The sequence below is a fragment of the Mobula hypostoma genome, chromosome 5 (genome assembly GCF_963921235.1).
Source record: "Mobula hypostoma chromosome 5, sMobHyp1.1, whole genome shotgun sequence".
NCBI classification, from domain to species: Eukaryota; Metazoa; Chordata; class Chondrichthyes; order Myliobatiformes; family Myliobatidae; genus Mobula; species Mobula hypostoma.
Window position 1 is genome coordinate 196,885,229 of NC_086101.1, and position 144,179 is coordinate 197,029,407.

The following is a 144,179-nucleotide window of genomic DNA, read 5'->3' on the forward strand; positions in this document are numbered from 1 at the left end:
TACCGGAGCCCCGGAGGGTAAATCACAAATATGAGGAGGGGAGGCAAAAGACAGGAGGCTTGACCTCAGTTGGCCTGACTTCAGTCCAAACATCTGCGTCCAGTGTTGAGGACAATCAGTCTCGTTACGGGGAGAGATTGCCTGTTGGAATTCTTTCAGACAAAGGAGATGCAGTGGAGGCCTTCCCACACATAAATCCGTGGTCCTGGGGCTGGAGGGGGTTAAAGAAGCGGGGAAGGGTGAAGGTCAGGTTTGGGGCCCGGTACAGGGAGCGGGGCTACACCTCCCCGGATTTGCGCAGAGTGTGCCTCTGCAACGCTAGTCTCAGAACGGCGACGGCGAAGTCCACATCCTCCTGGGAGATGCACATCGGGGGTTTGAGACGGAACGTCTGTGAGAGAGAGCAGACGCCGGTCAGACAGACGGGGGGGAAAACCCGGAGGATGGGCAAGAGGTATATTCAGAGGGACAGAGGGAGAAAAAGGAGAGTGAGAGAAAGAATGTGTGTATAAAAATAAGTAACAGATGTGGTACGAGGGGGAGGTGGGGCATTAGCGGAAGTTAGAGAAGTCAATGTTCATGCCATCAGGTTGGAGGCTACCCAGATGGAATATAAGGTGTTGTTCCTCCAACCTGAGTGTGGCTTCATCTTTACAGTAGAGGAGGCCGTGGATAGACATGTCAGAATGGGAATGGGATGTGGAATTAAAATGTGTGGCCACTGGGAGATCCTACTTTCTCTGGCGGACAGAGCGTACGTGTTCAGCAAAGCGGTCTCCCAGTCTGTGTCGGGTCTCACCAATATATAAAAGGCCACATCGGGAGCACCGGACGCAGTATATCACCCCAGTCGACTCACAGGTGAAGTGTCACCTCACCTGGAAGGACTGTCTGGGGCCCTGAATGGTGGTAAGGGAGGAAGTGTAAGGGCATGTGTAGCACTTGTTCCGCTTACACGGATAAGTGTCAGGAGGGAGATCAGTGGGGAGGGATGGGGGGGCACCAATGAACAAGGGAGTCGCGTAGGGAGCGATCCCTGCGGAAAGCGGGGGGGGGGGCGGGGAGGGAAAGATGTGCTTAGTGGTGGGATCCCGTTGGAGGTGGCGGAAGTTACGGAGAATAATATGTTGGACCCGAACGTTGGTGGGGTGGTATGTGAGGACAAGGGGAACCCTATTCCTAGTGGGGTGGCGGGAGAATGGAGTGAGAGCAGATGTGCGTGAAATGGGGGAGATGCATTTGAGAGCAGAGTTGATGGTGGAGGAAGGGAAGCCCGTTTCTTTAATAAAGAATATCTCCCTCGTTCTGGAATGAAAAGCCTCATCCTGAGAGCAGATGCGGCGGAGACGGAGGAATTGCGAGAAGGGGATGGCGTTTTTGCAAGAGACAGGGTGAGAAGAGGAATAGTCCAGATAGTTGTGAGAGTCAGTAGGCTTATAGTAGACATCAGTGGATAAGCTGTCTCCAGAGATAGAGACAGAAAGATCTAGAAAGGGAAGGGAGGTGTCGGAAATGGACCAGGTAAACTTGAGGGCAGGGTGAAAGTTGGAGGCAAAGTTAATAAAGTCAACGAGCTCAGCATGCGTGCAGGAAGCAGCGCCAATGCAGTCGTCGATGTAGCGAAGGAAAAGTGGGGGATAGATACCAGAATAGGTACGGAACATAGATTGTTCCACAAAGCCAACAAAAAGGCAGGCATAGCTAGGACCCATACGGGTGCCCATAGCTACACCTTTAGTTTGGAGGAAGTGGGAGCAGCCAAAGGAGAAATTATTAAGAGTAAGGACTAATTCCGCTAGACAGAGCAGAGTGGTGGTAGAGGGGAACTGATTAGGTCTGGAATCCAAAAAGAAGCAGAGAGCTTTGAGACCTTCCTGATGGGGGATGGAAGTATATAGGGACCGGACATCCATGGTGAAAATAAAGCGGTGGGGGCCAGGGAACTTAAAATCATCGAAAAGTTTAAGCGCTTGAGAAGGGATTGAACAAGGGGGGATAAAACCGTGTCGAGGTATGCAGAAATGAGTTCGGTGGGGCAGGAGCAAGCTGAGACAATAGGTCTGCCAGGACAGGCAGGTTTGTGGATCTTGGGTAGGAGGTAGAAACGGGAAGTGCGGGGTGTGGGAACTATAAGGTTGGTAGCAGTGGATGGGAGATCCCCTGAGCGGATAAAGTCGGTGATGGCGTGGGAGACAATGGCCTGGTGCTCCTTAGTGGGGTCATGATCGAGGGGTAAATAAGAGGAGGTATCTGCGAGTTGTCGCTGAGCATTATATCAGTTTGAAAACGTTTGAGAATGAGGTGTTAGATAGGTTTCCAATGAGTAATCTGGAAATGCAGGTACATCTTGAACAAATAAAGTTAAAGCAATTAGAAGCTGATTTGGAAAGAAGTCAGTTAGAAGCTGAAAATAAACAGAAGGAATTCGAGGCTAGAGAGGCCCATAAAATAAGGGAATTTAAAGAAAGAGAAGCTGAAAACCAGAGGAAATTTGAGCTAGAGATGGAGAAATTAAGGATGGGAAATCATTCTTCTAGTGCGTGAGGTTATTTGGGCTCCTCCATTTAATGAAGCTGATGTGGACAAATATTTCCAGCATTTCAAAATTATTGCTCTAAGTTTAGGGTGGCTGAAAGAGCAATGGCCAGTGATGTTACAAGGTGTAATTAAAGGCAAGGCACAACAAGTTTATACAGCTTTAAATACTGATCAAACACTGGATTAAGATATTGTTAAGTGGCATATGTTGAAGGTATATGAGTTGGTTCCGGAAGCGTATAGAGAAAGATTCAGAAATTTGAAGAAAACTGTGGAAAAAACTTATGTGGAATTTGCCTGTGAGAAATCTGTGTGTTTTGAGAGATGGGTTTCCTCTAAAAATGAGAATGGGGAGTATAATAAACTAAAAGAGTTGATTTTACTGGAGGAATTTAAAAGAAGCATTCCTGTTGAAGTGAGAACAGACTTAAATGAAAGGACACTGCTACATTGCAGGAGACTGCTAAATTAGCTGATGAGTGTGCTTTAATTCATAAGAATAAATTTTCTCCAGGTAGAACTTTTAAAAGGTAAAATAGCACAGAGAGTCAAAGTAAACCAGAAATTAAATCTGAATTTAGTGAGAAAAGTAAGGATGAAGGGAGACATGTGAAGGAAAGACATTTTGGTATTATTTGTAATTAATATTAGAAACCTGGACATATAGCTAACTGTTTTTGATTGAAAAAGAAAGAGAAAGAAGCAGTCCCAAATGCTTGTGTGCAGCATATTGAAAAACCTGTAAAGCCACAGGGTTCAGAAAATACTAATAAAGATTTGTCAGATTCTGACCAAGTTAAGAGGGGTTGGGCACGTGGCCAAGTAGTTAAGGCGTTCGTCTAGTTATCTCAAGGTCTCTTGTTCGAGCCTCAGCTGTGGCAGCGTGTTTGTGCCCTTGAGCAAGGCACTTAATCACAGATTTCTCTAGTCTGTGCGAGGAGTGGTGCCCCACATAGACTTCTAATCTGCACCTTGTAAGGCATGAAAATGCCCGACACAGGCCTCTCATGGTCTGAGTCCACGTTCCCTCCCCTCCCCTCCCCTCCCTCCTAAGAGGGGATATGAACATTTTATAACAGAAGGATTTGTATCCTTGAAAGAAGGATCCAATTCAGTACCAATAAGAATACTTAGAGATACTGGAGTTTCTCAATCACTAATATTAGACAATGTGCTAAAGTTTAGTGATGAGTCTGACATTGGTGAGGTAAACTATATAAGAGGAGTTGGGAGTGCCCTTATGCCAGTACATTTACATAGAGTAAATTTAAGGTCAGGATTAGTTACAGGGGTTGTTAAAGTAGGACTGCAATCCAGTTTACCTGTGAATGACGTTTCTATTTTGTTAGGGAATGACTTAGCAGGTGGACAACTTTTTCCTGAAGTGTATTTGACAATAAATCCTAATTCTGATGAACTACAGAGGGATTCTAACACAAATTCTTCTGTGTTGTAACAAGAACTATGGCTAAAAAGACTGCTGTACAGGATGGGGTTGTTACCCATGACTGTTCAACTCAGGATGCGAATTTTGAGGATGTATCAGAAACTTTCTTACCTTCATTATTTGATCAGGATTTTGGTAGTAAGTCTGACCATGAAGATTTGTCTTTATCTCGGAAGGAGATGATAGCAGAGCAGGGTAGAGATCCTGAGATAGTTAAATTAAAAGAACAAGCTCTTCCAGATAGTGAAATTGAAAAAGTGCCAGTAGGATATTATTTTGAAAAGGGAGTATTAATGAGAAAGTGGAGATCACCTACAATTCCTGCTAGTGAGGAATGGGAAGTTAATTATCAGGTAGTAGTTCCTAAAATTTATCGAAATGAGATTTTAACTATGGCTCATAGTATTCATTTGGGTGGCCATTTAGGTGTAAAGAAAACTATGAACAAGGTTTCTAAACATTTTTATTGGCCTAGCGTAAGAAAAGATGTAGCGACATTTTGTAGAACGTGTCATACTTGTCAAATTGTGAGTAAACCTAATCAGGTTACTCCAGTGGCCCCACTGCAACCAATACCAGCATTTGGTGAGCCGTTCTCAAAAATTATTGTAGATTGTGTAGGTCCTTTGCCAAAAACTAAAACTGGGCACCAATATTTATTAACTATTATATGCATGGCATCTAGGTTTCCAGAGGCAGTACCTCTTAGGAATATAACAGCCAAAACTATGACAAGAGCTCTTAAACACTTTTTTTTACTTATTTTGGGTTACCTAAGGAAATACAGTCAGATCAAGGTAGTAACTTTATGTCTGGATTGTTTCAGCAGATAATTTATAAACTGGGAGCAAAAGAGATTATTTCATCAACCTATCATCCAGAATCACAAGGAGCCTTGGGGAGATTCCATTCTACAATAAAAACTATAATTAGGACATATTGTGTGGAAAGTGAAAAGGACTGGGATGAAGGTATACATTTACTACTTTTTGCAGTAAGGGCGGCAGTACAGGAATCATTAGTCCAACTTGTGTTTGGGCATAGGGTTCGGGGACCTTTGGCCTTGTTGAAGGAACAGTGGATTAATAAAGAGGTACACACTAATTTGCTAGATTATGTTTTAAAATTTAAAGAAAGATTATATAAAGCTTGTAGCTTGGCAAAGGAAAATTTAAAATTGGCTGAAGAGAAAATGAAGACTTGGTATGATAAGGAAGCTAGAATGAGGATATTTAAGCCTGGAGATAAGGTGTTGGTTCTTTTCCCAGTGCAAACGAACCCATTACAATCTAAATTTCATGGTTCTTATAAGATTAAATCTAAGGTAAATGATGTGGATTATGTGATAAAAACCCCAGATCGAAGAAAGCCAACACAGCTGTGTCCTATAAATATGATAAAACCGTATTATGAGAGAGAAGCTGCTACTATGACTGTTGTGGTCAATAATGAGTCTGATATTTCTAAAAACTTAATGGATGATTCATCTGAAACTCATTCTAAATCCAACATTATTTCTGCTAGGTTACCAAATTCAAAAATTCTAGAAAATATTGATGAGAAATTAACTCATTTACAGCCAGAGCAGAGAGAGCAGATGAAACAGTTAATTTTTAAATATAGGGATTTATTTCCAGACATTCCTTGAAGAACTACCGTAGCTTCACATGTTGTAGATGTTGGAGATGCAAAACCCATAAAACAACATCTGTATCGAATGAACAGGGAAAAATGTGAACTTGCTGAACAAGAAATTAAGTATATGTTAGAGAATAATATTATTGGACATTCTAATTCGAATTGGAGTTCACCGTGTGTTATGGTGCCTAAGCCAGACAATAGTATTCAGTTTTGTACAGATTACAGGAAGGTGAATACTATGACAAAAACTAATGCATATCCAATCCCTAAGGTAGATGATTGTGTGGATAAAGTTGGACAAGCCAAATTCCTTACAAAGATTGATTTGTTAAAATGTTATTGGTGTGTTCCATTGACAGATAGAGGCAGAGAGATTTCTGCATTTGTAGCCCCATCTTGGTTATATGAATATAATGTTCTTCTATTTGGGATGAAGAATGCACCAGGTACTTTTCAGAGTAATGTGATTCATGGATTAAAAGATATAGATGCCTATATTGATGATTTAGTTACAGGAAATAATATGTGGAAAGCACATATTACTGTGGTGGAGAAGCTATTTGAGAGACTTTCAAAAGCTAACTTAAATATTAACAGCTAAAAGTGAATTTGGTCATGTCACAGTGACTTACCTTGGTTATGTTGTGGGTCAAGGAAAATTAGCTCCTGTTCAAGCAAAAGTTCAGGCAATTTTAGAAGTACCCACTCCAAATGGTAAGAAAACTCTCAGAAGATTCTTGGGTATGGTAGGATATTACAGAAAATTTTGTAAGAATTTTGCGAATATTGCTCTTCTATTAACTAATCTCTTGAAGAAAAATGAAAAGTTTATTTGCACAGAGTCTTGTCAGGAAGCATTTGATAAATTGAAAACTATAACATGTAGTCAACCTGTACTCAAATCTCCTGACTTTGAAAAACCATTTTCGTTAGCTGTAGATGCTAGTGATGAAGCTGCAGGAGCAATGTTACTTCAAAGAGATGATGGTGATGAAGTTGATTGTCCATAGCTTATTTTTCTAAGAAATTTAATGCCCATCAAAGAAATTATTCAACAATAGAAAGGGAATTATTATCTCTTGTTTTGGCTTTACAACATTTTGAAGTGTGTGTTAGTACTACTCATAAAACACTCACAGTTTATACTGATCATAATCTGTTAGTGTTTTTGAGTAAGATGAAAAACAAAAGTAGAAGATTATTAAATTGGAGTTTAATGTTACAGCAGTACAATATTTTGATCACTCATATTAAGGGTAAAGATAATGTGATCGCTGATTGTCTATCTAGATGTTAAATGTACAATGAAAATTTTTTTTTCATGGAGTGGTATTTTAACATTTGTAACACTCCTACTGTATATTTGTAAAGTGCTGAAAGATGATACTGTGTATATTGTGTATGTTGTAAATTTTATACCTTTGTATTTTTTTTGCGTAAATTGTTAATTGTTAAAATTTTGTTCCTTAAGAGACCAATTTTTTTTTGGAGAGAGGTGTTACATACCTCAAGGAGATCTTGTGACTTTCTTGTGAGAATGATGTAATGGTCTTTTGGAGGTCACCAGATGTAATTTTCCCGCCGGTGAAGTCACGTGATGACATGTTTACCACAGGTATAAAAGGGAAGACCTCTGGTGACACAGTTAGTTTTCCAGCTAGAACATTCGTCAGTGTCTCCGTTCCGTTGCGTATTTGTTATATGACGCAGTTTCATTTTTACAACGGAGTTTTACATTCTATTGTATGGTACAATAGTGCCAGACTGGCAATTTCTGCTAGATTTGTTGATGTACCTTTTCAGTAATATTGGAGAGTGAAGACTTTATCGAAGTACAGGACCTGAAGGATTAAAAGAAGTTGGTATCATTTGGCAGTTTAACAAAGGATCGACCTTACTGAGTCTTCGTTGGAGAAGTAGCGACCTGCATCGAAGATAACTCCTGATAAAAGAGCAAGGTAGTTCATGCAGGATTTGCTCTCTAGAAATTAAGGTCAGTTGGTTTAAGCCGTTTATTTCCTTCATTGTGAATCCTTTGGACAGAACCAGCGGGAAAGTCACGTCTATGAAGAAATCCTTCTCAAGAGAAGTCTCTCCCAATTGAATGTATAAATCTGTTGGACTTTCGAATTTACCATTTTAAGAACTGTATTTGACTTTACTGCTTTAAGAAATGTTTATGCATTTATCGCTTTAAGATCCAGTGCCGAGTGACGATTTGCTGAACGGCCGCATAGCGGTTAACTTCCGGTTAAGATTTTCGTTTGTTTCTTTTATTGTTTATCCATGTTTAATAAATGTTTGGTTGTTTTTATATAACCTGTCTCGATTGATATTCATTGTTGTCGGTTACGTAACATCCGCAAACTTAGCCACAAAACCATTTAATCCATAATCAAAATCATCGATATACATCGTAAAAAAGAAGCCATTACATTCTCCCCCCACCAAATTTAGTGATGTCCTCATGACGTTGAGATAATTCGCCAACCTTTCCTGCAAATACAAAGCCCAATCCAGGTGCAAAAGTCAGTGACATAGCTCCCCAGAGCAGTGGAGATCACGCCCTGTTCCCCAGGCGCTACACAGGCCAACCTAATTCTCTGAGACCTCCGTACCTCCTCACATAACTCTTCAGGCTCAGACTCTACTGGGGATACGTTGGGTCGACTTGGCGAATCCTCCCTCGATCTATCACTCATGCCCCCCTGCAACCCGGAGCCCCCTGTCCCATGTCCAGGCCCCGCTTCCTCTCCTTCAGGGTCCTGCTGTAACCCAGGCTGCCCACAGATAGCCCTCCTCCCACTTCACCTGACTCGGGGGACAAGGGCCAGGAGTCTCTTTCTCAGTCACGGGGGAGTTAGCGAACGGCAGCATGTACCACACATCCAGATCCTCATCCTCCAAATCAGTATCCCTCTCAGGGGTGGGGTCTGGCCTAACCTCACCTGTTGGGGGCCCAGTAGTCCCCCATGTTTCTGAAGAGTCCTCTTACGAGGTGTAGGCTGCAAGTCGGGCTCTGGGTCTACCTGCAACTCTTGTCCCAGGGACAACAGGTGGTTCTGATGGAGAATCTTGACAGGCCCATTCCCCTCCTCTGGTTTTACCCGGAAAACTGGTAGGTTTGTCATCTGACTCTCCAGCACATCGGGTGTGGCCGCCCAGCGGTCAGCCAACTTGTGCTTTCCAGGTAGTCCCAAATTCCTTATGAGGTCTCCGTCTCCCGGCAGGAGTTGGGAGAACCTCACCATCTGATCATACTTCCTCTTATTCCCTTGATTCTGCTGGGCAGCCACGACCCCAGCCAATTCATAAGCCCTTTTCAACTCTCTTCCCATGTCAGACACATACTTCAGATAAGTCTTCGGTGGTAAGTCACCCTCGTCAGTCCCAAAACAATGGACAACCTCCCCTCGCACCCAAACATCAGATATCAGACGCGGCTTAGCAAACAGAGCGGTGGACACCCCTGCTGAAATCCGGAGGAAAACACACAGAGGGGGATCACAAAGCCGAGGAAAGAGGACCGGGTCGAGACAACAGAGACTTTTGGAGAAGAGGAGTTCGGTGGGTAATACTGTTCCGGCTGACTGGAAGTGCACTGAGAGCGGTAAGTGTAAAGGAGTTGGGTGCTTACTGTTCTGGTTAACAACGGATGGTGCAATCCGGGGTATATTACGATCGAGGAACATGTTTGCAGACTGGATATTGAACGTTTTACTGTTGGACTTCGGTCACATTCCACCGAGATACAACATTTGGCGGCACGGGAGGTCGTTCCTGCCTGTGGCCATCGAACGTGCAGCTCCTCCCGTGGAGGGTCAGACACCCTGAGTCAATAGACTGGTCCTGGACTTATTTTCCATCTGGCATAGTTTGTATTTTGTTGTTTGATTGTTGGGATTTTTTGTATTGATATATATACGCTCTATTCTTGGTTGGTGCGGTTGTAACGAAATTTCCCTCGGGATTAATAAAGTATATCTGTTTATCTATCTATCTATCTAACATGACGAGTACCCAGTAGCTTCATTTCGTGTACTATTATAACTGTGGACCAGATGCCCAATATGTTGACTCCACCTGCTCTTCTTGCTGATCTCCAGGGTCCTGAGCATGTCTAGCAAGGTCGGATTAAACCTCTCAGGCTGGGGATCGCCCTGCGGGTGATAGGGCGTGATCCTCGACTTCTCAACTCCAAGCACACCCAGTAACTCATGGCTGAGTCTGCTCTCAAAATCCTGTCCCTGGTCACTATGTATCCACCTGGGAAAGCCATAATTAGCAAAATACTTCTCCCATAACACATTTGCCACCATAGTTGCCCTCTGATCCTTGGTAGGAAAAGCCTGAGCATATCTGGTGTAGTGGTCCGTGATGACTAAGACATTCGCCGTGTTGCTGGCATCGGGTTCTATGGACAGGAAATCCATACACACCAGGTCCAGGGGCCCTGCACTCTGCAAGTGGGACAAGGGAGCTGCCCGCCTAGGCAGTGTCTTCCGGCATATGCAGCGAATGCATGACTTGCAGTATTCTTCAACCTCCGACTTCATTCGGGGCCAGTAAAACCGGTCTCTGAGCAATCCATAAGTCTTTTCCACCCCCAAATGTCCAGAATCATCATGAAGTGATTTCAACGCCATCCTCCGATACTCCTCTGGCAGAACCAGCTGGCAACGCCGGGGTCGTTCCGGAGGTGATGTGACCCGGGATAAGACCTGGTTCTTCAACTCCAACCGAGGCCATTCTCTCTATCATAGAGGCACCGAAGCGTGTTTCGTCCTCTCCGCCTCAGCCATGTCTTCCTTTTCAACCGCTGACCAGCTGGTACCAATGCCCGGGTCATCTCGCTGAGCAGCTGCCACTTCCCCAGAACTCAATTCTGGCAGCGGATTTGTCTTCAGAGCAGTCAGGTCACAGTAAACCTGGGGAATGGTGTCATCAGAAGCCCCCATTTGATCCACTGCTCACTCCTGCCCCTCCTTTTCCTCTGCCTTCACGGTGATGGCAAACAGACCCATGGCCTTCACCCCAGGGGCAGGATCGCTCTCCCACTCCTCGTCCCTGTCCAGTTCCCCATGCACCCATCGGGACAAAACATCTACATCAGTGTTCCAGCTCCCCGGCCGGTACTTCAGGCTGAAATCATAGACAGACAACGCTGCCAACCGCCGATGGCCTGTGGCACCCAGTTTCACCGAGGTCAGGATGTAAGTCAGGGGGTTGTTGTCCGTCCTCACCTCAAACTTGGCCCCGTAGAGATAGTCACTCAGCTTATCCACCACCACCCATTTCAACACCAGAAATTCCAACTTGTGCGTGGGATAGTTTTTCTCGGAGGAGAACAAACTCCGGCTGACGAACACAATGTGTCTCAACCCGGTGCCCTGATCCTGATACAGGACATCCCCAAGGTCCTCTCGGCTGGCATCCGTGCGCAGCACATACGGTAATCGGGGGTCAGCAAAGCCAGCACCGGTGCCTGCGTCAGCAGCTCCTTCAGCAACTGAGAGGCCTCCTCACATTTTGCATCCCACCTCGGTCCAAAGGACTCTGACCGGCTAAGATACTCTCCACTCTCCTTTCCTTTATTCCCCTCCCTTTCTTCCCCAAGGGAGGGTAACCACACAGAAACTGAGTCAGTGGGTGACTCACTTTCACAAACCTTTCACAAGGCGTACGATGTATTGGCCTTCATCAATCGTGGAACTGAATTTAGGAGCCGAGAGGTAATGTTGCAGCTATATAGGACCCTGGTCAGACCCCACTTGGAGTACTGTGCTCAGTTCTGGTTGCCTCACTACAGGAAGGACATGGAAACCGTAGAAAGGGTGCAGAAGGATGTTGTCTGGATTGGGGAGCATGCCTTATGAAAACAGGTTGAGTGAACTTGGCCTTTTCTCCTTGGAGCGACGAAGGATGAGAGGTGACCTGATAGAGGTGTATAAGATGATGAGAGGCATTGATCATGTGGATAGTCAGAGGATTTTTCCCAGGGCTGAAATGACTGCCACAAGAGGACACAGGTTTAAGGTGCTGGGGAGTAGGTACAGGGGAGATGTCAGGGGTAAGTTTTTTTACTCAGAGTGGTGAGTGCGTGGAATGGACTGCCGGCGACAGTGGTGGAGGTGCATACGACAGGGTCTTTTAAGAGACTTTTAGATAGGTACATGGAGCTTAGTAAAATAGAGGGATATAGATAAGCCTAGTAATTTCTAAGGTAGGGACATGTTCGGCACAACTCTGTGAGCTGAGGGGCCTGTATTGTGCTGTAGGTTTTCTATGTTTCTAAACCTCCGATACTAAACACAGAACCCGAGGAACGAGTGCAGAGCACTCACAGTCTGGGGTCTTGGCCAAGTGGTAACCGCCTCGATCGTAGCTGGGTCATTAACTACCCCATTCCGTGAGACTATGTGCCAAACATAGCTAACAGACGTTTGTCAGAACTGGCACTTGTCCAGGGAAAATTTTAACCCAACGGTCTATCCATGTATGTAACTTTCCCGTAATTCCATGGGCTCTTATCTTGTTAAATAGCCTCATGTCTGGCACCTTGTCAAAGGCCTTCTGAAAATCCAAATATACAACATCACTGCATCTCCCTTGTCTAGCCTACCTGTAATTTCCTCAAAAAATTGCAATAGGTTTGTCAGGCAGGATTTTCCTTTAAGGAAACCATGCTGAGTTCTGCCTATCTTGTCATATGCCTCCAGATACTCTGTAACCTCATCCTTGACAATCGACTCCAACAACTTCCCAACCACCGATATCAAGCTAACAGGTCTATAATTTCCTTTTTGCTTCCTTGCCCCCTTCTTAAATAGCGAAGTGACATTTGCAATCTTCCAGTCCTCCGGAACCATGCCAGAATCTATCGACTTTTGAAAGATCATCGCTAATGCCTCCGCAATCTCCACAACTACTTCCTTCAGAACACGAGGGTGCATTCCATCTGGTCCAGGAGATTTATCTACCTTTAGACTATTCAGCTTCCTGAGTACTTTCTCTGTCGTAATTGTGACTGCACACACTTCTCTTCCCTGCCACCCTTGAGTGGCCAGTATACTGCTGTCTTCCTCAGTGAAGACTGATGCAAAATACTCGTTCAGTTCCTCTGCCATCTCCTTATCTCCCCTACAATTTCTCCAGCATCATTTTCTATCGGTCCTATAGCTACTCTCACCTGTCTTTTACTCTTCATACACTTGAAAAAGCTTTTGGTATCCTCTTTGATATTATTTGTTAGCTTCCTTTCATAGTTCATCTTTTCCCTGTTAATGACCATCTTAGTTTCCTTTCCAAGCTTTTAAAAACTTCCCAAACCTCTGTCTTCCCACTAATTTTTGCTTCCTTGTATGCCCTCTCCTTTGCTTTGACTTCTCTTGTCAGCCATGGTTGCATCCTTTTTCCATTCGAAAATTTCTTCTTTTTTGGAATATATCTGTCTTGTACCTTCCTCACTTCTCACATAAACTCCAGCCACTGCTGCTCTGCCGTCCTTCCTGCCGGTGTCCATTTCCAGTCAACTTTGGCCAGTTCCTCTCTCATGCCACTGTAATTTCCTTTACTCCACTGAAACACCGACACATCAGATTTTGGCTTCTCTTTTTCTAATTTCACAGTGAACTCAATCATGTTATGATCACTGCCTCCTAAGGGTTCCTTCACCTCAATCTCTCTAATCACATCCGGTTCATTACACAATACCCAATCCAGTACAGCCGATCCCCTAGTGGGCTCAACAACAAGCTGTTCTAAAAAGCCATCTCGCAGACATTCTACAAATTCTCTCTCTTGAGATCCAGTGCTGACCTGATTTTCCCAATCTACTCGCATGTTAAAATCCCCCCACAATTATCATAACACTGCCCTTCTGACAAGCCTTTTCTATTTCCAGTTGTAATTTGTAGTCCACATCCCTGCAGCTGTTTGGAGGCCTATAAATAACTGCCATCAGGCTCCTTTTACCCCTGTGATTTCTTAGATCAACCCATAAAGATTCTGCACCTTCCGATCCTATGTCACTTCTTTCTAATGATTTAATATCATTTCTTACCAATAAAGCCAGACCTCCCCCTCTGCCTACCTTCCTATCCTTCCGATACACCATGTATCCTTGGACGTTCAGCTCCCAGAGACATGCATCCTTTAGCCACGTCTCAGAGATGGCCACAATATCATACCTGCCAATCTGTAGCTGTACAACAAGATCATCCACCTTATTCCTTATGCTGCGTGCACTTAAGTGTAACACCTTAAGACCAGTATTTGATACTTATCGCTTTGATTTCACTGCAACTTTATTGCACTGCAACTCATCCCAATGGCTGCAAATTTGCCTCATCACCTGCCTGTCTTTCCTGATATTTTTACTGCTCACTGTCTTAGATTTATTTCTGTTTTCCACCTCCTCCGCTCTATCATTCCAGTTCCCATCCGCCTGCCAAATTAGTTTAAACCCTCCCTAACAGCTCTATTAAACCTTCCCGCCAGGATATTGGTCCCCTTTGGGTTCAGGTGTAACCCGTCCATTTTGAACAGGTCATACTTCCCCCAGAAGAGATCTCAATTATCCAAGAATCTGAAGCCCTGCCCCCTACACCAGTCTCTCAGCCACACATTCATCTGCCTAATCCGACTACTCTTGCCCTCGCTAGCACGTGGCACAGGTAGCAATCCTGGAGGTCCTGCTTCTCAGCTTCCTTCCTAACTCCCGGAAATCTCTCTTCAGGACTTCCTCCCTTCTACTATCTATGTCATTGGTACCAACATGTACCAAGACAACTGGCTGCTCGCCCTCTCCCTTCAGAATATTCTGGACCCGATCCGAGACATCCTGTACCCTGGCACCTGGGAGGCAACACACCATGCGGGTATCTCTATCAGGCTCACAGAACCTCCTGTCTGTTCCCCTGACTATGGAATCCCCTATGACTACCGCATTTCTCTTCTCCTGCCTTCTCTCCTGCACAACAGCGCCAGGCTCAGCGCCAGAGACCCAGACACGGTGGGCATCCCCTGTCAGGTCATCCCCCTCAACAGCATCCAGAACAAGATATTTGTTGCTGAGGGGGACAGCCACAGGGGTGCTCTCCACTATCCGGGCATTTCCCTTCCCTCTCTTGACAGTGACCCAGTGTTCTGACTCCTGTAGCCTAGGGATGATTACCTCCCTGTAGCTCCTGTCTATCACCTCTTCACTTTCCCTGATAAGCAGTAGGTCATCAAGCTGCAGCTCCAGATCCCTAACACGGTCTCTGAGGAGCTGCATCTCGGTGCACCTGGCGCAGATGTGGCCATCAGGGAGGCTGGAGGTCTCCCAGGATCCCCACATCTGACACCCTGAACAAGGCACTAACCCTGCAGGCATGCTATCTAATTCTACAGGAACGAAACCGGAAAAATGAGTCTACTGACCCATTTATCTCGACAAATTCGGTATCCAGCCCAATGCAGCCACGCACTTCCTCAAAAGCAGCTCGAAACCCCGGGTGCACGGACAATGTTCCCAGAAACCTCTCCCCAGCCTTCTCCTTGCAGGCCCCCATGACACTCCTCACAAGAGGGGTGTTGGTCCCCACCAGAACTTAAACGTCGCCCGTCTCAACAGGGTCCGGACAAACCAGCACCAATGTATCAAGGACCTCAGACACTCCCACATCGGCCTCCGAGAACTCCAACTTCACTGACCCAACCGTCATATGGATAATCACCAGCACTGATACCCCAGATATCCAGTGCCCTGAATGGTGTCAATGGTAAATGCTTCAGATACTGGTTGTCAAACGAACAGTACCTAATGTGACCGGCAACCCAGTGTCGAGTATGGTTTTAGCATAGATTCCCTTTATCCATAGCGACACACTGGAGTGTGGTCCCAGTAAGCCTTCCAGAATTGGGTCTTTTGCTTTCGGGAATTCCTTGGTACTTTGCTGGGAACGTGTTTCCCCAGAGACACCAGGCCGTTGCCTCACTGGGTCTCCTCTAAGTTTCCTGACACCTCTCCCTGCTGAGGTACCCAGGGTCTCGCTCTCCGAGAGGCTTCCTGCCACTCACATTCCCGCCAGAAGTGTCCCTCTCCCCACAGTTATAGCACACGCTACCGGCCGCCCCTTTTCTCGTAGAAACCCAGCCACCTGCAGCCCTCTGCATAGTCCATCCCATGAGTGGGGAGCCCTCTCCACCAGTCCTATCATATGGAGAGTCCACACCCGCTGTTAACACCCGGGACATCTCAGTTCTCAGCTCTGCCACCATCTCCTTGACCATTTCCCGGGTTGGGCTGGCCCCGGTCACTTCACCAGAAGGGGCTACTACCGAGGGGACTGTACCCTGCTGACGGGAGTCCTCTCACGGCCCCAATGCATTCTCCTCCTCCCGCACCTCTCTGATCAGCTGAACAAATGAGAGTGTGGGCGTGTTTTACGGGACTGTCGGAGACTCCAAGCAATCATTACCTGGGGCAGGGTGCCCATGGCTACCTGGTCCATCCTTATCTTACCAGTGGAAAGCGGCCAGAGCGTAAGTGGGCCAGTGAAGGAGTGGAGCTTTGGGGCTTTGACTCGAGAGGCTTCGACGAGAAGAGGCGGAGGACAAGCTAGCTCGCAGTTAGTTTTTACAATGTCTCCTGAGACGGTGATGTGCCTCTCATGTGAGATGTGGCAGTCTTGGGGGAACACCCCTCTCCCGCAGAGTCACATCTGCCAGAAGTGCATACGGCTGGGCGATCTGGAAGATCGTGTAAGGAATCTGGAGCAGCAGCTGGATGACCTTCGACTCATAAGGGAGAATGAGGCAGTCATAGATGGGAGCTACAGGGAGGTAGTCACACCTAGGCTGTCGGAAGCAGGTCGTTGGGTGACAGTCAGAGGGGGGAAAGCGAAGGTGAGCAGACAGGTAGTGCAGAGCACTCCTGTAGCCATTCCCCTGAATAATAAGTTTACCGTCCTGGATACTGTTGGTGGGGACGACCGACCAGGTGTGAGCCACGGTGGCAGGGCCTCCGGCACTGAGTCTGACCCTGTGGTGCAGAAGGGTGGGACGGAGAAGAGGAGAGCTGTCGTCATTGGAGACTCTATAGTCAGGGGAGCAGACAGGAGATTTTGGGGACGTGAGAAGGACATCCGCATGGTCTGTTGCCTCCTGGGTGCCAGGGTCCAGGATGTCTCTGACTGGGTGCACGATATCCTGGTATGAAAGGGAAAGCAACCAGAAGTCATGATACATGTTGGGACCAACGACATAGGCAGGAAGAAGGATGAGGTCCTGAAGTGTGAGTTTTGGGAGTTAGGCAGAAGGCTGAAGAACAGGACCTCAAGGGTGACGTTCTCAGGATTGCTGCCAGTGCTACGTGACAGAGATGGTAAGAATTGGAGGAGATGGCAGTTGAATGTGTGGCTGAGGAGTTGGTGTAGGGAGCAGGGTTTTAGATTTTTGGATCATTGGGATCTCTTCTGGGGAAGGTGGGACCTGTACAGATTGGATGGGTTGCACCTGAACTCGAGGGGGAGCAATATCCTTGCAGGTAGGTTTGCTAGCATGGTTCAGGAGGGTTTAAACTAATTTGCAAGGGGTGTGGGACCCAGAGCGATAGAGCAGTGAAAGAAGTGCATGGAGTAAAGCCAGATCTAACATACAGAGAGGCTTTGAGGAAAGAGAAGCAGAATAAACAGTGTAAAGACAGTAAGGTAGAAGGGCTGAAATGTGTGTACCTCAATGCAAGAAGCATCAGGAACAAAGGTGATGAACTGAGAGCTTGGATACATACATGGAATTATGATGTCGTGGCCATTACAGAGACTTGGCTGGCACCAGGGCAGGAATGGATTCTCAATATTCCCGGATTTCAGTGCTTTAAAGGGGATAGAGAGGGGGGAAAGGGGAGGAGGGGTGGTATTACTGGTCAGGGATACTATTAGAGCTACAGAAAGGGTGGGTAATGTAGCAGGATCCTCTTTTGAGTCAATATGGGTGGAAGTCAGGAACAGGAAGGGAGCAGTTACTCTATTGGGGGTATTCTATAGGCCCCCTGGTAGCAGCAGAGATACAGAGGAGCAGATTGGGAGGCAGATTTTGGAAAGGTGCAAAAATAACAGGGTTGTTATCATGGGTGACTTTAACTTCCCGAATATTGATTGGCACCTGATTAGTTCCAAGGGTTCAGATGGGGCAGAGTTTGTTAAGTGTGTCCAGGATGGATTCCTGTCACAGTATGTGGACAGGCCAACCAGGGGGAATGCCATACTAGATAATGAACCGGGTCAGTGGGTAAGCATCTGGGGGACAGTGACCACCGCTCCCTGGCCTTTAGCATTATCATGGAAAAGGATAGAATCAGAGAGGGCAGGAAATTTTTAATTGGGGAAAGGCAAATTATGAGGCTATAAGGCTAGAACTTGCGGGTGTGAATTGGGATGATGTTTTTGCAGGGAAATGTACTATGGACATGTGGTCGATGTTTAGAGATCTCTTGCAGGATGTTAGGGATAAACTTGTCCCGGTGAGGAAGATAAAGAATGGTAGGGTGAAGGAACCATGGGTGACAAGTGAGGTGGAAAATCTAGTGAGGTGGAAAATCTAGTCAGGTGGAAGAAGGCAGCATACATGAGGTTTAGGAAGCAAGGATCAGATGGGTCTATTGAGGAATATAGGGAAGCAAGAAAGGACCTTAAGAAGGGGCTGAGAAGAGCAAGAAGGGGGCATGAGAAGGCCTTGGCGAGTAGGGTAAAGGAAAACCCCAAGGCATTCTTCAATTATGTGAAGAAAAAAAGGATGACAGGAGTGAAGGTAGGACCGATTAGAGATAAAGGTGGGAAGATGTGCCTGGAGGCTGTGGAAGTGAGCAAGGTCCTCAATGAATACTTCTCTTCGGTTTTCACCAAAGAAAGGGAACTTGATGACAGTGAGGACAATATGAGTGAGGTTGATGTTCTGGAGCATGTTGATATTAAGGGAGAGGAGATGTTGGAGTTGTTAAAATACATTAAGACAGATAAGTCCCCGGGACCTGACGGAATATTCCACAGGCTGCTCCACGAGGTGAGAGAGGAGATAGCTGAGCCTCTGGCTAGGATCTTTACGTCCTCGTTGTCCATGGGAATGGTACCGGAGGATTGGAGGGAGGCGAATGTTGTCCCCTTGTTCAAAAAAGGTAGTAGGGATAGTCCGGGTAATTATAGACCAGTGAGCCTTACATCTGTGGTGGGAAAGCTGTTGGAAAAGATTCTTAGAGATAGGATCTATAGACATTTAGAGAATCATGGTCTGATCAGGGACAGTCAGCATAGCTTTGTGAAGGGCAGATTGTGTCTAACAAGCCTGATAGAGTTCTTTGAGGAGGTGACCAGGCACATAGATGAGGGTAGTGCAGTGGATGTGATCTATATGGATTTTAGTAGGGCATTTGACAAGGTTCCCCATGGTAGGCTTATTCAGAAAGTTAGAAGGCATGGGATCCAGGGACGTTTTGCCAGGTGGATTCAGAATTGGCTTGCCTGCAGAAGGCAGAGGGTGGTGGTGGAGGTAATACATTCAGATTGGAGGATTGTGACTAGTGGTGTCCCACAAGGATCTGTTCTGGGACCTCTACTTTTCGTGATTTTTATTAACGACCTGGATGTAGGGGTAGAAGGGTGGGTTGGCAAGTTTGCAGACGACACAAAGATTGATGGTGTTGTAGATAGTGTAGAGGATTGTCAAAGATTGCAGAGAGACATTGATAGGATGCAGAAGTGGGCTGAGAAGTGGCAGATGGAGTTCAACCCGGGGAAGTGTGCGGTGGTACACTTTGGAAGGACAAACTCCAAGGCAAAGTACAAAGTAAATGGCAGGATACTTGGTAGTGTGGAGGAGCAGAGGGATCTCAGGGTACATGTCCACAGATCCCTGAAAGTTGCCTCACAGGTGGATAGGGTAGTTAAGAAAGCTTATGAGGTGTTAGCTTTCATAAGTCGAGGGATAGAGTTTAAGAGTCGCGATCTCATGGTGCCCCTCTTTAAAACTCTGGTTAGGCCACACTTGGAGTACTGTGTCCAGTTCTGGTCATCTCACTATAGGAAGGATGTGGAAGCATTGGAAAGGGTACAGAGGAGATTTACCAGGATGCTGCCTGGTTTAGAAAGTATGCATTATGATCAGAGATTAAGGGAGCTAGGGCTTTACTCTTTGGAGAGAAGGAGGATGAGAGGAGACATGATAGAGGTGTACAAGATAAGAGGAATAGATAGAATGGATATCCAGCGCCTCTTCCCCAGGGCACCACTGCTCAATACAAGAGGACATGGCTTTAAGGTAAGGGGTGGGAAGTTCAAGGGGAATATTAGAGGAAGGTTTTTTACTCAGAGAGTGGTTGGTGCGTGGAATGCACTGCCTGAGTCAGCGGTGGAGGCAGATACACTAGTGAAGTTTAAGAGACTACTAGACAGGTATATGGAGGAATCTAAGGTGGGGGCTTATATGGGAGGCAGTGTTTGAGGGTCGGCACAAGATTGTGGGCCGAAGGGCCTGTACTGTGCTGTACTATTCTATGTTCTATGTTTACCCAGCTCAGCCGCCTGAATGACCCCCCCCGGTGCCACAAATAGTTTAGCTGTCTGTCTGGTCAGGAAAGGTATGTGGAAAGCTTCTGTCCTTTCTCCCTCGGGGGTGGGTATTATTCCAGAGAAAATTCACAGCTTCTGGCGGGGATCTGCTGCCTTATTCGCCAGGGAGGTAAGGGCTGATGCCAACTCAGAACCCTCACTCTTCACTGGGGGACAGGGACTAATTAAACTTTCCAAATCCCACCACTCTTTCCCCTCACTCCTCAGCGATGATAGAACCCTGTCTCTGAAATCTCTGCCCCAGCTGCGGGCAACTCAGCTTGTGACCTGTGACCCAGCCTGCTGGGCTCCCTTCTCCTCCTCCCTGACAGTATGGACGGGCCACGGCCCCGCCTCACCTGGGGCACCGATAGACAGGGGACAGTCCCACCACCATTACGTCTGACCTAAGACAAGGTCTGAGCTCGCCATTTTATCAAACCTTCGCGCTACGATTTCAACCTTGCCAACAGCTTTAACCATACTCAAACAGCGAATTAACAATTCATCCGGGGTATGAATATCCACCCCACTCGACACGCACGCGTTAATTCCCAGCAATTCTATAGGGGAACACCACTGCTGTAACCGAAGAACATCCACACCAGCAGAGAGTTACAGATTTAAACAGGGCGATCACACAGCATCCAACGGAATCAATCCCGGATGAGCCCCCAGAATTGTAACCCTCAGGTTCGCCCAGCTCCTGTTCATCTAGGGGAATCAGCCTTCGGACCGGCCAAACTGGGTAATCACGTTTGTGTGGAGGCTGCGTGATGTACCCCCAGATACAAACCCACAACGCAAAATATCAGACGGTACACCATATGCAATTAAATGATAGAATTTATGAATCTTAATCTGAATATAGGGTTAGTAATGAAATTAAAGAAAACAAAAAAAGTGCCCAAGTGGAAATCAAGGTCTCTTTGGAGTTCACTCTGTAGTCATTCTTCCACCATCGATCTCCTCCGAGCATTACCGACCTTCAGACCCTCAAGTCCCAGTCCACTCCATCCAGTGGTCTACCAGCTCTCTCTACTCGCGTCTTCCCTCTTCATCTCTCCTTGACAACTGACCGTGAAAACACAGCTCCCAGACACACCAGAAAGAACAACATTTCCTCATTGGCCAACCCCTGCATACAAAACCCTGTTATCGCTAGACATAACCCAAACATTGCTTCTACAGAGAACCCATTACCTCAGCAGTGAACATTACAGAGAAGCCATTACATTAGAATTAGCAGTAAAGCATTACAAAGAAGCCGTTACACATGAGTATTGTGTGACTGGACATTGTATGTATTGTGTGACTGGTCACTGTCCGTGTGTATTGTGTGACTGGACACGGTCCATGTGTCTCGTGTGACCGGTCACCATCCGCGTGTATCCTGTGACTGGACACCGTCCATGTGTCTCGTGTGACCGGTCACTGTCTGTGAGTATCATGTGACTGGTAACTGTCCGCGTGACCGGACACTGTCCGTGTGTGTCGTGTGACCGGACACTGTCCGTGTGTATCATGTGACCGGACACTGTCCGTGTGTGTCGTGTGACCGGACACTGTCCGCGTGTCTCGTGTGACCGGACGCTGTCCGCGTGTGTCGTGTGACCGGACGCTGTCCGCGTGTGTCGTGTGACCGGACACTGTCCGTGGGTGTCGTGTGACCAGACACTGTGTGTCTCGTGTGACTGTACAACGCAGTTGGTATGTTGTTGGTGATGAACTCCTTCACTGCACCGAGTTCCGTTCAAAGCTCCAACCTGCTGGCTCTTTCAGACTGAGAGAGGAAGCTGGCGATACCAGTTCTTCAGCAAGGACAGTCGGAATGGTGAGGCATCGAGAGTTGTCAGTGCAGGGAGAGGGGCCGGTCTTAGTGGGGAGAGAGTTTGGGAGATGTATCAGTGTAGGAAGTGGTTGTTTATCAGAGAGGAGTGATAGGGAGAGTGCGAGTATCAGAGGGAAGTGACAGGGAGAGTGGGAGTAACAGAGGGGAGTGATAGGGAGAGTGGTGGTATCAGAGGGGAGTGGTAGGGAGAGTGGTGGTATCAGAGGGGAGTGATAGGGAGAGTGGGAGTATCAGAGGGGAGTGACGGGGAGAGTGGTGGTATCAGAGGGGAGTGATAGGGAGAGTGGGAGTATCAGAGGGGAGTGATAGAGAGAATGGTAGTATCAGAGGGGAGTGATAGGGAGAGTGGTGGTATCAGAGGCGAGTGATAGGGAGAGTGGGAGTATCAGGGGGGAGTGATAGGGAGAGTGGTCGTATCAGAGGGGAGTGATAGGGAGTGGGAGTATCAGAGGGGAGTGATAGGGAGAGTAGTCGTATCAGAGGGGAGTGATAGGGAGAGTGGGAGTATCAGAGGGGAGTGATAGGGAGAGTGGTGGTATCAGAGGGGAGTGATAGGGAGAGTGGCAGTATCAGTGGGGAGTGATAGGGAGAGTGGGAGTATCAGAGGGAGTGATAGGGAGAGTGGCAGTATCAGAGGGGAGTGGTAGGGAGAGTGGCAGTATCAGAGGGGAGTGATAGGGAGAGTGGCGATATCAGAGGGGAGTGATAGGGAGAGTGGCGGTATCAGAGGGGAGTGGTAGGGAGAGTGGCGGTATCAGAGGGGAGTGATAGGGAGAGTGGTGGTATCAGAGGGGAGTGATAGGGAGACTGGCGGTATCAGAGGGGAGTGATAGGGAGAGTGGCAGTATCAGAGGGGAGTGATAGGGAGAGTGGTGGTATCAGAGGGGAGTGATAGGGAGATGCTGTGTATCAGGGAGATGTGGAGTTGCGGAGAGGGAGGTGAGGCAGTGGGGTTGGGGAGAGATGAATGAGAATGGATGATGCTGAACTCTCCACAGGCTCAGTCTTCACCTGAGCTCTTCGCAATGAAACGTTGGACCATTTGTTCTCTGGCCTGCCTGGGCTGCTTCCGCCTCCTCCTGCACAGGAAGGAGAGATGATGGTTAGGTGGAACACTCAGCAAGGTTCTGAGTTGAGGATATCCCTATCCCAGAGGCAGTTATCCCTCCAGGAACTCTCTGGAAAAGACACCTGGAAATGGAAGCTGTGGAGTAATCGGATGTTAACCTGGACCAGTGTAAAATCCTCGGTGGGTGACCTAGGTCCTCTGGTTGCAAACACAGTGTCATCCTGGTGTGACCACCCTGTGAGCCCAGTCACTGATTTTGTTTTAACCCCCAAACGCCCCACCCCAAGAGAGCTTGCTTCACCACCTTCAGTCAGAGCTGGTGGTTCCAGGGACCTGCCCCGCCTGTATAGCCTTGGGGAAAGGCCCAGGAGATGCCTACCTGTAGACCAGGAAGACCACCAGGATCAAAAGCAGACTGATGAAGAGGAGAATTGAAAAGGTTATGGTGACCTTTCCAGTTGATACTGTTGGGAGCAGAATCCAAAGCAGTAGTTAGATACACGGAGAAACAACAGTCTGGCTCCCAGTTCAGGGTGACCCAGAGTAGCCCTGTAAACACTCCCTGTACAGTGGGAGCCCATTGACTGGTGATGTGGACCAGCAAGTTCAGCTGCTCGCTCCCTAGTCCTTCCCCAGCAGCTCTGCTAATGGGGCTGTTGCCATTTGGGGAATCAAGTTCAGCACACCTCTCAACTGTCCCATTTAAACTGGGAAATTCCAGGCTTGAATGACCCAGTCCCGTCCTCTATTCCTGCACTTGACCGTTTCACAGAGTATGATGGCTTTGTGTGATTGAAATGGGGTCTGGTCTCACTGATGTGTTTGAGAAACGAGTTTTGTGTGGGTGGCTGCAGTGATCTGTTACAACTTCACAAAACACTGGTTCGGCAGAAACTGCAGCTACTATGATCTGGAACCCCAATTTACAGCCGGAGGATCTCACTGAGTCAGGCAGCATCTGTGGAAGGAAACGGGCGGGTCAGGGGCCTTCACCCGGATTGGTTAGGCTGCAGGGAGTCTTGTGAGCAGAATTGTAGTTCTGGTCACCGTGCTGTGGGAAAGACGTCCTTACTCTGGAGAGAGTGCAAGAGGAGATCTTCCTAGAATGGAGGACGTCGGATATGGGGGAAGGTTGGATGGGCTGGGATGTTTTCCCTGGGGTGAAGGAGGCTGACAGGCGACCTGTATAAGTACACAAAGTTCTGAGAGGACAGCTTGTCAGAACTTGTTTTCATGGTGTCAAAAGCAGGTGAACGCAGTCTGACAGTGAGAAACGGAGGTTGAAAGGAGATCTGACGGGGGATGCTTTGCTTTACACATTTCTGCAATGCACTGCGGGAGGAAGTTGTGGAATCAGACACTATCACTATGTTTCAGACATTCAGACAAACCGGCAGGGCACAGGGGTCTCCAGACCTAATGCAGGCAGGTAGGATGAGTGTAGATGGGCAACAGATGTTAGCATGGACAGGATGGGCCAAAGGGCCTGTTTCTGTGCTGTACGTCGACACGATCCGAGTCAGAATGAGGCCCATTACCGCTGGCAGATATCACGAGGTGTGTTGTCTCGCTGTAATATGACTAAATCTGGAGAAAACGCAATGTGCTGTGGGACATCAGGGAGCAGACAGCACCTGTAGAGACGTTGGGGGAACTCAGGGTCAGAGAATCTGTAGAGATGTTGGGGGAACTCAGGGTGAGACAGTATTTGTAGAGATGTTGGGGAATTCAGGCTTTGACAGCATCTGTAGAGATGTTGGAGGAACTCAGGGTCAGAGAATCTGTAGAGATGTTGGTGGAACTCAGGGTGAAACAGCATCTGAAGAGGTGTTGGGGGAACTGAGAGTCAGACAGAATCTGTAGAGATATTGGGGAAACTCAGGGTGAGACAGCATCTGTAGAGATAAGAACATAAGAAATAGGAGCAGGAGTCGGCCATCCGGCCCATCGAGCCTGCCCCACCATTCAATAAGATCATGGCTGATCTGTCCATAAACATTCCTCCATTCTGAGGCTGTGTCTTCGGGACCTAGACTCCTAGACATCGTCTACTACTGGAAACATCCTCTCTCTCAAGCATTTCAATATTTGATAGGTTTCAATGAGAACCTCATTCTTCTAAACTCCAGCCAGTACAGCCTCATGCCTGATTGCACACTGTCAGCAGCACTGACCTGCTCTCATCCGTGCCAGCTATCCTGGATATAACAGTGTTTTCTGCTCCCTCTCAGGTGTCATATTGTATTAACCACTGGAAACACCTGCTTTAAACAATCCCGTGCTGGGCTGTCTGCTGGGGTCAGTAACAGTGCCACAGCAGTCAGGGTTTGAACTCACCATAGAACGGTTCATAATACGCACACACAGTCTTCACTTCCTGCAAAGAGAATTAACAGCCGCTGTTAGTAATCGAAGCTTTTCCATTCAGATGTGTTTGCTCAGACAATGAGGTGCATTACTCTGCAATAAGCCCAGAACCCAGGTCAACGAGCAAGAAGCAAGTGTTCAAATCCCACCAAGCAATTTCAACTCAGTGAGTGAGGTGAATCTCGGACAAAGGTCGATCACGGTGACAGTGTCTGTGAAACTGCTGGGTTGTAGTAAACCCTCAACTGGCCACTATCGTCCTTCAGTGGCGGAACTCTGACCCCCGGCCACACTCTATCCTGTGTGTGAGTCTGTCCCCTCCAAACTGATCCGTAAACCCACTGTGACCATCACCATTACACCCAAAAGCACACAGGTCACCGTGACACAGAGTCACACATGACAGAGCCCCTCCCAGCCCGGTCTACAGCACCTCCTGGGTCTGCGTTTGAACTGCTGCTGTCATGAGGTTTGGAATCAAGGGGTCCTGAAGAGACTCAAACTGAGTAATTTATCAAATGTCACCTGACAGCACCGCGAACAACGGCTTCCACCCACTCTGACGATGGTTCACGCAGTGATTGTACAACGGGTTTGTCCTTCAGTTTGTGAACGGGACAAGACTGGGCAGTTTGCACACTGTTGGGTAGATTCCTGTGTCGGAACTGTCCTGGAACAGATAGTTCTGGAGCACAGCTCGTCAGTACTGATGTGGGAACGCTCTCCATGGGCTTAGCTGGATCCTGAATCAGCTTTATTATCAGTGATTTGTGGAGCAGCACAGTTACAATTACATCACTGTAAATAACAAATAATCTCAGTGTACAAGGAAAGGAATAATGAGACAGAGCGAGTCAGGGGCCAGAGGACCCGGCCTCAGAACCGAGGGGCGGCCTTTTACAACGGAGATGAGGAGGAATTTTTTCAGCCAGAGTGGTGAATCTGTGGAATTCTTTGCCACAGGCAGCTGTGGAGGCCAAGTCTTTATGTATATTTAAGGCAGAGGTTGATAGATTCTTGATTAGTCAAGGCATGAAGGATACGGGGAGAAGGGAGGAGATTGGGACTGAGAGGGGAAACAGTCCGGTAATTCGGCACAGCGGTCGGTGTGACGTTATTACGGATCGGGTAATAAGGGTAAGAGAAATTCTAAGGGTAGAAAGACCCTAATGGGAGTTATCAACAGGCCCCCAAACAGTCGACTGGATGTAGGGTGTAAGTTGAATCAAGAGTTAAAATTGGCATGTCGCAAAGGTAATGCTACAGTAGTTATGGGGGATTTCAACATGCAGGTAGACTGGAGGAATCAGGTTGGTACTGAACCCCAAGAAAGGGAATTTGTGGAGTCCCTCCGAGATGGATTCTTAGAACAGCTTGTACTGGAGCCTACCAGAGAGAACTCAATTCTAGATTTAGTGTTGTGCACTGAACCAGATTTGATCAGGGACCTCCAGGTAAAGGAGCCTTTAGGAGGTAGTGACCATAATATGATAAATTTTAATCTACAATTTGAGAGGGAGAAGGGAAACTCGGAAGTGTCAGTATTTCAGTTGAACAAAGGGAACTATGGAGCTATGAGGGAGGAGCTGGCCAAAGTTCAATGGAACAATACCCTAGCAGGGATGACAGTGGAACAGCAATGGCAAGTGTTTCTGGGAATAATGCAGAAGGTGCAGGATCAGTTCATTCCAAAGAGGAAGAAAGATCCTAAGGGGAGTAAGGGGAGGCCGTGGCTGACAAGGGAAGTAATGGACAGTATAAAAACAAAAGAGAAGAACTACAACATAGCAAAGACGAGTGGGAAGCTGGAGGATTGGGAAACTTTTAAAGAGCAACAGAAGGTAACTAAAAAGGCAATACGTGGAGAAAAAATGAGGTACGGAGGTAAACTAGTCAAGAATATAAAGGAGGATAGTAAAAGCTTCTTTAGGTATGTGAAAAGGAAAAAAATAGTTAAGACCAAAATTGGGCCCTTGAAGACAGAAACTGGTGAATTTATTATGGGGAACAAGGAAATGGCAGACGAGTTGAACAGGTACTTTGGATCTGTCTTCACTAGGGAAGACACAAACAATCTCCCAGATATAATAGTGGCCAAAGGACCGAGGGTAATGGATGAACTGAAGGAAATTTGTATTAGGCAGGAAATGGTGTTGGATAGGCTGTTGGGTCTGAAGGCTGATAAGTCCCCGGGACCTGATGGGCTGTATCCCAGGGTACTTAAGGAGGTGGCTTTAGAAACCGTGGAGGCATTGGTAATCATTTTCCAATGTTCTATAGATTCAGGATCAGTTCCTGTGGATTGGAGGGTGGCTAATGTTGTCCCTCCCTTCAAGAAGGGAGGAAGAGAGAAAACAGGGAATTATAGACCGGTTAGCCTGACGTTGGTGGTGGGAAAGATGTTGGAGTCAATTATAAAAGATGAAATTATGACGCATCTGAATATCAATAACAGGATCGGTCCGAGTCAGCATGGATTTACAAAGGGGAAATCGTGCTTGACTAATCTTCTGGAATTTTTTGAGGATGTAATTATGAAAATGGACAAGGGAGAGCCAGTGGATGTAGTGTACCTGGACTTTCAGAAAGCCTTTGATAAAGTCCCACACAGGAGATTAGTGGGCAAAATTAGGGCACATGGTATTGGGGGCAGAGTACTGACATGAATTGAAAATTGGCTGGCTGACAGAAAACAAAGAGTAGCGATTAACGGGTCCGTTTCGGAATGGCAGGCGGTGACCAGTGGGGTACCGCAGGGTTCAGTGCTGGGACCGCAGCTGTTTACAATATATATTAATGATTTAGATGAGGGAACTAAAAGTAACATTGGCAAATTCGCCGATGACACTTAGCTGGGTGACAGTGTGAAATGTGAGGAGGATGTTATGAGAATGCAGGGTGACTTGGACAGGCTGGGTGAGTGGGCAGATGCACGGCAGATGCAGTTTAATGTGGATAATTGTGAGGTTATCCACTTTGGTGGTAAGAACAGAAAGGAGAATATTATCTAAATGGAGTCAAGTCAGGAAAAGGGGAGGCACAACGAGATCTAGGTGTTCTTGTACATCAGTCACTGAAAGCAAGCATGCAAGTACAGCAGGCAGTGAAGAAAGCTAATGACATTGCTGGCCTTCATAACAAGGGGAATTGAGTATAAGAGCAAAGAGGTCCTTCTGCAGCTGTACAGGGCCCTGGTGAGACCACACCTGGAGTACTGTGTGCAGTTTTGGTCTCCAAATTTGAAGAAGGACATTCTTGCTATTGAGGGAGTGCAGCGTAGGTTCACAAGGTTAATTCCCGGGATGGCGGGACTGTCAGATGTTGAAAGATTAGAGCGACTGGGCTTGTATACACTGGAATTTAGAAGGCTGAGAGGGGATCTTATTGAAACATATAAGATTATTAAGGGATTGGACACGCTGGAGGTAGGAAGCATGTTCCCGCTGATGAGTGAGTCCAGAACCAGAGGCCACAGTTTAAGAATAAGGGGTAGGCCATTTAGAACGGAGTTGAGGAAAAACTTTTTCACCCAGAGAGTGGTGAATATATGGAATGCCCTGCCCCAGAAGGCTGTGGAGGCCAATTCTCTGAATGCTCTCAAGAAAGAGGTGGATAGAGCTGTTAAAGATAGTGGAATCAAAGGTTATGGGGATAAGGCAGGAGCTGGATACTGATTGTGGATGATCAGCCATGATCACAGTGAATGGTGGTGCTGGCTTGAAGGGCCGAATGGCCTACTCCTGCGCCTATTGTCTATTGTCTATTGTTATTATGGATCGGGACACTGGTGTTCATTCCAATTCCGACAAACGCTGTAAGTAAGTCTATACATTCTCCCGGTGACTGTGTGGGTTTCGTCCGGAGGATCCAGTTTCCTCCCACGGGCTGAAGACATACCGGTTCGGGTGGGTTGGTCAGTGTAAATTATCCTGTGATTCGGAGAGGGTTAATTGGTGGGTTGCTGGGCAGAGCGTTTTGAAGGGCTCGAAGGGGATGTTCAACGTTGCATCTCTAAATATATAAACAATTGAAAAAACAAATAAACATAGTGAAAGAGAAATAATGTTCAGAAATGTGATGGCAGACAGGAAGAAGCTGTTCCAGAAACATTGACTGAGCTTCTTCAGGCCCCTGTACCTTTTTCCCCACTGGTTGAGACGTTCAAATATCAAATCTCGAGCCTAGAACGTGGAAAACATGGAGCTTAGAAAAGTGTACGGCTCTGGGTAACCCTCGGTTATTTCTAAGGTCAGGACATGTTCAGCACAGCTTTGTGGGCTGAAGGGCCTGTATTGTGCTGTAGGTTTTCTATGTTTCTGTGTGTAAGGGGTTTCTTCTTTCATGTTACTGCGTAGGCTAATCAAAATGGCTGCTTTGTTATGTTAACTGTTGAGAAAGTTTTCTCACTAGCAGCTTGTTTGGGTTATAGAGAGAGTTGTATTCAGTTGCTAACCAATTGGCATAGATGTTATTCTTTCTTATGTGTCTGTAAGCTATTGTGATGCGCGGGCTTTGGCGCAGAAGGTGCGATGGGGACAGAGAGAGTAGACACGATGCTGTAAACCAGCCGACTCCCGTGCGGGAGTCCGAGGCCCAGAGGTTTTGGCGAGGAGAGGAGACGAAGACAGACTCGTGTGGAGCGTCTGGTCGACCACCGCGGTTGGTCCCAAGTGGTGGGTTGAGGTGGTCAGAGGGGATCAGATGGTGAAAAGAGGACCGTTACTAGAGCTCCAACTGTTGTGCACGAAGAGGTTGAACTTTGATAAGTTTGGCGCCTTTTACTTTCCTTTTATATTTTATCTCTATTAATTACATAGTTCCAGTAATATCTATAAACTGTAACCATTTAATCGTATCTGGTGTATTGTCTGTTATTTGCCGGGGTGGGGTACATCACACAGCATCCACACAAACTGATTACCCAGTTTGGAGGGACCGAAGGTCGCTCCCCCTTGACGACAGCGAGTTGAGTGAGTCTGAGGCTTTCCAGGGGGGGCTACATATATAAAGTCGCCCATATTGTCAGGAATCATAAAAAAGCAGGTGATTGTAGATCTCTGAGACACAGACAGACCTGGAGCCCCTGTGCGTGATTTACAGAAGCCAGAATCAGGTATACAGATAAGTCACCGATGGACTCTGAGCCTTTGGCCCAAAGTGACCTTGACATCGTTAAAGCAGAAGTGGTTAAATGAGGGCTGAGGGTTGCTGCCATAGAACAGACAACATTACACCACAGTACAGGCCCTTCGGCCCACAATGTTGTGCTGACCTTTTCAGCTGCTGTAAGATCAATGTAACCCTTTCCTCCTACACAGCCTCCATTTTCCCATCATCCACCGTGGACAGGACTGTGGAGTTGAGGCTACAGTCACATCAGCCAAATACACAGCGTGGTTTGAGAGACTGAGTGTCCCACAGCCACTCCTCACTCCGATTCTGACATTACCACTCCTATTTATAACCCCGCCAAGGACAGTCCCAAGCCTGGCTGTGAAAAGAGGAGGGTTGGGCAACATCATCCTGTAAAGACCCAGAGCTACAAAGACCTCACCCCTGGGCTTAAACAAACAATCAAATACTCCTGCTTTCTCCTGGATGCTGCTGAGTGCTTTGAGGGTTGTTGGGGCTGCACTAATCCGGCAGGGGGTGGCAGTCTGTGATGCCGTGTCAGAGGAGGGATCACGTCCTGCAGGACACCTGTCTCCAGTATTTATGAGGCAGATTCTTGGATGTTCTGCCCAACTGTGGATGCTGGTCTGTGGAGCTGGTAACGCTGTTCACAGTCCAGGAAAGGTGGTTGGACATGCTCCTGTTGGAGATGGTCTTCAGGGAACACACCTGTCACGTACCTGCTCATGCCTGTGTTGTCGGCAGTCACAGGGACCATCTGCTGAGGGGTTCTGATGGAAGTGGAGACGGTGCCAACATCAGTCACCATCCCAGTACTGGGGGAGGGAAGGTCATTGATGTAGCGGCTGGGGACGGTCAGACACAGGACATTGTCACGTCGGACCCACGTCCACCTTCCTTTCCAAGCTGTGACTCCAGGCACTGATGCCCACTGACCTGATTACCAGGACTCCTGGATACAAGAGCGAACAGCGCACAAGATGGCGGCAGGTGACGCACACTCACCGGACTCCAGTCACTGACGACTCGCAACGTGACTGTGTATTGCTGGTCAGACTCCAGACGTCTGTTCCAGAAGTTGCCAATGGTCTGATCATCTCCGATGGTCAACGTCATTGTTCCAGAGACGTTGGCAGTGGGAATGCGCAGACTGATGTAGTCGTTGAATGGATGATCCACTTGGAATGCAAGCAGATGCCTATTCTGACACAACCTTTCCCGATCGGAACGTGAATCATAACTTGTCGATGAAACAATCACTTCGTAAAATCTGCACCGGTGACAACAGAGGCAGAGTCAGTTGGGGGGGGGCAGAGAGAGTGGTGGGGGGGATGGAGAGAGTGGGGGGGAGATGGAGAGAGTGCGGGGGTGAGACAGAGAGAGTGGGGGGGTCGGAGAGTGTGGGGGGAGACGGACGGAGTGGGGGGAGACAGACGGAGTGTAGGGGGGAGACGGAGGGAGTGGGGGGGAGACGGAGAGTGTAGGGGCAGACGGAGGGAGTGGGGGGGAGACGGAGGGAGTGGGAGAGACGGAGGGAGTGGGGGGAGACGGAGGGAGTGGGGGGAGACGCAGAGAGTGGAGGGAGACGCAGAGAGTGGGGAGAGATGGACAGAGTGGGGGGAGAGATGGACAGAGTGGGGGGGAGACGGACAGAGTGGGGGTGAGACGGGGAGAGTGGGGGTGAGACGGGGAGAGTGGGGGGAAGATGGAGAGAATGGGGGGAAGATGGAGAGAATGGGGGGAGATGGAGAAAGTGGGGGAAAGGTTGAGAGAGTTGAGGGCCGTGGACAGAGTAGGGAGGGGGGAGGAGAGTCGAGGGTAGATGAGCATGGATGAAGAGGAGGGAAGGTAGGAGGGACTGCAGAGGGAAAGGAGGAGGGACCATGGGGGAGGAGGGGGAGGGACTGTGGGGGGAAGGGGAGGGACTGTGGGGAGGTGGGGAGGGACTGGGGGAAGGGGGAGGGACTGTGGGGAGGAGGGGGAGGGACTGTGGGGAGGAGGGGGAGGGACTGTGGGGAGGGGGTGAGGGACTGTGGGGGGAAGGGGGAGGGACTGTGGGGAGGAGGGGGAGGGACTGTGGGGAGGTGGGGAGGGACTGTGGGGAGGTGGGGAGGGACTGTGGGGGAAGGGGGAGGGACTGTGGGGAGGGGGTGAGGGACTGTGGGGGGAAGGGGAGGGGGTGAGGGACTGTGAGGAGGTGGGGAGGGACTGTGGGGGAGGGTGAGGGACCGCGGAGGAAAGGCGGAGGGGTGGATGACGAAGGAGAGAAGCAATACTCACGACACTGCAGTGCATTCTCTGTGTGAGTGTGTGAACTGGATACGAGCCGTCGAGCCAGTGATTTCTGAAACACGACTCTGAATTTCGGGAACAAGCGGTTCTGCAGGAAAAGGTTGTGGTTAACGTGCCGGGCACGGAACAAAGGCAAACAAACTGCCTGAACCAGCTCTTCACTAACCACCATTTCACGTTGCCTGTTGATTTTCAACACAAGACCTTCTGGTCACTAAAAGGAGGAGACATTAGGCCTCTCACAGGACGTAAACTGGATAAATCCCCAGGGCCTGATGTGCCCCAGGCTGCCGTGTGTTGAAAAGGGAAGGGTTTGCTCAGACAGAGACACAAGTTTCAAATCGCAGCCGAGGTGCCAGATGATAGCAGAAAAGCAATTGCGGTAGAAATTATGGGGTCACAGAAAAGTACAGCACAGAGGCAGGCCCTTTGGCCCATCTAGTCCATGCCAAACCATTTAAACTGCCTACTCCCATCACCATTTAAAACTCTTTAAATGTGAGACAATTTTGCTGAATTAAACTGCCTACTCCCATCACCATTTAAAACTCATTAAATGTGAACAACCGGAATTCTGCAGATGCTGGAAATTCAAGCAACACACATCAAAGTTGCTGGTGAACGCAGCAGGCCAAGCAGCATCTATAGGAAGCAGTGCAGTCGACGTTTCAGGCCGAGACCCTTCGTCAGGACTAACTGAAGGAAGAGTGAGTAAGGGATTTGAAAGCTGGAGGGGGAGGGGGAGATGCAAAATGATAGGAGAAGACAGGAGGGGGAGGGATGGAGCCGAGAGCTGGACAGGTGATAGGCAAAAGGGGATACGAGAGGATCATGGGACAGGAGGTCCGGGAAGAAAGACGGGGGGGGGTGACCCAGAGGATGGGCACGAGGTATATTCAGAGGGACAGAGGGAGAAAAAGGAGAGTGAGAGAAAGAATGTGTGCATAAAAATGAGTAACAGCTGGGGTACGAGGGGGAGGTGGGGCATTAGCAGAAGTTAGAGAAGTCGATGTTCATGCCATCAGGTTGGAGGCTACCCAGACGGAATATAAGGTGTTGTTCCTCCAACCTGAGTGTAGCTTCACCTTTACATAGAAACATAGAAACATAGAAACATAGAAAATAGGTGCAGGAGTAGGCCATTCGGCCCTTCGAGCCTGCACCGCCATTTATTATGATCATGGCTGATCATCCAACTCAGAACCCAGCCTTCCCTCCATACCCCCTGACCCCTGTAGCCACAAGGGCCATATCTAACTTCCTTTTAAACATAGCTAATGAACTGGCCTCAACAGTTTGCTGTGGCAGAGAATTCCACAGATTCACCACTCTCTGTGTGAAGAAGTTTTTCCTAATCTCGGTCCTAAAAGGCTTCCCCTCTATCCTCAAACTGTGACCCCTCGTTCTAGACCTCCCCAACATCGGGAACAATCTTCCCGCATCTAGCCTGTCCAATCCCTTTAGGATCTTATACGTTTCAATCAGATCCCCCCTCAATCTTCTAAATTCCAACGAGTACAAGCCCAGTTCATCCAGTCTTTCTTCATATGAAAGACCTGCCATCCCAGGAATCAATCTGGTGAACCTTCTTTGTACTCCCTCTATGGCAAGGATGTCTTTCCTCAGATTAGGGGACCAAAACTGCACACAATACTCCAGGTGTGGTCTCACCAAGGCCTTGTACAACTGCAGTAGTACCTCCCTGCTCCTGTACTCGAATCCTCTCGCTATAAATGCCAGCATACCGTTCGCCTTTTTCACCGCCTGCTGTACCTGCATGCCCACTTTCAATGACTGGTGTATAATGACACCCAGGTCTCGTTGCACCTCCCCTTTTCCTAATCGGCCACCATTCAGATAATAATCTGTTTTCCTATTTTTGCCACCAAAGTGGATAACTTCACATTTATCCACATTAAATTGCATCTGCCATGAGTTTGCCCACTCACCCAACCTATCCAAGTCACCCTGCATCCTCTTAGCATCCTCCTCACTGCTAACACTGCCGCCCAGCTTCGTGTCATCCGCAAACTTGGAGATGCTGCATTTAATTCCCTCATCCAAGTCATTAATATATATTGTAAACAACTGGGGTCCCAGCACTGAGCCTTGCGGTACCCCACTAGTCACCGCCTGCCATTCTGAAAAGGTCCCGTTTATTCCCACTCTTTGCTTCCTGTCTGCTAACCAATTCTCCACCCACACCAATACCTTACCTCTAATACCATGTGCTTTAAGTTTGCACACTAATCTCCTGTGTGGGACCCTGTCAAAAGCCTTTTGAAAATCCAAATATACCACATCCACTGATTCTCCCCTATCCACTCTACTAGTTACATCCTCAAAAAATTCTATGAGATTCGTCAGATATGATGTTCCTTTCACAAATCCATGCTGACTTTGTCCGATCATTTCACCGCTTTCCAAATGTGCTGTTATCACATCCTTGATAACTGACTCCAGCAGTTTCCCCACCACCGACGTTAGGCTAACCGGCCTATAATTCCCCGGTTTCTCTCTCCCTCCTTTTTTAAAAAGTGGGGTTACATTAGCCACCCTCCAATCCTCAGGAACTAGTCCAGAATCTAACGAGTTTTGAAAAATTATCACTAATGCATCCACTATTTCTTGGGCCACTTCCTTAAGCACTCTGGGATGCAGACCATCTGGCCCTGGGGATTTATCTGCCTTCAATCCCTTCAATTTACCTAACACCACTTCCCTACTAACATGTATTTCGCTCAGTTCCTCCATCTCACTGGACCCTCTGTCCCTTACTATTTCTGGAAGATTATTTATGTCCTCCTTAGTGAAGACAGAACCAAAGTAATTATTCAATTGGTCTGCCATGTCCTTGCTCCCCATAATCAATTCACCTGTTTCTGTTTGCAGGGGACCTACATTTGTCTTTATCAGTCTTTTCCTTTTTACATATCTATAAAAGCTTTTACAGTCCGTTTTTATGTTCTCTGCCAGTTTTCTCTCATAATCTTTTTTCCCCTTCCTAATTAAGCCCTTTGTCCTCCTCTGCTGAACTCTGAATTTCTCCCAGTCCTCAGGTGAGCCACTTTCTCTGGCTAATTTGTATGCTACTTCTTTGGAATTGATACTATCCCTAATTTTTCTTGTCAGCCACGGGTGCACTACCTTCCTTGATTTATTCTTTTGCCAAACTGGGATGAACAATTGTTGTAGTTCATCCATGCAACCTTTAAATGCCTGCCATTGCATATCCACCGTCAATCCTTGAAGTGTCATTTGCCAGTCTATCTTAGCTAATTCATGTCTCATACCTTCAAAGTTACCCCTCTTTAAGTTCAGAACCTTTGTTTCTGAATTAACTACGTCACTCTCCATGTTAATGAAGAATTCCACCATATTATGGTCACTCTTACCCAAGGGGCCTCTCACGACAAGATCGCTAATTAACCCTTCCTCATTGCTCAAAACCCAGTCCAGAATAGCCTGCTCTCTAGTCGGTTCCTCGACATGTTGGTTCAAAAAACCATCCCGCATACATTCCAAGAAATCCTCTTCCTCAGCACCTTTACCAATTTGGTTCACCCAGTCTACATGTAGATTGAAGTCACCCATTATAACTGCTGTTCCTTTATTGCACACATTTCTAATTTCCTGTTTAATACCATCTCCGACCTCACTACTACTGTTAGGTGGCCTGTACACAACTCCCAGCAGCGTCTTCTGCCCCTTAGTGTTACGCAGCTCTACCCATATCGATTCCACATCTTCCCGGCTTATGTCCTTCCTTTCTATTGCGTTAATCTCTTTTTTAACCAGCAACGCCACCCCACCTCCCCTTCCTTCATGTCTATCCCTCCTGAATATTGAATATCCCTGAACGTTGAGCTGAACGTTAACCATCGACACCGTGAGTGTTCTGGGATAGGTAACCATCGACACCGTGAGTGTTCTGGGATAGGTAACCATGGGCAACACGAGTATTCTGGGACAGGTAACCATAGGTACCATGTGGGTTCTGGGATAGGTAACCATCGACACCGTGAGTGTTCTGGGATAGGTAATCATGGGCACCATGAGTTTTCTGGAATAGGTAATAGGACGAGTATTCTGGGACAGGTAACCATAGGTACCATGTGGGTTCTGGGATAGGTAACCATCGACACCGTGAGTGTTCTGGGATAGGTAACCATCGACACCGTGAGTGTTCTGGGATAGGTAACCACGGGCACTGTGAGTGTTCTGACATAGGGACCCATGAATACAGTCTGACCTTTTGCTGCAGTCATCCTTATCACTTCTTCTTTATTCCCCAAGCCCACCGAGCTGTCAGCTTGCAGAATAATGTTGTATTTCGTTGCACATATGAAGGTGTAATTTTTTAGCTGTGTTGTACTGGTATCGAAAGTGAACACATGTTCAGAAGGGAATGAGGCATTGTGGGCTCTCGATCCAACAATGGTTATCTGCAGGCAGAAAAGGAGAACATGAGGTCTGTTAGCACTCGACTGGACTGAGTGGGGAGAGTAAGCAGGGAGATAGCGGGGAGATGGAGACAGAAGGGGTTTGGGAAGGGAGAGAGAGGGGACAAGGGGTTTAGAGGGAGGGTAATGGAGGGACAGGGGTACAGATAGGGTTGATGAGGAGACTAGATTGGGTAAGCTTTACGTGTCACATGTATTTAAAGCAGGCATCATTTGCATCAAATCCAATCAGCAAGGATGTGCTGGGGCAGCCCGCAAGTGGCACCATCTTTCCAGCACCAACATGGCATGTTCACAGCTGACTAACTCTAACCTCGTGTCTTGGAAAGCGGGAGGAAACGGGAGCACCCTATGGAACCCATGTGGTGACAGGGGAACATACAAATCCCACACAGGCAGTGGCCGGAATTGAACCGGGATCTCACAGTCGGCACTGTGAAGAATGGTGCTGACCGTACCGAGAGAGCGACAGGGCACAGAGGGGCTGAGACCAGGGTGGGTGGGGAGCAGAGAGAGGATGCAGGAACGACATGGGGACGTGTGTTGGAGAGACCAGGAGAGTGCTGGAAGCAGACAGAGAGGGAGGGAGGGAGATGGACAAGGAGGGGAGACAGAGGGTCTCAACGTACCTGAGAACCAAGGACTTGAGCACGGCATGAATTCGGTAGATCCCAGCTAATCCTCCCCTCGACCATGTCCACAGTCAGCAACCAGGGTTTGTCAGGCACTGGGATATGAGAGAGTGAGAGAGAATGTGAGAGAGAATGTGAGAGAGAATGAGTGAGAGAGTGAGTGGGGGGGAAGAGAGAGAGAGGGAGAGAGAGTGAGCGAATGTGAGAGAGAGAGAGAGAGAGAGAGAGGGGGAAATGAGTGAGAGGAGAGAGAGAGAGGGGAAGAGAGAGAGAATGAGAGAGAGAGATAATGAGAGAGAGAGAGAGACAGAGAATGAAAGAGAGAATGAGTGAGAGAGAGAGGGGGAGAGAGAGAGGGGGAGAGAGAGAGGGGGAGAGAGAGAGGGGGAGAGAATGTGAGAGAATGAGTGAGAGAATGAGAGAGAATGAGTGAGAGAGTGAGTGGGGGAGAGAGAGGGGGGGAGAGAGCGATATCAGTGAGGTTGGTTCACACAGCAGACAATGCCGCCAGAGGTCAGGCTCCATCTGAGCTCTCGCACAGGTAGACTGCCTCACCACCTGACTGTCAGACATTCATCCAGTAACAGAGAGACCCACCGACCTTCCCCACCGTGCAGTCTGGCTGCAGAACGCAGCACCCACAAAATAAACCACAGGCTGATGCGATGGCAGCCCCCAAACCCACCGTGTCTGCCAGCGAGAACAAGGCTGGCAGGAGCCGGGCTCACCACCACACACACGTTCCTCTCCTGGCTGATTGATCAGAGCACAGAAACTCCTCCATGCCGACCAAAACGCCAACTTGCATTTGGCCCATTTCACTCTGAACCTTTCCTGTCCAAGGGTCTTTTACATATCATAACTGTACTCACTGTCTCTGACAGCTGACTCATACACGCACGACCCTCGGCCCTTCTTAAATATGTCCTTTCTCACTTTAAAGCTGTGCCCTCATTTTAGACTCCCTCGCCTGGGTAGGCTTTCACCTGTTTTATGCCCCTCATAATTTATCCCTTTCTATAAGCTCACCCCTCAGCCTCTGACACTCCAGGGAAAAGACTTCAAGCCTGCCCAGTCTCTCCTTACAACCCAAACTCAAAATCCCAGTAACCTGCCCATAAATCTTCTCTGCACTCTCGCTAGTTTAGTGACACCCTCCTATAGCAGGGTGAGCACAGCTGTGTGTGGTATTAAATGTGGCCATAACACTATCTGTACACTCCATCACTCAGTATTCAGATTCAAAACCACCCAGTCTATCTGTCACCGCTCCATGTTAGCTGTGTCCTACTGCCTTGTCTTCATCACTTTTCTCAGTTAACTCTCAAAAAATTCAATCTGACAGCATCTTCTTGTTCAAAACCGTGTTGACCATCCCAATCAGTCTCTGCCTTTCCAAATGAACATAAATCCTGTCTCTTGGAATAGTTTTCAATTATTTCCCTCTGCAAGACAGCCTCACTCTCTTGTAGTTTCCTGGCTTATTCCTACCGCCCTGTTTGAACAAGGGAGCAGTGCAAACTATTCTCCAATCTTCACATGCCTCACCTGTGGTTAACTAAGATGCAAAGATCTGCATCAGAGACACAGCAATCTCCTCCCTACCATCCCATAGCATCCCGTCAAGCCGTGGGGATTTATCCAACCTGCCCCTAATACCTCCTTCGTCATAACACAGACGTGTTCCACAATAAACCCACACGATCATTCAAAGTTCAAAGAACAGTTATTATCAAACTATGCATCCATTATGCAGCCTTGAAATTCATCTCTTTACGGAAAGCCACAAAACAAGAACCCTCAAAAGAACCATTTTGAAAAATGAAGACTGTCAAACACCCTGTGTAGGAATTCTTCTTAATCCCGCTAGGCACGTCTCCCTAATCCCGCTAGCCACCTCTTCCTTATCCCTCAACTGCTTTCTCAAGTTCTCTTCTCCGACCCCTACAGGGTCTCACTGGAAACCAAATGCCGAGAGTTGACACTTTTGTTTTTCCCTCTTACCCCTGAGTGGACCCTCACTATCTCGCCTGCGAACATCTCTCTCCTCTCTGATGATGTCTCCTCCCAATCTACTCTGCCAGGTCCAGCCTTACACTGGCGAAATCAGCCCTCCCCAATTTAAGACGTGAACTCTAGAACCAACGTTCTCTTTTTCCGTGACTACCTTTGATCTGACTGAACTGAGGAAGAGTCTCAAATCAAAGTGTTGACTGTTCATTTCCCTCTGCAAATGCTGCCTACACGTTGAGTTCTTGCAGCATTTAGTTTTAAGCTCCAGACTGCAGACTCTGCAGTTTCTTGTCTCTCCGTCTTACTGAACAATGTTCACTGTTCCCAAAGGGTCACTTCCACACTTGGCCATTCTCGTACTCCAGGATAAGGTTGAATACAACCTCTTTCCGAGTAGAACTCCCTACATCCTGCTTTAAAAACCCTCGAAGATAATCCACCTTCTCAGGGCAGCTAAATATGGGCAATGAATGCTGGCCTTGCTAACAGGGCCTGGATTTCAATAATGAATTGGACGGCCAGTTCTGCATTTCTATCAGCCTCCTCCCCGGTTCCAGCAATGGCCCCTTCCAGCTCCTGTCCTGTCCCATCCCACAGCCCACATCCTCTGTGACCTTCCCCAGCACTGGGCGCAAACACACAGGAGCTGGAGAACCGTTACCCCTCCCCACACGGAGCAACCCCAATCCCTGAGCAGCCTGGGTCATGAATGGTGACACCCTGATGTTGTTTCAATCCCCTTCCTCACCTGCTTGGCTGGTGTTTACCCTCGATGTGTGAAGTGGTTTCTCGAAAGTTTGCATCTGTCTTTGGCTGTATCCAAATCCAGAGCTGCCAGAGCTGGGAAGAGAGTAATTCACAAAGAGCTGGATGTCGTACCGGGAGAACGGCCTGAGATTTTGGCAGGTCCAGTTATGCAGAGCCGAGCTACAGTAGGGATGACTTTGGCTGATGACCTCCGAGCCTGATTTACAGCGTGAATTGTGACTCTCATACCATTTACAGCGAAGCCAGACATTCAGTTTGTCAGCACTGCTGTTGGGACAGGATTCGAAGTGACCCGACAAGGTGATGCTGTCCGCTGGGGTAGAAACATTCACCACGTTGAATGGTGGCAGTTCTGTAAAAGGCAAAATTCACTCAATGAGCTTGGGACACGTCTGACCCCAGAAACACCAACAGGCGCGGTCCGATCCCAGAAACACCGAGTGGCGCATCCGATCCCAGAAACACCGAGAGGTGCGGTCCAATCCCAGAAACACCGAGAGACGTGGTCCGATCCCAGAAACACCGAGAGGCGCGGTCCGATCCCACAAGCACTGAGAGGTGTCAGAAGGTGTTGAAATATTCTAGATAGATCTAAGGAACTGCAGGGGTAAAAAGACCCTGATGGGAGTTGTATACGGACCCCAAACAGTAGTAAGGATGTGGTCTGCAAATTACAATGGAGGATAGAAAATGCATGGCAACAAGGTAATGTTCCAGTACTCATAGGGGATTACAATATGCAGGAAGATTAGGACATTCAAGTTGGTGCCAGATTCCAGGAAGGGGGATTTCAAGAGTGCCAATGAGATGGCTTTTTAGAGCAGCTTGTTGTTCAGCCCTGCAGAACAGCTATTCTGGATTGGGTGTTGTGCAATGAACCAGAATTCATAAGAGGCCCTCAGGGTAAAAGAACCCTGGGTCAATATGATTGAACTCGCACTGAAATTTGAGGAGGAGAAGAAGTCAGATGTATCAGTATTACAGCGGAGTAAAGGGAATTACAGAGGCACAAGAGAGGAGATGGCCAGAATTGATTGGAAAAGATCCCCGGCAGGGATGACGGAAGAGCGACAATGGATGGGGTGGAGTTGGTTAGGTGTGTTCAGGAAGGTTTCCTGACACAATATGTAGATATGTCTACAAGAGGAGAGGCTGTACTTGATCTGGTATTGGGAAATGAGCCTGGCCAGGTGTCAGGTCTCTCAGTGGGACAGTATTTTGGAGATAGTGATCACAATTCTATCTCTTTCTTGTAGCATTAGAGAAGGATAGGAACAGACAAATTAGGAAAGCGTTAATTGGAGTAAGGGGATATGTGAGGCTATCAGGCATGAACTTGGAAGGGTAAATTGGGAACAGATGTTCTCGGGGAAATGTATTGCAGAAATGTGGCAGATGTTTGGGGGATATTTGCATGGAGTTCTGCATAGGTATGTTCCAATGAAACAGGGAAAGATGGTAGGGTACAGGAACTATGGTGTACAAAGGCTGTTGTAAATCTAGTCAAGAAGAAAAGACACGCTTACAAACGACTCAAAAAACTAGGTAATGGTAGAGATCTAGAAGATTATAAGGCTTGCAGGAAGGGGCTCAAGGATGAAATTAGGAGAGCCAGAAGGGGCCATGAGAAGGCCTTGGCAGACAGGATTAAGGAAAACCGCAAGGCATTCTACTAGTATGTAAAGAGCAAGAGGATAAGATGTGAGAGAATAGGACCAATCAAGTGTGGAAAAGGGTGTATGGAACTGGAGGAGATAGCAGAGGTACTTAATGAATACTTTGCTTCAGTATTCACTATGGAAAAGGATCTTGGCGATTGTAGGGATGACTTACAGCGGACTGAAAACCTTGAGCATGTAGATATTATGAAAGAGGATGTGCTGGAGCTTTTGGAAAGCATCAAGTTGGATAAGTCATCGGGACTGGACGAGACGTACCCCAGACTACTATGGGAGGTGAGGGATGAGATTGCTGAGCCTTTGTCAATGATCATTGCATCATCAATGGGGATGGGAGAGGTTTCAGACGATTGGAGGGTTGCAGATGTTGTTCCCTTATTCAAGAAAGGGAGTAGAGATAGCTCAGGAAATTATAGACCAGTGAGCCTTACTTCAGTGGTTGGTAAGTTGATGGAAGAGATCCTGAGAGGCAGGATTTATGAGCATTTGGAGAGGCATAATATGATTAGGAATAGTCAGCATGGCTTTGTGGAAGGCAGGTCATGCCTTACGAGCCTGACTGAATTTTTTGAGGATGTGACTAAACACACTGATGAAGGAAGAGCAGTGGATGTAGTGTATATAGATTGCAGCAAGGCATTTGATAAGGTACCCCATGCCAGGCTTATCGAGAAAGTAAGCAGGCATAGGATCCAAGTCGACATTGCTTTGTGGATTCAGAATTGGCTTGCTCATAGAAGGCAAAGGGTGGTTGTAGGTGGATCATATTCTGCATGGAGATTGGTGACCAGTGGTGTGCCTCAGGGAACTGTTCTGGGACCCCTTCTCTTCGTGATTTTTATAAATGACCTGGATAAGGAAGTGGAGGGATGAGTTAGTAAATTTGCTGATGACACAAAGGCTGGGGGGTGTTGTAGATAGTGTGGAGGGCTGTCGGAGGTTACAACAGGACATTGATAGGATGCAAAACTGGGCTGAGAAGTGGCAGATGGAGTTCAACCCGGACAAGGTAGATCAAGTATGATGGCAGAATATAGTATTAATGGTAAGACTCTAGGCAGTGTGGAGGATCAGAGTGATCTTGGGGTCCGAGTCCATAGGACACTCAAAGCAGCTATGCAGGTTCACTCTGCGGTTAAGAAGGGACACGGTGCATTGGCCTTCATCAATTGTGGGATTGCGTTTAGGAGCTGAGAGGTAATGTTGCAGCTATATAGGACCCTGGTCAGACCCCACTTGGAGTACTGTGCTCAATTCTGGTCGTCTCACTACTGAAAGAACGTGGAAGCCATAGAAAGGGTGCAGAGGAGATTTACAAGGATGTTGCCTGGATTGGGGAGCATGCCTTATGAGAATAGGTTGAGTGAACTCTGCCTTTACTCCTTGGAGCGATGGAGGATGAGAGGTGAGCTGACAGAGGTGTATAAGATGATGAGAGGCATTGATCGTGTGGATAGTCAGAGGCTTTTTCCCAGGGCTGAATTGGCTAATGCAACATGCTGTAGGGTATGACTGCTGTGTAACATGCTGTCAGGTTTCACTGATAATGTAATGGTTTCCCTGTAGCAGCAATGTTTGGGTTATGACTAGAGATAGCAGGGTTTGAAATGCTGTTGTCCTTTCTTGTGAGTCTGGAAGGGAGATTTTCGTGGTCTTTTGCCGGGGAGAGATGAGGAGAGAAGATGTAAATGAAGAGAGTTGGTTGACCGCTGTACGTGGTGCACTTGGAGCAAGGGTCCGAAGGTCAGTGACAATCGGAGGAGGTCAATGGCGGACAATCGACTTGTCAGTGAGCTCCAGCACTTTTTCATAAGATTGAGCCCTTTTTCGTTTTTTTTCGTTTTCTTTGCTAGCCATACAGTCAAAGTAAGAATTATAAATCTTAATCGTTTAATCACATACTGTGTACTGTTTGTTATTTCGGGGTACTGATTTGTAACAGGGGACATATCACACAGCACCCACCCAAACGAGATTTCTTAAGTTTGGCTGGGCCGAAGCGAGAGTTACAATTTTGGGGGCTCGTCTGGGATTAATTCTGTTGGATTCTGTCTGATTACCCTGAGCAAAGAACCAATGGGGCAGATATTTGTACTCCGGATGAATTGTTAATTCCACTGTTAAGTACTGTTGAAGTTGCGATTGTGAGCAGAGGTTTGATAAAATGGCTGGCGCAGCTCTCGTTTTAATGCAGACCAGTGCCGAGGTAGCGGTAGCTGGGGCAAAGATTTCAAAGATAGGGTTCTCTCGTTTCTGAGGAGTGAGGAGAAAGAGTGGTCGGATTTGGAATGTCTAATTAGTCCATGTCCCCCGGTGAAGAGTGACAATTCTGAGTTAGTATCTGCACTTACTTCTCTTGCGAATAAATTGAAAAATCAGATTCAAAGTCCCAGCTGTGGTGGGCTCCGCCTATTCTCTGGAATTATGCCCACCCCTAAGGGGGGGGGGAGGAGGAGTATGAGACTTGGGTGGAGAGGACCTCTCAGTTGTTAGATGAGTGGCAGAACTCTGATGATGAAAGGCGACCGAGATTGGTTGAAAGTTTGAATGGCGGGCCGCTGACGTTGTGAGAGCTGTCAGGTTGAAATATCTGACAGCTGTAAACTATCTGCAAGCACTGGACAATTCTTTAGGCCTGGGTGGAAGCCCAGTGGAGGTCATAGTGGGGTTTCATAGTCATAGTCATAGTTCATTGATCCCAGGGGAAAATTGGTTTTCATTACAGTTGCACCATAAATAATAGTCATACAACCATAAATAGTTAAATAGTAATATGTAAATTATGCCAGTAAATTATGAAATAAGTCCAGGACCAGCCTATTGGCTCAGGATGTCTGACCCTCCAAGGGAGGAGTTGTAAAGTTTGGTGGCCACAGGCAGGAATGACCTCCTATGATGCTCTGTGCTGCATCTTGGAGGAATGAGCCTCTGGCTGAATGTACTCCAAAACATGTGTCAGGAGAAGGGGGCTTTCGCTTTTATTTTTCGGCTAGAGAGGCAGCTGAATTGCTTACGGTGCAGAAGGGTCATTCGGGCGGCTGAGGTGGATCAGTTAAGAATGGACCAGATAGCCAGGAGCGTCCAGTCCCATGACCTGATTGATTGGGGTCTCCGACAGTCTCATAAGATGTGCCCCCTCCGTCTTTTGTTGAGCTGGTCAGAGAGGTACAGGAAGAGGGGAATGCATCGGAGGTGTGGGAGGACCCGTCAGCAGGGTACAGTCCTCGGTAGTGTCCCCTGCGGTGAAGTGACCACAGATAGCCTACCCCGGGGAGAAGAAGAGATTGTGGCAGAGTTGAGAATGAAGATATATTGGCTGTTATCAGCGGGTGTGACCCCCCCCCCCATATGATGGCGCTGATGGGGGGGGTGTGGTTCCTCTAAGGGGACGAACAATGTGGAGGGCTGCTGGCAGCAGGTGTCACGCCAGAAGGAGAGTGAGCCCCCGGTTACCTCAGCAGGGAGAGTCGTTGGGAAAACCTAGGAGACCCAGTGAGGCAACGGCCTGGTGTCTCAGGAATGTACCAAGGAACTTCCGAAAATGAAAGACCCAATTGCTGAAGGCTCAGTGGGACCACGCTCCAGTGTTTCACTACGAATAGAGGGGATCTATGCTAAAGCCATACTCGACACTGGGTCACAGGTCACGTTGTTGTACCATTCGTTTTATAACCGGTATCTGAACCATTTACCCTTGACACCATTCAGGGCACTGGAGATCTGAGAGCTTAGTGCTGGTGATTATCCACACGATGGTTATTTGTCAGTGAAGTTGGTGTTCTCGGAGGCCAATGTGGGAGTGGCTGAGGTCCTTGATACATTGGTGCTGGTTTGTCAGGACCCTGTTGAGACGGGCAGCGTTTCGATTCTGGTGGAGACCAACACCCCTCTTGTGAGGAGGCTCGTGGGGGTCTGCAAGGAGAAGGTTGGTGAGAACTTTTTGGGAACATTGTCCGTGCACCCAGTGTTTCGAGCTGCTGTTGAGGAAGTGTGTGGCAACATTGGGCCGGATACCCAATTTAGACGAGGAACTGTGTGGTTCACTCAGTCGAAGCCAATGGTGGTATGACCCGGGGAAGTAGCGAGAGTGATGTGGACCCCCAAATTTCCCAGAGTGTCTGAGGGCGAGGCCTTCTTCGCAGACACTCCGGAAGACCACGAGGGGGAGTTAGGATTTCCTGCTGGGGTGCTGGTGAGGCCTGAATTGCAGAAGCCCTCAGTTGTACAGGTGAGCAGGATGGCGGTGATCGTCAGGAACACTACGAAGAGGGAGGTCACCTTCAAGTGAGGGGTGCCCCTGGCGCATTTGTTCCCGGTGACGGTAATGTCTAGTGTCCCCGTGAGACACGTTGGGAGAAACTATTGGAAAAGGAGGGGACATTGACCGCTGAGTCATACAACTTCAGGGACTCCCCGGTTCATGCGGGTTGGAAGAGGAGGCTGGTAGAGAAGATGTTGAAGCTGGAAGGTGACTTTTCCACTGACGAGTTTGATGTGGATTGTTCCAAGAGCACAGGTCACAGTATCTGGGTGACCGAGGATACCCCGTTCAGAGAAAGGTCGCGGCGACTCGCCCCTGCAGACGTGGAAGACGTGTGGCAGCATTAGTGTAAGATGAAGGAAGCTGGGATCATCACAGAGTCCCAAAGCCCCCATGCATCCCCAATAGTAGTGGCCTGGAAGAAGAATAAGAAGGTACAGATGTGTGTGGACTATAGGACTCTGAACAGGCACACCGTCCCTGACCAGTTTTACTGTGGGGGGGTCGAAGACACACTGGCCTGCCTGAGTGGTGCGAAGTGTTTCAGTGTGCTGGACTTGAGGAGTGGATATTACCAGATCCCTATGACTGAGGCTGACAAAGAGAAGACGGCATTTATATGTCCCCTGGGATTTCTCCATTTTGAAAGGATGCCCCAGAGCATATCAGGAACCCCTGCAACCTTCCAGCGGGTCATGGAGAAGACGGTGGGGGATATGAACTTGCTTGAGGTGTTGGTGTATCTGGATGACCTCATAGTGTTTGGATCCACCTCGGAAGAACATGAAGCGAGGCCGTTAAAGGTGCTGGGCCGCCTGAAAGCTGAAGGGTTAAAATTTTCCCTGGACAAGTGCCAGTTCTGACAAACGTCTGTTGGCTATGTTTGGCACATAGTCTCACGGTTTGGGGTAGTTAATGACCCAGCTACGATCGAGGCGGTTACCACTTGGCCAAGACCCCAGACTGAGCGCTCTGCACTCGTTCCTCGGGTTCTGTGTTTAGTATCGGAGGTTTAGAAACATAGAAATCCTACAGCACAATACAGGCCCTTCGGCTCACAGAGTTGTGCCGAACATGTCCTTACCTTTGAAATTACTAGGCTTATCTATAGCCCTCTATTTTACTAAGCTCCATGTACCTATCTATAAGTCTCTTAAAAGACCCTATTGTATCCACCTCCACCACCGTCGCAGGCAGCCCATTCCACGCACTCACCACTCTGAGTAAAAAAAACTTACCCCTGACATCTCCTCTGTACCTACTCCCCAGCACCTTAAACCTGTGTCCTCTTGTGGCAACCATTTCAGCCCTGGGAAAAAGCCTCTGACTATCCACACGATCAATGCCTCTCATCACCTTATACACCTCTATCAGTCACCCCTCATCCTCCGTTGCTCCAAGGAGAAAAGGCCGAGTTCACTCAGTCTGTTTTCATAAGGCACGCTCCCCAATCCAGACAACATCCTTCTGCACCCTTTCTATGGTTTCCATGTCCTTCCTGTAGTGAGGTGACCAGAACTGAGCACAGTACTCCAAGTGGGGTCTGACCAGGGTCCTATATAGCTGCAACATTACCTCTCGGCTCTTAAATTCAATTCCACGATTGATGAAGGCCAATACACCGTACGCCTTGTGAAAGGTTTGTGAAAGGCTACGTGAAAGTGAGTCACCCACTGACTCAGTTCCTGTGTGGTTACCCTCCCTATAGTCCACACACATCCGTACCTTCTTGTTCTTCTTCCAGGCCACTACTATTGGGGATGCATGGGGGCTTTGGGACTCTGTGATGATCCCAGCTTCCTTCATCTTACACTAATGCTGCCACACGTCTTCCACGTCTGCAGGGGCGAGTCGCCGCGACCTTTCTCTGAACGGGGTATCCTCGGTCACCCGGATAGTGTGACGCGTGCTCTTGGAACAACCCACATCAAACTCGTCAGTGGAAAAGTCACCTTCCAGCTTCAAAATCTTCTCTACCAGCCTCCTCTTCCAACCCGCAGGAACCGGGGAGTCCCTGAAGTTGTATGACTCAGCGGTCAAGAAAGGGAGGGGAATAAAGGAAAGGAGAGTGGAGAGTATCTCAGCCCGTCGGAGCCCTTTGGACCGAGGTGGGATGTAAAATGTGAGGAGGCCTCTCAGTTGCTGAAGGAGCTGCTGACGCAGGCACTGGTGCTGGCTTTTGCTGACCGCCGATTACCGTATGTGCTGCGCACGGATGCCAGCCGAGAGGGTTTAGGGGGCATCCTGTATCAGGATCAGGGCTCTGGGTTGAGACACATTGTGTTCGTCAGCCAGAGTTTATTGCCCTCCAAGAAATACTATCCCACGCACAAGTCGGAATTTCTGGTGTTGAAATGGGTGGTGGTGGATAAGCTGAGTGACTATCTCTACGGGGCCAAGTTTGAGGTGAGGACGGACAACAACCCCCTGACTTACATCCTGACCTCGGTGAAACTGGGTGCCACAGGCCATCGGCGGTTGGCAGCGTTGTCTGCCTATGATTTCAGCCTGAAGTACCGGCCGGGGAGCCGGAACACTGATGTAGATGTTTTGTCCCGACGGGTGCATGGGGAACTGGACAGGGACGAGGAGTGGGAGAGCGATCCTGCCCCTGGGGTGAAGGCCATGGGTCTGTTTGCCATCACCGTGAAGGCAGAGGAAAAGGAGGGGCAGGAGTGAGCAGTGGATCAAATGGGGGCTTCTGATGACACCATTCCCCAGGTTTACTGTGACCTGACTGCTCTGAAGACAAATCAGCTGCTGGAATTGAGTTGATCAGCGAGATGATCTGGGCATTGGTACCATTTGGACGATGGTCGAAAGGGGAGACATGGCTCAGGTGGACAGGATGAAACATGTGTGTCGGTGCCTCCATTACTATGAGAATGGCCTCGGGTGGAGTTGAAGAGCCAGATCTAATACCGGGTCACATCACCTCCGGAACGACCCCGGCGTTGCCAGCTGGTTCTGCCAGAGGAGTATCGGAGGATGGCGTTGAAATCACTTCATGATGATTCTGGACATTTGGGGGTGGAAAAGACTTATGGATTGCTCAGAGACCGGTTTTACTGGCCCTGAATGAAGTCGGAGGTTGAAGAATACTGCAAGTCATGCATTCGTTGCATATGCCGGAAGACACTGCCTAGGCGGGCAGCTCCCTTGTCCCACTTGCAGAGTGCAGGGCCCCTGGATCTGGTGTGTATGGATTTCCTGTCCATAGAACCCGATGCCAGCAACACGGCGAATGTCTTAGTCATCACGGACCACTACACCAGATATGCTCAGGCTTTTCCTACCAAGGACCAGAGGGTGACTACGGTGGCAAATGTGTTATGGGAGAAGTATTTCATTTATTATGGCCTTCCCAAGTGAATAGATCGTGATCAGGGACGGGACTTTGAGAGCAGACTCATCTGAGAGTTACTGGGCATGCTTGGAGTTGAGAAGTCGAGGATCATGCCCTATCACCTGCAGGGCGATCCCCAGCCTGAGAGGTTTAATCCGACCTTGCTAGACATGCTCAGGACCCTGGAGATCAGCAAGAAGAGCAGGTGGAGCCAACATATTGGGCATCTGGTCCACAGTTATAATTGTACACGAAATGAAGCTACTGGGTACTCACCATATTATCTGATGTTTGGGTGCGAGGGGAGGTTGCCCATTGACCTTTGTTTTGGGACTGACGAGGGTGACTTACCACCGAAGACTTATCTGAAGTATGTGTCTGACATGGGAAGAGAGTTGAAAAAGGCTTATGAATTGGCTGGGGTCGTGACTGCCCAGCAGAATCAAGGGAATAAGAGGAGGTATGATCAGATGGTGAGGTTCTCCCAGTTCCTGCTGGGAGACGGAGTCCTCATGAGGAATTTGGGGCTACCTGGAAAGCACAAGTTGGCTGACCTCTGGGCGGCCACACCCGATGTGGTGGAGAGTCAGATGCCAAACCTACCAGTTTTCCGGGTGAAACCAGAGGATGGGAATGGGCCTGTCAAAATTCTCCATTGGAACCACCTGCTGCCCCTGGGACAAGAGGTGCAGGTAGACCCAGAGCCCGACTTGGAGCCTACACCTCGTAAGAGGACTCTTCGGAAACATGGGGGGAATACCAAGCCCCCACAGGCGAGGTTAGGCCAGCTCCCACCCGAGAGGGATACTGATTCGGAGGGTGAGGACCTGGATGTGTGGTATTTGCTGCCTTTCGCTAACTCCCCAGTGATTGAGGAAGAGACTCCCGGCCCTTCTCCCACTGAGACAGGTGAAGTGGGGGGGGGGGTGGAATATCTGTGGCAGCCTGGGTTGCAGCGGGACCCTGCACGGAGGAAGCGGAGTTTGATCACAGGACAGAGGGACGAGTGATAGGTCGGGGGAGGCCTCGCCAGGTAGACCGGAAGTATCTCCAGTAGTGTCGGAAGCTGAAGAGTTGGATGATAGCATGCAGAGGTCTCAGAGAATTAGGAGACCACCAGATAGGCTGGCCTACGTAACACCAGGGGAACAGAGTGTGACCCCTACTGTGTTGGGGAGCTCTGTCACTGCCTTTTACACCTGGATTGGACTCTGTTTTGCAGGAAGGGTTAGCGAATTATCTCAATGTCGTGAGGACATGACTGAATTTGGTAGGGGTGGGAGGAGAGTGTAACATGCTGTAGGATTTCACTGACAATGTCATGGTTTCTCTGTAGCAGCAATGTTTGGGTTATGACTAGTGATAACAGGGTTTGGAATGCTGTTGTTCTTTCTTGTGAGTCTGGAAGAGAGATTTCTGTTGTCTTTTGCCAGGGAGAGATGAGGAGAGAAGACGTGAATGGAGAGACCTGATACACCACCGGGCGGGGTGGATTTGGAGCGAGGGTCCGAAGGGCAGCGACGATCGGAGGAGGTCGATGGTGGACGATCGGCTTGCCAGTGAGCTCCAACATTGCACACAGACTGTTTCATAAGATTGGGCCCTTTTTGTTTTTTCATTTTCTTTACTAAACATATGGTCAAAGTAAGAATTATAAAGCTCGATCGTTTAATCACGTACTGTGTACTGTTTGTTATTTCAGGGTACTGATTTGTAACAGGGACACATCGCGTAGCACCCATCCAAACGAGATTTCTTAAGTTTGGCCGGGTGGGGGCTATCAACCCCTATGCCGCCAAACGAAGCGAGAGTTGCACGAACACGAGAGGGCAGAGTTTTAAGGTGCTTGGAAGTAGGTAGAGGAGATGTCAGGGGTAAGATGTCACAGTGCACAGTCTGATCACATGGTGCACAGTCCGATCCCACCCACATGGTGCACAGTCCGATCCCACACCCACCCGCCCACATGGCGCACAGTCCGATCCCAGACCCACCCACACGGCGCACAGTCCGATCCCAGACCCACCCACGCAGCGCACAGTCCGATCCCACACCCACCCGCCCACATGGCGCACAGTCCGATCCCAGACCCACCCACACGGCGCACAGTCCGATCCCAGACCCACCCACGCAGCGCACAGTCCGATCCCAGACCCACCCACGCGGCGCACAGTCCGATCCCAGACCCACCCACGCGGCGCACAGTCCGATCCCAGACCCACCCACGCGGCGCACAGTCCGATCCCAGACCCACCCACACGGCGCACAGTCCGATCCCAGACCCACCCACACGGTGCACAGCCTGATCCCAGACCCACCCACACGGTGCACAGCCTGATCCCAGACCCACCCACACGGTGCACAGCCTGATCCCAGACCCACCCACACGGTGCACAGTCCGATCCCACACCCACCCTCCCACATGGCGCACAGTCCGATCCCACACCCACCCTCCCACATGGCGCACAGTCCGATCCCAGACCCACCCACACGGTGCACAGCCTGATCCCAGACCCACCCACACGGTGCACAGCCTGATCCCAGACCCACCCACATGGTGCACAGCCTGATCCCAGACCCACCCACACGGTGCACAGTCCGATCCCACACCCACCCTCCCACATGGCGCACAGTCCGATCCCACACCCACCCTCCCACATGGCGCACAGTCCGATCCCAGACCCACCCCCACGGCGCACAGTCCGATCCCAGACCCACCCACGCGGCGCACAGTCCGATCCCAGACCCACCCACGCGGCGCACAGTCCAATCCCAGACCCACCCACGCGGCGCACAGTCCGATCCCAGACCCACCCACGCGGCGCACAGTCCGATCCCAGACCCACCCACGCGGCGCACAGTCCGATCCCAGACCCACCCACACGGTGCACAGTCCGATCCCAGACCCACCCACGCGGTGCACAGTCCGATCCCAGACCCACCCACACGGTGCACAGTCCAATCCCAGACCCACCCACACGGTGCACAGCCTGATCCCAGACCCACCCACACGGTGCACAGCCTGATCCCAGACCCACCCACACGGTGCACAGTCCGATCCCAGACCCACCCACACGGTGCACAGTCCGATCCCAGACCCACCCACACGGCGCAGAGTCCGATCCAAGACTGATCCCAGACCCACCCACACGGCGCACAGTCCGATCCCAGACCCACCCACACGGCCCACAGTCCGATCCGATCAAGCTAATTTCACAATCAATAATCAGCCTGCGTTCGGAATGTGGGAGGAAACTGGGTCACTGTTGGAAACGCAGACGGTCACAGGGAGAACATGAAAACTCCACATGGACAGTACCCGAGGTCAGAATCGAACCCGGATCCCAACCTGTGAGTCCGTGGTAGGGCCACGATCACCACCGTGACACTCACCTTGACACTCGATGTCCTGGGTCGGGATGTTTGTCCCATACTTGAACCAGCGTCCACGGCTACAAGAGAGACCGGAGATGTCCACTGGTACGAAGCCTGGTTCGCAGATGTCCTTGCACCCTCTCTGCCCATAGTGCCCACCGTAGTCAGAACCTGTGTCATCGTCAGCCCCAAAACCTGAAATGGGGGGGGGGGAGGGGATGGGATGGAGGAGAGGGATGTGGAGGGGAGTGGGGGTGGGTTAGAGTGGGGAGGGGGAGAGAGGGGTAAGAGGAGAGTGAAAGAGAGGGAGAGAGTGGAGGAGAGGGGGTGGCGTGGGGGGATGGAGCAGAAGGAAGTGGAGGAGGGGGGAGAGAGGGGTGAGAATGGAAGATGGGTGAAGTGGGGGGACAGAGGAGGGGGTGAGGGGAGGAGGGGTGAGGGAAAGGGAGAGGAGGCGTGGGGGAATAGTGGGAGGGGAGAGGAGAAGGAGGGGTAGGGAGAAAGGGAAGAGGGGGTGAGTGGGGTAGGGGAGGTGAGGGAGAGAGTGGGGGAGGAGAGGGCAGAGATGGGGAGGGTTAAGAGGGGGTGATGGGGAGTGACAGGATGGAGATGGGAGAAGGGTGAGATGGTGGAGGGGGGTGGGGGTGAGAGGGCGGAGGTGGGGGGAGAGATGGGGAGGGGTACAGGGGGAGTGGGAGAGGAGGCAACAGGGGGAGTGGGGGTGAGAGGGCAGAGATGGGGGAAGGGGAGCGAGGAGGAGGGGATGGGGAGGGGGAGAGATGGGGGAGGTGTACAGGGGAGTGGGAGAGGGGGTGGGGGTGAGAGGGCGGAGGGAGAGGGTGCAGGAGGGGGAAGGAGGGGAGGAGTGCAGGAGGGGTGAGGAGGGTGCAGGATGGGGGAGAGGGGGAAGGGGAGGGTGCAGAGATGGGGGAGGGGGAGAGAGGGAGAGAAGGGCAGTGGGAGGAGGGGAGGGGAGTGGGACAAAAACGAACAAGAGGAAAATAACAAAATTGAAGATGTAGAGGAGTGCCATATCAGATTGTTTGCGAAGGAATCACATAATTGCAGTGATTTTGATGATGGAATCTCTAGGATCTGTTGTTATTGATACAGTTATTGTGGGGAGAACACTCTGTAAGTGAACGAAACCAGAATGAAGTGCAGAAACTGGTGAAGACAGACACACCGACTGACAAAGCATTCAAATCTGGGGATGGGAAGATTGTACATTTCACCAAAAGGGTGAAAATTCCTGCAGGAATAGGGCAGACAAAACGTTACATTGAAACGGAGCAGGTACCAGTGAACATTCCGTTACTCTTGAGTAAATCTTCCCTGAAGAAAGTAGGAGCAGGACTGGATATGGAGGATGACCGGGCAAAGATGTTTGAATGGCCAGTGTCTCACCAGCTCACCAGCACTGGACATTACTGTGTGAACGTTCTCGACAAAGACGTTACGGAGAGCCCCTGTGGGAATGAAGTACTAGGTCCAGGCTCAGTTGACTGAATCTAAGTGCCAAGATGGTGGCTTTGCATGGCTGGAATATGCAGGGGAGGCTAAGAGGAAGCGACAGGAAGACACGGAGGTCTTAACTCAGTGCTTTGAATAGAAAGCATCTGCCTGTGGAAAAGACCAAGAACTTTGGCGTTGGATGATGTGGTTGTGGGCTGGACCACCTACGGCAGATTGCTTCCGACCTTGAAAAGATACAGAAGAAATGTGGGGGGTTACTGGCTGAAGAACATTTCCTTAAAGAACGCAGAGGAACGGGGCTGCGGCAGGCGAGAAGGAGACAAAGACCCTGTCACGGACTGCGTCCTCAAGGTGGCAATGGAACAGAAGGAGAGGAGGAGAAAGTGAATAAACTGCCGTGACGGAGATGGAAAGCTCGTCAGCTGAAGGGTGGATACGAGTCACACGCGTGCTCTGGAGCAGCAGCTGGAAGAGATGCCGACTCTGCTGAAAGAGTTGGAGGATGAGCTCCAGGCTACTGACGACGTTAAGCCACGTCTGCAGGTAAATCTGAAGCCATGAGCGCTGAGTTAGACAGGGACCTGCCGGGCGAGCACGAACAAAGTGAGAGACTGACTGAGCCGGTTCGTGCTCTGGAGACAGCGCTGGAAGATGGGTGAAAGCAGCAGTCCCTGGTGTTACTGCCAAGGAGAAGTCGGAGATGACTCTCAAGGATTTGGGGTGACAAACTGAAGCTTCAAACAAAGGCCACGATGAAGCAGAAAGCAGCTGCACAAACTGCAGACTCAAGTGAAAGAGCACCTGCGAGAAGCGGATGAAGCTCGCAGCTCTGGAAAGGAAATCCTGACCCTGTCCAAAGAGACTGAAGCAACTGGAGGCAGAAAGGTCCCAATTACAGGAGGAGCTTGCTGGCCATTGCCGCAAACTGTCAGACACAACAGGAAAGAGGTGAACGGGCTGAAGAGATTGCCAGCAGCAGTTCCGGAAAATCATTGGCTCTGGATGAGAAAAGACACCTTGAGGCCAGGATTGCTCAGCTGGAAGAGGAGATAGAAGAGTGAACGGATGCTGAAATGGATAATGATAGACTGGAGAAAACCAGCCTGCAGGTTGGTCAATTCAGTGCAGATCTTTCTGCTGAACACAGCAATGCCCAGAAGGCAGAAACAGCTCGTCGACAACACGATTGTCAGAACAAGGAGCTGAAAGCCAAGTTGCAGGGGATGGAAAATGCTGTCAGATGCAAGTACAAGGAAAACCTTGCAGCACTGGAGGCAAAGGCCACGAGTTAGAGGAACAAATTGATGCAGAAACAAGGGTTAGAACTAATTCCCATATCCTGATAGACATTTGAAGTTTAAATTTTGTTTCAATTTAATTTTTTAATATATACATAGAAAGTATGGGAGACTGTTGAGTTCTGTTCATCGGGACTGTGTAAGTATCTCGTACACATACACGGTCTCCATCGTGCGCGTGAGAAAGGGGCAATTGTGGGATGGAAAGGTGCCGGCCAGCCCTCAGCTGTTCAATAGAGGGGAGGGAGAGAGAGAGGGGAGGGAGAGAGAGAGGGGAGGGAGAGAGAGGGGGGGGGAGAGAGAGAGGGGGGGGGGAGAGAGAGGGGGGGAGAGAGAGAGGGGGGGAGAGGGGGGAGGGAGAGAGAGGGGGGGAGAGAGAGGGGGGAGAGAGAGAGAGGGGGGAGAGAGAGAGGGGGGGAGAGAGAGAGGGGAGAGAGAGAGGGGGGAGAGAGGGGGGAGAGAGAGAGGGGGGGAGAGAGGGGGGTAGAGAGAGGGGGGGAGAGAGGGGGGGAGAGAGAGGGGGGGAGAGAGGGGGGGAGAGAGAGAGGGGGAGAGAGAGAGGGGGAGAGAGAGAGGGGGGGAGAGAGAGAGGGGGGGAGAGAGAGAGGGGGGGAGAGAGAGAGGGGGGGAGAGAGAGAGGGGGGGAGAGAGAGGGGGGGGGAGAGAGAGACCTCTCCAGGGTCAGTCCACGGGTCTATTCGCTGATCAGAGACCAGCCGAGCTATAACGGCGCAATGAGCGCCCTCAAAAGACAATACCTGCGGCCAATAAACAGCGTCTATGCTCGGCACCGCTTAGCGACACGGCAACAACGGCCCAGGGAGTCAAGTGCTGAGTTCGTCCAGGCCCTACGGACACTCGTGCGAGCATGCAATTGCCAGGAGCTGACGGCGGTGCAGAATGCAGAGCTTCTAGTGAGAGACGCCTTCATCATGGGGACCAGGTCAGTGTATGTGCGCCAGTGGCTGCTGGGAAAAGCCGATCTTACGTTAAGTTCGGCGATTGAACTGGCCGATACGTTGGAGGCCGCTCTGCACAACTCTGAGGCTCTCCAGGCACGTGATCCCCCGATGGCCTCGTGGGCGCCGCAGACCCCACAACCCGCCAGCGAATCGACCTCGGCTGCTGCCAGTCGCGAGTCTGCGAGGTGCTACTTCTGCGGACTGGAGAAGCACCCCCGGAAACACTGCCCGGTCCAAGAAGCTACCTGCTCCAGCTGCGGAAAGAAGGGCCACTTCGCGAAGGTCTGTAAGTCCAAACTGTGAGCGGGATCGAGCAGTACTGCGTGCATAATATGGGGGTCGCCATCTTCCCTGCCGCCATCTTCCCTGCCTCCGCCACCATGTGCGAGACATGGGGCGGCCATCTTGGTCAGCCCCACCTCCCACCGCCTACGACCAACGGGCGCTGACGGGGCACCCCACCGCACCAGACCAAGACAGCGACTCAACCCTGGCCTCCATGACCCTCGACCAAAACGCTCCCCACCAGCTCGCAATGTCAATGATGGACATCCTGGTGGAGGGGCACAGGTCAAGCTGCCTGTTTGACACGGGCAGCACGGAGAGTTTTATCCACCCGGACACGGTGCTGCATTGCGGACACGTGATACGGCCGGTAAGTCAGAGGGTCACCATGGCTTCCGGGTCGCATACAACAGACATCCGGGGGGGGGGGTTGTGCAGGGCACAGAATATCGAGACTTTACGTTACTGGTCTTGCCTCTACTGTGTGCCCCTGTGCTGTTGAGGTTGGACTTCCAGAGCCACCTGGAGAGCGTGACAATGAAGTATGATGGGCCTCTCCCACCAATTACTGTCATAAATCCCCTGTTTTGTAGGGATGTGTCACGTACCCCGCTACTGACCACACACACACACCGACCCGCGCATCCCACCCAACACCATGCCAACTGCCACACTACCGACACCACTTGCGGCCTCTCCACCCTCAGGATCTCTCCCCCACCGCTGTTCGCCAACCTGACCCCCGACTGTAAACCTGTGGCAACTAAAAGCAGGAGGTACAGCGCGGGGGACAGAGCCTTCATTAAGTCGGAGGTGCAGCGGCTGCTCAGGGAGGGGTCATTGAGGCAAGCACAAGTCCTTGGAGGGCGCTGGTGGTGGTTGTTCGGAACGGGGAGAAGAATAGGATGGTCGTGGACTATAGCCAGACCATCAATAGATTCACGCAGCTCGACGCGTACCCTCTACCCCGCATCGCGGATATGGTCAATCAGATAGCACAGTACAAGGTGTACTCGACCATAGACCTAAAATCCGCTTACCATCAGCTCCCCATCCGCCGGGAGGACCGCCCTTACACTACCTTCGAGGCGGATGGCAGGCTTTATCACTTCCTGCGCGTCCCCTTTGGTGTCACGGATGGTGTATCTGTCTTCCAGAGGGCAATGGACCAGATGGTGGACCAGTGCCAACTGAAGGCCACGTTCCCATATCTGGATAACATCACCATCTGCGGTCACAACCGGCAGGATCACGACAACAACCTCCAAAAATTTCTCCAAGCGGCCAAAGCTTTCAACCTCACCTATAACAAGGACAAGTGTGTATTTGGGACCACCCGACTTGCTATCCTTGGGTGTGTTGTGGAGAATGGAGTCATTGGCCCTGACCCCGACCGTATGTGCCCCCTGTTGGAACTCCCTCTTCCCAACACCCTCAGAGCCCTCAAAAGATGCCTGGGCTTCTTTTCATATTACGCCCAACGGGTCTCTAACTACGCAGACAAGGCCCGCCCCTGGTCAAGTCCACCACATTCCCCCTCTCAGCCGAGGCCCGCACAGCCTTCAGCCACATAAAAGGGGACATTGCCAAAGCAGCAATGCATGCGGTGGATGAGGCCATTCCCTTCCAAGTGGAGAGTGACGCCTCCGACTTTGCGCTGGCTGCTACCATCAACCAGGCAGGAAGACCAGTGGCGTTCTTCTCCCGTACCCGTCAAGGCCCTGAAATTCGGCACTCTGCAGTGGAGAAAGAGGCCCAGGCCATAGTGAAAGCTATAGGCACTGGAGACACTATCTTGCCGGCAAAAGGTTCACCCTGCTAACTGACCAGGGCTCAGTCGCATTCATGTTTAATAACCCAGCTTTTCCACATTATGAAAGCCCGGAACCTGCCTTACTCCCGTGAGGAGATCAGGACGATGCAGAGTGCAAACCGCACTTCTACCGACCCGAAAAGGCACAACTCATCGAGGCCACCCACCCCTTTGAGCGACTGAGTGTTGACTTTAAGGGCCCCCCTTCCCTCTACCGACTGCAATGTATACTTTCTTAACATTATCGACGAGTACTCGTGGTTCCCCTTCGCCATCCCCTACCCCGATACCACTACCACGTCAGTTATAAAAGCCCTGCGCAAGCTCTTCACTCTGTTCGGATACCCATGCTATATCCACAGTGACAGAGGGTCCTCGTTTATGAGTGACGAGCTGTGCCAATATCTACTGGCTAGGGGAATTGCAACCAGTAGGACCACGAGCTATAATCCCCGGGGGAATGGACAGGTAGAGAAGGAGAATGCCACGGTGTGGAAAGCCACACTGTTAGCCCTCAGGTCAAAGGGACTGCCGGTCTCCCGCTGGCAGAAAGTCCTTCCCGAGGCACTCCACTCCATCCGCTCCCTGTTATGCACAGCCACCAACGCCACCCCTCATGAGTGGCTCTTTTCTTTTCCCAGAAATCGACCACTGGGTCCACCCTACCATCTTGGCTGACGTCCCCGGGGCCAGTGCTGCTCCAGAAACATGCGAGGAGCAATAAATACTCCCCGATGGTCGAGAGGGTTCACTTACTTCATGCGAACCCCCAGTATGCTTACGTGGTTTTACCTGATGGGCGGGAAGACACGGTCTCCATCCGCGACCTGGCGCCCGCAGGAGCTCCGGGCCCCTACCCTGAACACTCCGTGGTGACTATTGACCTCGTACCCACCAATGTATGTACCCACAAGACACCGTGCACCCCAAACCCTATACAGGCACCACACGACACTCCCATACCGGGCGCGACGCACACGCACGAGGCATTAACAACGTCTAACGTGCTGGCACCTCAAGTCAGGCCGGAGCCAACACAACCGCCATCGCCGGTGCTACGTAGATCACAGCGACGGACTCGACCGCCTGATAGACTTAACCTGTAAATATTCTTCTTGTAGATATTGTCAGTCACTTCACCCCGCGGGACTCTTTTTTAGAAAAAGGAGGGGTGAATGTTGTAACTGGGTTACCTGTCTGGACACGCCCCTCTGCTGACTGCCCCTCTGGCTCCTCCCACAGTGTCCTGTATAAAGGTGTTTCGCCTTGCCCGTCCCTCTCAGTCTGGGGGCAGACACTCACCGTGGAGGTCGTATTGTACAGCGAATAAAAGCCTTTCAGTATTTTACATAACTTCAGTCTTTTGGAGTTATTGAAGGTGCTTCAGTCGCTAAATCTTAGCCTCCGAGGAAAACCACAACTACAACCTGCAACCTGGCCGTCTCTGAGACTCAGGTACGCAGGTGTTTCCAACAAGTGGACTCTCGTAAGGCTACGGGACCGGACGGCATCCCAGGGCGAGTACTCAGGACGTGCACAGCACAACTGACATGTGTGTTTACAGACATTTTTAATTTCTCTCTCTCCCAGTGTAGAGGGTCCTCCTGTTTCAAATTATCCACCATTCTCCCTGGACCAAAAAAGACCAAAGTAACATGTCTGAATGACTGGTGTCCTGTCGCACTCACCTCAATAATCAGCAAATGCTTTGAGAGGCTGGTCAAGGATTACATCTGCAGCTTGTTACCACCCACACTGGACCCCCTACAATTCACCTACCAACACAACTGATCGACAGATGACACAATAGCCACAGCTCTACATACCATCCTTACACATCTGGAGAAGGATGCTTGTGTGAGAATGCTGGTCTTGGACAACAGATCAGCATCCAGGCTCGATAATAAGCTCAGAGACCTCGGCCTTGACCCTGCCTTGTGCGGCTGAATCCTGGACTTCCTGTCAGATCACCAGCAGGTGGTAAGAGTGGGCTCCCTCACCTCTGACCCTCAACACAGGAGCCCCTCAGGGCTGTGTACTCAACCCCCTCCTTTACTCTCTGTATACTCACCAGGATGTCATGAACAGAGCAAACACAAAGAGAAATAATGTATGAGATCATGAAAAGGCAACGTAACTTCATTGGACATGTGATTAGGAAAGAGGAGTTAGAATGCACAGTAATTATGGGAAAGATTGAAGGGAAGAAAGCAAGAGGAAGACAAAGACAAATGATGATGGAGACAGCAGTCTGAGAACTGGAAATGAATACCAATGAATTGATCCACTTGACCCAAAACAGGAGTGTGTGGGCCATGGCAGTCAAAGCTCAAACTGGGCATGGCACCTGAAGATGATGATGATGATGATACCCATGACTGCGTTGCCACACAAAGCTCCAATCTGCTAATTAAATTTGATGATGATACTACATTGATTGGCCTTACAAAGATCTCACGTGGTCTGTGCACACCAGCTGTGTGGTGAAGAAAGCACAATTGTGCCTCTTTCACCTCAGACAGTTGAGGAAGTTTGCTTTGGGCCCCCAAATCCTAAGAATTTTCCACAGGGGCAGAATTGAGAGCATCCTGACTGTCTGCATCATGGCCTGGTATGGGAACTGTACTTCCCTTAATCACAAGATTCTGCAGAGAGTGGTGTGGACAGCCCAGCGCATCTGAAGTTGTGGACTTCCCATAACTGGAATGGGAAAACTAGGTCAGTACTGGACCTCAAGAAAGAGAATGTCTAAGGGATGGCTTTTTAGAACAGCTTGTTGTTGAGCCCACTAGGGAATCAGCTGTACTAGATTGGGTGTTGTGCATTGATCCACAAGTGATAAGAGAGCTTAAGGTTAAGGATCCCTGAGGGAACACTGATCACAATATGAGCGAGTTCACACTGAAATTTGAGAGGAAAAAATAAAATCCAATGTCGTTATTTCAGTGGAATAAAGGAAATTACAATAGCATGAGAGGGGAACTGGCCGAAGTTAAATGGAAAGGGACGTTTGCAGGAAGGACAGCAGAGCAGCAATGGCTGGAGTTTCTGCAAAAAATGAGGGAAGTGCAAGACAGATATATTCCAAATAAGAAGAAATTTTTCAAAGGGAAGGACACTACTGTGGCTGACAAGTGAAGTCAGAGCCAAAGTAAAAGCAAAAGAGAACTAGTGGGAAGATAGAGGATTGGGAAGCTTTTAAAAACTTGCAGAAGGAAACTAAGAAGGTCATTCAGAAGGAAAAGATGAATTATGAAAGGAAGCTGGCGACTAACATCAAAGAAGATATCAGAAGCTTTATTAAGTATATAAAGGATGAAAGAGAGTTGACGGTAGATATAGGACCAATACAAAATGACGCTGGAGATATTGTAATGAGAGATGCAGAGATGGCAGAGGAACTGAATGCGTATTTTGCATCAATCTTCACAGTGGAAGACATTCAAGAGCGACAGGGAAGTGAAGTTTGTGCAATGAAAGTTACGATCGAGAAGGTGCTCAGGAAGCTTAATGGTCTGAGGGTGGATAAATCTCCTGGACCTGATGGAATGCACTCTTGGGTTCTGAAGGAAGTAGCTGGAGAGATTGTGGAGGCATTACCAATGATTGTTCAAGAGTCGACAGATTCTGGCATTGTACCCAATGACTGGAAAATTGCAAATGTTACTCCATTATTTAAGAAGGGTGGGGGGCAGCAGAAAGGAAACGATAGACCTGTTAGCCTGGCGTCAGTGGTTGGGAAGTTGCTGGAATTGATTGTTAGGGATGAGATTATGGAGTACATCTCTATCAAGTCACCTCTCATCCTCCATCGCTCCAAGGAGAAAAGGCTGAGTTCACTCAACCTATTCTCATAAGGCATGTTCCCCAATCCAGGCAACATCTTTGTAAATCTCTGCACCCTTTCTATGGCTTCCACATCCTTCCTATAGTGAGGCAACCAGAATTGAACACAGTACCCCAAGTGGGGTCTGACCAGGGTCTATATAGCTGCAACACTACCTCTTGGCTCCTAAATTCAATTCCACGATTGATAAAGACCAATGCACCATATGTCTTTTTAACCACAGAGTCAACCCGCGTAGCAGCTTTGTGTTTTCTATGGACTCAGACCCCAAGATCCCTCTGATCCTCCACACTGCCAAGAGTCTTACCATTAATACTACATCTGCCATCATATTTGACCTACCAAAATGAACCACCTCACACTTATCTGGGTTGAACTCCATCTGCCACTTCTCAGCCTAGTTTTGCATCCTATCAATGTCCCATTGTAACCTCTGACAGCCCTCCACACTATCCACAACACCCCCAACCTTTGTGTCATCAGCAAATTTACTAACTCATTCCTCCACTTCCTCATCCAGGTCATTTATAAAAATCACAAAGGGTAGGGGTCCCAGAACAGATCCCTGAGGCACACCACTGGTCACCGACCTCCATGCAGAATATGACCCGTCTACAACCTCCCTTTGCCTTCTGTGGGCAAGCCAGTTCTGGATCCACAAAGCAATGTCCCCTTGGATCCCATGGTTCCTTACTTTCTCAATAAGCCTGGCATGGGGTACCTTGTCAAATGCCTTGCTGAAATCCATATACACTACATCTATGGCTCTACCTTCATCAATGTGTTTAGTCACATCCTCAGAAAATTCAATCAGTCTCATAAGGCACGATCTGCCTTTAACAAAGCCATGCTGACTATTCCTAATCACATTACACCTCTCCAGATGTTCATAAATCCTGCCTCTCAGGATCTTCCCTGTCAACTTACCAACCACTGAGGTAAGACTCACTGGCCTATAATTTCCTGGGATATCTCTACTCCCTTTTTTGAATAAAGGAACAACATCTGCAACCCTCCAATCATCCGGAACCTCTCCCACTCCCATTGATGATGCAAAGATCATCACCAGAGGCACAGCAATCTCATCCCTCACCTCCCACAGTAGCCTGGGGTACATTTCATCCGATTCTGGCACCTTATCCAACTTGATGCTTTCCAAAAGCTCCAGCACATCCTCTTTCTTAATATCTACGTGCTCAAGCTTTTCAGTCCACTGCAAGTCATCCTTAAAATCGCCAAGATCCTTTTCTGTTGTGAATACTGAAGCAAAGTTTTCCTTAAGTACCTCCGCTATTTCCTCCGATTCCATACACACTTTTCCATTGTCACACTTGATTGGTCCTATTCTCTCACATCTTATCCTCTTGCTCTTCACATACTTGTAGAATGCCTTGGGGTTTTCCCTAAACCTGTTCACCATGGCCCCTTTTGGCTCTCCTAATTTCATTCTTAAGCTCCTTTCTGCTAGCCGTATAATCTTCTAGATCTCTATCATTACCTAGTTTTTTGAACCTTTTGTAAGCCCGTCTTTTCTTCTTGACCAGATTTACAACAGCCTTTGTACACCATGGATCTCGTACCCAACCATCCTTTCCATCTCATTGGAACTTACCTACTCAGAGCCCCATGCAAATATCCCCTGAACATTTCCCACATTTCTTTGGTACGTTCCCCTGAGAACATCTCTTTCCAACTTATGCTTCCAAGTTCCTGCCTGATAACCTCATAGTTCCCCTTACTCCAATTAAACATTTCCCTAACTTGTCTGTTCCTATCCCTCTCCAATGCTATGGTAAAGGAGATAGAATTGTGATCACTATCTCCAAAATGCTCTCCCACTGCGAGACCCGACACCTGAACAGGTTCATTTCCCAATACCAGATCAAGTACAGCCTCTCCTCTTGTTGGCTTATCCACATATTGTGTCAAGAAACCTTCCTGAACACCTAACAAACTCCACTCCATCTAAACCCCTCACTCTAGGGAGATGCCAATCAATATTTGGGAAATTAAAATCTCCCACCACAACAACCCTGTTATTATTGCACCTTTGCAGCATTTGTTTCCCTATCTGCTCCTCAATGTCCCTGTTACTATTGGGTGGTTTATAAAAAATACCCAGTAGAGTTATTGACCCCTTCCTATTCCTAACTTCCACCCACAGAGACTCCGTAGACAATCCCTCCATGATTTCCTCCTTTTCTGCAGTAGTGACACCATCTCTGATCAACAGTGCCACGTCCCCACCTCTTTTGCCCCCCTCCCCGTCCTTTCTGAAAGTCAGTGGATGGTATATCTGTGGAATTTGTTGCCACGAGTGGCTGTGGAGGCCAAGTCATTGGGTGTATTTAAGGTTGAGATAGATAGGTTCTTGATTAGCCAGGGCATCAAAGGGTATGGGGAGAAGGCAGGGGAGTGTGGATGACTGGAAGAATTGGATCAGCCCATGATTGAATGGTGGAGCAGACTCGATGGGCCAAATGGCCTACTTCTGCTCCTATATCTTATGGTCTTATGATGATTCAGGACATTTATAAAGATAGGTGTGAAAAACGGGCCTGAGGTATCATTGGGGACCCGAGTCACCCAACCACAACCTCTTCCAGCTGCTACCCTAGGGAAACGGTACCGCAGCATAAAGGCCAGGACCAACAGGCTCCTGGACAGATTCCTCCACCAGGCCGTCAGACTGATGAACTCACACTGATTTGAGTGTATTCTATGTTACATTGACTGTTCTAGTTATTATAAATTACTGTGATTGCACTTTGCACACTCAGGCAGATAGGTAACGTAAAGATTTTTACTCCTCATGTATGTGAAGGATGTAAGAAATAAAGTCAATTCAATTCGAATATTTCCTGTAATACCATGGACACTTATTAAACAGCCTCATGTGTGGCACCCTGTCAAAGTCCTTCTGAAAATCCAAGTACACAACATCCACCAATTCTCCTCTGTCTATCCTGTTTGTTATTTCTTCAAAGAATTTCAACAGATTTGTCAGGCAAGATTTTCCCTTGAGGAAACCATGCTGACTACGGCCTGTTTTATCATATGTCTCCAAATACCTCGAAACCACATCCTTGACAATCAACGCAAACAGCTTCCCAACCACTGACATCAGACTAACTGGTCTATAATTTCCTTTCTTCTGCCTCTCTCCTTTCTTAAAGGGTGGAATGATATTTGCAATTTTTCAGTCTTGATTCTTGGAAGATTATTACTAACTCCATATAACAAACCATATAACCATATAACAATTACAGCACGGAAACAGGCCATCTCGGCTCTTGTAGTCTGTGCCGAACTCTTACTCTCACCTCGTCCCACCGACCTGCACTCAGCCCATAACCCTCCATTCCTTTCCATACAGCTCCACAATTCCTCCACAATCTCTTCAGCCATCTCTTTCAGAACCCTGGACTGCAGACCATCTGGTCCAGGTGACTTGTCTACCTTCAGAACTTAGTTTCCCAAGCATTTTCTCCCTGGTAAAGGCAAATTTACACACTTCTGACTCCTGATATTCTTGAACTTCTACCATACTGCTAGTGTCTTCCACATGAAGACTGGTGCAAACTACTTCATCAGTTTGTCTGCCATTTCCTTGTCCCCATCACTACCTCTCCAGCATCATTTTGCAGAGTTCCAATATTTACTGCTGCCTCTTTTACACTTTAGAAATCTGAAGAAACTTTCAGTAACCCTTGGCTAGCTTACCTTCGTATTCTATCTTTTCCTTCTTTATGACTTTTTAGTTGCCTTCTGTTGGTTTTTGAAAGCTTCCCAATCCTCTAACTTCCCACTAATCTTTGTTCTATTTTATGTCCTCTCTTTGGCTTTCATATTGGCTTTGACTTCTCTTGTCAGCCATGATTGTGTCACCCTGCCTTTAGATTACCACTTCCTTGTGATAGATATATCCTTCGCCTTCCGAACTGCTCCCTGAAATTCCAACCATTACTGTTCTGCACGTTCCCTGCTAGTGTTCCCTTCCAATCAATTTTGGCCAGCTCCTCTTTCATGCCTAATTCCCTTTACTCCACTGTAATACTGATGCATTTGACATTAGCTGATCCTTCTCATATTGAGGGATGAATTCAATCATCTGAACACTTACCCCTAAGGGTTCCTTTACCTTAAGCTCCTTAATCAATTCCAGTTCGTTGCACAACACCTAATCCAGATTAGCTGATCCCTTAGTGGGCTCAATCATGAGCAGCTCGAATAATTCACCTTTAGGCATTCTAGAAATTATCCCCTCGTAATGTAGCACCAACACAATTTTCCCAATCTACCTGCATATTGAAATCCCCATGGCTATCATAACATTGCCTTTTTGACATGCATTTTCTAACTCCCATTGTGATTCATAGTCCACATCCTTAATACTGTTTGCAGGTCTGTATACAGCTCCCATCATGGTCTTTTTACCCTTGCAGTTTCTCAGCTCTACCACAATGATTCAACACCTTCCAACCCTATGTCACCTCTTTTTAATATTTGATTCCATTTTTAACAACAGAGCAACACCACCCTTTCTGCCTGTCCTTTCGATACAGTGTGTATCCTTGGATGTGTAGCTCCCAGCTATAATCTTTCAGCCACGATTCAGTGCCAATCTGTAACTGTGCTACACGTTCACCTACCCAATTCCGTATACTGCGCGCATTCAAATATATCACTTTCAGTCCTTTATTCACCCTTTTCAATATCCTCCACCTTTTACATAGAAACATAGAAACATAGAAAATAGGTGCAGGAGTAGGCCATTCGGCCCTTCGAGCCTGCACCGCCATTTATTATGATCATGGCTGATCATCCAACTCAGAACCCAGCCTTCCCTCCATACCCCCTGACCCCTGTAGCCACAAGGGCCATATCTAACTTCCTTTTAAACATAGCTAATGAACTGGCCTCAACAGTTTGCTGTGGCAGAGAATTCCACAGATTCACCACTCTCTGTGTGAAGAAGTTTTTCCTAACCTCGGTCCTAAAAGGCTTCCCCTCTATCCTCAAACTGTGACCCCTCGTTCTAGACCTCCCCAACATCGGGAACAATCTTCCTGCATCTAGCCTGTCCAATCCTTTTAGGATCTTATACGTTTCAATCAGATCCCCCCTCAATCTTCTAAATTCCAACGAGTACAAGCCCAGTTCATCCAGTCTTTCTTCATATGAAAGACCTGGCCATCCCAGGAATCAATCTGGTGAACCTTCTTTGTACTCCCTCTATGGCAAAGATGTCTTTCCTCAGATTAGGGGACCAAAACTGCACACAATACTCCAGGTGTGGTCTCACCAAGGCCTTGTACAACTGCAGTAGTACCTCCCTGCTCCTGTACTCGAATCCTCTCGCTATAAATGCCAGCATACCGTTCGCCTTTTTCACCGCCTGCTGTACCTGCATGCCCACTTTCAATGACTGGTGTATAATGACACCCAGGTCTCGTTGCACCTCCCCTTTTCCTAATCGGCCACCATTCAGATAATAATCTGTTTTCCTATTTTTGCCACCAAAGTGGATAACTTCACATTTATCCACATTAAATTGCATCTGCCATGAGTTTGCCCACTCACCCAACCTATCCAAGTCACCCTGCATCCTCTTAGCATCCTCCTCACTGCTAACACTGCCACCCAGCTTCGTGTCATCCGCAAACTTGGAGATGCTGCATTTAATTCCCTCATCCAAGTCATTAATATATATTGTAAACAACTGGGGTCCCAGCACTGAGCCTTGCGGTACCCCACTAGTCACCGCCTGCCATTCTGAAAAGGTCCCGTTTATTCCCACTCTTTGCTTCCTGTCTGCTAACCAATTCTCCACCCACACCAATACCTTACCCCCAATACCGTGTGCTTTAAGTTTGCACACTAATCTCCTGTGTGGGACCTTGTCAAAAGCCTTTTGAAAATCCAAATATACCACATCCACTGGTTCTCCCCTATCCACTCTACTAGTTACATCCTCAAAAAATTCTATGAGATTCGTCAGACATGATTTTCCTTTCACAAATCCATGCTGACTTTGTCCGATCATTTCACCGCTTTCCAAATGTGCTGTTATCACATCCTTGATAACTGACTCCAGCAGTTTCCCCACCACCGACGTTAGGCTAACCGGCCTATAATTCCCCGGTTTCTCTCTCCCTCCTTTTTTAAAAAGTGGGGTTACATTAGCCACCCTCCAATCCTCAGGAACTAGTCCAGAATCTAACGAGTTTTGAAAAATTATCACTAATGCATCCACTATTTCTTGGGCCACTTCCTTAAGCACTCTTGGATGCAGACCATCTGGCCCTAGGGATTTATCTGCCTTCAATCCCTTCAATTTACCCAACACCACTTCCCTACTAACATGTATTTCGCTCAGTTCCTCCATCTCACTGGACCCTCTGTCCCTTACTATTTCTGGAAGATTATTTATGTCCTCCTTAGTGAAGACAGAACCAAAGTAATTATTCAATTGGTCTGCCATGTCCTTGCTCCGCATAATCAATTCAAATAATCCCATTGACTGCAATTTTGTCCTAAGATCAGCCTCTCCTTGCTTGGAGTCTCACTACACACTGCCTCTGTTTGTAAACCAACTACCCCATCCTCACCACTGTCACTCTGGTTCCCATCCTCCTGCTAAATTAGTTTAAACTCTCCCGAACATTTCCAGCAAACGTGGCAGCAAGGATATTGGTCTCTCTCAGGTTCAGGTGTACCCCGTCCCTTTCGTACAGATCGTACCTTCCTCAGAAAATCCAAATGGTCCATATATCTGAAAACCTGCACCCCCCCAACACCAGTTCCTCATTCACTCATTTATCTGCCAAATCTTCCTATTCTGGCGCCTGGCACAGACAGTGATCCAGAGATTACCTCCCTGGTGATCCTGTTTCTCAAGTTTCTACTTAGCTCCCTGAAGTCTCTCATCAGGACCTCCTCACCTTTCCTACGTACGTCATTGGTGCCAATATGTACCAAGGCTTCTGGCTGCTCATCCTCCCCGTTTAGAATGCTGTGGACCCGATTCGTGACATCCCTGATCCTAGTACCTGAGAGGCATCATACCACCTGAGTATCATAACACTGGAAATCCAAAGCAACACACACACAAAGCAGGAAGAGCTCAGCAGTTCAGGCAGTATCTACGGAAAAGAGTAAACTGTCGATGCATCAGGCTGAAACCCTTCATCAGGGCTTGAAACATCGACTGTACTCTTTGTCAGTGACGCTGCCTGACCTGTTGAGTTCCTCCAGCATTTTCTGTGTCATCATCTGGGCATGTCTGAAGACACCAAGTCTCATTCACTGGCTAATTGGGGGGGGGCACTTCAGCCAAGAAAATGAAGGTAAGGGTAAGTGGAGAGAGTGTCGGGGCAGTAGTGAGAGTTGTTGCTATTACTAAAGAGAAGGTGCTTCGGAAGGTAAATGGGGCACCTGGACCAGATGAAGTGCGTTCCAGGGTAGATTTACAATGGAGGAGAATAGGTTCTTGAAGAGTCAATGATTATGGGGAAAAGACAGAAAACTGGGTTGAGAGGGATAAGATCATTTGCTGACGTGGGTGGAGAAGTGGCAGATGCAGTTTAATCTGGTCAAGTGTGAGGCTTTGCTCTTCCGGAGCTCAACATAAAAGGAGAGTACATGTCATAGGTCACGAAGAGTCAGACTGGACTTAACGACTGAACAACAACATGTCACAGGAGCACAATTAGGCCAGTGGGAGCCTGCTCCACCATTCCATCAGGGCTGATTTATTTTTCCTCTCAATCCTACTCGATGGGCTGTACAGTCTAATGTCTTTTGGTCTTTTGGACTGGCAGGTGGAATGGCCACTGTGGTCTTATGGACTGACAGGTGGAATGCCCACTGTGGGGGCCAAGTCATTGAGTATATTTAAAGTGGAGGTTAATAGTTGTTGATTAGCAGAATTCAGTTAGCAGGAGGAGGCAGGAGAATGGGGTAAGTTTTTTTACTGAGAGAGTGGTGAGTGCGTGGAATGGGCTGCCAGCAATGGTGGTGGAGGCAGATACAATAGGGTCTTTTAAGAGACTTTTGGATAGGTACATGGAGCTTAGAGAAATAGAGGGCTATGGTTAAGCCTAGTAAATTCTAAGGTAGGGACATGTTCAGCACAACTTTGAGGGCCAAAGGGTCTGTATTGTGCTGTAGGTTTTCTATGTTTCTATACCATAGGACCTTAAAATATAGGAGCTAAATTAGGCCATTTAGTCCTCTGCCATTTCTTCATGTCTGTCTGTCTAGGTACCATATTCAATGCGGACGTTGGTGACCATGGTTTTCCATATAGATCTATCCCTCATTCTTTGGATGATGCAAACAACAGGAATTCTGCAGATGCTGGAGTTAACTCTTCCTTCAGTTAGTCCTGACGAAGGGTCTCGGCCTGAAACGTCGACTGTACCTCTTCCTGGAGATGCTGCCTGGCCTGCTGCGTTCACCAGCAATTTCGATGTGTGTTCGTTGGATGACTTTCATTTCCTCGATGTGTAGCCACCTGGCTCTGCTTTCGATGTACATAAGCCAAGATCTTCCTCTAGGTTTGCTCCCCTCAATCTTTCCAGAGAGTATGAGTTTTTCTAGTTCATCTTTCCTCATGATGTATCCTAGGAATCTGAGTTGTCTTTCTCTTATTGTTGGTATGAGTGATCGAACTGCTTGGGCTCTTCTGAGAACTTCATTTGATGTGTGTGTGGTCCATGATATTTTTAACATTCTCCTGTTGAACCATAATTCAGCTGCTTCTAGTCTCTTTTCCATCGCTGGGGAAATGGTCCAGCATTCACTTTCATAAGTCAGGATAGAATAAGTGTAGCACTGCAGTATTCTGTTTTTAGTGTACATGCTCATCTTTCTGTCTGTCAATATGGTCTTCATTTTTTGGAAAGCTTCTTTCACCATTGCTATTCTGTATTTGATATCTGTGTCAGACCTGCCATCGCTTGTTATTAGGCTGCTAAGATATCTGAATTTGCTGACTTGTTTGATGTTTGTACTTCCAATCTTGATCACACATTGTGGGATATTTGTCTTTCTGAAGATGACCATGCTTTCTGTCTTCTTGGTGTTGATTGAGAGGCCTCTGCGATTATTTTCTGCTGCCATTATAGTGAGTAGTTCTTGAAGTTTTCTGAGTCAGCTATTAGTATGATGCCATCAGCACATCTGATGTTATTTATATTATGGCCTCCAATTGTGAATCCTTTGATGTCTTTGATACTTCTCAAGATATTTTCACTATACAGGTTGAATAAGTCTGGTGAAAAGACACAACTTTGCCTGACTCCTCTCATGATATTCACATACTCACTTACTTCTCCTTCTATTCTGATGGATGCTGTCTGGTCCCAGTATAAGTTTCTTCAGAAACAAACATCTTTCCTCTATGTCAAGATCTTGAAGGATTTCCAGGAGATCTTGGTGTTTGACAGTGTCAAAAGCTTCTGTATAGTTGATGAAACATAGGTAGATGTCTTTTTGTACCTGGATGGCTTGTTCACAGATCCGTAGCATGAAAATTGCATTTCTGGTTCCAGTGTTTTCCACAAAGCCGCATTGTTCTTTACTGATTTCTGGTTTTATACAGCGTCTTGCTCTCATCATGATTACTGAGAATAATTTTTGCCACGTGGCTCATCAGGCTTATTGTATGATGTCACTCACATTCTGTTGCCCCCTCTTTCTTTGGAAATGTGATGAACACTGATTTACTTAAATCATCAGGTATCTCCCCATGATCATAGATTTCATTTGCTGTTTCTGATATTTTCCCTATTCCAAAATCTTCTAAGGCCAGTATGATTTCAACAGCGATGTTGTCTGGACCAATTGCTGTGTTATATTTTGTTTTATTTATGGCTGCGCGAATTTCTGATTTTAGAATGTTAGGTCCTTCAAGATTCTTCTTTATGTTTGGTTTTTCTCCTGTTTGGTCTTCAAAAAGTTCTTTTATATATTCTGTCCATCTGTTTAGGATTTCCTCTTTGTTCATAATCAAGCTGCCATCTTTTGCCTTGATGCATCCACTTGCTGAGCAAGGTCATTTCCCCGTTAGTTCTTTAATCTTACTGTGCGTCATCTTTATTCCAGAGTTATGAGTTTGTAGCATTTCTATCTCTGAGCATTTCTCATTTAGCCATCTGTCTTTAGCTTCTCTGCATTTTCTTTTCATTGTCTTATCAAGTTGTTTGTATTCTTCACTGTCTCTTGGTTTGATGGTCTGTTTTTGTTGCATCAATTGTATTATATCTTCAGTTATCCATTTCTTCTTACTTTTCCATTCTTTTTGTGGGATGGTTTCTTTTGCAGCTTCAACCATGGATTCCTTCAGTATGTCCCAGGAAGATTTGCCTCCTTCATCCTGCAGCAATTGAAAATGGTTTTTCACCTTGATTGTGTATTCTGTTTTCAGATGAGGGTTGTTTTGTAGTTGTTGATAATCCAGTGGTTGTGATCTTTTTGGTTTCTTTAATTTTCTCATCTTTATTTTCATTTTGCAAATGACTGGTGTGTGATCGCTTCCACAGTCTGCTCCAGGGTAGCTTTTAGATTGAGTTGTCGAGTTTTTGAATCTGTTATGGATTCTTGTGTAGTCGATTTAATTTTTGTTGTTCCCATCTGGGTTTCTCCATGTCCATTTCCTTCTTGGACGTTGTTTAAACCAAGTGTTGGTGATTATCTGATTGTTTGTTTTACACCATGGTATAAGCTTTCCTCCTCTTTCATTTCCTTCTCCCAATCCCTTGTCTCCAACAATATGGTCTCCTCTTCCCTCACTAACTTTTGCATTGAAGTCGCCCATGACTATGATGGCTTCTTGTGATTTGCATTCTTCTGGTGCTTTGTCTCGGGAATGGTAGAAGGCATCAATTTCTTCCTCTGAACTTGCCATTGTGGGTGATAGAGATGTTGTTTTGTTGTCCTTTTAGTTTGATTAGCATCATTCTGTCTGAGATATGCCAGTATCCTAGCAGGCTCTTCGATGTTACTTTGTCTAAGATGATTGCAACACCCTTTTCATGTTTATCTCCACCAGAGTATATCATCCTGTAGTCGTCTGATTGGAATTCTCCAGTGCCTTCCCATCTTATTTCACTCAGGCCTAGGGTGCTGACTTCCAGTCTCTTCATTTCTAATTTTACGTTTCCTCGCTTACCAGCTTGGTGCAGGGTTCGAACATTCCAAGTAGCAATTCGCGGTCTCTTGTTCTTGCAGACAGCAGTGGTATGACGATCCAGGTCATACTATTTGGAAGTGGGCTCCCATTTATGCTGTTGTCTTTTACTTTTGCGTATGTGTTAACCATGGTTGTACTAGGGATGAAAGACAAGAAGTATCTCCTGGGTATGAGGATAAAGTACATCCGGCTGTGGAGCATTTGCTTTGGGTAATGAGGTTACCATTAACCACAGCTCCCTCCAGGTCACCCTCAGGCAAGGTGTAGAACCTGTTAGCCTCCCTACTGGGTTACAGTGAAGCCACGGAATGCAGGTGGTGGATGAAGCAGAAGGCAAGTTGTGAGTAACACAATCGATGGTTCCTGCTTCTCAGACGCTGAGCAGTAGATCCTTTTAAACGGACAATGGTCAGGGTCACGCGTCTTGTAAAGACACTGCATCAGAAGCAAGCAAGGGGAAGCTAGTTCTTGTATTTCATCCCTAGTACAACCATTTCATCATGGCTGATCCAGTTTTCCTCTCAGCCCCAATTTCCTGCCTTCTCCCTGTACCGCTTCATGCTCGAGGAACAGGATACTTGGTAGTGTGGAGGAGCAGAAGGATCTCAGGGTATATGTCCACAGATCCCTGAAAGTTGCCTGACAGGTGGATAGGGTAGTTAAGAACACTTATGGGGTGTTAGCTTTCATAAGTCGAGGGATAGAGTTTGAGAGTCGCGATGTAATGATGCAGCTCTATAAAACTCTGGTTTGGCCACACTTGGAGTACTGTGTCCAGTTCTGGTCGCCTCACTATAGGAAGGATGTAGAAGCATTGGAAAGGGTACAGAGGAGATTTACCAGGATGCTGCCTGGTTTAGAAAGTATGCATTATGATCAGAGATTAAGGGAGCTCGGGCTTTACTCTTTGGAGAGGAGGAGGATGAGAGGAGACATGATAGAGGTATACAAGATAATCAGAGGAATAGATAAGAGTGGATAGCCAGCGCCTCTTCCCCAGGGCACCACTGCTCAATACAAGAGGACATGGCTTTAAGGTAAGGGGTGGGAAGTTCAAGGGGGATATTAGAGGAAGGTTTTTTACTCAGAGAGTGGTTGGTGCGTGGAATGCACTGCCTGAGTCAGTGGTGGAGGCAGATACACTAGTGAAGTTTAAGAGACTACTAGACAGGTATATGGAGGAATCTAAGGTGGGGGCTTATATGGGAGGCAGGGTTTGAGGGTCGGCACAACATTGTGGGCCGTAGGGCCTGTACTGTGCTGTACTATTCTATGTTCTATGTTCTATAACTGAACACAACACTCCAGATTCGGCCTCATCAATGCCTTATACAACCTCACCATAACATTCCAGTTATGCTCGAGGAACTCAGCAGGTCAGGCAGCAAATATGTGGTGGAATAAACACTTGACGTTCTGATAAGGAGGTCTCAGCCTGAAACATTGACTGTTTATTGTTCTCTTTGTCGTGTGGTTGAAGGGAAGTACCTGGTGGTGAGGCACTACAGGTCTCTGTGCCCACTGCCAAAAGGGCATGTGGCATCAACTGGCAGATTCACTTACTTGGGCAGCAGCATTCTGCAGGATGCTGGGACAAAGGACGACATTCAGTTCAGACTCAGCAAAGTTAGAAACATCTTCGGATCAATGAGAAACATGTGGGGATCACCCACACCAAGGTGAAGCTGTAGCAGGGCTGTGTTCTGTGCTCACTCTTGTGTGGGTCAGAATGCTGGCACGTGACAGAGAACGACAGTGCCAAGCTGTCGCCATTCCACACCACGAGAATCCAGAAGATCCTCCAGATTTTATGCAAAAAAAGCTGTTTATAATATATATTAATAATTTAGATGAGGGAATTAAAAGTAACATTAGCAAATTTGCCGATGACGCAAAGCTGGGTGGCAGTGTGAAATGTGAGGAGGATGTTATGAGAATGCAGGGTGACTTGGACAGGCTGGGTGAGTGGGCAGATGCATGGCAGATGCAGTTTAATGTGGATAAATGTGAGGTTATCCACTTTGGTGGCAAGAACAGGAAGGCAGATTATTATCTAAATAAAGCCAAGTTAGGAAAACGGTAAGCGTAAAGGAGTTGGGTGCTTACTGTTCTGGCTAACAACGGATGGTGTGATCCGCGGTATATTACGATCGAGGAACGTGTTTGCAGACTGGATATTGAACTTTTCACTGTTGGACTTCGGCCACATTCCACCGAGATACAACACTGGGCAGCACGGGAGGTCGTTCCTGCCTGTGGCTATCGAACGTGCAGCTCCTCCCGTGGAGGGTCAGACACCCTGAGCCAATAGACTGGTCCTGGACTTATTTTCCATCTGGCATAGTTTGTATTTTGTTGTTTGATTGTTGGGGTGTTTTGTATTGCTATATTTGCACTCCATTCTTGGTTGGTGCGGCTGTAACGAAACCAAATTCCCCTCGGGATTAATAAAGTATATCTATCTATCTATCTATCTAAAAGGGGAAGTACAATGAGATTTAGGTGTTCTTGTACATCAGTCACTGAAAGCAAGCATGCAGGTACAGCAGGCAGTGAAGAAAGCTAATGGCATGTTGGCCTTCATAACAAGGGGAATTGAGTATAAGAGCAAAGAGGTCCTTCTGCAGCTGTACAGGGCCCTGGTGAGACCACACCTGGAGTACTGTGTTCAGTTTTGGTCTCTAAATTTGAGGAAGGACATTCTTGCTATTGAGGGAGTGCAGCGTAGGTTCACAAAGTTAATTCCTGGGATGGCGGGACTGTCATATGTCGAAAGGTTGGAGCGACTGGGCTTGTATACTCTGGAATTTAGAAGGCTGCAAGGGGATTTTATTGAGACATAAGATTATTAAGGGATTGGACACGCTGGAAGCAGGAAGCATGTTCCCGCTGATGGGTGAGTCCAGAACCAGAGGCCACAGTTTAAGAATAAGGGGTAGGCCATTTAGAACGGAGTTGAGGAAAAACTTTTTCACCCAGAGAGTGGTGGATATATGGAATGCTCTGCCCCAGAAGGCAGTGGAGGCCAAGTCTCTGGATGTTTTCAAGAAAGAGATGGATAGAGCTCTTAAAGATAGCCGAATCAAAAGTTATGGGGATAAGGCAGGAACTGGATACTGATTGTGGATGATCAGCCATGATCACAGTGAATGGCAGTGCCGGCTCGAAGGGCCGAATGGCCTACTCCTACACCTATTGTCTATTGTCTTGTCCAACCATGCCATACTCCTTCAGAGTTACCAAGAGGACATGGCTACAATCATCATGAGGAAATTATGGAGATGGATTGGGCACGTGATGAACAGAGAGGCCAAATCCATCATTAAGACAGCACCTCAATGGAACCCGAAAGGGTGGAGAAAACATGGGAGACCAAAGACAACTTGGTGCCATACCGTAGAGACAGAGAGGAAGACCCTGAACCCCACCTCCGGCACAATGGAGAAGATGGCCAAGGACAGACGGCGATGTGGGACCTTCATTGCTGCCCTAATGAATTCCACCAAGATACAACACTGAGCGGCACGGGAGGTCGTACCTGCCTGTGGCCATCGAACTTGCAGCTCCTCTCGTGGAGGGTCAGACACCCTGAGCCAATAGACTGGTCCTGGACTTATTTCCATCTGGCATAGTTTACATTTTGTTGTTTGATTGTTTGTGGTTTTTGTATTGCTGTATTTATGCTCTATTCTTGGTTGGTGCAGCTGTAACGAAACCCAATTTCCCTCGGGATCAATAAAGTATATCTATCTATCTATCTAAATGCGAGTGGATAAATGGGCAGTAACTAACTCACTAATCTGCTGCCAAATGGTAGCTGTAAGAAGGCATGGCTTGGTTGGTGGGGCTGCTTTGACAACAAATGCTACTTTCCTGAGGCAGTATCTCCTGTATACATTATCAGTGGTGGGGAGTGATGCCTGTGATGTATTAGGCTGAGTCCACTACTGTTCACGAGACCCACAGCTCTTCATGAGACTTGGCTTATTGAGAGTGGGAGGAATGTGGAGTGAGGTCTCCAGACTCAGCCCTCAGAGCAGGAGCGGGGTCAATCACAAATGGGGTGCCTGTAACTAGCACCAAGCTCCTGGGCAAAGACGAGGAAGGTGGGTGAGAGCGGAAATCGCGCGCACATCAGAGAGACCATGAGATGGTATCAGAGCTGACGAAAACAGCACGGTGGGGGAGGAAACAGTTTCCGCTGCATCCGTCAGAGACGCAGACCAAGCCACAAGCTCACTCAGCACCTGTTGTTGGACCCAGTGAGAGGCTGAGCTGGGCATTGACACCATAGTACAGGCCATTCTGCCCAACAGCTCCCTGCCGGCCCCTTCCAACCCTTTTCATCACCCCATCGAGACACAGGGTGGAGATCAAAGAGGGACTGGAGTGATGTAATGAGGAGTGGGAGAGAAAGTGGGGTGTAGGAGGGGAAGGGAGCAGATGTCCTGGTGTTAGGGAAGGGAGAGAAGCTGGTGACTCAGGGCCTGGTACTCCGGGCCAGAGAGGGAAGGGGTTGAAGGGAAAAAAGGGGAGGGGAGCTGGTGTCTCAGGACTGGTGTATGACCATGCATTTTCCAACATTGTATTTCATTTACCACTTTCTTGCCCATTCTCCTAATCTCTCTCATTCCTTCTGCAGTCTACCTGGTTCCTCAACACTACCTGCCCCTTCACCAATCTTCATATCATCTGCAAACTTGGTAACAAAGCCATTTATTCTATCATCTAAATCATTGATATACAGCATAAAAAGAAACGGTCCCAACACTGACCTCTGTGGAACAGCACGAGTCACTGTCAGCCAACCAGAAAAGGCTCCTTTTATTCCCATTCACTGCCTCCTACCTGTCAGCCATTCCTCTATCCATGCCAGTATCTTTCCTGTAATGCCATAGTATTTTATCATATTAAGCAGCCTGATGAGGATAAGTCACCTGGACCAGATGGACTACATCCCAGAGTCCTGAGAGAGGTTCCTGAAGAGACAACGGATGCATTGGTCATGATCGTTCAAGAATCACTTGATTCTGTCATGGTCCTGGAGGACTGGAAGATTGAAAATGTCACTCCACTCTTCAAGAAGGGAGAAAGGAGAAAGGAAATTATAGGCCAGTTAGCCTAACTTTCGAGGAAAGTGTTGGAGTCCTTTATTAAGGATGAGTTTTTGGGGTACTTGGAGACTAATGATAAAATAAGTCAAAGTCAGCTTGGTTTCGGTGAAGGGAAATCCTGTCTGACAAATCTGTTAGAGTTCTTTGAGGAATTAACAAGCAGGAAGTAACGAGCAGGGTGGACAAGGGAGAGGCAGTGGATGTCATTTACTTGGATTTTCAGAACGCATTTGACAAGATGCTGCATGTGAGGCTACTTAACAAGACAAAATCCGATGGCGTAATGGAAAGATACTGGAATGGATAGAGGAACAGCTGACAGGCAGGAGGCAGCGAGTGGGGATAAAAGGGGCCTTTTCTGGTTGGCTGCCAGTGACTAGTGGTGTTCCTCAGGGATCAGTATTGGGACCACAACTTTTCACATTGCTTGTCAGTTATTTAAATAATGGAATTGATGGCTTTGTGGCAAAGTTTGCAGATGATATGAAGATTGGTGGAGGGGTAGGTAGTGCTGAGGAAGCAACACGATTACAGCAGGACTTAGACAGATTGGAAGAATGGGCAAAAAGTAGCAAATGGATACAGAGCTGGGAAATGTATGATAATGCTTTTGATAAAAAGAACAATCGTATGGACTATTATGTAAAAGGGGGGAAGATTCAAACATCAGAGGTGCAAAGGGACCTAGTAGTCCTCATGCTAGACTCCCAGAAGGTCAATTTACAGGTTGAGTCTGTGGTAAAGAAGGCAAATGCAATGTTGGCATTTATTTCAAGGGGAACAGGATATAAAAGCAAGCAGATGATGCTGAACCTTTATAAGACACGAGTCAGGCCGCACTTGGAGTATGTCAACAGTTTTGGGCCCCAGGTCTTTGAAAAGATGTGCTGTCATTGGAGAGTCCAGAAGAAGTTTGCAAGGATGATTCCGGGAATGAAGGGGTTAACATGAGGAGCATTTTAGCAGCTTTGGGTCTGTACTCACTGGAATTTAGCAGATTGCAGGGGGCTCTCTTTGGGATCTACCAAATGTTGAAAGGACTAGAGAGGGTGGATGTTTCCTACGGTGGGGGTACCCAGAACTATAGAGTACAGTGTCAGATTGAGGGGATGACCATTTAGAATGGAGGTAACAAGGAATTATTTTTAACCAGAGAGTGGTGAATCTTTGGAATGCTCTGCCACAGACTGTGGTGGGGTCCAAGTCTGTGGTTTTATTTAAGGTGGAAGCTGATCAGTCAGGGCATCAAAGCATATGGCAAGGCGGCAGGTGTATGGGGTTGACTGGGATCCTGGTTCAGCCATGATGGAATGACAGAGCAGGCTTGATGGGCTGAATGGCCTAATTCTGCTCCTGTGTCTTATGGTCTAAAGGTCTCAGCTGAAACGTTGACTGTTTATTCATTTTCATTGATGCTACCTGACCTCCTGAGTTGCTCCAGCATTTTGTGTGTGTTGCTCTGGATTTCCAGCATCTGAAGAATTTCCTGTGTTAGTGATTCTGCATTCTGCTTTCTTTTGACAACTTTGATGCACATGAGCTCTCTTGACTGAACATAGAACATTAAACAGTACAATGCTGGAACAATCCTTCGCCCACAGTGCTGTGTCAAACTAAATTAAGAATTAAATGACCAACTGAACTAATCCCTCTGCCTTCACAATGTGTATATCCTTCCATTTCCACATATTCCCATGCCTATTTAAAATCTCTTCAATGCCCCTATCCTGTTGCCTCCACCACCAGAACACTCCAGGCACCCAACACTCCACGTAAATAAAACTTGCCCTGCACATCTCCTTTGAACTTAAACACAAGAAATTCTGCAGAGCTGGAAATCCAAGTTACACACACAGAATAATGGAGGAACTCAGCAGATCAGACAGCATCTATGGAAATGAATAAACAGCTGATGTTTTGGGCCAAGATTCTTCTACCCGCTTCCACCTGAAATGTGAGTCCTCTGGTATTAGACATTTCAACCCTGGGAGAAGATACTGGCTCTCCACTCTATGCCTCTCATAATCTTACGAATGTGTATTAGTTCTGTCCTCAAATCAGAGCAATTGAACGTGGATGCAAGGAATTTTTGTTACTGACTTGCTAAACCTGAGATATTCTACTGTGTATTGTTTAAAATGGCAGGTTTGCAGAAGAAATCTTGTTATCTCGGCCCAGTGTCTAAGTGACTGGATTGGGCTGGTTTGAACCAGACTTGAAGAGAACAAAAAAAGTCACCTAAGGCATGAAGGTGTGTAGCTCTTGGACTACGTCCAATGAGAATGTCAGATGACCCGTAGCCACTAGCACTGATATACAACATTTCAACTGGTAAGGAATGAATACAAAAGCAGAGGCTTCAAAAGCAAAGTAGTGACAACTACGGAGACTAACCATTGTGACGAAGAACCCTCATGTGAGGAGCTTGGAGAAGAAAGGATTATTCATCTGCCCAATGGGAGATCCCCTATTTCAGTGCTATAAATTGGAAAAGTGGTCTGGGTAAGTATTGGTACAGAGGGATCAGCAGAATTCATGTCCTAAGTTTTTGGCCTGGCGTCAACATAGTTACATTGTTGTTTGTGCAGAGACAATAAAGAGTGAGTTTTGTTTAATTAAGAGTTCCATCGTGAACTTCCTAACCTAGTTCTGTTGAAGAATGGTGAAGACTACCCTCTGTCCTGTACAGAAAAGGCCATTCTGAATCTTTTTATGATGGGGTTACATCTGCCATGGCATGGCACATGATGATGAAGATGATATTTGCTACATTCCAATTTTCAGGAAGTCAGAGTTAGAGAAAAGTACAATACAGAAACAGACCCTTTGGCCCATCTAGTCCATGCTGAGCCATTTATACTGCCTACCCCCATTGACCTGCACTGGGACCATAGCCCTCCATATCCCTAGTATCCATGTACCAATCCAAACTTCCCTTAAATGTTGAAATCGAGCTTGCATGCATCACTTGTGCTGGCAGCTCATTCCACACTCTCACTACCCTCTGAGTGAAGATACTTCCCCTCATGTTCTGCTTAAACATTTCACCTTTCACCCTTAACCCATGACCTCCAGTTGTAGTCCCACTCAACATCAGTGGGGAAAGCCTGCTTGCATTCACCCCTCATAATTTTGTATACCTCTATCAAATCTCCTCTCAATCTTCTATGTTCCAAGATATAAAGTCCTAAACTATTCAAGCTCTTATAGCTCAGATCCTCCAGACCTGGCAACATCCTTGTAAATTTCAACAGAACATCCCACCTCCTCTACTCAATACTTCGACTTATGAAGGCCAATGTACCAAAAGCTTTCCTTAAGACCCCATCTACCTGCGATGCCACTTTCAATGAATTATGGATCTGTATTTCCAGATTCCTTGTTCTATCATGCTGCTTAGGGCTCTACCGCTCACTGTGTAAAACCTACCCTGGCTGATCCTACCAAAGTGTAAAACCTCACACTTGTCTGCATTAAGTTCCATCTGCTATTTTTCAGCCCATTTTTCCAGCTGGTCCAGATCCCACTACAAGGTATGATAGTCTTCCTCACTGTCCACTACACCCCCACTCTTGGTGTCATCCACAAATTTGCTGGTCCAGTTAACCACATTATCATACAGATGGCAAACAACAAAGGACCCAGCACTGATCCCTGTGGCACAGCACTAGTCACAGGTGTCCAGTCAGAGTACCAATCTCTGGTTTCTCCCGCAATGCCAATATCTAATCCAATTTACTACCACATGTTGAATGTCAAGTGGCTAAACCTTCTTGACCAACCCCTCATGTGGGACCTTATCAAATGCTTTGCTAACATCTTGTAGACAACATTGAGTACTTTGCCTTCATCAACTTTCCTGGTAACTTCCTCAAAAACTCTAAGACCATAAGATATAGGAGCAGAAGTAGGCCATTCGGCCCATCATGTTTGCTCCACCATTCAATCATGAAGAAGAAGAAGAAAGCCCTTAACTCCGAGTGGAGTCATCGGGATGCCATCATGCCGACAATTTTTTTTAACAGGCTTTCTTATTTTTATGAGGCCGAGTTGCTAGTTCGATGCTCAACCCAGCACGGATGGAAAGCCAGCTGGACTCGAACTCAGGAGCCTTCACTCCGAAGTCCAGCGTTGCCACCAGCTGGCTTCATTCAATCATGGGCTGATCCAATTCTTCCAGTCATCCCGACTCCCCAGATTTCACCCCATACCCTTTGATGCCCCAGTTTATCAAGAACCTATCTATCTCCGCCTTAAATACACCCAATGACTTGGCCTCCACAGCTGCTCATGGCAACAAATTCCACAGATTTACCACCCTCGGACTAAAGTAATTTCTCCACATCTCTGTTCTAAATGGACATCCTTCAATCCTGAAGTCATACCCTTTTGTCCCAGAATCCCCTAAATCCCCTACTATGGGAAATAACTTTGCCATATCTAATTTGTTCAGGCCTTTTAACATTTGGAATGTTTCTAAGATCCCCCCCTCATTCTCCTGAACCCCAGGGAATACAGCCCAAGACCTGTCAGACATTCCTGATATGGTAACCGTTTCATTCCTGGAATCATTCTCGTGAATCTTCTCTAATCCTCTCCAATGTCAGTATATTCTTTCTAAAATAAGGAGCCCAAAACTGCACACAATACTCCACATGTGGTCTCACGAGTGCCTTATAGAACCTCAACATTTCATCCCTGCTCTTATATTCTATACCTCTAGAAATGAATGCCAACATTGCATTCACCTTCTTCACCACCGACTCAACCTGGAGGTTAACCTTCATGGTATCTTGCACAAGGACTCCCAAGTCTCTTTGCATCTCTGCATTTTGAATTCTCTCTCCATCTAAGTGCCTTCCCATACACTTCCCAACATTGTATTTCATTTGCCACTTCTTTGCCCATTCCCCTAAACTATCTAAGTCTCTCTGCAGGTTCTCTGTTTCCTCAACACTACCTGCTCCTCCAAGTACCTTTGGTAAGATTGGTTATACACAACCTACCACAGGCAAAACCATGCTAACTATCCTTAATCATCCATGTCTATCCAAATACGAATATATCCGGTCCCGCAGAATACCTTACAATATATCTCCCACTACTGATATCAGGCTCACCAGGCTATAATTTCCTGGTTTATTTTTAGAGCCTTTCTTAAGCAGCGTAACAACATTGGCTATCCTCCAATCCTCAGCCACCTCAGCTGTAGCACAGCATGATTGAAATATCTCTGCTAGGGCCCCAACAATTTCTGCACTTGCCTCCCGCAGGGTCCGAGGAAACACCTTGTCAGGCCCTGGTGATTTAACCATCCTAATTTGCCTTAAGATAGCAAACACTTCTTCCTCTGTAATCTGTACAGGGCCTCCCTTCTATAGACTCTGTGTCAGTCTCCTGAGTATATACAGATGCAAAAAATGCATTTAAGATCTCTCTCGTCTCTTTTGGTTCTACACATGGATTACGATTCTGATCTTCCCAAGGACCAATGTTGTCCCTTGCAATCCTTTTGCTCTTAACATATCAGTAGAATCCCTTAGGACTCCCCTTCGCCTTGTCTGCTAAGGCAACCTCATGCCTTCTTTTAGCCCTCCTGATTTCTTTCCTGCATTTCCTATACTCAAGTACCTCATTTGTTTATACTCGTCTATATCTGAAATCCACCTCCTTTTTTTCTTAACCAGGGCCTCAATATCTCTTGAAGACCAAGTTTCCCTGCACCTGTATTGCCACCTTCAATTCTGACAGGCACATACAAGTTGTCTGGAGTCAGAAGAATTTTGGGATTTGTAACCTCCCACACCTTTTCCTTACTGATTCTGCATTCCTTCAGATCCTTGAAATAGACCCAGGCTCCTCAAAAACACCCGGGGGGGGGGGGCATTTTTGTAACATTATGTTTAATTATTCAGTCACTCTTCAGTTCGAATCATAATTTCCCATTTCTGTTGGTGTCTGATCTACAATTATCTTCACGTATTTATGGACATTTTAACAAGGCCTCATATTCCCTGCAAGTTCACTCTCATTTTCCATCTTCCCCCACTTTGTCAATCTTTTTGTCCCCCTTTTCTGAAAACCAAATTGCTCTCATTACCCAGGTCTGCTACTATTTTTCCAGCAATTTTATACATCTCCACTTTGGTTCTGTTAAACTCTGAAGTTTCCATTGCCGATCACGGTTCAGATCCGCTCCCTGACGGGGATGAATGGTTGTTATTATTTACAAATGCGTCTTTAAGTATTTCTCATTGTCAATCCACCATCATTCCCTTATTGATAAATAATTCTTTATTTCAGAATCAGGTTTAAAGTCACTGGCATGTGTTGTGAAATATATTTTTATAATTGTTAAACGTTATTGTTTTTCATTGCATGTTGCACCCTGACCACAGCATTTTCCTAATACGAATAAACGTATATAATGTGATTCAACCAGCAAACATCTCAAATCAGTCTCAGCCAACGTACACCACTGACTCTACAGTTAACTTTGTTCAGATTAGACCATCAGAATGTGGCCATTTGGCCCATCGAATCAATCACAGCTGATCTTTTCTCAGCCCCACACCCTGGCCTTCTCCCCGTAACCTTTGGTGTCATGTCCAATCAAGAACCTATCAATTTCCACTTTGAAATTTCCCAACGACCTGGCCTCCACAGCTGCCTGTGGTAACAAATTCCACAAATTCACCACGCTCTGGCTGAAGAAATGTCTCTGTATCTCTGATTTAAATGGATGCCCCTCTATCCTGAGGCTGTGCCCTCTTGTCCTGGACTCCCCACCATGGGAAACATCCTTTCACATCTACTCTGTCTAGGCCTTTCAACATTAGAAAGGTTTCAATGAGATCCCCCTCATCCTTCTGAATTCCAGCAAGTACAGACCCAGAGCCATCAAATGTTCCTTGTATGATAACCCTTTAATTTCTGGAATCATCTTTGTGAATCTCGTCTGAACCCTTTCCAATGTCAGCACATCTTTTCTAAGATGAGGAGCCCAAAACTGTCCACAATACTCAAGATGAGGCCTCACCAGTGCCTTATAAAGCCTCAGCATCACATCCCTGCTCTTGTATTCCAGTCCACTTGAAATGAACGCTAACATTTCATTTGCCTTCCTCACCATCAACTGAACCTGCAAGTCAACCTTTACAGTGTTCTGCACAAGGACTCCCAAGTCCCTTCACATCACAGATTTTTGGATTTTCTCCACGTTTAGAAAATAGTACACATTAATTTCTACTACCAAAAGAGAATGGTGAAGTGTCTTGGTTGTGGAGAGAATAGTGAAGGGTCTGGGGTGATGGAGAACGGTGAAGAGTCTGGGGTTACGGAGAGAATGGTGAAGAGTCTGGGGTTATGGAGAGAATGGTGAAGAGTCTGGGGTTATGGAGAGAATGGTGAGTCTGGGGTTATGGAGAGAATGGTGAAGAGTCTGAGGTTATGGAGAGATCGGTGAAGTGTCTGGGCTGTTGGGAGAAGGGTGAGGGACTGAAGTTATGGAGCGAACAATGAGGGGTCTGGGTTGCCGAGGTCAAGGAGCCTGCATATACTGGGGAGGTGAAGGGCCTGGAACTGAGCTGGACCCTGTGATAGGCTTTGACCTGTGAGTCAGTTTCCCCACGTTATCTCCATGGGACAGGGGCTCACGACAGTCCAGTATCCGGCCGGCCACGCTGGCTGCTGGCTGCACAATGTGTGTCCAGACGTGCTGTGCAGGGGCTGAGCTGTCCCACTCTGCTGACACTCTACATCGTGCTTGCAGAACTCAGAGTATGCTGACATTCTGATCTGTACATTGTGGGAGAGATACTGCCTGCACAACATGAGATGCAGAGCATGCCCCAGGGAAGATGTCTGTGGCTCCTGCTCCCTCCATCCCAGCTCTCCAGTCCTGAGACACCAGTTCCCCTCCCTTCCCTCCCTACAATGCCCTTCCTTCTCTGGCCCGGGGTACCAGGCTCTGAGTCACCATCTTCTCTCCCTTCCCCAACACCAGGACATCTGCTCCCTTCCCCTCCTACACCCCACTTTCTCTCCCGCTCCTCCATTACATCACTCCACTCCCTCTTTGATCTCCTCCCTGTGTCTCGGTGGGGTGATGAAAAGGTTTGGAAGGGGCCAGCAGGGAGTTGTTGGGCTGAATGGCCTGTACTATGGTGTCAATGCCCAGCTCAGCCTCTCGCTGGGTCCAACAACAGGTGCTGAGTGAGCTTGTGGCTTGGTCTGCGTCTCTGACGAATGCAGCGGAAACTGTTCCCTCCCCCACCGTGCTGTTTTCGTCAGCTCTGATACCATCTCATGGTCTCTCTGCTGTGCGTGCGATTTCCGCTCTCACCCACCTTCCTCGCCTTCGCCCAGGAGCTCGGTGTTAGTTACAGGCACCCCATTTGTGATTGACCCCGCTCCTGCTCTGAGGGCTAAGCCAGCCTCTGCTCCTCAGGCCTGAGGCTGTGGACCTCACCCACCAAACTGTAACATGGTAGAATCTGATACTAAGATGGAGACTGAACTAGCAGAATCAGATTCTAAGTTGCTGGAGGTGGAAGCTGGGCGATTGTCAGGAGAAAGAATGGAGATGTGAATGGGCAGTTACCGCAGGGCACCCCTGTGCCAGTACCTTCAAGGATGCATCTCACCCTAACCATGGACTTTTCACTCTCCTCCCATCCGGTAGGTGCTGCAGGAGCCTCCGCTCCCGCACCAGCAGGCACAGGAAGAGCTTCTTCCCTGAGGCTGTGACCCTGCTGAACCTCACATCACAGCACTAAGCAGCATTGCATCCGTATTGTACTGTCTCAGTGCTTTTACATTTGTGTGCTGTAGCACTTCCTTCTTATTGCAGTTATTCTGTAAATAACACTATTCTTTACATTTCTGGTTCGATGCTAACTGCATTTCATTGGCTTTGTATCTGTACTCGGCACAATGACAATAAAGATGAATCTATTAATAAGTATAACGGTTTGGAGATGGTTGTGGGGGATGACCTCCCATGGGAATGCTGTGGAGACCAGGTTACTGGCAGTGAGCGTGGGTCCGAGGTGCAGACAGGAAAGAGGGAGATGAGGGGAGCTGTAGTGAGAGGGGATTCAGTAGTTTAGAGGAACAGACAGGAGATTCTGTGGATGTCAGTGGACACTCGGATGGTGTGTTGCCTCCCAGGTGCCAAGGTCAAGGATGTCTTGGATCATGTTCACAGCATTTTGGAGGGGGAGGGAGAGCAGCCAGATATCTTGGTACGTATTGGTGCTGCAGTACCATTTCTGGTTTGGTCACTGGCCACTCCACCATGGTTTTCGGCCGGGCACCCCTCGCTCAGAGAGATTAGGCGGGGGGCAGGTGCCCGGCGCTCGGCTGGAGGCCATGGTCAAGTGGTCAGCGACTTTCTGCCGGCTCCCCCACCAGACTTAGTCTGGTGAGGAGGGTGTGAGGACACCCAGCAGGACTGAAAATACAAGACCTGACAAAGAGCGGATGAGCTCCTTGTGAGCCAACGGCCATCTTCCGTGGAAGAGATTAAAGCCTCACCACGTATCTACGAATCGTACGCTATGCACCTAGTTAGAAGAGACATGATGAACTTGGGCCTGGGCCTGTCCAAGGCCTCCGCCTAAGGAAGGGCCGAGCTCGAAGAAGCAGTCGCGGCTGGAGGCCGACATGGCCTTGGGCTCGAGTTCGGCGGGGGCAGCGGCAGGCAGTGCCAAGGTGGCCAGCGAGAACAAACCAGAGGAGGGGCTGCACTCGGTGCTGTTACAAGATCGAAGAGGATGGAGGTGCGTAGCCACCAGTCCCGGATTCGGGACGGCACCCATTGACTGACTGATCAGTACCAGTGACAAAGGAAGGAAAAGCAATGAGGTCCTGATGAGAGAATTTAAAGAGCAAGGCAGAGAGTTGAGACGCGGGACCACCAGGATAATCATCTCTGGATGGCTGCCTGTGCCACACACCAGTGAGGGTGGGAACAGGATGATGAGAGGAGCTGGTGCAGGCAGCAGAACCTCAGCTTCTTGGATCATTGGCATCTCTTCTGGGGGAGAGGAAAACTCGACAGCAGGTTTGTTAGAACTGTTGGGGAGGGTTTAATCTAATTTTGCAGGGGATGGGAACTGGAGTGTATATATAAATTAAATAATAGATGAGTGTGGATATAGGACCACTAAAAAATGAAGCCAGAGAAATCAAATCAGGGTACAGAAGATGGCAGATAAACTAAATGTGTATTTCCCTTCAGTCTTCACTGTAGAAGACACAGCAGTGTGTCAGATGTTCCAGAATACAAAATAATCTGCAGATGCTGGGGTCAAAGCAACACTCACAACACGCTGGAGGAACTCAGCAGGTCGGGCAGCATCCGTGGAAACGATCAGTCAACATTTCGGGCCAGAACCCTTCGTCAGGACTGAAGAGGGAAGGGGCAGAGGCCCTATAAAGAAGGTGGGGGGAGGGTGGGAAGGAGAAGGCTGGTAGGTTCCAGGTGAAAAACCAGGAAGGGAAAAAATAAAGGGTTGGGGAGGGGGGAGGGGAAGCAGGGAGGTGACAGGCAGGAAAGGTGAAGAAGGAATAGGGGAAAACACAATGGGTAGTAGAAGGAGGTGGAACCATGAGGGAGGTGATAGGCAGCTGAGGGAGGGGGCAGAGTGAAATAGGGATAGAGGAAGGGAGGGGGAGGGAATTACCAGAAGTTGGAGAATTCTATGTTCATACCAAGGGGCTGGAGACAACCTAGACAGTATATGAGGTGTTGCTCCTCCAACCTGAGTTTAGCCTCATCATGGCAGTAGAGGAGGCCATGTATGGACTTATCTGAATGGGAGTGGGAAGCAGAGTTGAAGTGGGTGGCTACTGGGAGATCCTGTCTGTTGTGGCGGACGGAGCGGAGGTGCTCGACGAAGCGGTCCCCCAATCTGCATCGGGTTTCACCGATGTAGAGGAGGCCGCACCGGGAGCACCGGATACAATAGATGACCCCAACAGACTCACAAGTGAAGCGTTGCCTCACCTGGAAGGACTGTTTGGGGCCCTGAATGGTGGCAAGAGAGGAGGTGTAGGGACAGGTGTAGCTCTTACGCTTACAGGGATAAGTGCCACGTGGGAGATCCGTCGGAAGGGACGTGTGGATCAGGGAGTCGCGGACGGAACGATCCCTGCGGAAAACGGAGAGGGGTGGAGAGGGAAAGATGTGCTTAGTAGTGGGGTCCTGTTGAAGGTGGCGGAAGTTGCGGAGGATAATGTGTTGGATCCGGAGCTGGTGGGGTGGTAGGTGAGGACAAGGGGAACTCTGTCCCTGTTGTGGTGGTGGGAGGATGGGGTGAGGGCCAAAGTGCGGGAAATGGAGGAGACGCGGGTGAGGGCGTCATTGATGACAGATGTTCCAGTGTGTGAGGAAAGAGAGGTGAGTGTAGTTACTATTATAAGGGAGAAGGTGCCCAGAAATTTGGAAGACCTAAGGGTACATAAGTCACCTGGATCTGATGAAGTGTATCCTGGGGTTCTGAAAGAGGTAGTGTTAGAGATTGTGGAGGCATTAGCATGTCACACGGTGGGGAGCAAGGGTGGACCCAAACATGTCTTGTGAGGTTAACTAAATTGAGTTTATTGCTCTTGTAGGGCTCTCAGTAATACGAGACGGACTGACAACTGTTAACCACTTATTACCAGAATGGCTTCAGTTGGGGCACAGGCCGTTACACTCGCTACAAGGAGAGCAAAGCGGAAGCGGGAGTAGCGTAAGGGACAAGGACTCGGGCCCTGGGCTAGGCTGGGACTAAGGGCCTGGGCTGGGGCTGGGACTTGGAATCACGGAACTCGGAGCCAGGACTCGATACTTGAAACCTCCGGAGTCGGGACTCTTCTTATTCACGGGACAGACTTAGACACGGGACATAGAACACTGAGCCAGAAATCCTCCTTAGACACAGGACGGAGTCAGGACTCTACTTGACACAGGGTCAGGACCCTTCCAGGGTACAGGGCCGGGACCCCTTTTAGACGCAGGACAGGGATACGGAGACCACACAACGATGGACAGAACTATAACTGGGCACAAGTACGCTCCAAGCTGCGGCGAGCACTTGACTCACCCTGGTGGGGGAACTTAGACTGACCCGTTCTGGCAAGGGAAGGCGGTTTTCTGGCGCTTGCCCCGGGGGAAGACCCGGCTTGCTCCGGCCAGATGATATTGGCTCGCACTACCTTCAGTAACACTCTCACACAGAACGGCTGAACCCGGAGACTTATAAACTGCTGGTCCGGCTGAGAGTAAATTGCCTCTAATGACCAAGCCCGAGGGACACGGGAAAACAGGGAACCAAAGGGAAACAGGGAGTCAACAGTCCCGATTGTAACAAACAAAATAAATTTAAAGGGAACCTGATCTGGACCTTGACATAGCACTGATCTTTCAAGAATCATTGTCATAGTTCCGGAGAACTGGAAAATTGCAAATGTCACTCCACTCTTTAAGAAAGGAGGAAGGCAGCAGAAAGAAAATTATAGACCAGTTAGTCTGACCTCAGTGGTTGGGAAGATGTTGGAGTCAATTGTTAAGGATGAGGTTATGAAGTATTTGCTGACACAGGACAAAATAGGATAAAGTCAACATGGTTTCCTTAAAGGAAAATCCTGCCTGATGAACCTGTTGGAATTCTTAGAGGAGATTACATGTAGGATAGATAAAGGGGATGCAGTGGATGTTGTATATTTGGACTTTCAGAAGGCCTTTGACAAAGTGCCACACACGGGACTGCTTACCAAGTTAAGAGCCCATGGTATTACAGGGAAATTACTTGCACAGTTAGAGCATTGACTGATTGGTAACAGGCAGTGCGTGGGAATAAAAGGATCTTTTTCTGGTTGGCTGCCAGTGACTAGTGGTGTTCTGCGGGGGTCAATGTCAGGCCTGCTTTTTATGCTGTGTATCAGTAATTTAGATGATGGAATAGATGGCTTTGTTGTCAAGTTTGCAGATGATACTCTTACAATGGGGGTGTTGGGAACAGACCCAAATGCAAGACACAGACACTGAAGTACTAGGAACAGAACAAGGATGCAGGACCTGTGCTAGGACATAGACAAAAACAGGGAACCCAGACAAGGAAATATGAACTCGGAGCCTGGGCTTGGGCTCCAAGCCAGAGACTGGACAAGGACCCAGAACTTAGGTCTTGCCTCAGGCTTGGGCCCCAGAACCAGGCATGGACATGACATGACTACAGGACAGGACGTGGCTGGGGTCTTGGCTCCTGAGGCTTGGAGACAGGCTTGGGGTCTTGGCTCTTGAAATGCAGAGGCTGATAACTCAGAGGCTGGAGCTCAGAGACAGACTGGGAAATGTACATCAACATGGAGCTGGGACTTATCCTTTGAAAAGCCAGGACTCATCTTCAACACAACACCAACATGACACAGGACAGTATATAGACTTAGAGCCAGGACTTATACTGAGACAAGCCAGGACTCAAATTCATCTCCACACCAAGGTGGGACAGGACCATCCATCGGGTAACGGCAGAACAGCCTGACTTACCCCACAGAGGCAAGGACAAGACAAGACAGATCACCCCACAGGGCAACAGCAGAATGGCCTGACTTACCCTACGGAGGCAAGGACAGGAAGAGACAAACACCAAAGAATGACAGACAGTTCGATCTCTGCATTGGTGATTGAACTTGACAGTGGTGCAGATGAGGTATCCAGCCAGAGAGTCAGGCAAGAGGGGAACAGGACAGTCCAGCAGGGAATCCCTGGCTTGCAGAGGTATTTATGTCTCAGCCCCAAAACGAGAATCATGTGCCTACATGATTCTGGGGAAAACCAGAAACCCCGGAACAAGGAACCATGGACCAGACCGTGAACTGGAATACAGACTTCATGGACCGGACCATGACAGATACAAAGATTGGTGGAGGGGCACGTAGTGTTGAGGAAACAAGTAAGGACTTAGACAGATAAGGAGAATGGGCAAGAAAGTGGCAAATGAAATACAATGTTGGAAAATACGTGGTCATGCACTTTGGTAGTAGAAATAAATGTGCGGACCTTTTTCTAAACGGGGAGAAAATCCCCTGAAGTTTAACTTGCAGGTTGAGTCAGCGGCGAGGAAGGCAAATTCAATGTTAGCTTTCATTTCATGAGGTCTAGAATACAAGAGCAGGGACATGATGTATAAGGCACAGGTGAGGCCTCACCTTGTGTATTGTGAACAGGTTTGGGCTCCTTGTCTTAGAAAAGATGTGCTGGCATTGGAGAGGGTCCAGAGGAGGTTCACAAGGATGATTCCAGGAATGAAAGGGTTATCATATGAGGAACGTTTGATGGCTCTGGGTCTGTACTCACTGGAATTTAGAAGGATGAGTGGGGAACTCATGGAAATCTTTCAGGAGACTGCCCCTGTCTGCAAATAGAGTAGCAGTAATTTTGTGCTGCTCTTAGTTATCTTTCTCTTCCCCTAGTTTAAACTCCGAATTAAAAATTTTTATTTGCTGATTCTTGAGGGGGAACAATATGTCTATGTCTACGAGAAGTGGGAAGAATTTACCTGAACCTAGTGATAAAGGTAATGGGAAAGGAAAGGTGCTAAAGGAAAGATCTGATGAAATGCCATCGTGGGCTGAAGATATCGTTCGGACACTGAATTCAATTAAGGATCAGAATGGATCAATTAAAGACCAACTGGAAAAGAATAGTAATGAAATGAAGTCATTTCTGGGAAAACTTAAAGACCTGAAACTCAAGTTACTACACATGAAGAGGAATTGAAGATAACTAAGTAAAAGTTCTCTGAAGATACAACTTGTTTGGAAAAATATCAAAATCAGATTATAGACCTGGAAGGTAGGTCTCGCCGAAAGAATATACAAGTTGTTGGGCTGCAAGAAGGAGCTGAAGATGGAAGTTTAACTGCTTACTTTGGTAAGCTTTTCCACACTTTATTTCCTACCATTTTATTAAAGCTGCCTGCTATAGAAAGGGCACACAGGGCGTTTACTTCGAAATTGAAGGATTCTAGTAAAACAAGATCTTTTCTGGTTTGCTTTCATCACTTTAAAATTAAAGATTAAATAATGCGACAGGCAAGAAAACAGAGAGTTTTTAGATTTATGGAGTCTGAGCTCCGTTTTTACGAAAATTACCCGAGAGAGGTAATGGAACAAAGATTAAAATTTGCCCTGGTAACAAAACAAGCATATGATAAGAAACTGTTTCCCTCTCTGAGGTATCCGACAAGAATTAAAGTTTTTCCTGCTAATTCTCCTCCTCGTATTCTTTTTGATCCAAAAGCTGCACTGGACTTTGTTCAGGCTATACCCGCCAGCGTTACTGACGCCACTGCTGAATGAACTATCTGCAAGGCTGTTTGGCTATCTGTATATTACAGTGTTCGCATTTTGGAAAGAAAATTTATGAAGGTCATTTGTATATTTCATTGAGTGGCTAATAAAAGAAGTTCAGGAGATTTGTTCATTATTGTATATTATTGGTTTTCCTTTGGAAAGAAGATTTATGGCTCAAGTATGACTGTCTAATGATTATCTGAAGATTCGACTGAGAAAAGAAGATAAGGGGATTTGTTCCTTTATTCTAATACCTGGTTTGATGTTCTTTTGTTTCTTGTTTTAATCAACTAATTGGTAGTTTCTTCCTACTAATAGGGCTTTATATATATATATATATATATATGTGTGTGTGTGTGTATATATATATATATATATTTGGGAGGGTTTAATTACTTATGATATTATTAATTAGTATTTTTGAAAATTCAGCTATTAATTTTTTTCTGTTTTATTATAACATTTTATAATTGAATTTAAAGTTTTTTTAAGGAGTTAATGTTAAAGATGGCGCTGGATTTTCTCTCTAAGAGATAACATTATTTTGGTTTTTCTTGTTCATTAGATGATGGAATGTAAGTGCTTTTCTTTACTGAGACTTTATTGTCTTTTTTACAAGGTCACTCTACTCTTTCTACTAACTGGGGAGGGAAAGAAAACACAGACGGAGCGATCAGTGGCTTTGAACTCTGTCATAGGTTGCTTGCCTTTTTCTTGGGCTTTCGGGTAGGGGGTGGGATTAGAGTTAGGGGCTTTTTCCCATGGGTGGTTCCAGAGCATGCGTGTTTTTTATGTGGTTGTATTCTTCATCGCCGCCATTTTTGGTCATCCTGTATTGGTATGTGCTCTGTGCATGTATAAAGTAGAATAAAATTACAGTATGGTATTTAAACGGATTAATATAATAAGTTGGAATGTATGTGGCTGGAATCATCCTATTAAATGAAAAAAGACTTAAAATTATTAACCGATTCCAACCTGACATAATTTTTGTTCAAGAGACACATATCAAGGCGGGAGATCAAAATAGATTTTTTGGATGGTGGAATGGTTTGTAATTCCACTCTACTTCTCAGAGTAAAACAAAAGGCGTGTCTATTTTTATTAAATCTAATATATTTATTCAAGAGAATATTGAATCAGATTCTAATGGTAGATTTTTAATTGTTAAAGGAACGATCTGTAACAGAAAACTTGTTTTGGTCAATTTGTATGGTCCTAACTTAGATGATCCTTCTTTTTTAAAAAAACTATTTGCTTTTCTGCCTGATTTAAATGAATATATGCTGATATTGGGCGGGGATTTTAACTGCTGCTTAAATCCTATGATTGTCGAGAGCTCAACCAATCAGCGACTTCCAAATTGATCCGTGTCATTTATTAACTCCTTTTTGATTGATTTTGGGTTGATTGATTTGTGGAGTTATCTCCATCCCAATAACAGAGAATATTCTTTCTTCCCACGTTTATAAAAATATTCGAGGATCGATTATATTATAATTGATCCCCGCTTCTTGCCTAGTGTTAGGAATTGTGACTACGATGCTATTGCTGTATCTGATCATGCGCCTTTGAGTTTGTCTTTCGAGTTTGATGATGTCATTCTTGCCCGCCCACCTTGGCGCCTGTCTCAGACATTATTGCAAAACCCTGACTTTGTCAGTTTCATTGAAACACAGATAAACGATTTTTTTCTTTTTAATGATATAGGGGGTACGTCCAAATTAATTATATGTGATACATTTAAAACATTTTTACATGGTCAGATCATTTCTTATTCAGCAAAGCTTAAAAAACAGACTAAAGCAGAATTAGACAGAATTTCAAAACAAATTAAGGATTTAGATAATGTCTATGCAATTCCCCCAATATTGATTTATTTAAACAAAGGGTGGAACTTCAATCACAATATAACCTGTTATTAACTCATCCCATTGAAGGTTATTTGCTTAACTTAAAGAGCCAATTTTATACGTCTGGAGATAAAAATAATAAACCGCTGCATCTCAAACAAAAATGACTGCAGCCAAAAGGCAAATCATGAAAATTCATAGGAAAGGTGGTACCTTGGCTCAGGAATATGAAGAAATTAATAAGATTTTTCAAAATTTTTATACTGAACTTTATAAATTTCAATGTTCGTTAGATTCCTCTGAAGTGAATGGTTTTTTTTTAATGAACAATTGCTTTTCTTAAAATCTCGGCTGAAGATTAAAAAAAACTCTCGATGCTCAAATCACTGAAGCCGAAATTCATAAAGCTATTTTTTTCAATGCAACCTGGTAAGTCCCCGGGACTTGATGGCTATCCTGGAGAATTTTATAAAAAATTGGAAAGTTGCTTTCTCCGTATATGTTGGAAATGTTTAAGGATTCTTTTGTGAAAGGTGACTTACCCTCTACTTTTTATGAGGCTTCTATTTCTTTAATTCTTAAAAAAGATAAAGATCCGACTGACTGTGCTTCATATAGACCGATTTCATTACTGAGTGTCGATGCTAAGATTCTGTCAAAGATAATGGCCAATCGGTTGGAGAATATTTTGGGTAAAATTATTTTTAGAGATCAAACAGGCTTTATAAAGGGTCGCTCTTCTTTTTCAAATGTTTGGAGACTATTTAACATTATATATTCGTCCTCTTTGAAAACTCCACAATGTGTTGTATCTTTGGATGCTGAAAAAGCGTTCGACCGAGTCGAATAGAAATATTTATTCAATGCTTTAGAGAAACTTGGCTTTGGTGCTAATTTTAATACTTGGATTAAAATGATATATAAAGCTCCTATTGCTACTGTTGTCACTACCAATTGTAAGTCTCCTTTTTTTCAGCTTTCACGGGGGACAAGACAAGGCTGTCCATTAAGTCCTTTCTTATTTAATTTAATATTAGAACCCCTTGCTATTGCTCTTTGTGAGGCTAAAAATATCCATGGGATTTTTGTGAACGAGACCATGCATAAAATCTCTCTTTATGCCGACGATGAATCTATTCCTGCCTTGCTAAAATTATTCAATGAATTTTGAGATTTTTCAGGATATAAAATAAATTTCAGTAAAAGTGAATTGTTTCCTTTAAATGATTATGTCTGTATATATGATAATACTCCTTTTAAAGTCACGGATTCTTTTAGATATTTAGGTATGATAATTACTAAAAAATATAAGGATCTTTATAAAGCCAATTTTGTTCCTTTAGTAGACTCTATGAAGTATTTATTTAGTAGATGGAGTCCACTTACATTTTCACTTGTTGGTCGTATTCATATAGTTAAAATGATGACTTTACCAAAATTTTTATATTTATTTCAGAATATCCCTTTTTTTGACTAGGAGGTTTTTAGATCGGATTGATTCTATTATTTTATCTTTTATTTGGAATATAAAAAACCAGGAATTAGTAAATGTCACTAACAAAAATTGAAAAAGAATGGAGGTTTTGCTTTGCCTAATCTAAGAATGTATTATTGGGCTGTTAATGTGCGATACATGTCTTTTTGGTTATATTGGGTTGATAAGAGTGATCGCCCAATTTGGGTAGACCTGGAACTGAAAGTTGTAAAACAGTTTTATTTAACCTCGTTATTGGGAACTGCTTTGCCTATACAATTAGCTAAAGTTGCTAATTTAAACCTCTATCCTGTGATTAAGTATTCTTTACAAATTTGGTTCCAGTTCCGCAATTTTTTTAATCTTAAAAAATTTAAACGTTATAGTTTAATTTATCAAAATTACTGTTTTCAGCCTTCTTTGAGCGATCCATTTTTTTTACTTTGGAAAAATAAAGGTATTAGTAAGTCTGTCCTCCTCTGCCACCCCTTCAGGCCGTGAGTTCCAGGTTCCACACAGCGTCTGGGTGAGATCTCAGGAAAGTAGTAGAGGAGACTGTTCCTCCATTCAATGTTGTTCCAGCTTCTTTCCTCATTCCTTCATCCGTCCAGATTCAACTTCTGTTTGTGATGAAAAATTCTACAAGTTCACCACTTTCCTTGGGGAAGCAATCTTCCCTCATCTCAATCCCACGTGTTTTACCCCCTGTCCTGACAGTGGGATCTCTCCTCTGAATTCCCCAGCCCACAAGAACATCTTCTTGCATCCATTCTGCCCGTTCCTATAGAATTTTGTAAGTTTCCATGAGATCTCTTCACATTCCTATTGGGGAAATTTTATTTCCACCCCAGACTTGGAGCCAGTTTGATGAAGGGTCTTGATTCGAAACGTCACCTGTCAAAAGATGCTTCACGAATTCCTGCAGCTCTTTATTCCAGATCTCCAATCTCTTATAGAACATAGAACATAGAACATAGAATAGTACAGCACAGTACAGGCCCTTCGGCCCACAATGTTGTGCCAACCCTCAAACCCTGCCTCCCATATAAGCCCCCACCTTAAATTCCTCCATATACCTGTCTTGTAGTCTCTTAAACTTCACTAGTGTATCTGCCTCCACCACTGACTCAGGCAGTGCATTCCACGCACCAACCACTCTCTGAGTAAAAAACCTTCCTCTAATATCCCCCTTGAACTTCCCACCCCTTACCTTAAAGCCATGTCCTCTTGTATTGAGCAGTGGTGCCCTGGGGAAGAGGCGCTGGCTATCCACTCTATCTATTCCTCTTATTATCTTGTACACCTCTATCATGTCTCCTCTCATCCTCCTTCTCTCCAAAGAGTAAAGCCCTATCTCCCTTAATCTCTGATCATAATGCATACTCTCTAAACCAGGCAACTTTCAGGGATTTGTGGAAATGTTCCCCCAGATCCCTCTGCTCCTCCACACTACCAAGTATCCTGCCATTTATTTTGTACTCTGCCTTGAAGTTTGTCCTTCCAAAGTGTACCTTTATTCTTTTTTGGATTTATTTAAAGAAGATAGATTGATGTCTTTTGAACAATTAATTGATAAATATTCTCTTTCATACTCACACTTCCGGCAATACCTTCAGGTTAGACATTTTTTACAAAAATATTTAAATAATTCTCCTTACATATGGGAGGCTAACCTGTTAGATACTATTATGAATATGAACCCTTCGATCAAGGGTTCTATTGGAAGAATTTATAATTTATTATCACAATGAGATAAGCGTCCTTTATCTAAGATTAACCAGGATTGGGAAAAGGAACTCAATTTGACTTTTATGACAGAGGATTGGACACGGATTTTGAAGTTGGCTAACTCTTCTTCAATTTGTGCTAGCCATTCACTGATTCAATTTAAAATTATACATCGTTATCATTTGATAAAGGAGAGACTTTCTAAAATATTTTCTAATGTTGATAGTTATTGTGATATATGTAAAACTGAGATAGCTACACTGACACACATGCTTTGGTCTAGTTCTATATTGGAACAGTTCTGGAAGTCAGTTTTTTCAACAATTTCTAAAGCACTTAAAATTAATTTACAACCTAATAAATTAACTGTGCTTTTTGGAATAGTTCCTCAAAATATTCATGGTATTTCTGTGTCTGACCAACATGTTATTGCATTTGTTACATTGATAGCGAGGAGGGCCATTTTGTTGAAGTGGAAGGATACATCAGCTCCCACTTTGTCACAATGGTTCTCTCAAGTGATGCCATGTCTTAGTTTGGAGAAAATGAGAAGTCGAATCTTTGAACCTTTATTTGATTTTGAGAAAAGTTGGGGCTCATTTGCTTGTTATTATCATTTGAGCAAATTGATAGATTATTTCCAAATTGTAAATTTTTTGGTATATTTTCTTTTCTTGCTGGCGGTTTGGTTTATTTTTAGAAGCTTTTTGAATGACGCATGGCTCCAGGGTTGGACGCCTAGTGGGGGTTCTTTCCCCACTTTTTCTGCTTAGTAGGTTTTTTTTGTTATCACAAATTTTTCTTCAATCTTTAAGATAATGCCTTTTTTGAGATATTGTAAGTGTTGTTACTTCAATGTACTCGTGTTATTTCTTTTGTATAATATAACAATAAAAAGATTTGAAAAGAAAGAAAGGAAACCTTCCGAATGTTGAAAGGCCTAGAGGGAGTAGATGTGGACAGGATGTTTCCCATGATGGGGGAGTCTAGGACAAGTGGGACAGCCTCAGGATAAAAGGGTGTCCATTCAAAACAGAGATGCGGAGACACTTCTTCAGGCAGACGGGGTGAACCTGTGGAATTTGTTGCCACGTGCAGCTGTGGAGGCCAAGTTGCTGGGTGTATTTAAGGCAGAAATTGGTAAGTTCTTGATTGGATATTGAATTTAAGGTTAAGGGGAGAAGGCCGGAAAATAGAGTTGAGGAGGAGAATGAAAAGAATCAGCCATGAATGGCAGAGCAGACACGATGGGCCAGATAGCCTAATTTCTGCTCCTATGTCTTATGGTCTCGCCATATCCCCGGTCCCTTCACCATTCTCTCCATAACCCCAGTCCCTTCACCATTCTCTCCATAACCCCAGTCCCTTCACCATTCTCTCCATAACCCGAGACTCTTCACCATTCTCTCCATAACCCGAAACTCTTCACCATTCTCTCCATAACCCGAGACTCTTCTCCATTCTCTCCATATCCCCGGTCCCTTCACCATTCTCTCCATAACCCCAGTCCCTTCAATGTTCTCTCCATAACCCCAGACTCTTCACCATTCTCTCCATAACTCCAGACTCTTCACCATTCTCTGCATAACCCCAGACTCTTCACCATTCTCTCCATCACCCCAGTCCCTTCAATGTTCTCTCCATAACTCCAGGCCCAGTTCTTACAATCTATTTTCATGTTTTCATCGGGGTGCTGTCACTCATTTTTATCTTGCATTTTTTAATCAATTTCAAGATTCTCCTTTGATGAGTTCTACAAAGCTCCCGACACTCAAGTCTGCTGCTATTTTGGGCAAATTCACAAGTCTCTTTTTGTAATTTAAGATTATCTTTTATTTCTCTAGACAGTCACAGATTAGTAGTTGTTTCTGTTGGGTTTGAAAGGAATATATATCTTTTGAAGCATCTGTATTATACTTTAAAATGCTAAATGCTATTATTGAATGCTCAAAGTTCCTTCAATTCAGTTGACTGCGTCCCTTTCAATGTGTTCTCCCAAACTACGGCAACTAAATCTCCTCTCATACTTCAGTATTTGTCTCTGTTTAGGTTTGAGATACTGACCATGCATGGAGCTTTCAATAACACATTCCATCACATTGTGCTCTCCCTTGTTCACTCCTGGACGTACGGATCAGTAGATCATTGTGTATACCACGATTGACCCTCCATCTTTGCTCACGTTTCTCTCGTCTTTGTGGAGTGAAGAATCCCTGACGACTTCATCAGCCCAGTCACACACCTATCGAGTTCCCTGCTTTATGCCATGCTAAATATCACAACAACTATCTGAAGACCCATGAAGAATGGCAACCAAGATTTTCTGCCCTTTTCTATTTCTTTGCTCGACACAAATACAGTCGATTTGAATTCTACATCATGATCTGTCAAGCCAAGGTCCTTTCTCACCCCCATTATAATTCTGTCTCACCCTAATTATTATTCCATCACACCCCAATTATAATTCCCTCTCACCCCGATTATAATTCTGGAACATTTAGATTGCAGCTTTGAGCGCCCTGTAGCCACGTTTCGTCAGTAGCAACTACATCGTACTCATTCACCCCTATTGTGAAATTAGTGAGTTACCCTAAATGCAAACACAACACATCTAATCTATTATTTTCACATTTTTCAGTTCTTTAATTCCTTTATTTCTGTTTTAATTTCTTTCACCTATTTTTCTAACTTCTCCTTCCCGCTTTGCCTGACAGGTTTCATCCATTGTGGAGCGACTTCAAACCCTCTGCAATTACACCAGCAAACCTACCCACCCCTGCAAAGGAATTGATCCCAGTACAGCGACACACCCTGTAAAGATACTGATCCCAGTCCTGCTGAGGCGACCCCCTTCAAGTCGTACAGGTCTCCCGGCTCCTGATGTTCCAGTTCTCAGATATCTAAAGCTCTCCCTGCCAAACGCCATCCCTCCTGCCGCACACTCATTTCATCTCTGCACATTATGTGGCACGAGGAGTTATCATTAACATCTAGATTGGATTCATCGTCAGGAGAAGGGGCCGGGGAGACTGGTGAACGGACTGAACAGCCTCCTATTCTGAGAATACTCTGGGCCTCAGTAAAAACGGCTGAATTCGCAAACTGGGACCTGCCACCTCATCCTGGGCCCTGTCCACTAGCCATGGGATTACACAGAGGAACTTACCCCGCCTTGGGGAGCCCACATGTAGGATTGTGCTCGTCACCAACAATGTCAGGATGGTGCTGCTGACAGACTCCATGTGAAGAGGCCCTGGCACTGAGTCAGTCCGATCACCGTGGCTACACGAAACCTCACACGTACCAGCACTGAATCAGTCTGATCACTGTGGCTACCCAAAACCTCACACGTACCAGCACTGAACAGGCAGGAAGTGAGAAAGAACAACCCACCAAGGAAAATTTAACTCTTTCAAGACAATCACACCAGCAGCAATGCCATACGCAGCGATATCATGTGAAGACTGGGGGCAGCTCCCTGAGCTGGAGAGACAGGCCCTTTCGCTCAACATCCAGGCTGATGGTCAGATACTCAACTGTACAAATCCTATTTACCAGCAATTGAACCAGAGTTTGTCTAGGTACAGTACTCAGGTTGTCATTTTAGTAAGTCTGTCCTCCTCTGCCATCCCTTCAGGCCGTGAGTTCCAGGTTCCACACAGCGTCTGGGTGAGATCTCAGGAAAGTAGTAGAGGAGACTGTTCCTCCATTCAATGTTGTTCCAGCTTCTTTCCTCATTCCTTCATCCGTCCAGCTTCAACCTCTGTTTGTGATGAAGAATTCTACAAGTTCACCACTTTCCTTGGGGAAGCAATCTTCCCTCATCTCAATCCCACGTGTTTTACCCCCTGTCCTGACAGTGGGATCTCTCCTCTGAATTCCCCAGCCCACAAGAACATCTTCTTGCATCCAGTCTGCCCGTTCCTATAGAATTTTGTAAGTTTCCATGAGAACTCTTCGCATTCCTATTGGGGAAATTTTATTTCCACACCAGACTTGGAGCCAGTTTGATGAAGGGTCTTGATTCGAAACGTCACCTGTCAAAAGATGCTTCACGAATTCCTGCAGCTCTTTATTCCAGATCTCCAATCTCTTATAGAACATAGAACATAGAACATAGAATAGTACAGCACAGTACAGGCCCTTCGGCCCACAATGTTGTGCCAACCCTCAAACCCTGCCTCCCATATAAGCCCCCACCTTAAATTCCTCCATATACCTGTCTAGTAGTCTCTTAAACTTCACTAGTGTATCTGCCTCCACCACTGACTCAGACAGGGCATTCCATGCACCAACCACTGAGTAAAAACCTTCCTCTAATATCCCCCTTGAACTTCCTACCCCTTACCTTAAAGCCATGTCCTCTTGTATTGAGCAGTGGTGCCCTGGGGAAGAGGTGCTGGCTATCCATTCTATCTATTCCTCTTATTATCTTGTACACCTCTATCATGTCTCCTCTCATCCTCCTTCTCTCCAAAGAGTAAAGCCCTATCTCCCTTAATCTCTGATCATAATGCATACTCTCTAAACCAGGCAACTTTCAGGGAACTGTGGAAATGTTCCCCCAGATCCCTCTGCTCCTCCACACTACCAAGTATCCTGCCATTTATTTTGTACTCTGCCCTGAAGTTTGTCCTTCCAAAGTGTACCACCTCACACTTCTCCGGGTTGAACTCCATCTGCCACTTCTCAGCCCACTCCTGCATCCTATCAATGTCTCTCTGCAATCTTTGACAATCCTCTACACTATCTACAACACCACCAACCTTTGTGTCGTCTGCAAACTTGCCAACCCACTCTTCTACCCCCACATTCAGGTCGTTAATAAAACTCACAAAAAGTAGAGGTCCCAGAACAGATTCTTGTGGGACACCACTAGTCACAATCCTCCAGTCTGAATGTACTCCCTCCACCACTACCTCAGCCTTCTGCAGGCAAGCCAATTCTGAATCCATTTGGCCAAACTTCCCTGAATCCCATGCCTTCTAACTTTCTGAAGAAGCCTACCATGTGGAACCTTGTCAAATGCCTTACTAAAATCCATATAGATCACATCCACTGCACTACCCTCATCTATATGCCTGGTCACCTCCTCAAAGAACTCTATCAGGCTTGTTAGACACGATCTGCCCTTCACAAAGCCATGCTGACTGTCCCTGATCAGACCATAATTCTCTAAATGCCTATAGATCCTATCTCTAAGAATCTTTTCCAACAGCTTTCCCACCACAGACGTAAGGCTCACTGGTCTATAATTACCCGGACTATCCCTACTACCTTTTTTGAACAAGGGGACAACATTAGCCTCCCTCCAATCCTCCGGTACCATTCCCATGGACAATGAGGACATAAAGATCCTAGCCAGAGGCTCAGCAATCTCTTCTCTCACCTCGTGGAGCAGCCTGGGGAATATTCCGTCAGGCCCCAGGGACTTATCTGTTCTAATGTATTTTAACAACTCCAACACCTCCTCTCCCTTAATATCAACATGCTCCAGAACATCAACCTCACTCATATTGTCCTCACCATCATCAAGTTCCCTCTCATTGGTGAATACCGAAGAGAAGTATTCATTGAGGACCTCGCTCACTTCCACAGCCTCCAGGCACATCTTCCCACCTTTATCTCTAAACGGTCCTACCTTCACTCCTGTCATCCTTTTTTCTTCACATAATTGAAGAATGCCTGGGGGTTTTCCTTTACCCTACTCGCCAAGGCCTTCTCATGCCCCCTTCTTGCTCTTCTCAGCCCCTTCTTAAGCTCCTTTCTTGCTTCTCTATATTCCTCAATAGACCCATCTGATCCCTGCTTCCTAAACCTCATGTATGCTGCCTTCTTCCACCTGACTAGATTTTCCACCTCACTTCACCCATGGTTCCTTCACCCTACCATTCTTTATCTTCTTCACCGGGACAAATTTATCCCTAACATCCCGCAAGAGATCCCTAAACATCGACCACATGTCCATAGTACATTTCCCTGCAAAAACATCATCCCAATTCACACCCGCAAGTTCTAGCCTTATAGCCTCATAATTTGCCTTTCCCCAATTAAAAATTTTCCTGTCCTCTCTGATTCTATCCTTTTCCATGATAATGCTAAAGGCCAGGGAGTGGTGGTCACTGTCCCCCAGATGCTCACCCACTGAGAGATCTGTGACCTGACCCGGTTCATTACCTAGTACTAGATCTAGTATGGCATTCCCCCTGGTCGACCTGTCCACATACTGTGACAGGAATCCATCCTGGACACACTTAACAAACTCTGCCCCATCTAATCCCTTGGAACTAATCAGGTGCCAATCAATATTAGGGAAGTTAAAGTCACCCATGATAACAACCCTGTTATTTTTGCACCTTTCCAAAATCTGCCTCCCAATCTGCTGCTCTGTATCTCTGCTGTTACCAGGGGGCCTATAGAATAGCCCCAGTAGAGTAACTGCTCCCTTCCTGTTCCTGACTTCCACCCATATTGACTCAAAAGAGGATCCTGCTACATTACCCACCCTTTCTGTAGCTGTAATAGTATCCTTGACCAGTAATGCCACCCCTCCTCCCCTTTTTCCACCCACTCTATCCCTTTTAAAGCACTGAAATCCAGGAATATTGAGAATCCATTCCTGCCCTGGTGCCAGCCAAGTCTCTGTAATGGCCACTACATCATAATTCCATGTATGTATCCAAGCTCTCAGTTCATCACCTTTGTTCCTGATGCTTCTTGCATTGAGGTACACACATTTCAGCCCTTCTACCTTACTGTCTTTACACTGTTTATTCTGCTTCTCTTTCCTCAAAGCCTCTCTGTATGTTAGATCTGGCTTTACTCCATGCACTTCTTTCACTGCTCTATCGCTCTGGGTCCCACACCCCTTGCAAATTAGTTTAAACCCTCCTGAACCATGCTAGCAAACCTACCTGCAAGGATATTGCTCCCCCTCGATATGTTGATATTTAATTCCCCAATTCCAAATCACAGAAATCAATCTGATTGTGACTCTCGAAGACAGAATGGCTCTGAGCTTGCTCCTTTAATATTGTCAGTTTAGCATTATTATACAGTCTGCATCTCGCCCATGATCTCACTTGCCCTCCAACCTTCTTGATTTTAGTTCCGTCATTGTCTCTATCTTTGTTTCCTCTTCGGAATTCTTGCTCTGTCCCCATCCCGCTGGCATTGCCCTTTAAATTTTCCCAACCAGCATAGGGGAACGGCTCTGGTCTTGAGCAGGTGCAACCCATCCTGCTTGTACAGGTCTCACCATCGCCGGAACAGGTACTCAAGAAACTAAATCCCTCCCTGCTGTAGCACGGCAAGTAATCCTAATATACAACCTTCTGGGCCCTGCTTTTAGTTTAGCTTCCAACTCCTTAAGTTCACATCTATCTCATCCCATTTTCTACCCACGTCTTTGTACTAACATAATCACCAGCTGATCCGGGCCCCTCTAGACTGTCCTGCAGCCGGCCAACATATCCCTGACCCTGGCTCCTGCAAGGCCATGTAGTATTTGTAAATCTGGTGAACAGCCACCGAAGAGCATGATTACAATTCAATACCAAAACCCTATCACTCTGCCTGTTTTCCCTTTTCTTCCTCCAGGAGGAAGGCTGTGATGTGTCCGTCTGAGGGCCATTCTGAGCTGCCATCGTTGTAGTGGGGGCTGGAGTCCGACTGGGAACTTAGAGGCTTTGACTGAGGCCAAAGAAACAGGGAAGAAGGGTAGGTTTTTCATTTTGTGATTGCTGATTTGGTCGTGGTTTCTCGTGGTACAGTGCAGACGGGAGGCAGATAGGACAGTGAATGCTCCTCCCGTCCGATGTGGGAACTGATGGAACCTGATGACTACGTCTGTGGGAAGTGCAGCCAACTCCAGCTCCTGAAAGACGGCATTAAGGAGCTGGAGCTGCAGTTGGATGAACTTGGGATCATCCGGGAGGCAGAGCTTTTGACACAACTTTTGAGCAGGTGGTTACACCCAGAATGCAGAATTTAGGGAGTAGGTGGGTGAACACCACAGAGGTAAAAGCAGAAAGAAGTCAGAGCAGGGTCCCCCTGTGGCCTTTCCCCTCAGCAACAGGTTTACCCCTTTGGAATCTGCTGAGGGGCTGACTTATCTGGGCAAGGCAGCAGCAGCCAGACCAATAGCACCTGTAGTCCGTTCTGAGCCTCAGAAGGGTTGGGTGAAGTCAGATGGAGCAAAAGACATAGGGGACTAGATAGTTAGGGGCACAGATAGGAGATTCTGCAGCAGCAAGAAACAAGGACAGTGTGTTGCCTCCTGGGTGCTAGGGTCCAGGATGTCTCTGAGCGAGTGCAGAATATTCTGAAGGGGAGGGTGAGCAGCTGGAGGTCGTGGTACATGTTGGTACCAATGACGTAGCAGGAGAGGGGTAGAGGTCCTGTGCAGTGAGCTTAGGGAGTTAGGAAGGGGGCCGAAGAGCAGGATCTCCAAGGCGGTAATCTCCGGATTACTCCCAGTGCCACGAGCTGGAGAAGGTCAGAACAGAAAGATAGCGCAGACGAATGACTGGCTGAGGAGATGGTGCAGGAGGCAGGGTTTCAAGTTCGTGGATGATTGGGACCTTTTCTGGGGAAGGGGTGAGCTGTACAAGTGGGACGGGTTGCACCTGAACTGGAGGGGAACCAATATCCTGAAAAGGAGGTTTGCTAATGCTATTGGGGAGGGTTTAAACTGGAATTGGGGGCGGGGGGTGGGAACCGAGGTACAGAGGCAGAAGATGGTGCACAAGTAGAGACAGTTTGTGGGGAGTTTGTGAGGAAGGATAGACAGATGATAGAACAAAGATGCACTCAGCCTGATGGTTTGAGATGTGTCTATTTTAATGCAAGAAGTATCATAAATAAGGCGGATGAACTTAGAGTGTGGAGCAATACGTGGAACTGCGACGTTGTCCCCATTACAGAGATTTGGTGTCACCCAGTCCGGATATGGCCCAAGTGCGGAGTGAGAGCGACTGAAGAGGGTCGATAGTTCACAGACTTTCATGTGAACGGTGCTAAAGGGAAAAGAAAACACTAAACACTGGGCCAAACAGGGCCGTTAACTAAAACTCTCAAATGGAAAACGAAGCCGACACTGGGGCTGAAAAGAACAACTAAACATTAGACCAGTACTTCCAGTCTTCAGAGTCAGTTGACTCGACAGTCCAGTTTCTCAGGCAAGGCTGAAGGCAAACAGGCAGTGAAGCGTTGCTGTGCTGTGTCCAAGTCTCAACAAGCACTACGACGGAATGAATGGAGTCAAATACGATCACAATGAAATAATTAGCTGACATGCGCATATTCACGAGCGCAATTGCCGTATCTGTTGTGCTGCCGAATCCGGGATGTCTCGGGCAGGAATAGCTGCTGAGTGTGCCGGGCTTCAGATGTTTCAAAAGGGCAGAGAGGGAGGCTAAAGAGGTGGGGCGTGGCATTGCTAATCAGGGGTAGTGGAATGGAGCAATAATAATAAGGCTGTTGTAATGGGAGATTTTAATGTTCCTAATGTTGATAGGCATCTGCTTAGTGCAAGGGGTTTTGATGGGATGGAGTTTGTTAGGTGTGTTCAGGAAGGTTTCCAGACACAATATGTAGATAAGCCAGCTAGAGGAGAGGCTGTACTTGATCTGATATTGGGAAATGAACCTGAACAGGAAGGATGTGGATTCTATAGAGAGGGTGTAGAGATTTACAAGGATGTTGCCTGGATTGGAGGGCATACCTCATGAGAACATAAAAATCTACAGCATATTACAGGCCATTTGGCCCACAGTGTTGTACCGACCATGTAACCTACTCTAGAGACTGCCTAGAATTTCCCTAGCGCATAGCCCTCTATTTTTCAAGCTCCATGTACCTATCTAAGAGGCTCTTAAAAGACCCTATTGTTTCCGCCTCCACCACTGTCACCGGCAACCCATTCCACGCACTCACCGCTCTCTGTGTGAAAAAACTTAACCCTGACATCTCCTCTGTACCTACTTCCAAGCACTTTAAAACTGTGCCCCCTCCTTTTAGCCATTTCAGCCCTGGGAAAAAGCCTCTGTCTATCCACACGATCAATGCCTCTCATCATCTTATACACCTTTATCAGGTCACCTCTCATCCTCTGTCACTCCAAGGAGTAAAGGCCAAGTTCACTCAAACTATTCTCATAAGGCAGTGGTCCCTAACCACCGGGCATGTGCCACTGGGCAGCGAGGAAATGATATGATTTGGTGATATGAAACGATATGAGTCAGCTGCACCTTTCCTCATTCCCTGTCATGCCCTGTTGAACTTGAACACCAACCCTCCCCATCGGCCGGTCCGCAAAAATATTGTCAATATTAAACCGGTCTGCAAAAGGTTGAGGACCCCTGTCATAAGGTACGCCCTCCAATCCAGGCAACAGCCTTGAAAATCTGTGCACTCTCTCTATAGTATCCACATCCTTCCTAGTGGGGTCTGACCAAAGTCTTCTATAGCTGTAACATTACCTCATGACTCTTGAACTCAATCCCACGGTTGATGAATGCCAACACACCATACGCCTTCTTAACAACAGTGTCGACCTGCGCAGCAGCTTTGAGTGTCCAATGGACACGGACCCCAAGACCTCTAAGATCCTCCATACTGGAAAGAGTCTTACAATTCATATTATATTCTGTCTTCAAATTTAACCTACCAAAATGAACCACTTCACACTTATCTGGGTTGAACTCCATCTGCTCAGCTCAGTTCTGCATCCCATCAATGTCCCACTGTAAACTCTGACATCCCTCCACACTATCCACACCTCCAAAATGCTTTCCCACCAAGAGATCTGACACCTGACCCAATAGCAAATGAACGTCCTTTTACTCTTGCAGTTTCTTAACTCAACCCACAAGGATACAACATCTTCCAATCTTGTGTCACATCTTTCTACAAATCTGAGGCCATTCTTCACCAGTAGAGCCACACCATCCCTCAGCCTACCTTCCCATCCCTCAGCCTACCTTCCCATCCCTCCGCCTACCTTCCTATCCCTCCGATATAATATGTAACCTAGGACATTCAGCCCCCAACTACAACTATCCTTCAACTACCATTCTGTGATGGCCACAACATCGTACCTGGGAGTCTTACTTCAGTAGTGAGCAAGTTGTTGGAGAAGATCCTGAGAGGCAGGACCTATGAGCATTTGGAGAGACCTAATCTGATTAGGGATAGTCAGCTTGGCTTTGTCAAGGGCAGGTTGTGCCTTACAAGCCTGATTGAATTCTTTGAGGATGTAACAAAACAAATTGATGAAGGTAGAGCAGTGGATGTAGTGTACATGGATTTCAGTGAGGCATTTGATAAGGTTCCCCATGCAAGTCTCCTTCAGAAAGTAATAAGACATGGGATCAAGTTTATTTACAGCACATATACACAAAGGTACACACAATCAATATTTACAAAAACAGTAAGTACACTCAAATAAAATATGTTTACTACCGTCTATAAAGTAGTCAATACCCCGGGGGGCACTGCTCACGGATGTCCCCCAATGTGACCGCGACCGTGTGCTGCCTCTCCAAGGACAGCCGGGCACGGATGTATCCTCGGAAAAGGGGCAGTCAGTCGGCCTGGGCAGCACCCTCCACCTTCCGCCACCCAGAGCTGTGAATGGCCATCTTGGCCAGGCCCAGGACCAAGCTCACCAGGAGATCCTCCTCTCGCCCACCCCCTTCCGTACCGGGTGCCTGTAGACGAGGAGCGCGGGGTCAAAGTGCAGCCAGAACCCCAGGAGCAGCCCCTTGAGAAACTCAAAGAGCGGCTGCAACCTCTCGCACTCCGTGTACGAGTGGTACGCTGACTCCTGGCGGCCACAGAATGGACAGCTGGACGGGGTGTCAATAAACCCGCTCAGGAATCTGTTACTCAGGACTGTCCAATGCAACCCCTTCACCCCAGGTTCCCAATGTACAGGAGAAACACACCTGCGTAAAGAGATTTGTCACACTGCCTGCTGATCCGAATTACCGGAATTGTACTGAACACCAGCGTCCCGATCCGTAATAACGTCACACTGACTGCTGTGCTGAATTACCGGAATTGTACTGAACACCAGTGTCCCGATCATAAGACCATAAGATATAGGAGCAGAAGTAGGCCATTTGGCCCATCCTGTCTGCTCTGCCATTCGGTTATGAGCTGATCCAATTCTTCCAGTCATCCCCACTTCTCCCCATACCCTCTGATGCCCTGGCTAATCAAGAACCGATCTATCTCTGCCTTAAATACACCCAATGACTTGGCCTCCACAGCTGCTTGTGCAACAAATTCCACAGATTTACCACCCTCTGACTAAAGTAATTTCTCCGCATCTTAATTCTAAAAGGGCTTCCTTCAATCCTGAAGTCGTGCCCTCTTGTCCTCGAATCCCTTACCATGGGAAATAACTTTGCCGTATCTAATCTGTTCAGGCCTTTTAACATTCGGAATGTTTCTATGAGATCCCCCCTCATTCTCCTGAACTCCAGGGAATACAGCCCAAGAGCTGCCAGACGTTCCTCATATGGTAACCCTTTCATTCCTGGAATCATTCTCGTGAATCTTCTCTGAACCCTCTCCAATGTCAGTATATCCTTTCTAAAATAAGGAGCCCAAAACTGCACACAATACTCCATGTGGTCTCGCAAGTGCCTCATAGAGCCTCAACACCACATCCCTGCTCTTATATTCGATACCTCAGGAAACCATGCTGGCTTTGGCCTATCTTGTCATGTGCCTCCAGGTACTCCATAATCTCATCCTGAACAATTGATTCCAACAACTTCCCAACTACTGATGTCAGGCTCACTGTTCTATAGTTTCCCTTCTACTGCCTTCCACCCTTCTTAAATAGCGGAGTAACATTTGCAATTTCCTGGTCATCTGGTACAATGCCAGAATCTATCGATTCTTGGAAGATCATCGTTTATGCCTCCGCAACCTCTCCAGTTACTTTCTTCAGAACCTGCGGGTGCATTCCATCAGGTCCAGGAGATTTATCCATCCTCAGACCATTAAGCTTCCTGAGCACCTTCTCAGTCGTAATTTTCACTGCACATACTTCACTTCCCTGACACTCATGAATGTCTGGTATACTGCAGATGTCTTCTACTGTGAAGACTGATGCAAAATATGCATTCAGTTCTTCTGCCATCTCTGCGTCTCTCATTACAATATCTCCAGCGTCATTTTCTATTGGTCCTATATTGGTTCTACCCTCAACTCTCTTTCACCCTTTATATACTTCAAAAAAACTTCTAGTATCTTGTTTGATATTAGTCGCCAGCTTCCTTTCATAATTCATCTTTTCCTTCCTAATGACCTGCTTAGTTTCCTTCTGCAAGTTTTTAGAAGCTTCCCAATCCTCTATCTTCCTGCTATTTCAGTGGAATGAAGTAACTTCCTTGTATGCCCTCTCTTTTGGTTTTACTTTGGCTCTGACTTCACTTGTCAGTCACAGTAGTGTCCTTCTTCCCTTTGAAAATTTCTTCTTATTTGGAATATATCTGTCTTGCACTCCCCTCATTTTTTGCAGAAACTCCAGCCATTGTTGCTCTGCTGTCCTTTCTGCAAATGTCCCTTTCCAGTCAACTTCGGCCAGTTCCCCTCTCATGCCATTGTAATTTCCTTTATTCCACTGAAATACCGACACATTGGAATTTAGTTTCTCCTTCTCAAATTTCAAAGTGAACTCAGTCATATTCTGATCACTGTTCCCTAAGGGTTCCTTAACCTTAAGCTCTCTTATCACCTCTCAGCTGCTGTTTGGAGGCCTGTATACAATTGTCATTAGGGTCCTTTTCTATCTGCTGCTGCGATTTGTAATCCACATCCCAGCTGCTGTTTGGTGGCCTGTATACAACCTCAGCTGCCCTCCCCTTCTTTTGGAGGATCATGCAGATCGACCCCTCCCGGACCTGACCATCGATCAGGGGCCAACTGGCCTTGAAAGGTTTCCTCTAATGATCCCGCACGATCTGTGGGACCTCCTCCAGAGAGCCGGGCTGCGACTCGGTGCTGGGTTCGAGGAAGTCGGCCATCTTGTCTTCAAAAGAATTCCCCTTTTCCCCGTCATGGGGTGAAATGCTCTCATCCCCCTCCAGGCAGTCGTCATCTACACCCAATGTGACTACCTCACTCTTCACCCTCACTGTAGACCTGACCACGGGCTCTACTCCATCCCTGGGGCCAGTGACAGAGGAAGCCCCCCCCACCCCCACCTCTGGATCCAGAGAACCTGCTACACCCCAGGCACAAGCTTGGTGGGACAAACCCAGCTCTACGCCCTCACCACCTACCCTCCTACCCTGCAAACACTTGGAGAGTCCCCTTCATCCTGGGCCCTTGGGACACGTCCCCCTCTGCCTGGCTGCCTGGGATGGCGATGCTGGGTGTTGCAGATAAATCACAGGGCGGCTCAGAGAGTTGTTTCAGACTAAAGGATTTGATTTACATGATATCATGGAGAGCCCAAGCAGCTAAAAACGGGATCTTGGGCCTCTGCTTAACAATAGAGTACACTCTTATTTATACCCCAGACGTATGTGACAAGAAGCACTGGAAGCTGTAAGGAGGAACCTGAACTACAATTGTACAGAATAGCGAAGCTGCACAATAGGTCCTTGAGAGGTTATTCAGTGACTTGAGTCTTGGTTCACAGGGAACTATAACAGGCTTGCTGAACCACAGACACGTGATAATTCTTAGAACAAAGAAGAACAGATATACTTATTTCTACATCCCGTCTACAGCGCACATTTTAGTTACGCAATGTACATTAGTCAGATAAATGACTATAGCTTTTGAATTCACACTATTAACCCCTTAACATCTCTCACGAGGTCTTAGTATTTTCCTTCCACACTGGGCTACATTGGCTCCCCTCGAGGTCTGCATGCTCCTTGGCTGGGCACGGCCTCAACTGAGGTAACAATTTGGGAGAGCAATCCCCCTGGTGACCCGGTACCCACAGTCGACCCCTGTCCCACCGGGCTTCGCCCCTCCCCAGGGAGTGGGCACTCCGAGTGCACAATTCCAAAGGTTCAGCTCCCCCCCACTGGCACCACTCACCGGCCCGGAGGCCCCGGGTTCCGCAGATGTCTCCCCAGCAGAGGGCCCCCGCACAACAGGGCTATCCTCCAGCTCTGGGGGTCGGGGGAGCTCTGCACACAGAGTCTTAACTGGAGATCCATCCTCCTCCTCCTCCTCCTCCTTATGTTCCTGAATATTCTTCCCAATATGCCCTAACTCCTGAAGTCATGGCACCTTGGGTGACCTGTAGACCAGGGCATGGTACAGTATTGCCCCTCAAAATAACCCTGAAGCCACCATCAGCATCTCCAGCTGCTCCAGACGGCACTGAAATGAGAATAGATGCTCATAACCCCGAGGATCTGCCCTGCACCGTATCGGGATTATTTCTGAACGCACCGCGCCAACGGAGCCCAGGTAGGGGAAAGGGGCTTGTCAGGGGGTGGATTGGATCTGGGTCTGGATATCAGAGAGGATTACCACCTGCCCAGGTAGGGGAAAAGGTCTTGTCAGGGGGTGGATTGGATCTGGGTCTGCATGTCAGAGAGGATTACCACCTGTCCGGTGCTGCACAAACGCTCCTCACCTTTAACCCCTGACTCAGGGCCAAACACACACCCCGTCGCTGACTTCAAATAGAAGAGCGTTTTAAATCCTGTCCATTCCCCTAACTAACAAATTCTCCATCACCACAGTGTGTCTCTTCTCCCCCCTTTCCCTTCAGAGTTGTCTAGCCAGACTCAGTGACCGAAAGCTGACTGTTGTGACTTTCCTCTGTTAGGTCACACATACCCCCAAGTGTTGTACCTGTTGTTGAGCTGGGTGACCACAGCGGTACTCTGCACTGACTCCTTAACCCCTTTCCCCTTCCTGACTGTCACCCAGTTTCCTGTGTCCTGCACCTTGGGTGTAACTCCCTCTCTGTATGTCCTACATGTTCAACTGGAAAGTCTTCCACGATGAGGATATCTCTGAGTTCACGGAGGGGTCACAAGCTTCATCGAGAAACGCATTAAGGATGTTGTCTCCTAAAAATCGGTCAGGGTCTATCCAAACCAGAAACCCTGGTTCAACAGTTCCGAGCGAGCAGAACATACCGTGCAACACAGAGTTTACGCTGCCGGTAATCAGCAGGAGCTCACGAAATGCAGCTACGATCCGCACAAAGTCATCAAGGCAGCGAAACGACAACACCGGGACAAGATGCAGGCACAGCTCTGCACCAACAACACATGCAGCTTATGGCAAGGTCTTCACACTACTGCAGACTTCACAGCCAAACACAGTGGAGTTTCTAACATTGCAGACTCTCTCCCAGATGAGCTAAATCTTTTTTTCACTTCACTCAATGTTGCCATCACTGAGCCTCTGAGGAGAGCCATTGAAGTGACCTTCAGCTTGGCCATCTCTGAGGCAAAGTCCGCAATTGTTTCCAACGAGTGGACGGTCATAACGCTGCGGGACTGGACGGCATCCCAGGACAGGTACTCAGGATGTGTGCGGTACAACTGGCAGGTGTGTTTACAGACATTCTTACTCTCTCCCTCCTCCAGAGTAGAGTGTCCTCCTGCTACAGAACATCCACCATTGGAAGGCGGAGGTTAGGAGCGTTAACGGCGCCTAACAGCGAATCCTGCTTGCATCTCTGGAAACTGCTCTGTTTCCATCTTTAATATCTCTAATTTTCCCTTTCAGGGTTCTTTTGAAGACCCTGGCCTGGAGTTACATGCTGACTATGGTTCTTTGCGGGAATGGGAGCTGTTCTCAGGGTTTCACAACCAGCCGTTGTTCGGCACGCCAAGGGCTCGGCCTAAGAGCTCCGCTCGCCTTCGGAGGACCGAGTTTTCGTGGCTCTGGAGATGGGTGGATCAAAGGACAGTGTCCAGGTAGATCGGTGTGTTGTTGGAGATGGAAGATCCAAGCCTGTGTGCCCAGAGACCCGAGATCTTTGGACACAGAGCTCAGGAAAAGCCATGCAATGGACTTTTAATATCGTAAAGCAGTGAGTTGTTTGTTATGTCTCCCCTCTCACTGTGAAATGGAGATACCCCTTTCACCCTTATTGGGGGAGAGAGAGCCTGTGGTATGTTGAAGACCGGGTGAACAAGTAGTCTTTGGGGTAACTGCAAGTCTGTGTCTTCGCTGTTGCTTTGCTCACGCTTGAGAGCTCGGTGACAGTGCGGATGCTTTTTTATGCTGGTGGGGTGAGGCGGGATTGTTGCTTGCTGCCGCTTACGCACGGGAGGGAGGAGCTGGGGGGGACTTTGGGGTTCCAACATTTAACTGTCATTCAATCTTTGGGGCACTCCTCTGTTTTCGTGGATGGTTGTGAAGAAAAAGCATTTCACGATGTATACAACAGGAATTCTGCAGATGCTGGAAATTCAAGCAACACACATCAAAGTTGCAGGTGAGCGCAGCAGGCCAGGCAGCATCTCTAGGAAGAGGTACAGTCGACATTTTGGGCCGAGACCCTTCGTCAGGACTAACTGAAAGAAGAACTAGTAAGAGATTTACTAGCACCTCTTTCAGTTAGTCCTGACGAAGGGTCTCGGCCTGAAGCGTCGACTGCACCTCTTCCTACAGATGCTGCCTGGCCTGCTGCGTTCACCAGCAACTTTGATTTCAGGATGTATATTGTATTCCACGCTATGCTTCTCGAGTGGTGTATTCCCAGAACAATGGAAAACAGCATCAGTAACACCAGTACACGAGCCGGAATCCAGAGTTGATCCTACAAATTACAGCCCTTTTCCTTAGTCAGTGTCATCAGCAAGGTAATGGAAGCAGCAGTCCACAAACAAGCTCAGAACTACCTACTCCGTAACAACTGAGTTTCAAGTAGGCAGTATGGACTTAGAGCTGATCACAGTACAGCCGATCTCCTCACCACCTTATCTCAAACGTGGAACACCTTCTTAGACAAAGGTGGAGAAGTGTGTGTCATAGCCCTGGACATCAAAGGAGCTTTTGACAAGGTCTGGCATAATAGACTCCGTGTTAAGCTGAGATCCAAAGGAATAACTGGAAAGCTGCTGAGACAGCTGCAGAGCTACCTTCACGGACGGACCATCAAAGTTGTTATCTCTGGTCAGGCTCCTGATTCTTCAACCATCAACACATCTGTACCACAGGGTTCAATACTTAGGCCACTTCTGTTTTCCATCTTTATTGACGACTTGGTTGATGCGTGCAGTAACGAGCTATACTTGTACGCTGACAACTCCACACTATTAGAGCAGGAGAGAGTAATACAGTGGCAACAGGCCTGAATGGGGATCTCAACAGGATGAAAGCCTGGGCAGATGACTGGAATGTCACCTTTGAATGCAAAGCGATGGTGATGTCTAAGAAGAGGAATCCATCTAACCCCGACCTGTATTTTGGGAACTGCAAGCTGGATTTAAAGAAGGAGCTAGTAATCCTCGGTGTTAATAGTGACAGCAAGTTGGTGTGGGATAAACACCTTTCCACTATTTCAAACAACACTGGACAAAGGCTTGGAGCTCTGCAGAAAGCAGCATCCAAACTAGACAAAGAGGGCAGAGCCACGGTTTACAAAGCCCAGGTTCGAAGTATCATGGAGTATGCCTGCTTATCATGGATGAATGCCTCACAGAGTGTCCTCAGCCAGCTTGATTCCATTTAAAGAAAGGCTCTCAGGATTATAGGCGTAGATGAAGCCACAGCTCATGAGAAGTCGCCATCAGTAGCTTGCACCACAGACGACAGGTCGTGCAGCTACAAAATGCACACCAGCCACAGCCCTGCAGACATTTGCGCCATGCTGCCTTCATCTTATGAGAGACGGTGCACCACACGATCAAGTTTATCTACGCCTGCTCATGCTGTTTCTATGCCTGATGCAAGAACCTACACACTGGATAGAAGCAACCTTCACTGTGCTATCAGAATTTGGAACAGCCTTCCAGATGCTGTGGTTGGAAACATCTGTGATGATGGGGTCCAAGCCTTCAAGAGTCGAGTGCACAAACACCTATCATCTCTGGGAGGGAAGTCACATGCGTCTTCATAAGCTATCACGAAGGGGACCAGGATGGCAATGCTTGGTTGTTGGTAGGTAGGGTTAATACTCGACTTTCAAGAGCACTTGTGAGTTATATTCCGGCTGGATTTCATCCTTAAACTGCTGGAGAACAGTGCAGAAAGAACAGGTGCTGTTTTCTCCCGGTAGGGATTGGTTTTTAGTTCCAAGTGCTCCTGCCACGTTTTGTCCCCCTGTAATCTTATCCTTCAATCTCTTTGAAATATGGAGGACAGTATGTGTATAAATGTCTCTCTCCAGCAGACTTCATCATGATCATCATGACTCTAGTATTTCTACTATTTTATTAATGTTTCGTAATTGTACATATGATTATTTTGTGTTCTATCGCTGAGCAGCAGTGAACCATCTGATTGGCCTATCAGAGTCTCTTTGGGAACTAGTTGACTCGATCAGCATTTCTGATCTGGCTATTGTTCACGATTGCACTTCATAAAAAAATACATTTCTCTGACATTAAATGTACCTTTGAAACCTTTGAAACCGTTGTCCCTGTAGCTATAAAAGACCAAGGTAAACTGTCTGAATGACTGGTGTCCTGTCGCACTCACCTCAATAATCAGCAAATGCTTTGAGAGGCTGGTCAAGGATTACATCTGCAGCTTGTTACCACCCAAACTGGACGCCCTACAATTCACCTACCAACACAACTGATCGACAGATGACACAATAGCCACAGCTCTACATACCATGTTTACACATCTGGAGAACAGGGATGCTTGTGTGAGAATGCTGTTCTTGGACTAAAGTTCAACTCATAATTCCCTCCAGGCTCGACAAGAAGCTCAGAGACCTCGGCCTTCACCCTGCCTTGTGCGGCTGGAGCCTGGACTTCCTGTCAGATCACCGGCAGGTGGTAAGAGTGGGCTCCCTCACCTCCAACCCTCTGACCCTCAACACAGGAGCCCCTCAGGGCTGTGTACTAAACCCCCCCCCTTTACTTTCTCTCTGTATACCCATGTCTGTGTCACCACCTACAGCTCCAATTTGCTAATTAAATTTGCTGATGATACTACACTGATTGACCTAATCTCAAATAATAACAAGGCAGCCTACAGAGAAGAAGTCATCACCCTGACACAGTGGTGTCAAGAAAACAACCTCTCCCTCAATGGTAGGTTACCTGTGAGGAATAGAAACAGGAAGTATGTCTGTGAGCCCGGTGTTCTGTACTGGGTGTCAGATGTGGGAAATCCGGGAGACTCCCAGCCTCCCGGACGGCCACATCTGTATCAGGTGCGTCGAGCTGCAGCTCCTTTCGGACTGCGTTAGGGAACTGGAGATGCAGCTCGATGACTTTCATCTGGTCAGGGAGAATGAGGAGGTGATAGAAAGGAGCTATAGGCAGGTAGTCACGCCGGGGCCTCGGGAGACAGTAAGTGGGTTATAGTCAGAAGAGGGAAGGGCAGGAGTCATATACTAGAGAGTATCCCTGTGGCTGTCCCCTTTAACAATAAGTACTCCTGTTTGAGTACTGTTGGGGGGGGATGGCCTACCTGGGGGAAGCAACAGTGGCCGCACCTCTGTCACCGAGTCTGACCCTGTTACTCAGAAGGGTAGGGAAAGGAAGAGGATGGCAGCAGTGATAGGGGACTCTATAGTTAGGGGGTCAGACAGGCGATTCTGTGGATGCAGGAAAGAAACTCGGATGGTAGTTTGCCTCCCAGGTGCCAGGATCCAGGATGGTTCTGATCGTGTCCACGATATCCTGAAGTGGGAAGAACAGCCAGAGGTCGTGGTACATATTGGTACCAATGACATAGGCAGGAAAAGGGAGGAGGTCCTGAAAACAGACTACAGGGAGTTAGGAAGGAAATTGAGAAGCAGGACCTCAAAGGCCGTAATCTAGGGGTTACTGCCAGTGCCACGCGACAGTGAGAGTAGGAGTGGAATGAGGTGGTGGATAAATGTGTGGCTGAGGGATTGGAGTGGGGGGCAGGGAATCAAGTATCTGGATCATTGGGACCACTTTTGGGGCAGGTGTGACCTGTACAAAAAGGACGGGTTGCATTTGAATCCCAGGGGGACCAATATCCTGGCGGGGAGGCTTGCTAAGGCTATTGGGGAGAGTTTAAACTAGAATTGCTGAGGGGTGGGAGCTGAACTGAAGAGACAGAGGAAGGGGAGGTTGGCTCACAAATAGAGAAAGCTTGGAGACAGTGCGAAAGGGAGGATAGGCAGGTGATAGAGAAGGTATAAGCTCATATCGATGGTTTGAGATGTGTCTATTTTAATGCAAGAAGCATCATGAACAAAGCGGATGAGCTTAGAGCGTGGATGAGCACTTGGAGCTATGATGTTGTGACCATTACAGAGACTTGGATGGTCAGGGGCAGGAATGGTTACTTCGAGTGCCAGGCTTTAGATGTGTCAGAAAGGACAGGGAGGGGGGCAAAAGAGGTGGGGGCATGGCACTGTTGATCAGAGATAGTGTCACGGCTGCAGAAAAGGAGGAAGTCATGGAGGGATTGTCTACGGAGTCTCTGTGGGTGGAAGTTAGAAACAGGAAGAGGTCAATAACTCTACTGGGTGTTTTTTATAGACTGCCCTTTAGTAAAAGATGGGGAGACAGATTCTGCAAAGTTGTAATAATAACAGGGTTGTTGTGGTGGGAGATTTTAATTTCCAAAATGTCGATGTGTCTAGAGCGAGGGGTTTAGATGGGGTGAAGTTTGTTAGGTGTGTTCAAGAAGGTTTCTTGACACAATATGTAGATAAGCCTACAAGAGGAGAGGCTGTACTTGATCTGGTTTTGGGAAATGAACCTGGTCAGGTGTCAGATCTCTCAGTGGGAGAGCATTTTGGAGATAGTGATCACAATTCTATCTTCTTTACCATAGCATTGGAGAGGGATAGGATCAGACAAGTTAGGGAAACATTTAATTGGAGTAAGGGGAAATATGAAGGTATCAGGCAGGAACTTGAAAGCATAAATTGGGAACAGATGTTCTCAGGGAAACATACGGCAGAAATATGGCAAATGTTCAGGGGATATTTGCATGGAGTTCTGACTAGGTACGTTTCAATGAGACAGGGAAAGGATGGTAGGGTACAGGAACCATGGTGTACAAAGGTTGTTGAAAATCTAGTCAAGAAGAAAAGAAAAGCTTACGAAAGGTTCAAAAAACTAGGTAATGATAGAAATCTAGAAGATTGTAAGGCTAGCAGGAAGAGGCCTAAGAATGAAAATAGGAGGGCCAGAAGGGGCCATGAGAAGGCCTTGATGAACAGGATTAAAGAAAACCCCAAGGCATTCAACAAGTATGTGAAGAGCAACAGGATAAGATGTGAGAGAATAGGACCAATCAAGTGTGACAGTGGAAAAGTGTGTATGGAACCAGAGGAGATAGCAGAGGTACTTAATGAATTCTTTGCTTCAGTATTCACTATGGAAAAGGATGTTGGCGATTGTAGGGATGACTTACAGCGGATTGAAAAGCTTGAGCATATAGACATTAAGAAAGAGGATGTGCTGGAGCTTTTGGAAAGCATCTTGTTGGATAAGTCTCCGGGACCAGACAAGACGTACCCCAGGCTACTGTGCTGAGCTTCTATCAATGATCTTTGCATCATCAATGGGGACGGGAGAGGTTCCAGAGGATTGGAGGGTTGCGGATGTTGTTCCCTTATTCAAGAAAGGGAGTAGAGATGGCCCAGGAAATTACACACCAGTGAGTCTTACTTCAGTGGTTGGTATAATATGATTAGGAATAGTCAGCATGGCTTTGTCAAAGGCAGGTCGTGCCTTATCAGCCTGATTGAATTTTTGGAGGTAGAGCAGTAGATGTAGTGTAGTGTATGTGTATTTCAGCAAGATTTTTGATAAGGTACCCCATGCAAGACTTATTGAGAAAGTAAAAAGGTATGGGATCCAAGGGACCCTTGCTTTGTGGATCCAGAATTGACTTGCCCACTGAAGGTTGTAGACAGGTCATATTCTGCATGAAGGTCGATGACCAGTGGTGTGCCTCAGGGATCTGTTCTGGGACCCCAATTCTTTGTGATTTTTATAAATGAACTGGATGGGGAAGTGGAGGGATGGGTTAGTAAGTTTGCTGATGACACAAAGGTTGGAGGTGTTGTGGATAGTGTGGAGGGCTGTCAGACATTACAGCGGGACAAGAATACAATACAAAACTGGGCTGAGAATGGCAGATGGAGTTCAACCCAGATAAGTGTGAGGTGGTACATTTTGGTAGGTCAAATAGGATGGCGGAATATAGCATTAATGGTAAGACTCTTGGCAGTGTGGAGGATCAGAGGGATCTTGGGGTCTGGGTCCATAGGACACTCAAATCGCTACGCAGGTTGACTCTGTGGTTAAGAAGGCATACGGTTCACTGGCCTTCATCAACTGTGGGATTGCATTTAGGAGCTGAGAGGTAATGTTACAGCTATATAGGACCCTGGTCAGACCCCACTTGGAGTACTGTGCTCAGTTCTGGTCACCTGTATTATGCTGTAGTTTTTATTTGTTTCTGGGACTCTGCCCCTGCCTTCCTTTAATTTGCTCTTGCTAATCAATTCCATATGCCAATTGTCCACTGGTCAAAGCTCTTCTTCATAAACTGTCACGAAACTCTGCCTTTAAAATCTTGATTGTCATCCTGATTAACAGGTTGCTGTCGTTCACATGGATTGCCGAACTCCACTGATAACGAAACTGGTGTTCCCACAACCCATGGTTCCACTTTCAGCACTCTTTAGCTTCTTATTTCAGACTTGTTATTTATTGCTATTTATTCATATTTAAATTTGCACAGTTTGTTGTCCAATTGATCCTGTTTACAGTTACTGTTCTATAAACTTGATCATTATGCCCACAGGAAAAAGAACCTCAGGGTTGTGTGTGGTGATCCGTATGTACTCTGATAATCAATCTCACTTTGAACTTTTCGATGTTGAAAACACGGTGAATCCCTCAGTCAGCCCAATAGAGTTCAAGCGGTCACAAAGAACACAGGATGGAGCGATTCAGCAGGGCAGCAGGAGCCTGGTCACCAGTGGGTTTGGAGAAGAAGGGGGCTGAGGGCTGGAGGGAAAGCTGGGGAAAACCGGGAATACAGACGATGCCGAACTGTCGCGGGCACCAGCCTCCCCGCCATCGAGGACAACTTCTAAAGGCCATGCCTCAAAAGTGGCAGCATCTGTCACTAGGGACCCCCATCACCCAGGACCTGCCCTCTTCTCGTTGTTAGCATCAGGGAGGAGGGACGGAAGCCTGAAGGCTCACACTCAGTGTTAAGGAACAGTTTCTTCCCCACCATCGGATTTCTGATTGGTCCATGAATCCATGAACAGTATCTCACTTTTTTCACTCTTTTTTGCATTTCTTACTTATTGCAATGTACAGGTGCTGTGAAACTAGGTCGGTGGTATGAAACCTGACCCTAACTCCATTGAAGGCTGCGGGCTGTGGTAGGAGAGGATTAACCGGATGGGTACTTGGCAGAGGAGTACAGAGTCCAGACGGAGTTTACAGAGATAGAAAGAAGTCCAAGCATCGGAAGAGTTTACAGAAATAGGGCAGGATGTAAAGGGCAAAGCGGCTTACACAGAAGAGGGGTGTAGGTGCCAGGGTGGGTTGCAGAGATGAGAAGGTCTATAGGGGGCTGGGGGACTTACTGGGATTGAGGGGCTTAGGGAATGGGGCAATTACAGACGTAGGAAATCTCATTGGCTCTGCAGGGTGGGTGTCGTGTGTTGTATGGGCTTGCAGAGACGGGGAAGAGTACAGAGGTGAGGCGGAGTAGACTGACAAGGCTTATCGAGACATCTTTGTATTGAAGGGGTTGTAGGGATATGGATGAGTGCATTGGGGGGGATAGTTCACAAAGGGCTTTGCTGGCTTGAGGAGAGATAAAAATCAAGATGAAGAGCGAGGCTCTGAAGGTTTACATTTACAGTGGTACAGGGTGGTGGAGTTAGAGAAACAGGATTTGATGAGCTGGAGGGCATAATGGTTATTGAGAGGTTGTTAACCGGAAAATATTTTGTTTTGAGATAGCAAAAAAATTTGAACTTGCTGAACTTGTAATTGGGGAAGTGTTGTTCCTCAGGCTCATAGAGGCAGTGCAAGGGTCAACAGGGGTGGGGGTGGGCAGAAGGCAGAGAGTTAAAATGACAGGGAACAGGATGCTCAGGGTCACCTCTGGAGACTGAGCACAGGGCCTTCGCAAAGTGAGCACCAATCGGTGTGTGGTTTCTCCACCACAGAGGAGACCACCCTGGTGAGCATTAAATCCACTGCACTCCATTTAAAGGAGTAGAAGGGAATTATTGTTTCACCCATAACATCTGATTGAGCACCCCCCCCCCCACCCCCGTATGGTGCAAAGTAAGAGGACAGGGATGGTGGTATGAAAAGGCCAAGTGAGATGGGGAGTGGGGAGTGGTATCTGGGGATGGACCATCAGTCGTACTTGCTGGGGCTTACAGGGGTAGGAACAGCGTAGGGGTACAAAAGGTACAGCGGCTTGGAAAGATAATCGCAGGCTTGAGTACTTTATAATTTGGTGAAGGGGTGGATGTTGAAGTGACTAGAGGTTACATGGAGGCAGATCTTGTGTTGCTTATTAATGCAAATGGCCAAATGATGCATTTTACTGTATGTTTCAATGTATATGTGATAAAATAATCTGAGTGTCAGAGACCCTCGGCCAGCCATCGGTACTGCTCTATAATAATCCCATGTGCCAGCACTTGGTCCATTGTCTTCAATGCCTTGGAGATTTAAATGTTCACCTTCTTCAAAGTGTGATTCTCTCGCTCCATCACCACCTCAGCCAGTGTATTCCAGACTGCACACAGCCTCTGGTAAAGTAGGGGCTTTCCACAAGCGACGTAGTCCCAGGGAGACCAAAGACGTTAGGGAGTGGGTTGCCACTTGCCGCGACGCAGAGCTCCTCTCCCGCCGCCTCCATCTCCGAGCCCACTTCTTTGGCAAGGACTCTCCACCCCGCACCGATGACCCATTCTCCCGTCCTCAAGCCTCCTCCTCTTCCTGGACACCTCACCCTGGTCTTCTGCCTGCTCTGGAGCTTTTCATTGCCAACTGCTGACAGAACATCAACCGTCTCGACTTCAATACTCCTCTCTCCAAGTCCAATCTCTCTCCTTCCAAACGTGCTCCTCCGCACTAATCCTAACCTCACCATCAAACCCGCAGTTGTGGGGGTGGGGGGTGGGTGGGTGCTGTAGTAGTCTGGCAGACTGACCCCTATCTTGCTGAGGCCTGGCGATAACTGTCAGACACCTCCTCTTGCTTACCTCTTGAACAGGACTACATGAAGGAGCACCAGGCCATTGTCTCCCAAACCTTCACGGACCTTTTTAACTCTGGGGATCTCCTATCCACCACCACCACCCTCATAGTTCCTCCACCCCCACCTCCCATTTCTACTTCCTACCCAAGATGCAAAAACCCGTTTGTCCAGGTAGACCCATTATTTCAGCTTGTTCCCACCCCACTGAACTCATATCTTCATACCTCGATCAGTTTTATCCCCCCTGGTCCAGTCCCTTCCTACCTACAAATGTGGCACTTCACAGGCTCTGGACCTTCTCAATCATTTCAGGTCCCCTGGCCCCCTTCGCCTTATTTTCACTATGGATGACCAGTCCCTACACACCTCCATCCCCCACCAGGAAGGCCTGAAAGCTCTCCGTTTCTTTCTGGACACCAGACCTAACCAGTTCTCATCTGTCACCACTCTCCTGCTGTGAGGCAGAACTAGGCCTCACTCTCAATAATTTCTTCTTTGGCTCCTCCCACTTCCTTCAAACAAAAGGTGTAGCCATGGGCGCTTGCATGGGTCCCAGCTCTGCCTGCCTTTTTGCTGGCTACGTTGAACAGTCTATGTTTCAAGCCTACACTGGTATCACTCACCAACTTTTCCTACGCTGCATCAACGACTGCATTGGTGCTGCTTCCTGCACCCATGCGGGGTCCATCTTTGCCTCCATCTTCCACCCTGCCCTCAAATTTACCTGGTCCATTCCCAACACTTCCCTTTCCTTTCTCGATCTCCCTGTAACCCTGTCACATCCATGGATTTGGCAGCGCAGTAGATACGGCAATTGCGCTTGTGAATATGCACGTGTCAGCTAATTATTATTTTATTGTGATAGTGTTTAACTCCATACTTGTCGTCGTAGTGCTTGTCGAGACTTGGACACAGCACAGCAACACCTTGCTGCCTGTTTGCATTCGGCCTTGCCTGAGGAATTGGACTGTCGAGTCAACTGACTCTGAAGACTAGCGGTATTCGCTTAATGTTTAGCTATTCTTTTCAGCTGCAGAGTAGGCTTCATTTTCCTTTTGAGAGTTTTAGTTAACGGCCCTGTTTGGCCGGACATTTATTGTTTTATTTTCCCTTTAACACTGTTCGTCTTAAAGTCTGTGAACCATCAACCCGCTTCAGTGTCTCTCACTCTGCACTTGGCCATACCCGAACCTGGTGACAGCAAGTCTCAACCACACAAAGATGAAAACCAGCAGAGAGAGAGCAGCTGACCAGGTAGGACAGCGGTCCCCAACCGTTTTTGCACCGCGGACCGGTTTATTATTGACAATATTCTTGTGGACCGGCCGACCGGGTTGGTTGGGGGGGTGGTGGGGTTGCCAATGGACACGAGTAGCTGTCAAATACGTTGGGTTTACCCAAAGTAAGACGACAATGACCATGAAGCCTTGCGCGGGAACCAGTGCGCATGCGTACCTTGCGCATGTGCGTACGTGCCCATTTTTTTCTACAAATCGTCTTTTGCGATTCTGGTCAGGGGTCGGGGGTCAGGGGTGGAGAGTGGGGTCAGTGTTAATCACGACCGGAATACAGTACTGTGTAGGTGATAAGTGGCTAATACACTCAATTTCATTTCTAAGAGTGTTTATCTAATGAATTTAATATTAAACACACAGCGCATATTTTCCTCGCATGAATATAGTGATAAGTCAATTATCAGGGGAGGACAGGGGAGCTTGAAGCAAGTGTGGAATAAACTTCCAGTAGAAGTGGCAGAAGCAGGTTCGATATTATCATTTAAAGAAAAATTGGATAGCTATATGGACAGGAAAGGAATGGAGGGTTACGGGCTGAGTGCAGGTCAGTGGGACTAGGTGAGAGTAGCGTTTGGCACGGACTAGAAGGGCAGAGATCGTCTGTTTCCATGCTGTAATTGTTATATGGTTATATAAGTCACTTATAAGTCAATAGCATCGTAACATTTTAAGTAACGTTTGGATATTTAACACACAGCACATATTTTCCCCGTATGAACATATAAAATCATTGCAACACACCAATATCGCTGAATCAGTGGGAGCCTTGGGCTTGTTTCCCTGCAACAACACGGTCCTATCGAGGGGTGATGGGAGACAGTGATACTCGAAGGGGTTCCTTATGTCCAGTCTATTCCGCAATATAGTTTTCATTTCATTCATTGTAGAGATATGTTGGAAATGGAAGCAATGTTTTCAGTGCTTTCATGGCTATCTGGGGATATTCAGCCTTGACTTTGATCCAGAATGCCGACAGAGATGTTATGTCAAACATACTTTTCAGCCCGTCGTCATTTGCAAGCTCGAGGAGTTGATCTCCTTCCCGCGCTGACATGGATGACGCGCGGGTAATGACCTCGCGTGCATTCAAGCTCAACAGTGACCGTGACAGGGAATGAGGAAAGGTGCAGCTGACTCATATCACCAAATCATACCGTTTCCTCGCGGCCCGGTAGCGCATGTTTGCGGCCCGGTGGTTCGGTACCGCTGATGTAGGAGACAAGCTACAGGCAATGGAATGTATTCTCAGTGAAGTTACAAAGGCAATGAGGCAGATAATCTCGGGCCGACAAGCCCAGTCTCACTTGGAGGAACAGATGGATGCCCTAGAACAAATGTCTGTGATTTCCACACTCACGGCTGCCGTCCACAAACTTACTGTGAATAGCCAGCATCAGCTGACAGCTATTAACTTCCTTGCAAACACAATTCAGCAGTCTCAGGCCACCTCAGTCCCCCTCCCAGCATCTCAGGTGTCCTCCTTTTCTGCTCCCCAACAATCTCTGCTACTAATGCTCCCGCTCCCACACCCGGACCAGAGCCCACTCCCACATTCGGAACCCCACAGACACCTGCATCCATACAGGAACCAAGAATTCCATGTCCAGGCAGATATTCTGGTGATCCCGACGGCTGCAGGAATTTTATTACCCAAAGCGAGCTGACATTCCAAGCCCAGCCTGAACATTTTGTGATGATGCGCGAAAACTGACGTACATTGTCAATCTTCTTGACGGATCCCCACTCAGCCTGTTCAACGCTTTACGGGAGCAAGGATACCCCGCAGCCCAGTCATTTCGACATTTTGTGGGGGAGTTAAGGAGGGTTTTTGATCTTCCTGTCCGGAGTCAGGAGGCTGCCCACCGACTCTTGGACCTGCGTCAAGGCAGAGGAACGGTGAGAGCCTATGCAGTCAAATTCCGTACACTTGCAGTAGAGATGGGATGGAATGAGAGATCTCATCACTGCCTTCCAGCGTGGACTGAACACAGGGGTCAGGCATGAGATCGCTGTGCGGGACGAGCAGGAGAGTCTGGATGACCTGATTAATTTGGCTATTCGAGTTGACGACCAGGTAACTGAGTGGCTCAGGGAAAGAATGTTTCAAACTTCCTACACGCCATCAGATCACCGTCTTTCCTTGTCCTCTCCCCGTCCCTCACCTGATCATCGTCGTTCCTCACCCTCTCCCCTCCCTCACCCGATCATCGTCGTTCCTAGGCCTCTTCCCTCCCTCACCTGATCACCGTCGTCCCTCACCCTCACCCCTCCCTCACCTGATCATCGTCATTCCTCACCCCCTCCCTCACCTGATCATCATCATTCCTCACCCTCACACCCTCCCTCACCTGATCATCGTCATTCCACACCCTCACCCCCTCCCTCACCTGATCATCGTCGTTCCTCACCCTCTCCCCTCCCTCACCTGATCATCGTCGTTACTCAGCCTCTCCGCTCCTTCAGCTGATCATCGTCGTCCCTCACCCTCTCCCCCTCCCTCACCTGATCATCGTCGTTTCTCACACTCCCCTCCCTCACCTGATCATCGTCATTCCTCACCCTCTCCCCTCCCTCACCTGATCATCGTTCCTCACCCTCTCCCCTCCCCCACCTGATCATCGTCGTTCCTCACCCTCTCCCCTCCCTCACCTGATTATCGTTCCTCACCCTCTCCCCTCCCCCACCTGATCATCGTCATTCCTCACCCTCTCCCCTCCCTCACCTGATCATCGTCGTTCCTCAGCCTCTCCCCTCAGTCACCTGATAATCGTCGTTCCTCAGACTCTCCCCTCCCTCAGCTGATCATCGTCGTTACTCAGCCTCTCCGCTCCTTCAGCTGATCATCGTCGTCCCTCACCCTCTCCCCCTCCCTCACCTGATCATCGTCGTTTCTCACCCTCTCCCCTCCCTCACCTGATCATCGTTCCTCACCCTCTCCCCTCGCTCACCTGATCATCGTTCCTCACCCTCTCCCCTCCCTCACCTGATCATCGTCGTTTCTCACCCTCTCCCCTCCCTCACCTGATCATCGTTCCTCACCCTCTCCCCTCGCTCACCTGATCATCGTTCCTCACCCTCTCCCCTCCCTCACCTGATCATCGTCATTCCTCACCCGCTCCCCTCCCTCACCTGATCATCGTCATTCCTCACCCTCACCCCCTCCCTCACCTGATCATCGTCGTTCCTCACCCTCACCCCTCCCTCACCTGATCATCGTCGTTCCTCACCCTCTCCCCTCCCTCACCTGATCATCGTCATTCCTCACCCTCACCCCCTCCCTCACCTGATCATCATCATTCCTCACCCTCACACCCTCCCTCACCTGATCATCGTCGTTCCTCACCCTCTCCCCTCGCTCACCTGATCATCGTCATACCTCACACTCTCCCCTCCCTCACCTGATCATTGTCGTTCCTCACCCTCTCCCCTCCCTCACCTGATCATCGTCGTTCCTCACCCTCTCCCCTCCCTCACCTGATCATCGTCATTCCTCACCCTCTCCCCTCCATCATCTGATCATCGTTCCTCACCCTCTCCCCCGCTCACCTGATCATCGTCGTTCTTCACCCTCTCCCCTTCCTCACCTGATCATCGTCATTCCTCACCCTCTCCCCTCCCTCACCTGATCATCGTCGTTCCGCACCCTCTTCCCTCCCTCACCTGATCATCGTCGTTCCGCACCCTCTCCCCTCCCTCACCTTATCATCGTCGTTCCTCACCCTCTCCCCCCTCAGCTGATCATCGTCGTTCCTCATCCTCTCCCCTCCCTCACCTGATCATCGTCGTTCCTCACCCTCTTCCCGCCCTCACCTGATCATCGTCGTTCCTCACCCTCTCCCCTCCCTCACCTGATCATCGTCGTTCCTCACCCTCTTCCCTCGCTGACCTGATCATCGTCATTCCTCACCCTCTCCCATCCCTCACCTGATCATCGTCGTTCCTCACCCTCTCCCCTCCCTCACCTGATCATCGTCGTTCCTCACCCTCTCCCCTCCCTCACCTGATCATCGTCGTTCCTCACCCTACCCCTCCCTCACCTGATCATCATCGTTCCTCACCCTCTCCCCTCCCTCACCTGATCATCGTCGTTCCTCACCCTACCCCTCCCTCACCTGATCATCATCGTTCCTCACCCTACCCTTCCCTCACCTGATCATCGTCGTTCCTCACCCTCTCCCCTCCCTCACCACCCAGCACCCATCCCATGGACACGGAGGAGCCTATGCAAGTGGGGCCCATGCGCCTGTCTCAGGAGGAACGAGTGTGGTGCCGGAGAACAGGTTCCTGCCTCTGTTGTGGTGATCCAGGACACTGCCGGGCGGCATGTTCCATCGTCCAGTAAAAGAGGATACCGGTCAGCAGGGAGGAGAGCCCTGACGGGTCGGTTCTCTCTTCAGTCAGCTTCCCCTCATTCTGTAATGCCCACAGCTTCCTTGCCGTGGAGGTCTCAGACCCATGAACTGAAGGCGTTTATTGACTCTGGTGCAGCCGGGCATCTCATCGCTCAAAGGTGGGGAGTTCCAACTCAGGAATTAAGAGAAAAGGTCAATGTCAAGGTGCTGGACGGTCGACCTCTGGGAACCGACCAGATCCACCTTTCCACCCAACCCCTCCAACTGCTGCTCGAAGGCAACCACCATGAAGAAACATCTTTCCATCTGGTTAATTCACCTGAACTGCCACTGGTACTTGGTCTCCCCTGGTTATCCTGACATAACCTATGGATCGATTGGTCTCTGAAGGTGCTCCAAGAGTGGGGACCAGCATGCCTGTCTACCTGTCTGGGTCCATCTCAAGCTCCATCCCATGAATCCCCTCCTGTGTCAGCTCAGGATGTGGACCTGTCTGGAATTCCGGCTGAATATACGGATCTCCTTGAGGTTTTCAGTGACAGAAAGACCACCGCCCTGTCCCACACCGGCCATACGACTGTGCCATAGACCTCCTACCGGGCACTAGTCCTCCCCGGGGCCGGATCTTTTCCCTCTCTCGTCCTGAAACCGTGGCCATGGAGGAATACATCAAGCAAGCATTGAGCATGGGGTTTATCCGTCCGTCAACCTCGCCGGCAGGAGCGGGCTTCTTTTTTGTGAGCAGGAAAGACGGCAAGCTCCATCCCTGCATGGATTATTGGTCCTGAACATCATCACTGTGAAGAACCGCTACCCTCTTCCCTCGCTGACGTCTGCGTTTGAACATCTCCAGAGAGCAACCATATTTCCCAAATTGATCTGCGCAATGCTTGCAATCTGATTTGCGTAAGAGAAGGAGATGAGTGGAAAACATCTTTCAGAACCTCTAATGGCCTGGTGCTGCCTTCTGGACTGGCCAACGCCCCCACTGTATTCCAGCCTTGGCTGACGACGTGCTCAGGGACATGTTGAACCAGTTTGTGTTTCTGTGTTTAGATGACATCTTTATCTACGAACTTTCATCGCCGCTTCATCCGGAATTTCGGTTCTATTGCGGCTCCAATTAATGCGCTCACCAAGAAGACCTGGGCAGGATTCCATTGGACGGACGATGCCGACCGAGCATTTTCAGAGCTAAAGCGACGTTTCACCACTGACCCGCTGCCACAACACCCAGACCCATCTCAGCCATTCATTGTCGAGGTGGAAGCATCTGATGTCGGCATTGGAACTGTCCTCTCTCAGCGCTCGTCTGCGGACAGCCGGCTGCACCCTTGTGTCTTTCTATCCTGTTGCTTGACTCCGGCCGAGAGGAATTACGACGTTGGGAACCGGGAGCTACCGGCTGTCAAGGAGGCCCCGGAGGAATGGCGACACTGGCTGGAGAGGACAGAGCATCCATTCTTGGTCCGGACAGATCTCAAGAACCTCTCCTATATTCAGGATGCTAAGACACTCAACTCTCATCAAGCCCGGTGGGCTCTCTTCTTCACACGGTTCAATTTCGTACTCATTTACCGTCTCGGCAGCAAGAATACGCAGGCCGACGCTCCCTCCCCGCTGTTCAACGCATCTGAGGGCAATGGCGATCCGGAGCCCATTCTTCCTCGCTCGTGTATCGCTGCTCCGGTGATCTGGGGAATCGAGGCAGAGGTGAGGGCCGCCCGACAATTAGACCCAGGCCCGGATGGGGGAACCTCCCAACCGGCTGTTTGTCCTTGCTGCAGTGCAGCCAAAGTGTTGGAATGAGATCACTCCTCGCGTCTGGCTGGACATCTGGAAATTCAACGGACTCAGGAGTTTAGAAAGAGACCAGTTTGGTGGCCATCTATGTCCCAGGATGTCCACGACTTTGTATCTGCCTGTCCCACCTGCGCTCGGAACAAGACATCACGTCAGCGTCCTGTGGGTCTGTTATGTCCACTGCCTGTGCCCCACCGCCCCTGGTCCCACCTCTCACCAGATTTCATCACTGGTCTGCCCTGTATAATGGAAACACCACCATTTTGGTCGTTGTGGATCGATTTTCCAAGGCTGCCCACTTCATTGCCCTCCCCAAGCTCCCATCGGCTGGTGAGACTGCCACACTCATGGTTCAGCATGTTCCAGCCCTTGGCTTTCCTCAAGACACAGTGTCCGATCGTGGACCACAGTTCACTTCCACCCCCAATCTAATGGCCAGACTGAGAGAGCGAACCAGGAGTTGGAGACAACCCTGTGCTGACTTGCTTCTCCCAAACCCACGTCCTGGAGCTCCCAATTGGTTTGGGCAGAGATCACCCACAATAACCTCCAGTTGTCCTCCATTGGTATGTCTGCCTTTGACTGCCAGAAGGGATTCCAGCCCCTGCTCTTCCCTGATCAGGAGATCGATGTAGGAGTTCCTGCTGCTGAACAGCTGATCCAGCACCACAAGCACAGCTGGAGACGAGCCAGGGCTTCTCTGCTGCGGGCCCAGAAACAGCATTCCTGGCAGGCTGATCGGCTCACCAACAGGTAAGGCCATTCAAGCCAGGAGAGGAGGTCTGGCTGGCATCAAGAGATCCTCCCCTGAAAATCGAGAACCGCAAATTGGCACTGTAGCTTTGGACTGTTTGTAGTGGAAAAGGCTGTCAACAAGGTGTGTTTCCCAGCTCAGGCTGGTTACTACCTGTCCCCCGGCCCCAGTCACCTCACCTCCCCCTCCTCCCCGCCTGGTAGACGGTTCCCTTGTCTATACCGTGTGGCGCCTCCTGGCATCTTGCCGGGTATGTGGTAAGGTCCAGTACCTTGTGGACTGGGAAGGGTATGGTCCAGAAGAACGGACTTGGATCCTGGCGAAGGACGTCTTAAAGTAATCTTGGACAAGTCGCTGATCCAGGACTTCCAGCGGACATGGGTCTGTGGCACCTCAGGGGCTGAGCCTAGAGAGGGGGGCCCCCGTTACAACCACAGATTCAGCAGCACTGTAGATGCGGCAATTGCGATTGTGAATTTGCACGTGTCAGGTAATTATTATTTAATCGTGATGGTATTTAACTCCATACTTGCCATCGTAGTTCTTGTCGAGACTTGGACAGAGCACAGCAATGCTTCACTGCTGTTTTGCATTTGGCCTTCCCCGAGAAATAGTTAGTCGAGTCAACTAACTCTAGCCGATCAGACTAGCGGCATTTGTTTAATGTTTACATGTTCTTTTCAGCTGCAGTGTAGGCTTCGTTTTCCTTCTGAGAGTTTTAGTTAACAGCCCTGTTTGGCCTTGCTTTTATTGTTTTATTTTCCCTTTAACACTGTTTGTATTAAAGTCTGTGAACTATCAACCTGCTTCAGTGTCTCTCACTCTGCACTAGGGCCATATCCGAACATGGTAACACTACCAAAATGAACCACCTCACACTTATCTGGGTTGAACTCCATCTGCCACTTCTCAGACCAGTTTTGCATCCTATCAGTGTCCCGCTGTAACCTCTGACAGCCCTCCACACTATCCACAACACACCCAACCTTTGTGTCATCAGCAAACTTACTAACCCATTCCTTCACTTCCTCATCCAGGTCATTTATAAAAATCACGAAGAGAAGGGGACTCAGAACAGATCCCTGAGGCACACCACTGGTGACCAACCTCCATGCAGAATATGACCCGTCTACAACTGCTCTTTGCCTTCTGTGGGCAAGCCAGTTCTCGATCCACAACGCAATGTCCCCTTGGATCCCATGCCTCCTTACTTTCTCAATAAGCCTTGCATGGGGTACCTTATCAAATGCCTTGCTGAAATCCATATACACTACATCTACTGCTCTACCCTCATCAGTGTGTTTAGTCACATCCTCAAAAAATTCAATCAGGCTCGTAAGGCATGACTTGCTGTTCACAAAGCCATGCTGACTATTCCTAATCATATGATTCCTCTCCAAATCTTCATAAATCCTGCCTCTAGGATCTCCTCCATAAACTTACCAACCACTGAAGTAAGACTCACTGGTCTATAATTTCCTGGGCTATCTCTACTCCATTTCTTCGATAAGGGAACAACATCTGCAACCCTCCAATCCTCCAGAACCTCCCTCGTCCCTATTGATGATGCGAAGATCATCGCTAGAGGCTCAGCAATGTCCTCCCTCACCTCCCACAGTAGCCTGGGGTACATCTCATCCAGTCCCGGTGACTTATCCAACTTGATGCTTTCCAAAAGCTCCAGCACATCCTCTTTCTTAATATCTACATGCTCAAGCTTTTCAGTCCACTGTAAGTTTTTCAGCGTTTACCTTTAGTCCCAATGCAAGTAATAACTGCAATAGTTCTGTCAATAGCTGATAATGTTCCTGCTTGGTTTCAGTCTGCAGGAGTAGATCATCTACATATTGTACCAAGCTCTTGAGTTTTGAAAACCGTTTTAACCCTTCACCTAAGCATTGTGAAATATAGACGGGGAACTATGGAACCCCCTGTGGTAGTGCAGTCCATGTATACTGCTGTCCCTGAAAGGTAAATGCAAACTTGTATTGACACCCTCTTTCTCGTGCGATAGACCAAAATTCATTATTTATGTCCAAAACTGTGAACCATTGTGCTCTTTCATTCTGTTTCACAACTGTCTCCGGGTTAGTTGCTACAGTTGAAGCTGTTAAACATAGAAACATAGAAAACCTACAGCACAATACAGGCCCTTCGGCCCACAAAGCTGTGCTGAACATGTCCTTACCTTAGAACTACCTAGGCTTACCCATAGCCCTCTATTTTTCTAAGCTCTATGTAGCCATCCAGGAGTCTCTTAAAAGACCCTATCGTTTCCACCTCCACCACCGTCGCCAGCAGCCCATTCCACGAGCGCAGTACTCCAAGTGGGGTCTGACCAGGGTCCTATATAGCTGTAACATTACCTCTCGGCTGTTGAACTCAATCTCACGATTGATGAAGGCCAATGTACCGTATGCCTTCTTAACCACAGAGTCAACCTGCGCAGCAGCTTTGAGTGCCCTATGGTAGTGGTCCCCAACCACCGGGCCGCGGACCGGTGTCGGGCCACAAAGCATGCGCTACCGGGCCGTGAGGAAACGGTATGATTTGGTGATATGAGTCAGCTGCACCTTTCCTCATTCCCTGTCACGGTCACTGTTGAGCTTGAATGCACGCGAGGTCATTACCCGCGCGTCATCCATGTCAGCGCGGGAAGGAGATCAACTCCTCGAGCTTGCAAATGACGACGGGCTGAAAAGTATGTTTGACATAACATCTCTGTCGGCATTCTGGATCAAAGTCAAGGCTGAATATCCCCAGATAGCCATGAAAGCACTGAAAACATTGCTTCCATTTCCAACATATCTCTACAATGAATGAAATGAAAACTATATTGCGGAATAGACTGGACATAAGGAACCCCTTCGAGTATCACTGTCTCCCATCACCCCTCGATAGGACCGTGTTGTTGCAGGGAAACAAGCCCAGGGCTCCCACTGATTCAGCGATATTGGTGTGTTGCAATGATTTTATATGTTCATACGGGGAAAATATGTGCTGTGTGTTAAATATCCAAACGTTACTTAAAATGTTACGATGCTATTGACTTATAAGTGACTTATATAACCATATAACAATTACAGCATGGAAACAGACGATCTCTGCCCTTCTAGTCCGTGCCAAACGCTACTCTCACCTAGTCCCACTGACCTGCACTCAGCCCGTAACCCTCCATTCCTTTCCTGTCCATATAGCTATCCAATTTTTCTTTAAATGATAATATCGAACCTGCTTCTGCCACTTCTACTGGAAGTTTATTCCACACTTGCTTCAAGCTCCCCTGTCCTCCCCTGATAATTGACTTATCACTATATTCATGCGAGGAAAATATGCGCTGTGTGTTTAATATTAAATTCATTAGATAAACACTCTTAGAAATGAAATTGAGTGTATTAGCCACTTATCACCTACACAGTACTGTATTCCGGTCGTGATTAACACTGACCCCACTCTCCACCCCTGACCCCCGACCCCTGACCAGAATCGCAAAAGACGATTTGTAGAAAAAAATGGGCACGTACGCACATGCGCAAGGTACGCATGCGCACTGGTTCCCGCGCAAGGCTTCATGGTCATTGTAGTCTTACTTTGGGTAAACCCAACGTATTTGACAGCTACTCGTGTCCATTGGCAACCCCACCACCCCCCCAACCAACCCGGTCGGCCGGTCCACAAGAATATTGTCAATAATAAACCGGTCCGCGGTGCAAAAACGGTTGGGGACCGCTGTCCTACCTGGTCAGCTGCTCTCTCTCTGCTGGTTTTCATCTTTGTGTGGTTGAGACTTGCTGTCACCAGGTTCGGGTATGGCCAAGTGCAGAGTGAGAGACACTGAAGCGGGTTGATGGTTCACAGACTTTAAGACGAACAGTGTTAAAGGGAAAATAAAACAATAAATGTCCGGCCAAACAGGGCCGTTAACTAAAACTCTCAAAAGGAAAATGAAGCCTACTCTGCAGCTGAAAAGAATAGCTAAACATTAAGCGAATACCGCTAGTCTTCAGAGTCAGTTGACTCGACAGTCCAATTCCTCAGGCAAGGCCGAATGCAAACAGGCAGCAAGGTGTTGCTGTGCTGTGTCCAAGTCTCGACAAGCACTACGACGACAAGTATGGAGTTAAACACTATCACAATAAAATAATAATTAGCTGACACGTGCATATTCACAAGCGCAATTGCCGTATCTACTGCGCTGCCAAATCCATGGATGTGACAGGGTTACAGGGAGATCGAGAAAGGAAAGGGAAGTGTTGGGAATGGACCAGGTAAATTTGAGGGCAGGGTGGAAGATGGAGGCAAAGATGGACCCCGCATGGGTGCAGGAAGCAGCACCAATGCAGTCGTTGATGCAGCGTAGGAAAAGTTGGTGAGTGATACCAGTGTAGGCTTGAAACATAGACTGTTCAACGTAGCCAGCAAAAAGGCAGGCAGAGCTGGGACCCATGCAAGCGCCCATGGCTACACCTTTTGTTTGAAGGAAGTGGGAGGAGCCAAAGAAGAAATTATTGAGAGTGAGGCCTAGTTCTGCCTCACAGCAGGAGAGTGGTGACAGATGAGAACTGGTTAGGTCTGGTGTCCAGAAAGAAACGGAGAGCTTTCAGGCCTTCCTGGTGGGGGATGGAGGTGTGTAGGGACTGGTCATCCATAGTGAAAATAAGGCGAAGGGGGCCAGGGGACCTGAAATGATTGAGAAGGTCCAGAGCCTGTGAAGTGCCACATTTGTAGGTAGGAAGGGACTGGACCAGGGGGGATAAAACTGATCGAGGTATGAAGATATGAGTTCAGTGGGGTGGGAACAAGCTGAAATAATGGGTCTACCTGGACAAACGGGTTTTTGCATCTTGGGTAGGAAGTAGAAATGGGAGGTGGGGGTGGAGGAACTATGAGGGTGGTGGTGGTGGATAGGAGATCCCCAGAGTTAAAAAGGTCCGTGAAGGTTTGGGAGACAATGGCCTGGTGCTCCTTCATGTAGTCCTGTTCAAGAGGTAAGCAAGAGGAGGTGTCTGACAGTTATCGCCAGGCCTCAGCAAGATAGGGGTCAGTCTGCCAGACTACTACAGCACCCACCCACCCCCCACCCCCACAACTGCGGGTTTGATGGTGAGGTTAGGATTAGTGCGGAGGAGCACGTTTGGAAGGAGAGAGATTGGACTTGGAGAGAGGAGTATTGAAGTCGAGACGGTTGATGTTCTGTCAGCAGTTGGCAATGAAAAGCTCCAGAGCAGGCAGAAGACCAGGGTGAGGTGTCCAGGAAGAGGAGGAGGCTTGAGGACGGGAGAATGGGTCATCGGTGCGGGGTGGAGAGTCCTTGCCAAAGAAGTGGGCTCGGAGATGGAGGCGGCGGGAGAGGAGCTCTGCGTCGCGGCAAGTGGCAACCCACTCCCTAACGTCTTTGGTCTCCCTGGGACTACGTCGCTTGTGGAAAGCCCCTACTTTACCAGAGGCTGTGTGCAGTCTGGAATACACTGGCTGAGGTGGTGATGGAGCGAGAGAATCACACTTTGAAGAAGGTGAACATTTAAATCTCCAAGGCATTGAAGACAATGGACCAAGTGCTGGCACATGGGATTATTATAGAGCAGTACCGATGGCTGGCCGAGGGTCTCTGACACTCAGATTATTTTATCACATATACATTGAAACATACAGTAAAATGCATCATTTGGCCATTTGCATTAATAAGCAACACAAGATCTGCCTCCATGTAACCTCTAGTCACTTCAACATCCACCCCTTCACCAAATTATAAAGTACTCAAGCCTGCGATTATCTTTCCAAGCCGCTGTACCTTTTGTACCCCTACGCTGTTCCTACCCCTGTAAGCCCCAGCAAGTACGACTGATGGTCCATCCCCAGATACCACTCCCCACTCCCCATCTCACTTGGCCTTTTCATACCACCATCCCTGTCCTCTTACTTTGCACCATACGGGGGTGGGGGGGGGGGTGCTCAATCAGATGTTATGGGTGAAACAATAATTCCCTTCTACTCCTTTAAATGGAGTGCAGTGGATTTAATGCTCACCAGGGTGGTCTCCTCTGTGGTGGAGAAACCACACACCGATTGGTGCTCACTTTGCGAAGGCCCTGTGCTCAGTCTCCAGAGGTGACCCTGAGCATCCTGTTCCCTGTCATTTTAACTCTCTGCCTTCTGCCCACCCCCACCCCTGTTGACCCTTGCACTGCCTCTATGAGCCTGAGGAACAACACTTCCCCAATTACAAGTTCAGCAAGTTCAAATTTTTTTGCTATCTCAAAACAAAATATTTTCCGGTTAACAACCTCTCAATAACCATTATGCCCTCCAGCTCATCAAATCCTGTTTCTCTAACTCCACCACCCTGTACCACTGTAAATGTAAACCTTCAGAGCCTCGCTCTTCATCTTGATTTTTATCTCTCCTCAAGCCAGCAAAGCCCTTTGTGAACTATCCCCCCCAATGCACTCATCCATATCCCTACAACCCCTTCAATACAAAGATGTCTCGATAAGCCTTGTCAGTCTACTCCGCCTCACCTCTGTACTCTTCCCCGTCTCTGCAAGCCCATACAACACACGACACCCACCCTGCAGAGCCAATGAGATTTCCTACGTCTGTAATTGCCCCATTCCCTAAGCCCCTCAATCCCAGTAAGTCCCCCAGCCCCCTATAGACCTTCTCATCTCTGCAACCCACCCTGGCACCTACACCCCTCTTCTGTGTAAGCCGCTTTGCCCTTTACATCCTGCCCTATTTCTGTAAACTCTTCCGATGCTTGGACTTCTTTCTATCTCTGTAAACTCCGTCTGGACTCTGTACTCCTCTGCCAAGTACCCATCCGGTTAATCCTCTCCTACCACAGCCCGCAGCCTTCAATGGAGTTAGGGTCAGGTTTCATACCACCGACCTAGTTTCACAGCACCTGTACATTGCAATAAGTAAGAAATGCAAAAAAGAGTGAAAAAAGTGAGATACTGTTCATGGATTCATGGACCAATCAGAAATCCGATGGTGGGGAAGAAACTGTTCCTTAACACTGAGTGTGAGCCTTCAGGCTTCCGTCCCTCCTCCCTGATGCTAACAACGAGAAGAGGGCAGGTCCTGGGTGATGGGGGTCCCTAGTGACAGATGCTGCCACTTTTGAGGCATGGCCTTTAGAAGTTGTCCTCGATGGCGGGGAGGCTGGTGCCCGCGACAGTTCGGCATCGTCTGTATTCCCGGTTTTCCCCAGCTTTCCCTCCAGCCCTCAGCCCCCTTCTTCTCCAAACCCACTGGTGACCAGGCTCCTGCTGCCCTGCTGAATCGCTCCATCCTGTGTTCTTTGTGACCGCTTGAACTCTATTGGGCTGACTGAGGGATTCACCGTGTTTTCAACATCGAAAAGTTCAAAGTGAGATTGATTATCAGAGTACATACGGATCACCACACACAACCCTGAGGTTCTTTTTCCTGTGGGCATAATGATCAAGTTTATAGAACAGTAACTGTAAACAGGATCAATTGGACAACAAACTGTGCAAATTTAAATATGAATAAATAGCAATAAATAACAAGTCTGAAATAAGAAGCTAAAGAGTGCTGAAAGTGGAACCATGGGTTGTGGGAACACCAGTTTCGTTATCAGTGGAGTTCGGCAATCCATGTGAACGACAGCAACCTGTTAATCAGGATGACAATCAAGATTTTAAAGGCAGAGTTTCGTGACAGTTTATGAAGAAGAGCTTTGACCAGTGGACAATTGGCATATGGAATTGATTAGCAAGAGCAAATTAAAGGAAGGCAGGGGCAGAGTCCCAGAAACAAATAAAAACTACAGCATAATACAGGTGACCAGAACTGAGCACAGTACTCCAAGTGGGGTCTGACCAGGGTCCTATATAGCTGTAACATTACCTCTCAGCTCCTAAATGCAATCCCACAGTTGATGAAGGCCAGTGAACCGTATGCCTTCTTAACCACAGAGTCAACCTGCGTAGCGATTTGAGTGTCCTATGGACCCAGACCCCAAGATCCCTCTGATCCTCCACACTGCCAAGAGTCTTACCATTAATGCTATATTCCGCCATCCTATTTGACCTACCAAAATGTACCACCTCACACTTATCTGGGTTGAACTCCATCTGCCATTCTCAGCCCAGTTTTGTATTGTATTCTTGTCCCGCTGTAATGTCTGACAGCCCTCCACACTATCCACAACACCTCCAACCTTTGTGTCATCAGCAAACTTACTAACCCATCCCTCCACTTCCCCATCCAGTTCATTTATAAAAATCACAAAGAATTGGGGTCCCAGAACAGATCCCTGAGGCACACCACTGGTCATCGACCTTCATGCAGAATATGACCTGTCTACAACCTTCAGTGGGCAAGTCAATTCTGGATCCACAAAGCAAGGGTCCCTTGGATCCCATACCTTTTTACTTTCTCAATAAGTCTTGCATGGGGTACCTTATCAAAAATCTTGCTGAAATACACATACACTACACTACATCTACTGCTCTACCTCCAAAAATTCAATCAGGCTGATAAGGCACGACCTGCCTTTGACAAAGCCATGCTGACTATTCCTAATCATATTATACCAACCACTGAAGTAAGACTCACTGGTGTGTAATTTCCTGGGCCATCTCTACTCCCTTTCTTGAATAAGGGAACAACATCCGCAACCCTCCAATCCTCTGGAACCTCTCCCGTCCCCATTGATGATGCAAAGATCATTGATAGAAGCTCAGCACAGTAGCCTGGGGTACGTCTTGTCTGGTCCCGGAGACTTATCCAACAAGATGCTTTCCAAAAGCTCCAGCACATCCTCTTTCTTAATGTCTATATGCTCAAGCTTTTCAATCCGCTGTAAGTCATCCCTACAATCGCCAACATCCTTTTCCATAGTGAATACTGAAGCAAAGAATTCATTAAGTACCTCTGCTATCTCCTCTGGTTCCATACACACTTTTCCACTGTCACACTTGATTGGTCCTATTCTCTCACATCTTATCCTGTTGCTCTTCACATACTTGTTGAATGCCTTGGGGTTTTCTTTAATCCTGTTCATCAAGGCCTTCTCATGGCCCCTTCTGGCCCTCCTATTTTCATTCTTAGGCCTCTTCCTGCTAGCCTTACAATCTTCTAGATTTCTATCATTACCTAGTTTTTTGAACCTTTCGTAAGCTTTTCTTTTCTTCTTGACTAGATTTTCAACAACCTTTGTACACCATGGTTCCTGTACCCTACCATCCTTTCCCTGTCTCATTGAAACGTACCTAGTCAGAACTCCATGCAAATATCCCCTGAACATTTGCCATATTTCTGCCGTATGTTTCCCTGAGAACATCTGTTCCCAATTTATGCTTTCAAGTTCCTGCCTGATACCTTCATATTTCCCCTTACTCCAATTAAATGTTTCCCTAACTTGTCTGATCCTATCCCTCTCCAATGCTATGGTAAAGAAGATAGAATTGTGATCACTATCTCCAAAATGCTCTCCCACTGAGAGATCTGACACCTGACCAGGTTCATTTCCCAAAACCAGATCAAGTACAGCCTCTCCTCTTGTAGGCTTATCTACATATTGTGTCAAGAAACCTTCTTGAACACACCTAACAAACTTCACCCCATCTAAACCCCTCGCTCTAGACACATCGACATTTTGGAAATTAAAATCTCCCACCACAACAACCCTGTTATTATTACAACTTTGCAGAATCTGTCTCCCCATCTTTTACTAAAGGGCAGTCTATAAAAAACACCCAGTAGAGTTATTGACCTCTTCCTGTTTC

The 144,179-nt window shown here is 47.7% G+C and overlaps 1 protein-coding gene and 1 pseudogene across 2 annotated transcripts; one reads left to right on the top strand and one right to left on the bottom strand.

Moving 5' to 3' along the window:
- Window positions 1-22,884: 22,884 nt before the first annotated feature.
- On the bottom strand, window positions 22,885-103,193 carry LOC134346400 (uncharacterized). 2 transcript variants are annotated; one of them, XM_063047766.1, is made up of 9 exons: window positions 103,020-103,192; window positions 53,480-53,656; window positions 40,781-41,152; window positions 38,017-38,114; window positions 37,177-37,369; window positions 32,913-33,012; window positions 31,638-31,902; window positions 25,470-25,509; window positions 22,885-23,142 (listed from the first exon to the last, which is right to left on the bottom strand). In XM_063047766.1, the coding sequence occupies exons 1-9, from the start codon at window positions 103,093-103,095 to the stop codon at window positions 22,973-22,975; spliced, it is 1,491 nt and encodes a 496-aa protein (XP_062903836.1). In that variant the 5' UTR covers window positions 103,096-103,192; the 3' UTR covers window positions 22,885-22,972. The 2 variants fall into 2 exon arrangements, with proteins under 2 accessions (XP_062903836.1, XP_062903837.1); XM_063047767.1 differs by lacking the exon at window positions 25,470-25,509 and having other exon boundaries at window positions 103,020-103,193.
- On the top strand, window positions 54,824-56,291 carry LOC134346406 (myosin heavy chain, embryonic smooth muscle isoform-like; annotated as a pseudogene).
- Window positions 103,194-144,179: the final 40,986 nt, after the last annotated feature.

Excerpts from the sequence above, each read along its gene's own strand:
- LOC134346400 (XM_063047766.1), bottom strand. The coding sequence starts at position 103,095 with ATGGAGTCTGTCAGCAGCACCATCCTGACATTGTTGGTGACGAGCACA. Across the intron at positions 53,657-103,019 it reads TGTGGGCTCCCCAAGGCGGG|GTTTTGGGGCTGACGATGAC; the intron begins GTAAGTTCCTCT and ends CCCCCATTTCAG. Across the intron at positions 41,153-53,479 it reads CCAGGACATCGAGTGTCAAG|AACTGCCACCATTCAACGTG; the intron begins GTGAGTGTCACG and ends TGCCTTTTACAG.